The sequence below is a fragment of the Gymnogyps californianus genome, chromosome 1, assembly GCF_018139145.2.
Source record: "Gymnogyps californianus isolate 813 chromosome 1, ASM1813914v2, whole genome shotgun sequence".
NCBI classification, from domain to species: domain Eukaryota; kingdom Metazoa; phylum Chordata; class Aves; order Accipitriformes; family Cathartidae; genus Gymnogyps; species Gymnogyps californianus.
Window position 1 is genome coordinate 99481680 of NC_059471.1, and position 115324 is coordinate 99597003.

The 115324-nt window shown below is 42.7% G+C and overlaps 5 protein-coding genes across 6 annotated transcripts; 2 read left to right on the plus strand and 3 right to left on the minus strand.

The window, feature by feature from the left end:
- Positions 1-17164: 17164 nt before the first annotated feature.
- B3GALT5 (beta-1,3-galactosyltransferase 5) lies at positions 17165-18650 on the minus strand. The gene is made up of 2 exons (XM_050914873.1): positions 18558-18650; positions 17165-18121 (listed from the first exon to the last, which is right to left on the minus strand). The coding sequence occupies exons 1-2, from the start codon at positions 18648-18650 to the stop codon at positions 17165-17167; spliced, it is 1050 nt and encodes a 349-aa protein (XP_050770830.1).
- Positions 18651-50404: 31754 nt separating this feature from the next.
- On the minus strand, positions 50405-77596 carry SH3BGR (SH3 domain binding glutamate rich protein). Of its 2 annotated transcripts, XM_050910573.1 has the most exons (7): positions 77516-77596; positions 72790-72975; positions 66264-66344; positions 58936-59049; positions 53752-53781; positions 51796-51902; positions 50405-50520 (listed from the first exon to the last, which is right to left on the minus strand). In XM_050910573.1, exons 1-7 carry the CDS (start codon positions 77558-77560, stop codon positions 50484-50486), a joined length of 600 nt encoding a protein of 199 aa, XP_050766530.1. In that variant the 5' UTR covers positions 77561-77596; the 3' UTR covers positions 50405-50483. The 2 variants fall into 2 exon arrangements, with proteins under 2 accessions (XP_050766530.1, XP_050766539.1); XM_050910582.1 differs by lacking the exon at positions 66264-66344.
- Positions 77597-87205: 9609 nt separating this feature from the next.
- LCA5L (lebercilin LCA5 like) lies at positions 87206-97694 on the plus strand. The gene is given in 11 exon segments (XM_050891890.1): positions 87206-87667; positions 89077-89214; positions 91158-91251; positions 94834-94943; positions 95241-95373; positions 97058-97146; positions 97148-97252; positions 97255-97341; positions 97344-97427; positions 97429-97603; positions 97606-97694. Coding segments are annotated over 11 exon segments (1551 nt in total). The 5' UTR covers positions 87206-87220.
- Positions 97695-100939: 3245 nt separating this feature from the next.
- GET1 (guided entry of tail-anchored proteins factor 1) lies at positions 100940-106981 on the minus strand. Its single transcript, XM_050910594.1, has 5 exons — positions 106892-106981; positions 104558-104723; positions 103311-103378; positions 102320-102434; positions 100940-101066 (listed from the first exon to the last, which is right to left on the minus strand). Exons 1-5 carry the CDS (start codon positions 106979-106981, stop codon positions 100993-100995), a joined length of 513 nt encoding a protein of 170 aa, XP_050766551.1. The 3' UTR covers positions 100940-100992.
- A 478-nt stretch (positions 106982-107459) lies between these two features.
- On the plus strand, positions 107460-115059 carry HMGN1 (high mobility group nucleosome binding domain 1). Its single transcript, XM_050915051.1, has 6 exons — positions 107460-107607; positions 108068-108100; positions 108205-108234; positions 108328-108378; positions 111487-111618; positions 114170-115059. Exons 1-6 carry the CDS (start codon positions 107593-107595, stop codon positions 114215-114217), a joined length of 309 nt encoding a protein of 102 aa, XP_050771008.1. The 5' UTR covers positions 107460-107592; the 3' UTR covers positions 114218-115059.
- Positions 115060-115324: the final 265 nt, after the last annotated feature.

Below are 115324 nucleotides of genomic sequence, written 5' to 3' on the forward strand. Positions count from 1 at the left end.
TCCATCCCACCTGCCTTGGGACAAGGATGAGAAACACCAAATCTCCTCTCAGGTCCCCAGACTGAGCGCTCAGAAAGGCTGCTAGTGCAAAGAGGGTCCCCAGAATTATTTCTCTGAACCTGAGAGTGCCTCTTACACCCCAAAAATAAAACACCACCAGCTCTCCACCGTGGTCAGAGATAAGATACAGAGTTTGGGTGGGAGCCATCACCTTACTTCTGCATTTTCTGCTTTTCCAGTGTCTGTGACTCACTTGTGTGATATTATTCTCCTCCTCAAAATATGTGGGAGGGAGTTTGACTGCGCTGCTTGGTTTACAAACTTCTCAGCTTGGAAATTGAAGCTTGCCTTCATGGAAGGGACATGGGCCAGAGGATGTGGTTTTGTGGCCACCCCAAATTTCTTGTCAGGAAAGTGTTTTTGATTTCAGGCGTGTTCTTTGTGGCAGCTCTGCGCAAGGCATAGATATTAGTGTCACCACAGAGGCACCTTGAGTTTCCTGTAACAACCATACTTTTTTAACTGCCCTTTTGCTAAACCCAAAACCACACCAAGGTACAAAACACAAAAGCCCTGGCCCCGCTGTTTTGCTGCCTTTAAGCAAGCAGTTAATTTTGCAGTTTTGTGCGAAGACCCTGCATTAATTCCCAGCAGGGCTTTTGTGAAAGCAGCGGTCATGGGATGGCACGCGGGTGGGTGGCAGTGCCTCTCATGGAGTGCCCATGTAGGAGGAATGTCCCCCGCCCAGAACTTCCCTGCCCGCTGCACCACTGCAACCAACAAAAACCATTTTTGCTGTCTTTCCAAGCATGTTCAGCTGCAGCATCAAGCTATACCAGAGCTCTGTTCACTGCTCGGTGCTTTAAGCAGGGGGTCTCGCTGAGTTTAGTGCAGCAGTTGCGACCTGACCGGCTCGGCTGGCAGCTTGCTACGCATTTTCCCATTTTGCAAGCTTTCAGTTTACCTTGCGAACTTAAGGGACAGCCCTGTCAACTAATCAACATTTTAATCCAAACCTGTGGGCTGATTTCTTCACCTGCATGTTGGGAGGGGGGCTAGTTTGTAGGCTGGTTTGGGTTTGCCCAGTGCATTTTGAAAGGTTTTGGGTTTTTTTCACTTCCATGTTTCGTGTGCGGAGGAGTCCCCAGTGGGCTGCTGGGGCAGGAGGGTCACCATGCACGGCTTGGAGGGATTTCTCCTTGCTCTGTCACTGTGATACCTCTCAGCATGTACACAAACCAGTTGGTATTTTTTAAGAGTTAGTATTATCTGTCATATGAAGTGAAATGGCCCAAGTAAAGCACCAGGAAACAAATCCAAAAGTCAGTGCCGTGTCCTTTTCCAGGAAGCTGCGATCCCAGGGAGGATCTACAGGTCTGAAGAGGACCCCGCCAGCCCGGGCAGCAGCCTTCATACCTCCACTTACAAATGCGGCTGCACCAACGCAAGCTGAGCGGAGCAAAGTTTTGTGGAAAAGAATAAACTTACCGGAATCTTGTGCCCAAATTCAGGCCAAAATTAGTAAATAACTTGGGGTGAAGTAAAGCGAGAAGGGAAATGAAGGGATCTATAACGTTTTGTTTTGCTTTGTTTCAAAATGGACTTTCAAAGGGACAGGAAATATTACCCAATCCCCAGATGAAACAGGATATTTTGGCCGATGATGAATTAAATACCTGGGTTTTGGCCTGAGCTGCTTTTTACCTTCTCCGCAGGTGAGCAAGGCAACTCACATCGCCAGCACTGCCGTGCATGGCTCTGAGCCTACTCCCTCCTGCATCCGCACCAGAGGCAAGGGGATAATATTGGTAATATCACCCTAAAGGAGCGGCAGCTGGATCTGGCCCAGCACAGAGCAGGACCTGGATGCTTTGGGCACCCTGCGATGCAGGGGACACCCGCCCCGAAGACCAGGAAGCACAGCAGGAGATGGGGGTCGCAAAATGCCCCTGCTCACCCCACTGCCGCCAGCCCAGGGCTGGCTTCCCCGCTGTGGCAGGAGCAGGGGAGAGGGTTAAATTATCTTTCAGCCGCCAGCTCCTTCTGCAGGGAAGCGAATAATGGCTCCGGAGGTGTTACCTGGATTGCTTCCCCGGGCGCCGAGAGGGTGTCTCCGACCTCTTTCCCTTTGACGACGAGCCCCCGCTCGCACCCTCCACCCGTGGGACGCAGGAGGAGGCCGGCGGTGTTCAAAGCGAGGAGCCCCAGGCCAGCCCTCGCCTCCTCGCCCCTGGGAAACCTCCGTCAGGCGGCGGGGCGGCTGCCCGAGGTGCCGCGGCGAAGGAGCGCCGACCTCTGCCGCCTCTCAACCGCCGAGCCCTGGGGCAGGCGCCCGCCCTGACATTGTCCCCGCGATATGAGGTGAGGTAAGGATTGCCTCTCCCTTTCCCCCCGCCCAAATACGTGTATCGCTGTGTTAATATTTAACCGGTCCTGCAGGAGGAAGTAAGGCACAGCTGATGACACACACACGGGAGCAAACTTCATGCCGTCCCAACCCGAAAAGCTGGATGGGTGCCACCACCTCACGTCTCGGCAGAGGACGGCTGCGCTGCCTTGCTGGCACACGACGCGGGGCACGGCGGGAGGCGCAGGATTTATTTTCCCCGGTTTATACCTGCGCAGGTGAGTGCGTCGGTGCCCCGCGCCAAGGCTGGAGCTTGTCTCGCCATTACAGAGCTGCAGGCAACGTGGCAGAGAGCAGAAGCGCCCGCCTGTGGGCTCCGCACCGGCTGTGCCCTCGCCAACAGGCGCTGTCACCCACAGCCAGGGCTGTCGGGGTCCATCGGCAGTCCCTGACAGGGTGAGGGGGTGAGCCAGAGCCAGGGTACATCCAGGGGTTCCAGTCAGGAACTGAAGGAGGTGGGGCCGGGGACAGGGCTGGAGACAAGGCCACGACATGGCGCCAAGGGGCCCATCTAGGGAACAGGGCCAGACACAGGGATGGGGCAGGCTGCAGCGTCAATGGGGCAGGGGCTGACAGCCCCAGGGGGCTGACATGGTGCCCTGGGCTGTGGGCAGGGCAGGAGAGTCCTGGGGGGCTGCCAAGGGAGGGTCGGGCCCGCTGGTGCCCTCAAGGCCCCAGCAAAATGAGCCCTTACTGTGAAGTGCAACTTTATAAGCAGCTGGTGAGAAAACTGAATTGGTTTTCCATCTTTCAATGGAAAATACAGGCCCCAAGTGATTTTTTTTTCCTTTTTTATTTTCATATTCCTTTCCTCCTTTCAGTTTTTATTTTGGGGAATTTTTTGTGCTATGTCAAGAAAATGTTCGTTAAAACATTTCATTTAATTCTGAAATATTTTGTGTTTGTTTGCTCAGTTAAATGACACCTTTTCCTGCCACTTTGGCAGTCGTGTGTGTTCACCAAAGCTGCCATGCTACCTCATGAGAGATGCTCTTTCAATGGCTGTAGCCTTCGTCTTCCTTTTAGAGCTGAACTGCATCCTTCGCATTACGCCATCATTGGTCAGTGAGTTGAACCGATGTGACACATTAGGAGATTTTTATGATAAGTCCATCTGCTGGGAAGCTTAAATCATAAAGAAGCGACATATGACTTTCCTGAACTGCTAAGCACAGTAACAGTTGTACCAAGTAGAAATTAATGCCACACTGACTCAAAATGAAAAGGTTCACTTCAGCAAAGGGAAAAGAAACAGTCTGTTTGGGGAATTTTGATCAATTTCCAAAATTAATTTTCAAAAACTGTGCTTTATTAGAAAAAATATCACCCTGACTTGTTAAAAAAAAAAATTCAAAAAAGCTATGAAACCTGCAGGAAGTTTTCTGACCAGTTATAATTTTTTCTTTTTGCTTCCTTGCTTTTCCAAACATCTTTTTTTTTTAAGTCTAAAATCTCACACTCTTGTTCAACCAATAGCCCTACTTTCACAACAGTATTCTTGAAACACCTTCTATGTATAGTTTGATTTCCATCCAAATAAAGCTAGAGGAAGAAAAGGGAAAACATCTAATAAGCAGATTCCATCTCTGGTTGTCCAAGTAGGAAAAGTGCAGAAAGTTAAAATGGATTGACTAGATTTCCAGCTTGATTTAATAAGGACAAGTCTTGGTAAAAGTGCTTTGGAAAGGATAATAGCTGCTTTTAAGAATCTTACAAAACTATCATTTGGCACTACCAAGAAGAGATTGGCTCTGTCATCTTTGTAATTGCTCTTCAGGTAGATTTAAGCTGTTACTAGAGCACCCCTTAACCTCTTCTCTGCCTGACTAAAGCCTTACTCCCTCAGCATGTCCTCACCGGTTTTGTGCTCTAGACCTTTGTCCACTTGATGTCCTGCCACTGGACCCTCTCTAGCTTCTCTACATCCTACTTGAACTGAGGCGCACAAAACCGCACACAGATTTCCAGATGTGTCTAGTAGAGGAGAATAATAGTTTCTCTGAATTTGCTGGCAACAATTCTCTGAATGTGACCTAGTACATGGTTTGCCATATTTGCAGTGAGAGGGAATTGTTGGCTTGTATTTACCCTGGTGTTCATTTCACCCAGGTCTCTTAATCAAGATTTCTACCCACTGTCACTTAGGCGGTACCACTGCAGCCTATACCTCAAGGTTGTTGCACCTGATGTGCAGAACTTTGTGCTTCTTCACGCTGGATTTCATGATGTTTCTGTTGGCCCAGTCCTCAAGCTCATCAAGGTCCCTTTGGATGTCATGCTGCTGCACCTGTGCTACAGCTGTTGTTATAACACTAGCTCATCACAGGCTGATCAGCTATCTCTTTACCACACTGAGGTCTGTCATGGCCTGGAGATTAGCTGTGTCCTTAAACACGTACGGACATAAAGATGCATACACCACTCTGCTGGGCCCCATCGCAGGCATTTCATTCCCATCCCTTCAACGTAGAGAGGACTGGTTGAAGCTCGCAGCGGGAACTGGGTGCGTTGTGGCCTAGAGCATTCACTGTGTTTACGTCCTGCTCTGGATCTGACCCCAGTGGGAGTCATCAGGAGAGCACCTGTCACCTCCACCCACACACTCGCTGGCTTGGCTTCATCAGCTGAAATCCTCCTGGGTGAATCTGGTGCACAGTGACTGGATTCAAATGTCCTTTGTTTTCCCCGGGGCTGCTTAGGCAACCAACACATGTATTAATATTTTATTAATTATTTCTCACTGCCCTTGTTAGTTTCTTCTGTACTTCGACTTTCCTAATGAACCGTGATATCATGATGAATGCAACCGTTGGCACTGGTTAGGATGTGCGTGGGATAAGACATTACACAGCATGGTAAAGTGTCCGAATCGCCAACCGCTGAGAACATCATGCTCATACAAGACTATCCGTGCTCATGAGTGTTCGAAAGATCAGGCCCTAAGTTTGCCAGTCTGATGCAAATGGAAAATCGTTTTGTGAATCATCAGCCTGCATACCAGGCAGATTCCTACCTCCCACTCCAGTTTCTCTAGCCACTTCTTTCCAATTCTTCCTTTTTCTTCCACCTGTGAGTAGGAGGATTTTTGCCCGTTTTTTTTCCCCCAACCCTTCCAAACTCTTTTTTGCGCACCATATAATTTCTTCTGTATGGTGTGTAGACTGTGTAAACTGCTGGAGCAGCCCTCAGCATTTTTTGTTCTGGGGTGTGTTAGTCTGAAACATATGTCTATACAGCTTGGTGTGCAAACCCACGCAGGAAGCTTGAAGTGAAATGGACTTTCTGAGACCCGCTTATTGAAGCCTTCTGTCATTGTCATTGTGGCCCTAAGTGTAATTTTTTTTTTTCTCACAGGAGAGTTGGACAAATTGTCACGATGGAAAATATAGAGCATTTAGACACCTTCATTTGTAGATTACTTCTAATGAGCAAGAACGCAGCAGGGGAAATCACCAGTCCCTACACTTCCATGCTGTATGTTAGCTTACTTAGCTGAGTCAAAGAAAATATGATCAGAGGATGTGAGCATTAAAATAGCAGAGAAGAGGCACTTTTACAAATACAACATTAAAGCTGATTTGAGGTCAGTGCTAGAAACAGGAATAAAATTCTTCATTTTCCCATGGAAACTGGCTTGAAAAGGGGTTTGAACATTACAAAGACTTTGAGAAATGGCTCCCTATTAAAAAATAAATGTTCTTTTCTGTAGTGAAGAACAGGAGAATTGAAACATCTAGAAAACACTAAGGTAGGAGACAAGCTGACCTAGTGACTGAATTAGCTGTCTCTATCTTGATGCCTACAGGATGCTTCTCTCTAGTAGCCAATCAGGCCAAAGAGATACTAAGCCGTAACTTTTCCAACCCTGCCTCCTTTTTTTTTCTTCTTTCTATGCTCTTACACCTTTCCTCTACTGCTTGCCAAAATATTTAGTGCTCTGAAAGGCATGTTTCTCATTCAAAACAGATTTTATTAGTGTTAGCTATAGAAGTCTGGTGAGATACATAGATCCCTCTCCTTCTCTCACAAGCTTTAGTTTTTAAAATCTTTTTGTTAATCTATTAATATATTGAAGACTCATCACAGTTTTAAGCTTTGATTCACATTTCTCCTTAATCAGGACCCAAATGCACTAGAGGAAAAGCTCTAGAAATAACAGGGCTGTGCCATTTCCTCTTTCTATTACCTATGTGACTGTTGAGATGCATTTTTCCCCACCTTATTTCCACTTTGTAGGGTATGAGAACTCCAGAGACCCATTTCTGCTTTCAACATCAAGCACAGTGAAGCCTCAGTGCAAGCTCGGGTCCTTGCTGTCTACTACATATATACTTATATGAAAAAATTAGGATACCCTCAATGTCCCTCTGTTGCACAAACAATAGTGTAATGTTTGTCTCCATATTTTAAAAGAAACCTCAGTTTGTAAAAAATGGTTTGCTGAGTGAAAAAAAAAGACTTGCTGGACAGAGATATTAATTATCTGAAAGATACTGACGGTATCCTGTGACATCCCCAATGAATAGCTGACGTGAAACAAAGTGGGGCTGTGGGGGCACTTCCAGAGGAGCTGCAATCCTTATGAATACCAGTAACGATACACAGCATGCAGGACCCCCTCCTCAGATACTGCTAGCCAGCTAAGACACAGGCATCTATCCTAAACTATTTTTCAAGGATTTTTTCTGTAGTCGTTAAAGATATAAAACCACTACCAGATGATGCTTCACCTATCCTGATGCAAGGATCTAAGGCAGGCAAGATATGTCACCCTTTGGTTAGGTGTGCTGGTTTTGGCTGGGATAGAGTTCATTTTCTTCATAGTAGCTAGTATGGGGCTATGTTTTGGATTTGTGCTGGAAACAGTGTTGATAATACAGGGATTTTTTAGTTATTGCTGAGCAGCGCTTACACAGAGTCAAGGCCTTTTCTGCTTCTCACACCACCCCACCAGCGAGTAGGCTGGGGGTGCACAAGAAGTTGAGAGGGGACACAGCCAGGACAGCTGACCAAAAGGGATATTCCATACCATATGACAACATGCTCAGCATATAAAGCTGGGGGAAGAAGAAGGATGGTGGGGACATTCAGGGTTATGGTGTTTTGTCTTCCCAAGTACCCGTTACATGTGATGGAGCCCTGCTTTCCTGGAGATGGCTGAACACCTGCCTGCCGATGGGAAGTGGTGAATGAATTCCTTGTTTTGCTTTGCTTGCGTGCGTGGCTTTTGCTTTACCTATTAAACTGTCTTTATCTCAACCCACGAGTTTTCTCACTTTTACCCTTAGGATTTTCTCCCCCATCCCACCGGGGCTAGTGAGCAAGCAGCTGTGTGGTGCTTGGTTGCCAGCTGGGGTTAAACCACGACATTAGGCCTGCCTCATTATTTTGACTACAGAGTAGTCTGAAAGACTGGGTTAGACTGGACGTGCTGTTTTAGGCTGCAAAAGTTAGCTGAGACCAGTCCCACCAACAGAAGATGTTTCATGTTGATCTGAGGAATCCTGTTTTATCTCCTTCCTAGGAAGGCAGGTTACCTTTGTCTTGACCTAAAGATTCATGAAGTGATACTACCGTGAATCGAGGCCTGGGTAAATCCTCAAAAACCTCGTAACGCCAACATAGCTCATCTGACTTTTTTTTGTTCAGAGTTTTTTTTCAGTGTTCACTTGCTGGTTATTATAAAGCCATAACTCTGTAAAGGATTGCTGTGGGCCCTTAATGAGGAAAGCTTTGGATATGATCTTCTTCCAGACTTTCACACACAGGAGGCCACAGGATTTAACACTTTATTTGCATGAATATCCTTGCAGTTTTTATTTGGTGTTAATAAATCTGCACAACTGGAATGTAGTTCTCCAGTACTTTCCTGCCAGCACTCCTTCTGAGCCACATTCCATGTTTCCCCTTTGGCAGGTGCATTCCTCCTCTCCAGCACTGAAATCAGCGATGAGCTGTAGCTGGTAAAATGAAAATGTCATAATTCAGGGAATGTATATGAAAACATTCATCATGGAGTCCAGGCAACAATAAGTAAGTAAGAAAGTTTATCACAGAATGAAAGAAGATGCAGCTTTGGTGCTGTTACGAGGAGTGTACATCTAAGAAGGAAATTTTTAGTGCTCTCTAATACATCAGTTCCCTTGGCAACATTTTCTTTAGCTTTAGAAATATTTTGTCTCTGGTCCAAACAGTTAGTTTAATTGCTCTAGTTATCATTCAGTTTATTCTAAGGAACTTTACAATGTACGATAGTGTGCCAAGAAAATGTAAACATCATTCTCTACACTCATTATAACCACTATTACATTTTTCATTATTGCTTAGGGTCATGATTTTAGACTCCCTCCTGAGCTTTATATGTGCAGCCGGATTCTTCAAGGGGTTCAGGCGAAGTGCAAATCTATCCAGAGCTCCTTTAAAACTGATGCGATCAACACCTATCAGCCAGTGCACGCTATGTCCAGCTCTGGACATGCCAGATGAACAGTGCACAAGCCTTGTCAGTGAGATGCACAAACAAGCACTATGCCGAGGGTTCCAAATCCCACAGGACTTCCCTGATAATGCCAGGAAAACTACCATGGGAGTATGAAATTATACCCCTTTTCTTTCTTTCCTGATGATTTTGCAAGGTTGCCAGTTACGAGAAATGTTAATACTTACACCTCTGAAAATAGAATATTAATGAATATTCCCTAAGTGACCTGCAGGCGTGATCCAAACTGACACTGCAATGATGAGAGAGCAGATTATCACCATAAAAGCAGGCATTATATTGGAAGAGCTGTGTCTTTTTTGCATTTTCATGAAATATATCCTTGTGACTGACATCTTACTGCTCCCTTTGGGCATTCAGTTAAGATCACCAAGTAGAAATGGCAGGGTTTTTTTCTTCGAAATAAATGTCTCCTATGCACTGTATCTGTGATACCCAGTCTGTGACTGAAAGCTGCCCTTTTGCAGTAAGAGAATGTAAGTCCTTGGCAGAGATGGTTTCAGATATTCAATTTCTCTTTGTGTGGCAGCGTAATGGAAGTGCTTGTGATCACTGCTGTATTTTGGCTTTCTCTTATAGAGGAGCAGTAAACTTGATTTTGATATTCAGCCATTTCCTTTGTAACACTTGTATACAAAATAAGATTCCCTAAAAGCTTAGGGAACTGGTGCGTACTGCAAGATCTCAAGAATATAGCAAAGAGTGATAAGTTTATAGGGTAAAGTTTCCAGTCCCCTCTTCTCCCCTACCCCATGCAGCACTTTCTTCAGCAAAGTTGGAGAAGGCAGTACCGCCCAGTTACAGTGGCCTCCGGCAGCAAACCTCCTGCCCCTTGAATTACACCTGCGAGGCATGCAGGGTTTGGCCTCGGCATAAGGGGATGGGATCCCCAAAATGGGCTGGGGGGGTGGGTGTGCACAGAGGTGCATCGCACACTCACCCTCAGCACTGAGCTCTCCCTGCCAGCAACAAGCGCTGCTGTTCTGCCATCTCCTCACCCCCGGCAGCAGCAAGCTGCATTACTCATGCACACCACGGCTCACTCCCACTCCTGCCTCACGGCTCAGCTCACTCTTCTTTTTAATCCCCTCATTGAACCTTTACTAGCGGAAGCACATGTAAAAGCTGCAGTCCCTTTATGTACTGGAGTCAAACATTTACTTACAACTGCTGTTCCAGCAATAACAATTAAATTAAACATGAAGGGAATAGAGCTGCCTGGAAGATCTACAAGCTGGAGGTGTAAATCACACCACATAACTAATTTATGACATTCAGCGCCTACAGCTGTACGCTGACAGTTTGTAAGTGTAAGGGCGGCTGTGATTTCTAAGTGCTTTTGGTGACGGAAGAATAGGAAGCTGATTACACAGGCCTCTATCCCCGCACCCAAAGTCATAAATTAAACGAGGTCAGGTTAGGTCAGTAGCTGAACACAAGGGACGTTGTGTACATGGTTCAGTTGGAGAGGTTCTAGGAAGGGACTTGGATTATTTTTTTTCCCACAAAAATAATGCATTTTTGAATTTGTGAAATATGAGGCAACAACAAGGTTATTTCTCAACCATTGAAATTGTCCAATTACATTTTCCAGTGAAAATGTACTTAGTGAACTTTTTAGAAGGATAGCCTTAAAATCACAGTATTACTAGGCTTTGAAAAAACCTTTACTTGCTCAGCCAGAATATGGGCAAATTCAAGTCTGTTTTTTCAGGCTGGATCTCCTATGTACTGCATATATATAAGTCCTGTGACTCAGATGCTTTCCTCTATCCAGTGTGATAATATTTGTAGATACTTCTGGAAATACATTGGTGGAATGAACTAATGAATTTAAGTCCAGCTACAAACAAACAAGCAAAATACACCAGAAAGGTAAGCAAGGAAAAAAGATAAAACAAAAGACAAAGGTAGTAAGGGAGACCTTTTCTAGTTACGGTTTTCAGTTCAAAACTGCTTGTGTTTGGCAAACAATCTGACGGCCTTCAGTTACTTGACATTTCCCTTTTAAGCGCTAGGGGAACAGCTCTGTGCTTCCGTGTCCCAAGAAGCATGCCAGTCAGCCACAGTCAAACAGTGCTGGCTATGGTGACACAGGCAAAACCATTTCAGGTTGGACCTTGATCTTCCAAAATGTATCAACTGTGGTTAATATTGTCTTTTATCGATTCCTTTGCTACGGTTTTAACAATCTTGCACTTGACACTCTTGTAATTTGGAAAAAATGTTCTGAATTCAGATCACAGCCTGTTTATAAGGTTTTGTTTTAAGGTGCCTTTGACTTAAAGATGTACCATGTGTAGACTGTTAATGGCAAGAGTGGATAATGTGGCAGGATTGCATGCTTAATACTTGGGAAAGCATTCCCATTCTTAATCTCTTTCTCTTTTATAGGAATTATGTATTTGCCTTAGGAAGAGAAACCAACCAGTCATTTTAGGATGCACATACTAAGGCATTTTAGAGAAGGGGAGAAAATTCAACAGATTCAGATTCGGATTCAACAAGGCTCAGTGCCGGGTCCTGCATTTGAGTCACAACAACCCCACACAACGCTACAGGCTTGGGGAAGAGTGGCTGGAAAGCTGCCGGGCAGAAAAGGACCTGGGGGTGTTGGTCGACAGCCGGCTGAATATGAGCCAACAGTGTGCCCAGGTGGCCAAGAAGGCCAATAGCATCCTGGCTTGTATCAGAAATAGCGTGGCCAGCAGGACTGGGGAAGTGATTGTCCCCCTGTACTCGGCACTGATGAGGCTGCACCTCAAATACTGTGTTCAGTTTTGGGCCCCTCACTACAAGAAAGACAATGAGGTACTGGAACATGTCCAAAGAAGAGCAACAAAGCTGGTGAAGGGTCTAGAGCACAAGTCTTATGGGGAGCGGCTGAGGGAACTGGGGTTGTTTAGCCTGGAGAAAAGGAGGCTGAGGGGAGACCTTATCGCTCTCTACAGCTACCTGAAAGGAGGTTGTAGCGACGTGGGTGTCGGTCTCTTTTCCCAAGTGACAAGTGATAGGATGAAAGGAAAAGGCCTCAAGTCTTGCCAGGGAAGATTTAGATTGGACATTAGGAAAAATTTCTTCACTGAAAGGGTTCTCAAGCATTGGAACAGGCTGCCCAGGGAAGTGGTTGCGTCACCATCCCTGGAGGTATTTAAAAGACTTGTAGATGTGGCACTTAGGGACATGGTTTAGTGGTGGAATTGGCAGCATTAGGTTTATGGTTGGACTCAATGATCTTAAAGGTCTTTTCCAGCCTAAATGATTCAATGAATCTATGATTCTATTTATTTTAACTGGAAAAAGAGCAAGCCTCCTAACTTGACTACATCCCAAAATGTTAATACATTCACAACTGAAAAGATAAATGAACACACAAAACTATGGTAACAAAATACTTTACTAAAATATCATACATTGAACAGTTAGCTCAACGTTCTCATGTTCTATGCAAATAATGCAAACATTGTCACGCATTTTATATTAACATTATATAGTAACCCGCACAAATCCAAGAAGAGCAGCATTCCTGTCAGATCCATTACAGATGGTTAGCCCTTGTGTTCCATTCAGCTTTTACGTAAGGCAAATGTTTCATTACAAAAATCTACTCTGTATTCTCAAAAGTGCCTAGAAGGGTTATACCTCCTCAGTAACACTGAATCACATGAGATGTGTGTGACCAAATCCTTCACAGACATTTTTGAAGATCCTAACCTAAACTAAGAATATGTTAGTTGATGAGTTAGAGCTGTGAAAAATGTATTCGTTTTTCTGTATTCAAAAACCGATCTTGTGTTGGAAGAAATAGAGTATGCTGAAATGCACAACTCTAACCAACTCTAAGACACTGTCAGCTCTGTTGATTTTTACACTCCTTCCTACTAAACGAGAAGCAATGCAGAGTAACTTTTCAAAGCTATTCATAAAAAACTGATTTAATCATAATATGCCCTAGAAAGCATAAAAATGTTAGGATAGTGCACTACTTCTACAGATAAATGGCCCCAAAATTGCCTACATTCTTTTATTAGCCTATACAAAATTTTAAAAATAAGTATATGTACACTGCAGTATTGTGTTTACAGTTCTAGTTATATTTCAGATCTTTTTGTGTTGGTCTTTCATAGGAAAATACACATAATTTGGCAAAAGGCCACTAATGCTGTTTTGATTGTGTTAAAAGTCATGATGCAAAAGCTAATTTCCTTTAGCTGGTACCTATAAACTGACTAGCACAGTGGCTTTGTTTAAATAAATGAATTTGCCTTACATGTGATCATCTACTTTTCTTAAATCACCTTTTCCAGCAGGATAACCTTACATTTTAAGTAATTAATTATTAATTTACTATATTCTTATTCAAAGCAGCCTACTGAATAGAGAGAATTATGAAATCAATTTCTGATTTATGCGAGCACAAAGAAAATCATATGTTGAGGAAAATAATGTGCAGTAACTTAAAGCATTCACTTGGGAAGCTAATTTGCAAAAAGGAGAGGAACAGGCTATCTGAATCCATAACATTTCAACCTGTACTCATTTGCTCCCCATCAGAGATTTAGCAGTGATAAGCCAAATGCTTCAGAAAGGCAGGCCATTAAATGCTTAACAATATATATTCAGTGGGGAAAAAATATTTCGAATGCAGTAATAGAGAGAGGCATCTTGCATGGGTCACTTGAAATTACAAATAGACTCCCTGGAAACAGTATCCAGAATGGGATGGTTTCTTAAAACATGCCTGAGGAATTTAATTCCCAATGGCACGGTAGCTATGAATTTAGCCCCAAAAATATAGCGGTAACATCTGCAAACGTGATTAACAGAGAATAGCACCATCTTCTCAGTTAGTAGCTATATTCAAGTAATTAGGAATACTCCTGAACTAAAACAAAAGCCACAGTCAAGAAGTCTAGCAGAATTTGGCCCTCAAGGGTAACTTTTTTTATGATGATACAAAGCCACAAACTGCTCAGGTAAGACATATTTTAATGCCACTCACAAGCAGCCGTCGTTCAGGGAAGCAACCCAAAATACTGTCACCGAATGGGAAACTTTACCCTTTGGCCATGGACTCAGCCTGACAGAAGACCAGCAGCTGCACCATCCCAGGAGCCAGGTGCCACCACACTTCCTGGATCTCAACACCTAGTGGAGGTGAACAAGTCAACACATCCGTATGTAAGTGAATAAGCTGTTCCACTGAGATACAGGCTCCCTGGGACTGCGCGGTTGGACGGGTCCTGCCAGCTGGGATAAGGTTGGCACCAGGCACAGAGGTGGAAGTGAGACCCACGAGGGCCTGCAGGATTATTTCTCCGAGAACAAGAAGAGGCCAGGATGAACATTAGGCTGCGTTATGCTGTCCCAGCTCACAGACTCGCTACCCCACAAGAGAGGGAGCTAGGAGAGGCCAGGAAGCATTCCTTTATGCTCAACGTTTTTCCATCAATTAAAGCAACAGCCAGCTTGCACCTTCAGCACGATAGCAATGAATGGCAAAAAGACATTTCTGCAGGTTACATGGAAAGAATAGTGATTAAAATGCTGTTGCTGGGCTTTATCAGTCTGACCCATCACACCTGCTGAAGGCAGCAGCAAAAGTAGATGTGCTACAGCAGGGCTTTGAGTCCAAGGGCAGATACACCTGCAAAGTCGGAATGGGAGGCAGAGAGATGCTGTTCAACCAGAGCTGGGCTGCCACCCCCTGGCACAGGGTACGCGCCAGGGAAAGGCAAACACCTCCTTGGTCACCCACCCAACCACCTGAATAGCCACGTCCCTGCAAACAGCATTGCCCTGGTTTCGGCTGGGACAGAGTTAATTTTCTTCTTAGTAGCTGGTACAGTGCTGTGTTTTGGATTTAGTGTGAGAATCATGTTGATAACACGCTGATGTTTTAGTTGTTGCTAAGTAGCGCTTCTCTTAAGCCAAGGACTTTTCAGTTTCCCATGCTCTGCCAGCAAGCAGGTGTGCAAGAAGCTGGGAGGGAGCATGGCCGGGGCAGCTGACCCAAACTAGCCAAAGGGGTATTCCATACCATAGAACATCATGCCCAGTATATAAACAGGGGGGAGTTGGCCGGGAGGGGCGGATCGCTGCTTGGGCATCGGTCAGCAGGTGGTGAGCAATTGCATTGTGCATCACTGGGGTTTTTTCCTTCCCCCGCCTCCTTTTTTTGTTATATTCCTTTTCATTACTATTATTATTATTATTATAGTTCATTATTACTATTGTTAGTATTACATTTTACTTTAGTTATTAAACTGTTCTTATCTCAACCCACGAGTTTTACTTTTTTTTCCTTTCCTCCTCCTCACCCCACTGGGAGGGGGGAGGGGGAAGCGGCTGCGTGGTGCTTAGCTGCTGGCTGGGGTTAAACCACGACAACCATATACGCAGCTATTTTCTGAATGAGAAACTTAAAAATAAAGATTATTCTTCTACCAAACAAATAAACATTATTTCTTCCACCATCAGTTGCCAAAAATAAGTGCATGAGCTCAGGTTACTCTACATCAGAAGAAAACAAATAATATATCATTACCGTTATTAAACACTTTTCAGGACAGGGCATATTCCTGCTGAAAATACTTATCCTGCTTTTCAGACGCAGGCCAGTAAAAAGAGACACTTGGACAGTCCTCACAAACTTCAATAAAAAGAAAAGAAACAACAAAAATAAATAGCCCCGAAGTAATAAAATATCTTTCCCTGTCTTTCCTCCGTGCTTTTTACCACGTTCAGTATCTGTCCCCACCCCCAAGGCCCTGCCCGGCCATCCCGGGGCAGTGTCTGCCCTGGTTCCCCTCACTGGGCCTGATCCTGACCCCCACCTGTCATCACCAGGGCCCGGCCATCGCTGGCTTGACCTCAGACCTACCTCTTCACCATGGTACTGCCTTACGATCGGGACTCTTGGTTGGACCTGGCCACTATCTGTGGGTCTGTCCTGGTCCCTCACGTGGGTGTGTGGGGCTGAGCCCTGCCGGCTGTTGGATCCTCTCAGCTCCCGGCTCATCTTCCCCTAGGGAGCAGCCCCGCTTTTACGCTCTCTGAAAAAAACATTTCACGCATAGTATAGGCATTCGGTATTTCTTTGCTGGTAAAACTGACCTTTTCTTTGTGTGAAAGTAAATCAAATAGGAGTATTGCATAAGGCATGATTTTATGAACTCCTTTCTCCCTCTCCACAGCCCAAATGTATTTTTCACAGCATCTACTGTAAAGACTGTATTCCTTATCTCTGAAACCTACAAACATCATAGTGATTTCATGAGTCTTTGCTTGGTAATGAAATAAGAAATGAGGCTCCCAGCCTGAATGATTACTTGGGTACATTTTCCCACTAGGTCTTGTTTAAAAGAGAAAAATCCTCCTGCCTTCTCCCTTACACACCCAGTTCCTCATAGCGAAAAATGTCTAAATCGGATGTACTGCTTAGCTCACTGTAAGTGACTCTAGTTTAGCCTTGGCAAACCATTTACAGTAGCTTTCAAGCAATCAAAGTGAGACACAAATGTAAAAGATGTCTCCGGGGTCTATTTCAATAGAAAGACCAGGACACTCTCCACTGAGCATGGATCTCCCTCTACCACACGTCATTTTCAGCAGGAGGCACGTATAGGGAAACAGATGCAGTAGCCTTACACATTCACCAGGCGACCTGCAGTACCTAAGTTTGTCCCAAGAGTGCTGCATGGGCAAATTCTTCCATCTCTGCAAAAAATTCGTGTAGACTGAAGGAGGGATCTGTGCCAGGACGCAGTTCTGCCCACACAGAGCTGGCTGCAAGGGCAGGGCTGCAGTTCCCTATGCCAGGAGGGGAACATCCTGACAGCTACAAACACCTTTTCTTAAATGCCTGCACAGATGGGTGCAAATGCAGTAATCTATCAAGGGGGACCAGGAAGAGGGTGTAAATTTTCTTCTCTGAACAGAAGTACTTTGACTTTTAGCTTGGCACTGCAGAAATGTACCCGGTCCTGTAGCAGCAAGACTTGGAGGGCAGGTTTGTAGGCCTGCATCTTTCAGAAAAAAATAGTAATTGTAACTTGTATAGAGAAGGGATGCAAAGAGGTGGGAGTGAATGGGAGAGAAAGAGGTTTGCATGTTCTTGGGCAGAAATGGAGATTAAAATAACCATTTAAAAAGTCTTTAACATGATGGATCTAGAGTTAATTGGGAGTTTTGCTGGAGTCAAGAGCAGCCCTGTAAATGCAGAGCATTTCAGTTTGTTAATTCGAGCAGGGAAGGTGCTAGAGCACTCCTCCGTGATTTTCTGTCACTAAGTGATTCCAGTAGCTCAGCTGCTCAGATGGTTCTACTTCATGGCACATCACAATTTTCTTAAAGCGAGAAACAGAGAACCTAATCCTTTCTGGAAAAAACGTCTGCTCTGAATGAAGCTCCTCCAGCTGAATTTTTAATTTGGCAAGGCACAGTCCTATGAATACATCCTCCAGTTTAATGAACGAAACGCTCTCTGAAACATTATAGATCTGACTAGCAACGTCGGTGGATAAAACATAGCCAGTCCCGGAACAAAACGGTGGGTACGTCTTTCCCGGATACTCTTCTCTACTCACGTACCACTTACTCCCTCTTCTCCGTATGGGGTACTCGTGCAGTTTTAAAAAGCCTGTGAAGAATCTAGTGGTCCTCTTTTTCCTTAGAAGCAGCTCAGTGAGGTAAAAAACATTGACAAACACATCTGTGTCGGTTTTCATCACAAAGCTGGACTGGTAACAAAATCTGTGAATCCATTCAATTCCCATCATGGTCTTCAAAGTCAAATTGTAATACGTGTCAGTAAAATTCTTTTGAATAATGTCTTTGTACTTTTGGCTTTCAGCAGCGATATCAGCCTGCTGGCTGAGATTCACAGTGCTTCCCAGGAGGAAATATGTCACCAGGCGCTTGCCGGTGACCATTCTCTCCTTCCCCCAGGTTTGCCGGATGGCCATCCTGGCATCGACATGGTGGTACGAGGATGTCACAAGCAGGACGAGGAAAGGCGGATTCTTATGGCAGTCTATATCCGGGAGCTGTGAGAAGTTTCCTCCGATTCTTCTAAAAGTCTCTATGGGGAACATGTAATCTTGGCTGTTTTCACAGAATATACAGAATTCAGTCAAATTATTGTAAAAAACCCAGAAGCTAGCACAGCTGAGCCCTACGAGGCAAACAAACAGCCTGAATTTTCTGAAATCCATCTGAAAGAAACAAGAAGGAACAGCACATCATTAAAAAAAATAATATCTAGTTCCTTTCAGAGCTGTATACCAAACTCCCTGCTTAGGGATTTAAAGCCAGGTCGTCTCTAATTGAAAGCTACCTATTTCAGGGCACTCGCCCACACACATTTCTCTTAGTATCATTCCCACAAGATGTTCTGCTGGCAATCAAATTCACACTCGTGCTTACTTGAATCTGCCCCCCAAGCCAGCATATCCTCAGAAATCCACACAAGCATGTCCGCTGATACCAGGTTACCCCGGCTGATGCTTCAGACCTCCTCCCCGTTTTCAGCGTCTTACAAACCATGACTTAGACCCATCAGGGCTCTCACAAGCCAGAGTGGAGAAGCAGCAGATATGTGCCCATGCCAGATGAGAGAGAATAACAGCAATAGTTGTTTTTTTTAAATACCATGTTTCTCCATTTGTTTGAAAAGTGCCTGTGTCCCAGAGCCAGCAAGTGCATTCCAACTGGCAGACCCAGCCAGGTTCCTCCCATCTTCATCTTCTTTGTGTCCTGTGAGGCTCTTGCACCGACCCAGAAACTGCTCCCGATCTTTTTGCTGGAGGGGCCATGAGTCACGTGTTTGACGTTGGGTCAGCTGCTCAGAAAAAAAACAACAGTGGGTCAGATTATTTGGATGTTTCACCTTTTGCAGAGTTTAGGTGACTCACTAGGGCATGCTGAGATGAGAAGGGGGTTGTCCGTACCCCCCTCTCCTTTCCAGGTGAAAGAGATCCAAACGATAACAACAATATTCATTCATTCTTCCTTGTAACATTAATGGGCTGCATATCTGGTTACAAATCTAGTGTAAATTTTGAGAGAGAGAAAAATTATCAAAGCCAACCCAAAAAGGTCAAAGTGCCAAAAAAATTACACATCACCATAAATTAGCCTGGTGAGAAGAGTATAATGCTTCAGTTACTCATTCCATTAACTCACAGGCCAACCAACTACTATTTTAGAGCACTAGGATGGGGGAATTTTTACCAAGGGGAAGGGCATTCCCTTCCACTTCCCCTCTTCTTAATAAAGAATTGGATCTGGCTTCCCATCTAAAAATACAGCAAACCAAGTTTACAATCCCCAGAGCTGTAGATTTCATGGAAATTTGATCTCTGCCTTCCGACTAGGAATCTTCTGCCTAGACTCCCCAAAATCACATTAGTGCCCTCCTTTTGCTCAAATTCCCCGTTCCAAGCAATGAAAAGGTTTTGCGTTGCAGGCTTAAGTTCATTTTAAAGTCCAGCCAGGTGTTCCTGGGACCAAATCCAGCTCATTTTACCCATAAGAATAGTCCCATTAACTTCAGTTGGTATTCTTAAAAGCATGAAACAAGTAGAACTGGAGTCCTGGTTTACTGAAATTCCTCCCACAGTGAAATGCGTTTTTGCAATGATTCACTAATGAATTTTGAAAATATTTCAAAAGTTCACATTTCTTCTGCCACTTATATTTAAATAAACTTTATCTTTAAATAGAGTATTCCTCAGATGTGTTTTTTCTTGTATGTATAGCTCACAGTAGTCTTGCAATTAACTTAAAAATTGCTTTAAATAAATACGTATGTAAAATTGTGAGAATATACATATGCATACATATATATATATACACACTCGCACGTGCAAAAGATTATATGAAAATTTGCTCTGCATCTGTTCTCATGTTCCTCAGTGGCCTGGGAGGAAACACATCAATATCCTGAAAATTGCGTTTTCAGGAAAGGATGATGTCCTGAGGTTGACAACAGAGCTGCAGAAGAGGTTCGCTCCTGTCACCAGCTCTCACAACACTGTTCGAGGGTCTGACATTTCTCTGTCACAGGAATTCTAGAACACGTACAAACAAAAGTCCTTCAAATACTGAACTAAGACAGTAATTGAGAGCAATTTTCTATTAAAACCCATTAGAACCTTTTCAGAAATACTCATGAGCAAGAAACCATAACATAACATACTCATTTTACTAGATCTCAGTAGAATCAGACTAATGTGACTTGACCATATTTATTTCTTACTTGTTTCTGGGTTTGGGCACTGGTAACAGATCTAAAAAAAAATTAAAAAGGTCCCTGTTCTGGATGGCTGGGAGAGCAGCCTCCCAACGTATGTTCTGGCATATATGTACCATACTGCCTACCCAGAGCCAGACTGTCTTCCTTTTTCAGTCCATGTATGAAGCACTATACCTTATACAGATATATAAACACACACACACATGCCCAGGCAATGCAAACATTTGTAAATGTATGTAAATTGTAAAATATATTTTATAAATTTTGCAAATCACACATATGTACATGTATCATTTCACAGCAGGTCCCTGCCTACCGCCAACAGGTAGGCAGTGGCCTTGATAAGAAACGCACGCTGCCCAGAGCAAAGTCTCATTTGGTTCTGACTGTGTGAAAGCTGGAAAATACTAGCTTTTGTCATTGGTTTAATCACCAAAACCAAGTTCGGCCTCATCTGGAACTGATAGGAATGGTGTTCTTTTTTTCTCAAATGAAACGTTTGCAATTACCCACAGAGGTATTCGCGGAGGGGATTGGGGGGAGGGCTTGCAAGGGCCCAGATGACACCAATAGCACCTTGGGCATTCCCAGTTTGGTGTGTCAGCTCTCTCTGCCTCCCCAGCCGCGTGTAGGAGGGAGCCATCCAGATAACATGCTGCACCCCACTCCGGGGACTTGCCCCAGCTGCAGCTCCTCACCGTGACCCCCAGCCCTGCAGAGCCATGCACGCCCCTGGACCAGGTGCACTGGAGGAGTCTCAGCCTCCCTGTCGGTCCAGGACTGTGCCCCATCCTCTGTCACAATCCCATTTCTTCCCTATTTCACTCTCCCAATAGTCTGTCCCCAGTATAGCACCAGTTCCCCAAACGGCCCTCTCCAGGTAAACTCAGCAAACACATGGGCGCGCAGGCAGGTGTCTCACCTGATGGCCCTGCCTTTAATTTTTCCCCCTTGGAGCTCAAGAAGGGAAGAGCTGCCCCAGATGCCCCCGAGGCCAGCGGGAGCCTGTGGTGTGAAGGGGGGTGAGGGGGGGTGCTGTTGGAAAAAATGCATTTGCACAGGTACAGCCTTGGTGTCCCAAGGATCCAAGCTTGGCAATACGTTACCAGGTCGGCATTTACTGAGAGAACACCAAGGGAAAGGGTGACAGAGAGATGACCAGCTGCCTCTTGCTGAGGCCATTTTTCTTTTAAAATCATCAATTTCATTCTTGTTTTCAGGTGAATAGGGAAAATTTTGAAAGTTAAAACCATTTTATATTAACACAGGCAGGTCAGTTCCTTGGACTGCTTAAGTTGCCGTATCAGGGAATGGAATCACCCTGGTATTGGCTCCTTACCCCTGGGATGCTCACCCCCTGCCCCGTCGTCACCCCACCTGTGAACAGCAGGTTTAGATTCCTGGTGAAGCAAATGCTCTGTCTCCCCCACTGCTGGGAGAACTGCTATATATGAAGAATGTATGGAAAACAACGGCTTCTGTTATGTTTCAACAGGACAACATGGCTGTGACTGCATTTAGCAAAACTATCACCATCCAACCTAAAGTATCTTGCTCTACAGCAGAGATACGAGCATAGGTTAGGTGTGACAAGGCCTGTGGTTTCTAAATTGTCCGTCACTGTATCTTTCCTCCTTTGCCTGCATGTGACAAACAATACGGTCTGCGATTCAAGATTTCCAGCCTGCATGCACGTATCTCGATGGAACAGTCCTGGAGATGTTAATATGAAGGGAACAACAAGTCTACAGGAGGTGGTCTAGAAAGCAATGGAGACTAACTAGCAACCGATCTCTTTTCTCGAGGTCATTTTGAACAACATCCAATATTTTTGCATCAAAACAAATCTTTCCTGTTTTATAGAAAATCCTTTTGCATGACATTATACTTGATTTTTCTCTTGGATCTGAGTCAGAAATTACAGTTTGTAATTATCTCTAAGCTTTTTCCATCTCTTATTGTTCCAACTGCAAAATATTTTCTGTAGGGCATCGCCAAAAAATTACTTGCTTCGTGTCCTAGCGAGCGGTTTATTTAAACTGACTGGCACGGCGTTTCGTGGCTCTGCGCAGATCCAAACGAGGTTTGCACGAAAGCCTAGGACCCAAGCAACGTGGGCTACAGGAGCCTGCAGCCCGGCCCTCCTCTCGCACACACCTGAAATGAACACATGAAGAAAAGAAGAAGGTAGGCAAGGTCTGTGATCCAAATCAGTCAAACTGCGGCCCTCTACTTTGCGAGTACCTATTTCCACCAGTGGCACGAACTTCCTCCTGCATTCTGCCGTGGTAAGCAGGTTGGCTCTAGGGTCTCTCCGTTCACACCACTGTCCCTTGTGTAACTAACTCCTTCATGTTGCACAGTGATAGGGCCATGGTAACTGCTGTGACAAAGCCTAGTTATTCCATCTGTTAATGAGTATAATTATCTAAACGGCACCAAGAGATCAAGACTACATGCCATATAGATCAGGAAAAGCAATCTGGCCTGAGGCAGAGAGAGGTAAGTAGGTCTAGAGTCCCCCTGAGAAACAGATTCAAAATATCAATTTAAAGAAACGAAGTTTTCTTAATTTTTCTGGGGCAAAGCTACAGTCATGCCGCTGAGTTCAGTGGACGATTGGTGTTGGCTTTGCATTGAGGTCGCTCACATCAGCCAGGGAACGACCTGAACCACGAACAACCAAAGTGCTTTTGACGATGTGCAAGAGTCCCCGCTTTGTAAACAGAGAGACAAGCAGCTGCGACAAGGCAGACCCACAAGCAGAGGTGCGATTTAAGTGCGTAAACAGGAGTTATGACCTCAAATGCTGCACAGTTAAAGTCGGCAGCGATATTCCAATTTTCCTTTCCTAATAATTGGAAGTAACATGTGCCCTGGTATAAGTACTAATAATACCTGCTAACTTTGGATCTTCCTTGGAATAAAGCCTCTAAATTGCTTTCTCAGAAGCTCAGCAGGACACGAAGAGGGATTAAACACGCATAGATAGTAAGAAAATGTCAAGTACAGCAGGAAACATTTATTTTTTCCTAAATGCAAGCATTTCAGAGGAGCAGGGGCCATCTTGGAGCTCTCAAAGATGATGTCTCTGGCGAGGCAGCGGGTTCGGCAGTGGCCGGGCCACCATTTTTATGGGGAGACACATGGGTAGCCCGGTTTCCCCCTTAGCCCAAGCTCAGAAGTCAGGGAGGGACGATCAGGTGCCTCTGGCCCAGCAGCTTTCAGCTGTCCTCCCACTCCCAGAGCAGGACGCTGCCCGGCGCCTACCAGACCTTGTCAGGAACAGCAGTGGCCACTCAGGTCCCATGCAGGGCTACCAAAAACAGTGATGGTGAACCTCTACTCTCAATAAAGGGTCGGACAGGGACAGACTACCCTGCCTCATCCCCTGGGAGCACTGGCTGGCTCCTCCTGGCCCGTGCACTTGGTGGCAGCATCCCGTGGAGCCTCCCGAGCCGGTGCTGCCGTTTCCAGCCAAAAGAACTGCACGCGAACAGCCACCGAGGCGATGAGGCTAAATGCCTCCTTCCTGGCACTTTAAAATGCCACTTTTCAGAGGCAGGTTTTTATGGCAACATGTATTAACAATGTCCTCGCCCAAACCAAATGTCAAGACTGGCAGGCAAGAAGGATGGAAACCTGAAAAGGGTACAGGACAAGGGAAAAACTTGTTCTGCCGCCTTTACTGTCAGACCACGGAAAACCTTTTTCCCTCTGCTCCCTCTCACCAGCCTCTGCTATCAGGATTTTCTCTCCTTGTCAGTCCGTCAGCGAGTCAAAGCAAGACATTGTTCCTCTGTTTCATACATGCCAGTTTCTATCATTTAAGCACTGAGTTGCTAGGCACTTTATTTACTGCCAAATCCTCTCCCTTTTTTTTTCTTTCTTTTTTTTTTCCTTTGGGGGAGGGCATTTTTTGTCTCTTTGGGTATTTTTGTCATTTTTTTGCAATGCTGCTGGGGGGGTTTAGCTTTCCCAGCTCCTCCCCAGGCACCTCTGCACTACCCCCAGCCTGCCATGATGGGGTCTGCATGGGGAGAGGGGCTCCGAAGAGTGGGTGCTTTTGATGCTTAAAATAAGCCTCTGGCTCTCCAGAAAGGCCACGATGTTTTGAGGCCAGGGAGCTCACTCTGGGGAGCTGGTGAGCCATTCACCCATGGTCACAGACCCACAGCAGGAGTCCCCATCTCCAAACCCTAAGCGATCAATTAGACAACAGATAGAAAAGGAGCTTTATTGTTACTGATTTGCAAATCCTACTATGTTGCCTGGCTTATGCTCTGTCATTATATTACTAATACCCATTTAGCTGATTGACCCTGTAACTTTAACAGCAGATTGAATCTTCTTTGTAGAAGGTTGGGCTGGTTTTATTTACCATTTTGGATTTTAATAAAAAAAGGAAAGAAAAAAATTTAAAAAAAAGATGAAGAGTCAAAACAAGTCAAGTTGTGAATTTAATAGTTCTAGGGGAAAAAACCATATTAGAGTGATATGTTAAATTCTAGATCAGTATTAATCCCAATGAAATGCCATGCATATACACATAATACAGATATATACAGATATATGCATACAACTGCATTGTTTTTAGCAGTGTGACCAACACAGCCTAAATACTGGTATAGTTACAATAAGCAAAGAAACTTTTTTCTCAGCAATCAAAGAAAAACCATGACCAAAAAAAAGAGACTTTAAAATATAAATGGGCTAAAATTCAGTAACTGAGTAAGAGTCCCTGAAAGTTTCACCTCCATGCCCCAGAACTCTTCCCATCGTGCTATGACAGAGACAGTTTCAGAAGAGCCACCTGACCCACTGTGGCTCCTGAACCTTACCTCTTCGAAGAAAAATTTCCACCATTTCCTCCTCCGAATGATGTTTTCTGTACTACAGAGGGTAATGTACTGGTAGTTAACCACAGTGCCAGCATATGCGTATAAGCATAACCTTAACACGGCTGCTCTCTCAGAGGCAACGCACAGGCATAGGAGGAGTTTTGCATGCCACATTCACCCATTAAAAAGGTGCATCTTTATTATTACAAGGGAAAGAACAAACATTCGCAGGTCTCATCCACTCGAAAACACGGTCTTTCCAATTCAGATACGGAAGTGTCACCTCGGGTGTGGAGATTTCCATTACTGAAATGGTTGCAATGGCCCAGACCAGAGGTCCACATGGCCTCTGGGTTCTGCCTCTGAGACTACCCAGGCGGCTGATGCCTAAAGCAGAATAAAGAACATGGCGAGCGTATTCTTGCAGAGGGAAGGCATTTGTGGCACAGGGATCTTCTGAATCAGAGGCTGCATCTTCCTCTTTATTCAAAAAATCATCAAGAGCCATTAGCTCTTGATGCACCTTGATCTCATCCACCCAACCATGACCACTTGCTCATGACATTCGTTTGGAAAAGCCAAACAGCATTTTCAGACCAAAACACAGTTTTGCTCTCAAAACCAGCAAAAAGTTTGGCAGGAGGTAGAGCTGCTCCCGTAATGTCACAGGAAAGAAGTGGTGCATCTGAAGAGTCAAAAGAAATGTATTTCCAGGGACTTTAGCCAAGTCAAGCAAGCTTACTTCTATTTTAAAATATCATTTTGCTTTTCCAAGCTGCCTGCAAAATTCTCTTGATGAATCCTGGCCCTAAAAAGCCCACCAAAATGTCAGCTTGGATATTTAGTAAGGCCAGATCCCTCTTCCAGGAAGGAGAAAGATGTTGCAGTGGAGGTTGCAATATGGGCTGTTAGGCACCCTGTTGCAAAGTTCAGACTATCAATGCAGAGAAACTGTACAGGACAGCCATTGCAGTCCAGCCCCCGGTGCAGGTGTTTTTTGTCCTTTTTAGGAGCATATTCGAACAGTTTTGACTTCATCCACCTCCACAGGTGATCCAAACACAGCTGGCAGGCAACCAGCAAAGAGGCATCCTCTCTCGCAGGCAGAGAAAACAGCAGTGCCTCTGGGGTGCTCCCTCCTTGCTCTCCCAGAAGGACCTTTTCTCGTCTGGGTAGTCATTTTTTCCATTCAGCCCAAAAGTCTTCTCTTTCTGTCTCTGTCTTCCCTTCACCCCCTGTGTACCAAACTTCCCTTTCTGGGTTTCTCTTTAATGCTAATAGACTCGCTACTTCTAATGCTCCCTCTATTCCTACAATACCCCCGTCTTCGGTTTATCACTGATGCTAATGAGCATATTTAACTTTTTTAAGAATTGCCTCATGAATCAGCATTTTTACTACAATTACTATTTTACTTGCTATGTTCCAAACTCCAGATCTCACCAAAGATAAGCAATTGTCCACAATGGGATGAATCACGGCAACCTTATGCTGTATAAACCCACGTTGTTCACTGTGCTGAATAGGAACAAAATCCAACTCACAGCCACCCTCTTATCTTCAGAAACAAATAAAGCAATGAGAAAAATTGTTCTTTAAGCTCTCGCTGTCAATGCTAGGACTCCAAAAGCCTGGTTCTCTGAGCTATAGAAGCACCGTTCTTCAAAAATTTTATATATGTTTCTGTGGTCCCCCAAACAAATTATTTATTGCACCTTCATTTACAAGTAGTGCTACACATTGGATTTTTCTTCTTAATGAAAAAGAAAAATAAACCTGAAAATGGTATTTTGGACAGGATGAGGGTCTTGCTCTTCTCCCTTGGAAGCAATCTCAAGATACATGAAGTAAGAAGTAAAAGAGCGCTGCAGAGAAGAGATAGCTATGCAGATTGTACAAAAAATGTTCAAAATGGGAAAAATTACCAATAAAGACATCCCAGTGTCACTCTTAAATCTTTCATAAACGGAGTGCTGCTCAGCCCTGCCAATATCACTGTAGGATGAGGACTTGTCAGAATGCTACCTTTCAGATGGTTTTTTCCCCTATTTTAAGCTGGGGCAGCACTTGCATGGAGTAGGTGAGCCCAGTGCTCGTGCCATTCTGTGCCCTTTCGTTTCATGCTGCGTCTTGGCACAGTCGTTTTTTGGTGTTTGGAGCTTTATTCTTCCCCTGTCAATACAACAGTTGAACTAAGCCTTTGCATTTAGATGTCTATTAAAGAAGCAATCTGCTACTTTTGGAGGATAACGTTCCTGGGCATCATACAGTTTCCACCCAGGGCAGAGACAGCCCGGGGGCAGCCCCTCAGGCTCCCCTCACCAGCTCTGTGCCAAATGCTAACTGGGAGGGACGGTGTCCAGCTCCTCTTTTGATTAGCAGGGCTAAGGCAGAAAGCAGAGAAACAGAAATCCCACTGTGGGGCCCTCAAGCTGGCAAATCCTTTGTAAATAACTACTTGGCTTTAAAAGTGCTCATTATACACAGTGATGTTTGCAGGATCAGGCCGAATGGCTGCTTTTTTAATTGCTTACCTGTACCTCATGGATCTTCTTCTTTTTAAGCATTTTATCCAAGGTCTCAGCAAACAGACAGGACAGCGAGGAAAACATTGCCCTGTATTTGTCCCAGCTGAGCCTAGTCTTTATCTGGGGACAGGTTCACAGGCTGCCAAAATGTTTCCCCATGTTAAAACACACGCTAAATCCTCCGGCAAATGTGAGTGATTACTTATTACTACCTTCTTACCATCAGATCGGTCTACCCCTCATGCCAGTTAGCGCGATGCACCTCATCGCCCATTTTACCAGCGGATGGGCGTTGCAGTCCGGAGCCCTCAGCCGAACCCCACGCGCCACGGGGCCGCACGCTGCTCGGCTCGGCGAGTGACTCCCCTGGATAGGGAGGTCTGGACTTTGACCCCGGTCTTCGAAGCGGGGTCACACCCGCCGCCCACCTCTTATCATACTCTCCTAACCCAGCCGCGGCGGTCGGCGAGTTTCGGAAAGTCGGTGACGCGGGTCCAAGGGCGCGTCCGTAGGCGAACGGACCCCTCTGCCCACGGTCATACCGGCAGTTGGAGTTATGGAAAGAAACGGGCACCTCCTCACCTCCGACGCCTGCAATGCATCCTCCGGCGGCTCTGGCCACGTTGCGCGGGAGCTGCAGCGAGCGGGCGGGCTGCCCTTCCTACCGGGGGGCACCGGCTGCAGTTTGTGAAGTCTCCCCCGATCCCCCCGCAGCCCAGCCATCCCGAGCGAGGCGGTGCATGATCAATCGTCCCTGTCTCCCGAGCGAGAAGCGAGGGAAGGTAGCGATGCGGCAGCGGTAACCTGAGCTCCCTGCCTGTCTCTTCCCTCTCTCCCTCCTCCCTCCCTCTCTCCCTCCCTCTCCCTGCCTCCCTCCCTCTCTCCCCTAGGTAACAGACCAACTGTACCGCTGCAGCTCCATCGGCAGGGAAGGGAAAGTTAGGAACTGTCTGCAAATGTTTTTATTTTGGATATTTTGGGTGGGAGGGGGGAGGCAATGGCCTCCCAGGCGCGGGAGCGGTGCTCACGGAGCTGGAAATCGTGTCAGAGCGCAGTCAGCCCTTCCCAGCGCTGGGAAAGTTCGGCTCCGCGCTCCCAATTACAAGCGATACTGCCTTGATTTGCACAGTGGGAGAGAAATCTCCCTCCGCTAAAAAGGCTGCATTGAGGCACCCTCCGAGTCACGGGATTTTCCCTGATGAGGAATGACAACCTGGTGAAAAGGGCAAAGGGGAGCAAACACCACCCTGCGCACGCCCCCGGCAGCAGCATCGGCGGGGTGGCAGCACCCACCTCCCAGTCCTCAGTCTCCGCTCTCTGCCCAGTCACTTCATCGCCCCTCTCCTCGGATCCCCGTGTTTGCTTGACCCCTGACACTTTGCTGTTTGGGCGCCAGCTCGGGTTCAGGACAGCGCTCAGCCCCGGGCACAGTCAAGCCTTTGCTTTAGGGCTGGTCCGAGTCCAGGCGAGACATCCGATCCCTTTCCAGGTCCACTTTCAATACTTCTTGGTGCAAGTGGAGAAGTGCAGCATTTTTACCTTTGTATATATGCAAACTGTCCCCCGGTGACAGCAATCAATGACAGTTTCACATGACAACAATTATTGAAGCAAATGGCTGTGGGAAAATACATTTCTCTCCTAAGGGCTGCAAGCTTAAGCAGAAAAGAATACTTTGAAATAAATGTTATGGATAAAGCAGCCCATTTAATAGCAAAATACCCACTAACAATTCGGGGGAGTTGAATTTCTAGCAAGAAATATTTGCTTTGATTTGTCATTGTCATTTTTGAAACAGGTTGCTCTAGCACAGCATAAAAAACAAGAGACAAATCAATCACTACAGGCTGCTGGCAGCTCCCTTTCTCCTCCCTCTCCACTCCAAGGCTAGAGATGGATAGATGTAGTGAAGGAGACATACAAAACGTTGTTTTCTTGGTCTACTTTGCAGGAGACATACAAAAAGAGACGGTCAGATCCATTTCGAGATTTGCTGCAGAGAGGACTGCTCCAAAAAGCATGGGGGTTTGCCTTTTTTTTTTTTTTTAAGGCAAAAAACCAAGCCCAGGTAGCTTTAGTTTCCTCTAAAAAGGAAGCATTAGCTAAGGCACCTAGAATGCCTGTGCCTCCCTCTCCATGCATGACTATCTCTTTTGTGCTCTGAGTTCCTAAAAAAACCTTTCCTTCAGTTCTGGGAAACTGCTAACGCTTTCTTTGTCACAGTCTGACCTACAAAGTCCAAGAGATACTGGACACATAAAAGCTTCTGCAAGCAAATTTCCTGCCCTCCACCTGGACTTGGGACATGTTCCCACGGAAAATGGGAAACCAGCGGAGGGCTGGGGCTCACACCTCTGCCCGCACAGCTGCTGCGGGGCACATCGCTCACCGGCTGCCCTCGGGGCACTCCTAGCCAAGGAGCGTACTGAAATGGGAATACGTTGCGGTTTCATATAAAACCTGTTTCCACTCCCTTCAGCCATGCCAGTGAAAGGTTACCGCTCCCAGCTTGCTTACATGAGTTTTAGCAGTTTTTGCTTCTCCACAGGTCTTAGCCTGCTCAGGTGCCATGAAAGCCAGGGAGACTTGAGGGCTTTCGGTCTCTGGCAGGACTGCACTCTGAAAAGCACACATTGTGCTTGGAGATTACACAGGCTAATGTCTGGTAGGGGCACAAGAGGATGAAAAATAAACTCTAGCCTTTGTGCTGAAAAAAAACCCAAGCAAAATCTACTTCTCTATACCTCTGATTCAGGATTGCACTTGCTGTGTAAGTCCACCCCTACACCAGCAAAGCATTTAAGCAGAGTAATGTAAACATATGCCTATATTTCATTAGCAGTAAATTTAAGTCAACATATGGCTACATGAAGTCAGGCCTCAAAGAGTGAGTCAGGGCCTAAAGCAGTGTTGTAATTGAACTAAAATAATCTAAGCCTTCTCTAAATGCACATAGCTTTAACCTGTCACATCAAATTAAAATTATATACTTAAACTATAATCTTCCTGTTCCCTTAGTCATCAAGAGGCTAGATCGAATTAAAAAAAGAGGGTGCTGCTCAGCTGGCTGAGGAGGAGGTGGGGATCATGGAGCGGGATATTCAGCTTGAACCGAGGCGTATTTCTGCCTTCCAAACTGGAGTCACCCCCAAGCTCAGCTCCCCCAGCACCCCCATCCACGTCGCTCCTTTCTCCTTCAAGCAGGAAACTGGCAGCTTGAAACACCGATTGCATTGGTGGCTCTATATTGTCATCTCCCCTGACAAGTAGCGTTGGTTGGACGTGGCCTCACTAAGTGACAGTTAATATTTCCACACAGGAGCTTGTTCAAGCATAAGGCAGGCAGAGGTCAGGTCAGACTGCAAACACCCATCAAAAGATGCCATTGGGTTTGGGTTTAGGCTTGCTGCATCTTGTTTTGTAGCACTACGAAAAATGTGAATAGGAGCTCTGTCCTTGGGTTCTTCTGAATGTATGTGCTGATAAGACAGCTGTGGGGGAAGGCAGAGAAGCACTTGCAGCTGAAGAGGGTAAAAGTGACGTATGGGCTGCATACTTGGTGTAGGTATGGGATGTTTTAATGGCTTTATTACTTGACTGCATGGGAAGTTTCAAGGCTATTCACTTTAATGCAAAACTAAATCCAATTTTCATACAGAAGTTTTCAAGATTTTTCTACAGTGAGTCTAGACAGATTTATTTCAGTCAGGAGGAGCACTTTTGTTGAAATAACAGCATCATCCCTTCAATGGGCACAGTTTATGCTATAGAGGCATTAATAGCAGTGCAGATTAATCTAATATGAGGAAAATCGTTACCAATAAAACCTACTTGTATAGTAGCAAAATGGTTTCTACCATCAGATTTACAGTATTATAATTCTACTGATGCAAAAGTGTATCTTTGGCAGACAGTACAAGCTCTATTGGTAAACTAGGCACACCAGATACCTCACTACGTGTGAAGCTTTATCTATATAACAGCACACTTGCTAGGGGGAAGGTGGGAATAGTGCTCACTTAATTATATCAAAATATGTAAAGTTCTACAATAACTTGTGCAAACAAACAAGGCTTAAATACCTCTCAGCATCAGCAGCTAACAAAATAAGTGGGTAGCCAGTGTTGTGTACTATTCCCCACAGCTGACTCCTGCACCGCTCAATGCTCCTGGGGCTGTGTCTCACCCTACTTTAATCCCTTGGAGCACAGAAGGGTTTCTCCTGCTGACCTGCACCTACCCTGTGTCCTGTGTCTCCTCCTTACCTACCCTGTGTCCTGTGTTTCCTCCTTCCCTTCCCTTCCCTTCCCTTCCCTTCCCTTCCCTTCCCTTCCCTTCCCTTCCCTTCCCTTCCCTTCCCTTCCCTTCCCTTCCCTTCCCTTCCCTTCCCTTCCCCTACCCACTTCTCTGTTGTGCTTAAATCAATCAGGAGGTAGGGTTTTAAGCTGCGTGTAGGTAAACTTATTAACGTCTTTTAAATCTAGATATGCTTGTCTAACCACTGCCTAAAGAGCAGAGGAAGCTGAGTTTGCCTGTCTTCATATCCCATTTCCACTCACTTCCACAGCGCACTGATGGGTACAGCTGCTCCTGGGCGCAGTCGTGGGGGGGGCACGTGCAGAGGGTTGGGAGAGGGACAGGGATGGGGTCAGGGAGGGAGGAGACTGTTTTCTCCCTTGGCAGGGTTGGGTTCAGCGCTACGGCAGCAACGGCACTGCCGGTCTACTGCACACCACTGAAAACAAAAAGTATTGCGTGCATTTTAAAGGAAGTTTACGGAAAGCAATGCTCCCATTCAGAAAACGCATGCACACTGTTAATATGACTCTAAGTGTTACACTCATTCAGTTGCTTTGTATTCTTCTTCACAGCAGATTGCACCTGCTTGGTGAACCTCAGTTGTAGCACACTACATCCCAACAAGAAGCCACTTATGAAAATGCTGGAGACCAGAGTCACACAAAAAACTCTTTGACAAATACTTTCCCATAAGAATTTCATGTGGAGAGAAAAATCTTAAGCTGCCCATAGCTGTTCGCATCCTAACTTTGCATACATGAATAAAGCTAATCAGTAAAAGGACATAAAATGTCAGTTAATGGAACTGCTTAAATACACCGATTGGGCTTTAAAAGCTTCTTTAATTGATCTTCACAAAGGATATGGTGTTCTTAATATTAGTTTTGTTTATGCATGCCTAACACCAGCTTCTACCCTTTATTTGTAAGAAAGCATGCTACTAATACGTGAATAAAATTTTATTCAGAGATATGAAGTAAAGTGTTCTGATTTTCTTTAACGTACGTTGCTAATGATTTTTTGCTAGCTAAGCCACTCTTACAGTCTAATTATTTCTGTATGGAACTACAAGTTCACCTTGCAAACTGTGAAGAAGAACTTCAGTGAGCCCAGGAGTGTCTCCACCTCTTGCTGAAGCTGTGAATTTATTCCGTAACCAATTACACCAGCACTAACTCAGTGCAAGACCTGAGACGTATGGACTGTGACTTTTCATTTCATCCTGTATAAAACCTCCAATCTATCCTCAGCCTTTTGTCATTCCAGTCGTTATTATTTCCAGTGCTAATTACTAGTGGAGCCTGGAGCAATCCATCCGCTGAGAAGAGCCAACGCTGCACCTTATGGCGGGGTCTCCTAAGGATGGGAGCAGAAACGTGCTCATAGCAACAGGGTCCTGGTTTGCCTCTTCCTCGGATAGTTGACACTGCGGGCTGGGTGGGTGCTGGCTGTGCCCGGTGGAGGGCAGAGCTAGTATGAACCGACGGCCCCAGTCATGGCTGGCACCTGCGGGAAGCAGACTTACAGCCTGTGAGCAATGCAAAAATCTTTTGCTTCTACTGATAAGCTGCCCGAATAACTAACCATCCAAACTGTAGGGGTGTTTTGCCTATTTCTTGCTATGCTTTTGTTGGCTGGGGTTTGCATCCTGCCCAGGGGAGCTGCCTTGTCCCTCTGTTAGCAGACACAGACTGCCATCGATCTGCCTTTTGAGTTTCTTCTGAATAAGCTGCCCAGAAATTTCCCCGCAGTCATCTTAAATTGCGACCAGATGAAGACAAGGACCTCACGTCTTCTGTGTTGGTGCAGCGCACGAGGCTGCCTGATGCTAATCACGGTGCAGGGGCTTTGGGCACTGGAGGTTTCCTTGCTGCTGCCACGAGGACTCGTTAGCCATAACCTCCATTAACACAGCGCTGCATTTCTCTCCTGGGCTCTTTCCAACTCGCCCAGGTTTCTCCCTGAAGACGCTGAAGCCGTCTCACCACCGCAAGTGCAAGGTGAACCCTGGCTCCGCATGGATCTCAGCCCTCCCTGCCCTCCAAGGATGGACCCGGCGCTGTCGGCCACGGCACTGCAGGTTTTGGCCACCAGTCGTCCTCATCCCCACTGGCCTCATGGCTGGCCAGGGCTCAAAGGTTTGGCCTACAAAGGTGACCTACATAGAGCAGCCAGCTCGCGCCTCAGTCCCCCCCTTGCTAGGCTGAGCGATCTGAGCTGATGACATCCCCCCTTTGCCGGGCTCTTTTCCAGGGTCTGGGTCCCGTTAACTCTTCCCATCACTTCCACATCCCTCCTCAAGCATGAGACCAGCATCCGACAGGGTACCTTGGACAAAAGTGTGCTACTGGTGCTCTCAAGTGCCACTGGACATTCCCACATCCCTCCTGGTACAGCATCTGGAGGTTGGGCTTCAAGCCGTTTAGGCTTTAACTAAGACACATGGCTTATTTAAATAGATAGTGCAGGTTATGAAACGCCAGAGCCATCAGAAAGGTACAGCACAGCCTCCCCCTCACTGCCTGTGGCGTTTCGGATCTCTCCTGGAAGGAGCCTTCGGCACATCTCCGTGGGGAGGAGTCTGGAGGGGCAGGGGCTGGACACGACTGGGGGTCACCACATCTGCCCCAGGAACCAGTGACCCCCTGAGCCCCCCCAGAAATGTCCTCTCTTGCAGCAGGTGCCAAGCACTGCCTTACGACCATGATGATAATCAAATCACATGCTCCAGGGCTTCGGCCAGCAGGAATAAGGAAAGCAGGTTTTTTTGGCCCCTGCTGCCATGGTTTAACCCCAACCAGCAACTAAGCACCATGCAGCCGCTTGCTCACTCCTCCTCCATCCTGGTGGGATGGGGAGGAGAATTGGAAAAAAAAGTAAACTTGTGGGTTGAGATAAGAACAGTTTAATAATTTAAATAAAATAAAATATAATAATAATAATAATAGTTGTAATGACAAGGAAGATAACAAAAAGAGAGAGAAATAAAACCCAAGAAAAGACAAGTGATGCACAATGCAGTTGCTCACCACCTGCTGACTGATGCCCAAGCAGTGATCCGCCCCTCCCGGCCAACTCCCCCCTGTTCATATACTGGGCATGACGTTCCATGGTATGGAATACCCCTTTGGCTAGTTCAGATCAGCTGCCCCGGCTGTGCTCCCTCCCAGCTTCTTGCACACCTGCTTGCTGGCAGAGCATGGGAAACTGAAAAGTCCTTGGCTTAGGGTAAGCGCTACTTAGCAACAACTAAAACATCAGTGTGTTATCAACATGATTCTCACACTAAATCCAAAACACAGCGCTGAACCAGCTACTAAGAAGAAAATTAACTCTGTCCCAGCCGAAACCAGGACAGCTGCCCACTGCACAATTAACTGGAAGTATGCACAGACTTTTCATTTGTTTGTGTCTCTTTTCCTTTTCCCCCATTTTGAAGGAAAAAAAAAAAAAAAGAAAAAGAAAAAACACTCCCAATTGGGTGCAGGACCCTGGGTCACAACGGCTGCAAAGCCATAAAGCGTGTGTCCCGCTTGTACGCCCTCATTTCCCTTCAGGAAAGGGTTTCTGCCCCCCAACCCGACGGCCCGACCTGGGGCAGGGAATGGATGGGGCGGACACAAAGGGTTTGCTTTCATCCTGCACCAGGGGTTATGGCTCAGCCACCTGCCTTCTGGCCCTGTCCTCAGCGGTCCCATCCTGAGCCTCTCGTTATTCCCCTCTTGCACGAGAAACCAAACGACGGCTTGCAGGGCACATCCACTCTGCCGGAAAATGCGGAGCCTCGCAGAAAGGCACGCACACGGGCTGGATGCCTAACATCAATCTTTCTTCTCCCTTCCCGGCACCGTGTTGTTTTCTACCTGTCAGTAGTAAGGCAGCCATGAAAAGCCAGGGAGATGGGCAGGAGTCACCATGGAGCTGTGCAGGGCAGGGGGATGGAGCCCGGCTGTTGGGATGCTGGTTGTAGGCTCAGCGCAGGGCAGCCGGTGGCTGGGACCCCTCGTTGGATGGAGAGCATCTGCAGCCTCCCCGTGGGGACGTGCTACAGACGAGGCGAGCTGGGGCAGAGCTCACGTCTCCTTGCCTCCTGAAGGAACGGTGCCACTCAGACAAGGATACAATCCCCAGGAAATGATGATTGAAAACCAGGCTTAATGTAACTCCCACTCCTTCCCTTCCAGCCTTATCTGCCTGCAAATGTTTTCTCAGCACTGATTGATCTGAGTGCTGTTATCTGGTACATAGCTTGAGATGAAGGTTTTGATGGAGCTTGATTGGAGTGCCAGAAAACCATTCACTCAGTTATGGCTCTGACAAATAGATCCCTCTGAGCTGAGTTTAATGTGGATTTTTTATTTATTATCAGCATGTTCCTGTTCTGGGCTGGTGAGAGAGCAAAGCCAAGGGGAAGGTATCCAAATAGCATATTTTTGATCTGGCTCAAAACAAGGGCTGTCAACAGGGAAGTTTCAGGTCATTTGAGTTAAAACCAAGTACACCAAAGCTTCCAAATTTAAAAAACAAAGTACCATAGTCTCCTCTTTTTGTCTCTTCTCTGCATTTTAAAGAAACACTAGTATTTCTCAGAGGGAAAACAGTTCCCGAAACACTTCCAGCACATTTCTAGAAAGCTTGCAGGATACTTCCCCCCAAAGCATCAGCAAAGGAGCGATCCGGAGCCACCTACCCAAATTTGCCAGCGAGCGCTCAGCCCAGGGGCCACCTCCGCATGGCCAGTGAGGACCAGGGCCAGGGATGGTGACATGACACCCTGCGTGGCAGCACGTGCCTGCAGCGGGGCTGCACCCCACCTCGGCGGGACCCGGGCCGCAGATGCACTGTCGGGAGCAATGGGAGGGTCGTCTTGGCAGATGCACTGTCAGGAGCAATGGGAAGGTCGTCTTGCAAACACAGCCCTCGGCGGCAGCCTGGGAGGCGAGATGAGCCTATCTCATGGGCAATTGCCCACTCTGCCCTGCGCGTGTCCTGCGGAGTCCTATATAGAGCCAGCAAAGGCATATAACGTTGTTAGACAAGTTTAAAGTTCACTGATACATCAGGTGCGTTGTTAAACGCAGACGGCTTTGACTCAAGCCTGGGGTTGCTCATTGCCGTTAGGATGGACGGCCTGATTTCACCAGCCTACGTGAGACCGCACCTGCCGGCAGAACTGCACCAACGCAACAGAAATGAAAACCAAGCCCAATTTAAGTCTTCAGACTCTTCACCTGTTTTTCAGCTAGCGCTGGAGGCAACAGAGCGGCATCATTACAAGTGTATCGTGGTTGATACAGGCTGTGGCGGTAGCCCGTACCCATCATTTTTAAAGAAGCATTTGGGGCACTATGACACCAGCAGGAACGGCTCCTACGCCGTTTTTTCCTGGAGCAGAAGGCTCCGAATCCAGCTAAACACAAGTTAATCTGCTGTCGGGCATGGCGTTGGTATAAAATGGGATGCAAAGGAAATCTGATGCAATATTACCTTCAAAGAGATCGAAAATTCAAAAAAGTTCTCCTAAAAGCTCAACAGAAATGAAATAATTTTTGACATCATCCCTCTTTGAAAGGTTTCTGCTTGGTTTCAAGATGAATTCCAAGAAGCGAAACAAGTTTTTCACAAAAGGAAAAAAGGCCATTCAGTGAACATTCATTTCTTTAAAAACCTGGAACTGATCTATAATGCATTGCCGTATCAGCATCTGAAATAAAATTATAACTATTTTACCTTTTTTTTTTCAGGGAAACCTCGTTTGTCAGTACAGACCTCCATCCACCTGCCTACAACCCTGCTCTACTACGCTACTTTCTGTTACCTAAGAGTATTATTTGCAGTGATTTAGTAAATTGAGCAAAACCACTGGCTCCACAAATATTTATCAATGCCTTTTAAACATTTATACTTTAAAAAATGCACAGGTTTTTTTCCATGTTGGGTTTTTGGGTGGGTTTTTTTTCTGGTGAATGACAGTGAATATTGGTAGCCAGATGTCCATCTTCCCCATGATTTCCCAGGCATCTAATTCACACTTGACATCTCCTATATGGACAGCTTCCAATTTTTTTTCTTTGCTGCTTGAGGCTTGTCCGGCACATGAGGCAGGGAACTCATGGATGAGGACCCAGCCTGCGGAGCAAGGGGTGCAACTCCCTGCTCCCGGCCGGTGGGAGGCAGCTCCCCTGGGACTGCCGGGAGCTGCAGCACTGAAGCCCCCCATGCCAACGGGTGCCCTCCGTCCGTCCTTCATCTGCTGCTAAAACACTCCTTTCTCTGAAGGCATGCCTGGTTGGGGTGGGGACCTCCCTTATTTTTGTATGCTAGGCTGGTGCTCACAGCACTCGCCTTTGATAAGGGGCACCCAGAGTGCATTTAAGAGTCACTAAATAAAATAAGTAGCCGGTGGGACAGGGAGCAGACCCCGCTTAAATGCCAAGCTAAAAAGTTCCAACCTTTGTCCTCTGCCCCCTCGGCAGCCGCGGCTCGGCTCTGCCCGACAGCAGCCACGGAGCTCATGTCTCTCCGCAGCCAGGATTGTCACGACTTGTGTGTTTAGCTTTAGCCCTCTTCCACTCTGCCCCATGGAAGACGAGCTTGAAGATGTGGACATTGTGGGATTGTACACAGTGTCCCGCTGAGTATTTTATTATATTTATTTCTGATTGCTTGCTTGCCAGGTGACTTTTTATGAATGGCATTTTTTAATCGTGAAAAGGATATTTAAAAAAAAAATTTGCAGATATTTTCAACTTGCTCTGTTTATAAGCATTTTATCTCTAGTTTATATTCCCCCTCTCAACCCTCCTTTTTCCAAGAGAACAAAACCGTGATCTGCCTCGGATCAGGGTGTGTTGTGCGCACCCAGACATGGGGGTGTCAGCACCCCCACAAGCTCCTCCTTCGCATGAGTCAGGCCAGGAAAACTGGCTGCCTGCAAGCTCAAAGCTTATTAACCTTTCACACAGCACAGTAAAACATAGACGAGCAATAAATGTACCTGTCCTTGTTCCCTCCTGCCCATTAAATCAACTCCCTGCTTTTTGAGAAGCATTTCCATTGAGGGAATGGAATTGTAATTAAGAAAGGAAAAATTCTTTCTATCTGGAAGCAGTCCTCAGGCTAACCACTGCAAAACATATCCCATAGCATTTTACTGAGCAAATGAACGTTGACCGGTTGGTTCAGCCCGCAGCTCTGCAAAGCGCTGCTCTGCCCAACGAGGGCATTCGCCTGCACACAGCCACTAAGGACACAGACCCCTTCTGCCCGTATTATTTAAAAGTCTCAGTGTAATTAAGTATGTCAAACTCACGTTTTCCTCTTCGGGTCCCCAGGATCAAAAATGTGCCAGCTGTGGTCGGGCAGATGAACCCACACTTCTGCCGCGGGGTACCCGCAGCAGCCTCGCTGCCTCCACGCCCCGCGGTCTGTGCAGTCATCGCAGGGAAATTAAAAACTAATAAAATGCAACAAAAATGTATGGCGGAATAGCAGTGCGTGATGAATGCCTGGTAGAAATGTGTACATCTGATCGTCAGTATTAGGCTTCAAATATTAAACCGTCAAATCTTTAAGCAATTGGAGACTGCAGTATCTCTAGCTCAGTTAGTGTAAGGTTTCCACTTACAGCATCAAACTGGGATGCCTGTGTTTTCATCGTCCCCCAAATTTCTAAGTACATAGAGCTGCACTTCTTGTGCTCCTGGAAGTAATCATGAAGCCATGCTACTCGTTAATACAGAAAAAGACACCTGGGGTAAAAAAAAAAAAGAAAAAAGAAAAAGCTGATGCACTTTCTTAGATGTCTAAGAAGATTTTTAATGACCAAACATTTCAAAAATAGATAGCTCAGCAGCTTTAAATAGGTACATGCTGCACTTTTCTGCTATATTTTGAACACTAACCCATACCCTCTGCAATGTACTTAGTACACAGCACATTAATATGAAGTGACTTTTTAGGACCATCTATCACTTTCCACCCCACTCTGCAAGTCAGCTGTTGCATCGTCCATGCCTACCCTCTATGAAACAACAGCCATCCGTCTACTTTCTTATTTCCCTTGGCCCCCCCCAAAATTTCACACGTTAGGCAGCAAGCTTTCATAGCATTATGGTCAGCCACAAAATCAAGACAGACAGAACAAGGGCTCAGGGCAGCCCCAGCGAGTTATGGGATCAGGGTACACCAACAGGCACCAGACCAACAGCTTCAGAGGTAATTTACCTCTAAATAGTGGTACCATGACAAATACAGATCAGTAGCGCTATCATCCAGGCTGAAACGACAGCAAACCCAGTAATTCATCAACGCTGGGCTAAACTTTGCATCCAGGAGCACAAAGACTTATGCGGGGGTGGCGGGCAGGCGGCGGGCAGGCAGCAAGGCAGGGCAGGGCAGGGCAGGGCAGCTCCTCCAGACGGGTGGCTCTGAGCAGCCGACAGGCTCAGGGAACCCCAAATTCCCCATCAGATGGTCCTCTTCCACTGCTGAGCTGCAGAAGTGCCATGGGGCCGCATTTGGCAGTTCTCACACCCCAGCTCTGCTCCCCCCACTGTCCCGGCTGCACACAGGGCCTGAAATACCCCACGAGGCAAAACCCACCCCACACCTCTTTTGGGGTTAGAAGTTCCCTTTTTGGCAGCGTCCCACCACAGAGGGTGTCTCCAGGCCTCTGCACGCAAAGGAAAAAGAGGAAACAGTTCCTTTTAACAAAATTTCAGGCAAAATTTGAGGAGGTCATTGAGCTTTGTTTTTGTAAAACATTTTTTTTTTTAATCAAACTTCTTTAGAGGAAATGGATCGTACAAAAAAATTCATCCGACTCATAGAAAAGAATTGCTGGAGTCATTATTTTTGCCCAAAAGTCAGTTGTTTGGGGTTTTTTTCTGCAAGCAAACCATGTCACCGAGAGACAAAAGCCTCCCTTGGGTTCGCCCTTTGCAGACAATTTCTTCTGCCAGGCTCTTACCCTCCAGTGCCCTGCCATCTTCGATAGCAACCTAACTAACTGGCATGCCAGTGGGGTAGGGTTTTTTAATATGTCAACAAGTACAGTGTCTTATTGAACTTTTATCTTTACTAGTCTCGCTGAGGTTAGGGAGAGTTTACCAGGCGACACAGAGTTTATGAGTGATTTTCCATTAGCCCAATTTGAGGCATTAGCAACCAACCACCCTCAACGGCGGCGTCTGATGAGGGCTTGGTGAGCGAACCCTCCCCTACTGCCTTCGAGGTCAGGCAGTGTCGTGCGAAAGCAAGTGCTCACAAGCCCCCAGCTCCATCCTGCAAAAGCTGTTTGTTTGGCAAAGGCTTAACCAAACATAAGGGACAAGTCACTGTTTAAGAGTAAAGCCATCTGTCTGGTAAGTCAACTCTTAATGCCACATTGCACCAATATTTCCAAGGCTGCTTCCTTCCATGCACACATCTGCAACAGCACCTAATTTCAACAGGCAACGAACGGGCCGGCTTCCTTCCCATTACGCTCCATGACCCCTCAGTGGGTAAAATATAGAAAAATAAGCATAAAACCTTGGTTTATAGCAGGTACCATTGACTTCTTGCTAGTGAGCAGAAGATGGCTTTACACTCGCAGAGGCACTTGCTGTTTCGGCGCAGGAGGCTGAGAAAGGGACAGGGCAGCTATCGCCCCTGGAGCTGCTTCTCCCCCTTCTGGGGCAGGACCTGCTGCCCAGGTGCCACCCCACTGGGCGATGGCACCAAGCAAGGAAGAAGCACTTGCTGAGTTTCTGCTGTCGGCTTCGCATCTAATTGGGAAACGAAAAACACAGCCTGACAGGGCACGCTTTAGAAGTCTCTGACTTTCATCTAAGGCATGTCGGTAAGCCCTGCTGCCAGATCTTGGGACTTGGACACACCCCGTGGGTGACTATCGGGTGGGCCTGTCTGTAACCCAAAGAGGCTTCGTGACCTCCCAGGGGATTATCTCAGCGCACACTTCTAAGTCCCGTCCGCTGATGCCGACGGGGATCAAGTGTCCACCAGGCTCTCGTGATGTTTGAATAGTAGCGGACAAGACTTCAACATGCACCCTTAAGACACCATGCACCAAAATACCTGTGTTTTTAGCATGAGTCACTTGAGAGGAGACGTTGATGCTGACATTAGGAATAGTAACAGTCAGGCAAAGATCACTACAGGTTAAAAATGTACTGCTAAGAACAGGAGTGCAGAATACTTTGCTAAGCATATATAGCACTGGTTGAATTCACTCTCTTCAGCTACCTTTAATATACTACAGGCATCCCTAGGAAGCAGATTTCCACCAGTGAAACCCTGGTTGCTAACAGCAGCCAGTTTCTCAAGGGAAGCTCCCAGCTTCCTTGCAAAGTCCTGCAAAGTGTCGGCTGTGTCGCCACAGGGAAAAGCCATGCAGCAGTGTGAAGGGGACCTGTCATTCCCTGGCTTACCAGCTGCTTCCTCTCTTCAGGTGAGAAGTTTCCAGATCCTGGAAATATTCCTGCTGCGATCCTGTTTCTCAGTGTGCCGGGCAGCCTGTCCTCTATATTCAGTATATGCTGTTGTGCAGCCATACCCTCTCCTTGCTTTATTTTTCATGCAGTTCCTCATGACATGTAATGTATGATGTGCAGTGTGCATCTGCTGAAGAGGCACTATTTCCCCTTCCTCTGGAGAAAGTTCCTTCTCTAGCTTTATGTTTTCTCTATTCCCAAGTACAAAACAACTTTCAATATCCACCATTTTGGGGAATTCCAAATTTGGAAATTTGGAAATTTTGCTGGACTACACCAACCAAGGTCCTGTCGCCTCCTCTCATAAGTTGGACAGTGCAAGACCTCGATACCTGCAATAGCTTTTCCCTGATCTCTCAATGTGAATTTACCCTTTTTGACCAGGGGTTCAAACATTACACGGCACCTGCCCCAAAGGAGGTGCCACTGCAGTGCTTTGCAACGTTACTTGCTATTCCCTTCGCTTCTGAAAATAGCTCCTTAGCGCATCTACTCATCACATTTCTCTTTGCCACCACTGCATCACATTACAGCTCCATGTGGCTTGGAGAGGAACCTGTGCACACAAGCCTTTCTCCTCCTGTGCCAATCCTAGGAGGACAGGCTCCCAGCTTGTAGCAGAAATTCTTATTTGCCCCCAAAGCACATGATCCTGCTACTGCATACCGCCAAATCTTATCTCACTTCTGTGCTTTGGGGTCTTCGCTTCTTTCTGGGCCACTGTCCTGTTCTCCTCCATGCTGGCAACGCTCCCCAACTCCTCGCCAGTGCCAAACTTCATCAGCACACGCATCCTGTGCTGGGGCCGCTGGTTAAACACGGTCTCCAGGACCCATCCTTGGAGGTCTTCGCTACCTTGGGCTCATCCCTGCCAGCCCACGGACAGCTGCCCTGCCCCTCCTTTCCCACCGCCTTCTCCTCTCCCAGTGCTGGGTGTCAGGCGGAGGCACCCTCGCCACCTCCAGCAACAGCCGGGCGATACATTACCCATCCCGCCACAGTCGGCACGGCTGCGTGACTCCCCGTCCAGATTTTGGCCACCCAGGCCCCCGAGGTCCTGCCAGAGCCACTTCCCTCGGCTCCTGCATTTGTCTGCAATGGGCCACACTGGCGCCTGCCCTGAAACCAGCCCAAGGCTGGCCAGAAGCTGAATATAATTTTCTTTTACTGCCTCTAGCTTTCATCAAAATCTGATTAGGAGCACATGGAGGCCAACACTTAAGCTGGATGTAGCCAATATTAATGCAGCACACCACATCATTAAAATCCAGCAATGCTATAATCCTTATGGCAAAGTACTGGAGCACATAGAAAGCCGAAACTCCTCTAACACACCGTGCTCCATTGTTGACTGCTGGGAATTCCTCACGTGCAACGACCAAAAGATGCTGCCTAGCCCAAAGGGGAGTTTTGTCCCCATTTTCTTTCTCACTTTTCTTGCTTTTCCTTCCCTCCACCACAGAGCAGGTAAGAAAGTTCACTGAGTTAGTGCCAAGCTTTCACACCCGAGATGCTGCTGCTGAGTTAGCTGTAAGGGCTGGAACAGCACACCTTTTTTGGGAGCCCAGGAGAAGCACCCACCAGCAGCCTGGCCCTCTCCAGCTGCCACCCCACAGCCCCACGCACAGCCCTGCTACCTGCTATTTGCTGTGCCCAGCACATCAGCCGGGACTGCCACTGCAGGGATTATTGTCTCCCCAGCCAGAGATATGCTGGAAGAGGACGCATCTGCTTTATTTATTTCTTTGGAGCTTATTGTGGAGGCAATTCACTTTTGTTAAAATAAAATATTAAAAAAAAAAAAGAAAGAAAAATCCCCATGGTGGGGGAAAGGGAAATACAGGCTGGGCAGCAAGAAAGAAGGCAGCTCGTGTGCTTTGTGCTGCCTGGCAAGCCCTGGGACTGCTAACTTTGTCAGGGTAATGCGAGTTTGAAGGCTAAGGCCAGCAATAGCAGGCTTCACCATTGCTCAGCATGCTGCTCTGGCTCTGCGTTCGCCTGCAGCCTCTGCTCTGCCCCACCAGGAGCTGGTGGGTCCAGGGGGGCGGATTTTGTCACGCACTTGCACACAAATACTTCTCCGGCATGGTAAGCCACTATTAAGAAAAACTATATAAACTCACTTCTAGCCTTACTGCTCAAACATTGTAAAGCTTGAAGGTAAAAAAAAAAAACCAAAACGTTTCCCCAGAATGCTGGAAATTGGAACTGACAGAAAAATGGCATCCATCCAGGATCCTGTCCTTAAAGTCAGCAGAGCAGAAACTGCCGTGCTTTGCCACCAGCCCCACAGCCATCGCTCCGCGTGGGCAGTCAGCTGGGAGTTGGGTGCCCTGGCTTTGACAGCTACCCTCACCCCTACCTTGGTGCACTCCCAGCTCCACCGTGTCCCAGTATCTATCTTGAAGCCATCTCCTGTGCTCACTGGGACTCCCCTGTCGCAATGACCCCTCCAAGGCTGCTTTTGCAGGACAGGCAGCACGTGATTGCAGGGAGAGATGAAGTCCTCCCAGCCCAAAGAGGAGAACGGGCCTTGAGTGCCCAGCTTGGGCCACCACCAAGTCAGCTTAAACTATGAAGCGTTACTGTCCAGAGCTGTTTGCAGCAGCGACAGGATAGTTTTTAATCCAACTCTGAAAGCAGCATGCTTACCAGCTGCCAGTACATAGTGTCTGCGATGGGAGGAAGGCTTCCTCGGGCTCCCCTCCAGCCATGGGTACCTCCCAGCCGTCTGATGGGACCGAGGAGGTTGACCTTCCCCAGAAGTCCCCTTTTGTCCCCCGCCAAGGTGGGGACAGCAGAACTGGGGTGTGCATGGGGACTTGCTCCATCTCGTCAGCTGGGCGCTGAGCTAGTGACTCAGGAGAGGGGAAAGCACCCACAGCAGCACGCAGCTACGGGGCTTCTGCACAGCGTGTACGTCAGCATGAGGTGGGTCGACAACGGGCCCACCCTCGCAGGCAAGGTTTCTCTTTGGTCTTTGATATGCCGAGCCCCAGTCGGGTGCTATGCAGTCAAGAAAAAAAAAAAAAAGTTCTTCTAGGTTCTTGCATTGTTTTCTGCCTCCAGGCTTCCTTTTCTGGGGTTACGTTTTCCTGAAGGATTACACTGCTGAAAAAGTAGAGATGCTAACGGCTTTTTTCCACACCTATCACCAAATCACAGCTAGCTAACAGGAAGGCACTCTGTGTGACATCCTTTTCTACATACATAAAGAAGTAGCTTCTGCAATTTCAGAAATATGTTCCAAACCTTTTCAGTGAAGTAGGAAACCCAGGTAAGTTCTGTTCTGCTTCAAAATATATTGCTTAGTAAATGTGTAAGCCATATGCATCTGACTTTGATCAAACGACTATAAACATATACATATTTTGGAGGACAGCTTGTGACATAGGTGTGTGTAGATACATGCTTGTTAAATTATGAGAGAATGGAGACACAGACACATTTGATGTTTTCTAAGAGGAATCCCCAAAGAGCCTTTTTGCAAGTGCAATTCTGATCTAGGCCAGCGAGCAACAAAGAGGGAAAGGTGACCATTTTTTTCAGCCATTTCTTCTGTAGGCTGCTTAATAGTGGAGTTAGGTGAGAAAGCAGTGAACATATAATGTAAAGGAGAAGGTGGCTTTGATAGTTTTCAGATATCAATATGATGGGAAAAAAAAGTAGGAATTAACATTTTTAATGCAGAATGGACAACTCAGAAGCAAATAACCTTATCAAAGGAAGAAGAGGCAGTTATACTTTCATCTTTCAATCAGCACATTAATACTTTGATTTTATTCCCATAAATTTTCTACAAGTATTTTCTCACTTTCATAGGGAAAGTAAGGTGCAAGGAAGTTAACTGAATAGTCTGTGGTCAAAAATGGTTTTGGACGAGCTGGTATCAAAACTCAACTTCTCTTAAGCCTGGTGACAACTTTATTCCTCACAAATCAAACATCCTGAAAGAGTTCTCTCTGTTCCTCAAAGAAACTGTGGTCATTGTAAAGCAGTTCCAAGTGTTCTCAGAGATTCAACTTTCATCCCTCTGAGATAAGGACTCCATGGTTCCTTCCTACTTTTATCCCTGGAGGTATTTAAAAGACGTGTAGACACAGCGCTTAGGGACATGGTTTAGCGGTGGAGTTGGCAGTGTTAGGGTTACGGTTGGACTTGATGATCTTAAGGGTCTTTTCCAACCTAAATGATTCAAAATATTTAGTGACAGAAAGTCATCGCCACATGCAAAACCATGGTTGGTATGTTCTGAAGCAGGGGAATGCACAGCAGGTAGTCCACATCTAATTTGGACTCTCGTGCCCTTGATTTGTGGTATTAGGCATGTCATCCCACCTCTGCACCTTACTTCCCCATGAGCAAAATGGAGGCAGTACTCATTAAGAATGAGTCTCAGCTGAGAATTGTTGTTTCCTCTGTTTGCTTTGTGCATGGCAATGACTTTGCAACTGGAGGACCAGCAAGCATTCTTCAAGAGATTTGACATCAAACCACAAACTTCCAATCTGCCTTCTGAAGAAATTACTATCTTGAATTTTCAGCCTCCCAGATTGTTTGTCAAGCGTATTTCCAGCCTTCTGAAGTTGTCAAAGGATGCAGATAAATAGTCTTATCTCCCTTAACACTGATACTCTCGCAGTAAACAGAAATCTATTAGCAAGTCTTATTTTTTGGAAGGCAGGTGAACAGAAGTGGTGGCTGGAAAGTTGACCAGAAACACTGACTGGGAGCTAGTGCTGTACTGGAAAAACTACTAAACAGTTCAATTTCTCTCCAATGAATTTCCCTTAGGGTTTTCTTAGGAGAAAACCTCTTACACTATTTGTTGGCTCAGAAGTGCTCTCATGCAACAGACAGCACGGCCCAGGTTGCCTTCTGGGCCTTGTTATTCAAAACCCTTTATTACTAGCAACAAAATGAAGCTCCTAATATTTATTTTCCTAGAAAACAAACCATTGACTAGCCCTATCTACTTAGTTGTTTTGCGATGGTACTTGTGGTCACTGCTTTTACACTTCAGCAGTCTGTTAAACTTGACAATCAATCGTTTTAAAGTGCAAACAGCCGCCATCCTACAACATATATGGATCTGTAGGAAGCATAGCTTGAAGCCTTTCTAATTTTAGCTTGTTTCAGTATACTAGAAGTTTCTAGTATCAATCATCCAAGGAACATACTTTACCTACCAAAGCGTCACAAAAAGCAGCGTGCTGTTTCCTGTTTAACTGGGGTGCACCAGAATGATTCACAGTTTCCTGAAGCACATGAAACGCCGTGTACTGGGCACACCCTCTTAACCGAGGGTTGCAGTTGCTTCCTCCCAGTAAAATATAAATGATATAAAAATGCAGACAGTATGTTTTCAAATGTATTTAAGTCAATAGCTCACATATTTGTGCTACTGATTTTCATTCAGCTGTAGTTAGAAAAGACATAATTCTTCGCCCAGTCGCACGAAATTACTGCAGGAAGTATTACGCTTATGTAAGCAGAATTAGTGTTATGGCTAAAATCACCGAGCAGCAATCAGCTTTCAGTTTATCCTCTGCATACTCACAACCTCCTTTTCGTCTGGCAGAAAAGATGATCAGCACACGCTAAAGAGCACTATCCCGAGGAACGCACCAAAGAGCGAGCTGTGTTGTGAGTACGACCATCCGCTATCCCGTTTGCTTTTTCACTACACACTGAGCGTAACCTCAGTCACCAGCTGAAGACCCGGGGAGTGCGTCACTCCTGTACGGGAGGCTTAAGCATTCCTCACATTCCCTGACGGGCTTTCCAGATTATACCCTCTTGAGAAGATGGTTGCCATATTTCTGCCTTAACAAGGAATACCTGAATATGGAAGGTGTGGTGTTTGTGTTTCAGGCCCAAAGCCTGTGGCCCTGTCTGATGTACCGAGTACGCTCAGGCTCTTTGTTCTGCACATCAGCGGGGGGAAAAGAGGAGCCCGTGGTTCATCAGCCGTGCGAAGCTCAGGCAGCCCGGGGATACGTCAAGGCTACCACGGCTGTTGCACAACATGCGCTCGCTGCATTGGATTTACTGCATTTCCAGAGTGATTAACAGTTCTGTTTTCATTCTGTCTACCATACTTCTAAAAGTCCAGCCTTTTGCTCAAAACTACTGCAGCGATGACTGGCACCCCAATTCGGCTGCCGGCGAGATGGGGAACATTCTCCCCAGGAAGAGTAATCACCTGCAGGAAAATAAGAAATGGTCAGATCAGTGGCTCACCTAACCTGGTACTCAGTCTTTGAAAGTGGAAATGGGCAATGCTATTTAGGGACAGCAAGTCCGCTGTATTCAATTTCTTCTGCCCCCAGTCCCCAGCATCCGCGATTCATTGGATTAGGGATATTGGTGGACACATCCCAGGCTGTAGTATCCACTTACGAGCCTCCTGTTCCTGACATTGCTCAATACCTTCTTGGGTCTGTTGACATTGTCAGTCTCCATAACATCCTGTGATAACAAATTCCAGAAGTTCCCGACCCACCGTATAAAAAAGTACTCTCTTTTATCTCTTTTAAGCTGATGTACTAATTTCATAGTGTATACTAACTGTGTACAATTATTTTCATTATAGTATTGCAGGATTTTTTGACTAACATCTGCATTCATCTTATTCACTGCCTTTATGATTTTTGTAAATGCCTTGGCTTCCTCTCCAAATTGAAGAATCTTTTCAGTCTCCTCATGGAGCAGCTGTTTCATCCTCTCTAACAGTTGTTTTCTCTGTACCTCTTCTTACGCCACTACATCTTCCCTGAGGTGCAAAGACCAGACTGCACAAAGTGCTCAAGATGTCAACTCAGCAAGGCTTTATATGACAGCAAAGTCATGCCATCCTCCTGACGGTGCCAACATTTTCCTGGGTCTTGGCCGCTGCTGCATGTTGAGCTGATGCTTTTGGTGAGCTGTAGGTGAGGACTCCAAGGTCCTTCCTTCAGCTAGACCCGCCAGCTCTGAGCTCAGCATCACCTACGAGTGTAAGAACAGCGCAGAGAGCACTGCTTCCCCATCCATCCCCTCCCAACAATTGCAACTTTAGATGTATCCTGAACAAAAAAATGTACCCACTCAGGACATTCAGGAAACCTCCACAAATTTTTCATCCGCTTTATTTGTTCAGTCATTGTTCAAGCACTCACAGTACAGATCTCAGCTTGAAAAGCCAACCTCTTCTTGATCAGAGTTAAACATAAACTTGTGGCTCCTTTGGAGATCATTTTGCCTATGAAGCTATGGGCTACTTCGGCAATAAGCATTTCTCATCCCCTCCCTGCCTCTATAAGCAGTTTTTATAAATCCCATAAAAGGTAATTGGACAAGGGACTGAAACCCAAGCTCCTTCCTCCTCAGTGAACTTCTAAGCAACAGTTATAGCGTGAACGTGGATTAATTTTCTCTGCCCCCCTGGCCCAGTGAATACGGATGTATCCATGAAGACTGACAAGGCTTCAGTAGAAGGGACTGGGACACCTCCTTCCTTCAATGAAGACTGCATATCCTCGTGGTCGGGGTCTTGTACACAACACCAGAAACATCAGCAGGAACGTAAGGCAAGGTGAAGGACTTTGCATAGCCTACAACCGTAATGATAGAGAAAACTTAACTTTACAGATCTTAGCGCAGCTTGCTAGGGTTAAATTAATGCCTTTGCAGACAAAGAACAGATATAACAGAAAACACATTTATTTAAACTGCTGTACAATGGAAATCTCAATCATTTTCAAAAGCCAGCTGAGGGAGAAGTGACTCACATAGCTTGTATACAGGAAGCCTCTTTGCAGTTTTCAGTGCTGAATTTCTTTTTCTCTGAATACGTCACTTGTGTGAGTGCAGCTATCTGCTGAGTGGCAGCAATGTGTTTGGCAGTATATAAACATGGAGAAAGACATGGTTCCTGCCCTGAGGAGCTTACAATCTAAAATGTGACATGGACAATACTATTCCAACATATAACAATCAACTGAAATATCATCAGTCAGATATAAGAAGACCCATTTTAACAAGCAATTGGAATACCAAATATATATATAAAGGCCATAGGTAGGACAGAGTGGTGTCTTTGTTCTTTTATGTATTTATATGTTCGTAAGTCTACAGGCATGAAGGGTAGTGATGGTTTGCTTGAGAGAGTGAGTTTATTTTCTTTGGCGGGGCTGCTCCAGCTTGTGCTTCCTGAACAAAAATAAGGAAAATTAGATTACAACTTAGCACTCCTTCTATGATTTTACATGTCTGAACACTGGACAACATTGGGATGAATTAATTCACATGCAACAGAGGAACCCAGATTTGGGAGAGGTAGCATGAAAGAAGTGATGGATTTTCGGTCCTGTTGAGGCATTGGGTTTCCACATCAGCGTACGGTTGGTGAAACCTATGGCAACGACCTCAGAGGCAGAGTTAGATGGGAATCATCATGCTAGTTCTAGAAAGAGCGTATCACACTCTGTGTCTGCTATTGGGAGGGAGTCTGGTCACCCAAGGGAAAATCTGCTAAAAATTCCAACTTTCTTGTAGGTTAACAGTTTTTCCCTCCTAAGTGATTGTCTGATCTTTATTTCTGTCCAGAGGAGAAGAGACAGTAGTAGGAAGAAGAAAACCTGAAAATTAAATTTGAAACCACATGCTGACAAAACTTGAGCAATGCTGGATGCTCATACACCTATACAGGCACAAATTCTGCCTCCCAGATGCTTCCTGTTTTGAGGTTTTAAAATCACATTTGGCCTAGTTTCTAAGGCAATCAGAGTAATTTTATAGTGTGTCGTATTTCTGGTCAGGCTCCTCTCCCTTCCCCAGTAATTTTTTTATTAACATTTCAACTAAATTTGAGAGAGGGCTTCATTTGAGACATGAAGCTCCTAAAAGTTTCAGCGAAATCAGTAGCTGAGTAAGAGAGGAGAGGGACGAACTCTTATCCCAGATGAAAGAGAAGCTGCAATGAGTCTAACAGTTAAGTGTACTTTTGGCCCTTCAGTTGGGCACTTCGTGCATATATACTGACCACTCAAGCAGTACACACCTAGCATGCTGCTCTTTGCGTTGCTCATACTTAGGGGACCCAGCAGAGAGCTAGAGGGTACCGTAGGAAGATGCTAAGGAATATGCCCAAAGCAGATATCAGAAGCCTGGCAGGGAGGTGAAGGTTGTAAGAGCAATGGGGAATGGATCGAAGGGCCTGCACTATTTGGTAGATATTAGGGATCGCAGAGACAACTGTATAGGAAAGTCAGATTCATTGGTACCACAGAAATGGGGAAAACTAACAGGCTCACTGAGGGCAATAGTTCTGACTAACCATTATGTGTCAAATGCATAATACCTTTTTTGGTTTTGGTACGTTCTTTCCATTCTTGTCATTGTATATAACAACAATATGTACAAAATTTTCAAGTTTATGTTACTTTAAGAACATTTAGAAACTGTGCTGGATATCTTAATAGTTACCTCAAAACCTGTTCAAGAAAGAATGTGTCATAGGGAAGTGTACTAAGACTCTTCTTGCCCTCCACCTCTTCCTTTTCCTCTCCCTCTTCCTGCTTTTCTTCTTCTTCCTTTTTTATAGAAAATAGTTGTAGTTATCATGTAGGAATTGAAGGAAAAATAAACAGTCTTGAAATGCAGAGCTCTGCTTTTGCAACTGTTCTGTTTCTAGTAAATGCAATATTATGTGAGCTTAAAAAATAGAACAGAGAAGTAATGTATAGAGCTTTTATTCTTAACATGCCAGGGCTCTGGCTTTGTGGAGTTAATAGGGAAGTGCTGGAATATAAGAATCCTCTTCTTAGAGAAGTTAGAATACGGTACATGGTTAAGCTGTAAAGAGATGTTCAAGATCAAAATAAGAATATGAAATAAATGTAAATATGACAAAAGATTTAGTATTTTTAATTATATGCTTTCTTGGAGCAGTAAACTAGTCAAGATTCATGGCACAGGAACTAGACTCCTGAATAATCTAAAAAACATTCGGAGTCAGCTAATACAGCCTTGTTTCTGTTTCAAAAGTTCTTATTTCTCTCTTTTATACAGGAGAAATGGCACAATTTAAAGGCAATAGCCCTTTACTTCAGTCAACCAAATGAACAGTTCTGTGTGTATAAACAAGCTTTATCTCAAAATGTCATACCTTCATATACTACCTAGACTACAAAAATTATGGGAATTTCTTCCTGGCGTAATCAACCAATCAAAGAATACATAATTAGTTTTCAGTCAGGACTGCAGGTAGTATATGAGCAGCACAGACCTTAGGTTTTCCTCTCAGACACATACTGTCTGTATGAGAGTCACATCTGAGTTGCTGAAGTAAAATCCTGCTTAAACACGTGCTTGGGAATGGACCTGTTGTAATCAGATTCCTGGTTTGATCAGTTGTTTTTCAGGGAAAACCATTGCACTAACGGATCATCCCTGCAAAACCAGAAACATAACACGAATGTCTGCACAGCTCAGCTGGATTAGAAGTTCTCGTGCCAAAGGAATATTGCCTCTTTCGGCATCTTCTCCCAGGAAAGCTGCCTTTCATTAGCACTCTTTGAAACAGGGCCAGGCAAGCCCACAGACAAGCAACACCTTTCAGATATTAACAACTTCAGTTCAAAATTCAAATAAAGTACCTTTTACAGAAAAAATGGGTATTTTTCTTGCTTGAAGCGTTAGTTAGTGGTGCCAGGGTGCACTAACCAGCCTTAACGGCCCTCACCAGCCTCATCAGGAGCCCCCATGCTTTGCCATGGGCCCAGGAGCTCCATTTCAGCTGCCAGGTCCACAATGCATAACTCTGACAGCACGCATGTGTAAGTATACACATGTATATATGCGTGCATTGCAGTTTGGAAGTGGGAAGACATGAATGTGTCCTCTTATTAATTGCAGGTTTGTAGTGGAAAATATCCTAAAGTAATCATTAGTTTTACTGGGAGCACTGAAGAAATATTCAAGGCATAACCTTGCAATGCTGGGCAAAGCAGAAAAGTGTATAAGGATTTGCACCTGGGTCTTACAAATTCTGGCAAGGAAAGTATTTCCTTTATAGGCAGAACTGCCTAAATTGTCAGAATGACTCTTTCACACTCACAACACTGAAAATGTAATCAGCATGGTGTCAGTTAGTGATTATCAAAGATACAGTTGTCTTGGGAGTCCTTGGCAAATTTTATTAAAGAATCTGTGAAAGACAATTTCTCTTCCATTTACAGTTTTTAATGATTAAAGGCCTATCTTTGTTCCCAAACAATAAGACTATGATGTGACCAATAATTATCTCTAGCAGAATATAATACTAATATATTTAGTTTCATTAATAAAAATTTACTAACTTTTGAGTGAAGCAATGAGACTGAAACGGAATTAAATGCACAAAAACAAAAGACAAAAGCAAAATGTCCGAATATACTATACCTCTGTTGCTGCATGTTCTTCCTTGCTTTCCTACATAAGAGATACAAAAGAAAATGTTTAAGAGAGAGATGAAAGAAAGAATATCAGAGGTCATACAGGCAAAACACAGCAGAAATTAAACACCGAATTTAGGAAAATTATGTGGAATTCAGTGAATTTATTTTGAGATAATGTCCTCCAGATGATTAACTCACAAAGCACATTTAAGTTAAGCTTTTACTTTGAAAAAGGGCTGTAAAATCATTAAATACAGCTCCCTTTTTCTCAGTTACTTCCAATCAAATCTGCTTCATTGACAAGCAAAGCATTAGAGCTGGGGGTTTGTTTGCTTTTTCAGGTGGAGTTTTTTTGTGTTGGTTTTTTTTTTAATTAGATGGTCTGCAAAATGAAAGTTAAATCAGAATTATACAGAGTCTTATCTATGCTATATATCATCACTCAGAATCTGGCTTGCAATTCTGTTAACTGTTGTAGGCTGGAACAGATGCCTTGGCTCAACAGTACTGGGGAATAAGAAATAATACAAGCTGGTTTTAGACTGTAGATTGAGCAAAAGTGATGAAGAGAAGAGAGATAAAAGAGAAAAAAATATATGTACAGTGAATAGAACTTAATGTTAGATACCAGGCTGGTTATTGGAGAGAAGAGCTAATCTTACAAAAAAACCCAAAGAGAAAGGACAAATGGAACAGTACCATGCAGAAGGCATGAGTGGTTGATACGAGTTTGCACAGAATGAGTTGAGATAAGGAAGTGAGCTGCAGTGCCAGGGTTTATATATGGCCTGGGGAATTGCTGAGACAGGATACAGACTTGCATTATAATATGATTTTTGAACATGTTTCTAAAATAATTCTGCCCTGAAGTGAGCCTAATCTGTACTGCAAACTGATTTAACTGGGACACCACTTAAAAAATATTCTAAACCCCAAGCTAAAATTTAAAGTTAAAATCAGATAGTAAAAATAAAGAAAAATTATTACCATCACATCTAGTGACCAGCAGAGCCCTTGCTGTGCCATGTGCATAGGTCACAGTCTTTTCCTCAAAAACAAAGGGACGGACAAAGCAAGAAAAAGGGACACTATATCCAAACAAAATGGTTCCTCAACCTTCTCCATCAGAGGATGTGGATTAGAAATGAAAAAAAGGATTAGGAAGAAGTAAAGGATAAGCTTGATGAAGTGATTAGGGAAAGAAAGTATGCAACAGGTTTAAGGTGAAAAAAAATTTCATAATCTAAAGAAATCCTAGTGCAGCTGTCCCTTGGTGACCCAGGCTGAAAGCTGTTCTTGTTACTTACTACTGGATCTGTGTAAGGGACTGTTGTGGTTTAACCCCAGCCGGCAACTAAGCACCACGCAGCTGCTTGCTCACTCCCCCCACCCAGTGGGATGGGGGAGAGAATGGGAAAAAAGGTAAAACTCGTGAGCTGAGACAAAGACAGTTAATAGGACAGAAAAAGAAGGGAAAAGAATAATAATGATAAAAGAATATAGAAAACAAGTGATGCACAATGCAATTGCTCACCAGCTGCTGACCAATGACCAGCCAGTCTCTGAGCAGTGGGCCGCCACCCCCTGGGCCAACTCCCCCCAGTTTTATTGCTCAGCATGACATCATATGGTATGGAATACCCCTTTGGTCAGTTGGGGTCAGCTGTCCCGGCTGTGTCCCCTCCCAGCTTCTTGTGCACCCCCAGCCTCCTCGCTGGCAGGGCAGTATGAGAAGCTGAAAAGTCTTTGACTTAGTGTAAACACTGCTCAGCAACAACTAAAACGTCAGTGTGTTATCAACATTATTCTAATCCTAAATCCAAAACACAGCACTGTACCAGCTACTAGGAAGAAAAGTAACTCTGTCCCAGCTGAAACCAGGACAGGGACTTTCTATTTCAGCATCTGCTCCAGGCTTCCCTGGATGCTTGTGTGAATGAGGGGCTGGAGCTGCTGAAGCCTAGGCAGTCTAATGTGAGGTGTGCGAAGAACAACCTGTCGCACTGTGCAGTTATCCATGCTGCTCTCAGGAGGCAGCTGCTGACTTAAGAGGGGTTTTTTTCAGAGGGTTAGGGTCTCTTGCTGGTTTCCTCAGGGTCATACCAGCCTGAGACAAAAAGCTGGAGCTTCTGGACTCCTGCATCTCCTAGCAAGGGCAGCAGAAGCCGTAGAGGAGGGCTGCAGCCTCCACACATACCCACATTGACCATTGGCTGCCATTCCTGCTACTGAGGCATTGGAGGAGCCTTCTGAAATCTGGGACCCTCCGTGCAGCTCCACAATTGAGACAGTCACAGTTTATTTTATTATCTGTCTTATGTTCATTGGCAAAGACTGAGATATCTTTAGCACGCCGAGACTCTTCTAGAATTTTTCCATAGCACTGGCATTTCTCCTGCAAAGTCACTGGAGAAAAGCTGGCTGGGTTACACCCCGCATGAGAGAGTCATTTTTAAGCTGGTTTGAAACTGAGTGCTAAATAAGGCCAAAATGCCAATACTAGATTCCCACTGGTATATTAATTCAGAAGTAGAACATAAAACTGTGATGTTTAAATTATGGCATTTTGATTTGAGGGTTTGTCAAAAGAGTAAGTTGACACTCCAAAAGGGACCTGACTACTGTTCAAAAGATGCAAGTGTTTGGCTGCAAAACACAGTGGGCTGCTGATAAAAAGGTCACCCTTTCAGAACTCAGTATACAGAGACCAGCTTTTAATAAGCTAGAAGAAAAAAAGACATGGGTGGGGAGAGCACACGGAAAACATCTATTCAGTGTGGTCAAGCAGTCAAACAAGATATTCTGGGCTGCAGAATGAGAGGAAGAGAGGGAAACACTGAAAATACTGTGTTGATACTACGTGTATCCTTTAGGATCTAACATCCAGTGGAGATATTCCAATGGCAATCTGACAGTCTTTAAATGTATTTAACTTCATAAAGCCCTGGCCAGGTAAGGAAATGTTATTCTAGCTTTCTTTTATAAGGGTAAAATGAGATACAGAGACAAAAGGCGGAATTCATCTCACTGTAGCTGCCTCAAAGTTATTCTTCTCATCTAAACTCATCCTCTGTGTGCTGTCTGTAGTGAATGAGAATACCAGAATTTCTACAGAATGATTCATGCCATCCCAACAGAAGCGATAACTGGGATGAACTGTGGCAAGGCAGACAGATGCCACGTCACTGAAGTGATTTGTCCTAGGTGACATGGGAAGTGGGTGGTGGAACAGGGTGAAAAATGGTTTTTGTGCATCCCCGGCAGGAGCCCCTGGTACCTTGCTGCCTGTAGTGGTGAGTACCCTCTCTGAAAACGAGTGAGGCAGGAACAGAAACAGTGCTTTTTTTCTTCCCCTAGGAGCTAATATACACCTGGCATGATGAAGGTGGGTATCAGAGTTGGATGATTTCAGGAAGACTTTTCCTCCTCCTTATGTAAGACCATGTAAGAACATTTCAACACTGCCAAGACTGTGCAGGCAAAAGGGGAGGATTTGTGAGATTAATCATATTTTATGCCCTCATAACCACAGGAAGATCTGTTCAAACACACTATCTTGCCTGGTGCACTCTCCTCTTCCACTCCCCTCCCTGTAAAACTAAAGGAGAATATATTTTCCACTTACAGCTCCAATCCATTCTGTGAGAAATGGAGCAAGGTGATTGTTGTATAGTAGTGGTATTGCATTATGTCATTACAAAACCTCTCATACACAGCTGCTTGACACATTTGCAGACATGTTCCAGCATTCTGTTCTCATTTGAAAAACATTAGAGTAGACTGCCAGCCAGAATGGCAAGTAACCTAATCCAGCCAGGGGATGCACTGCAGTTTTATGCTGGACTTCTCTTAAGAGCTGAGGAAAAAGGTATTTGACAGCACTCACGTGCTGGCTGAAATTCATAGAGACATGAAAAGTGCTTGGATATAATTTAAGGAGAAATTTCAGTTCCCACTGAGGAGTGTCTCTCCTCATCACTGTTTTGAAATTTTAAATGGGACTTCTCAGTGCCTGAGACTTGCATGGGGCTGTGTAAAAGGGTGCTTTTCCAGCCTAACAATGACTGATTCATTCATTGTTAAAAAGGGTAATGGGGAAAGGTTTACAGAGAGGTGCTTCCTCTGGAAAAACATTGCAGCTAGATGGAAAAAAAAAACAAAACACATTTGTTTTGGTCTTTAATGAAAGAGATGATGCATTTGTGACATATTCCACTGGGATCGTCTGATCTCCAAACCACAGAAAAACCCAACAAGTGTAAGTGCTTGATGCAGCAGTAGGCCTGCCTCTTTGGGAAGAGAGTCACCTGACACTGCAACATCAAAATAAACCCATCCTTAAATGCCAAACTGTCAGAGCAGCAGGAGAAATAAAGCAGCTGGATCCCTATCTCCAGACACAGGATCCATTTCTGCTTAGTCACTACTGGGTCTAGAACCTGGCCAGTAACATAAACACTCCACTGAGGAAGACACCGGCACACAACAGAATGGTCCCTTTTTGCGGGATCCATCTACCTTTCAACCACAAGTACTTTACTGATGTTAGCTAACTGCAGGATATTATACTGGGGAATTGAAGGAACTCAGATGGCTTCTTCCAAGAACCTTTAGCACTGCCGTTTGACATCTGTCCATGTGACTGTAATATCAGACCATGATGCAGGCAGGAAGGATAACAACGGTCTCCATTTCTGCACTGCCCAGGGGTTTCTGCATGGCCTGAAGAAGACTCTGTCAGATCTGTCTTGCTGCAACAGCAGTCAATGCTGGTACATGACAACAAACATTAACAACTAGATTTACGAGCACTGCAGATGCTGGCCATTGATAGCAGCAAATTTTTCCACACAGATAGGACCCAGATGTCTAGTCCTAAATTATTCTCCATAACTAGACTCTAGTTCCAAACGAGCATTAAAAAAAAAGCTTACAGTAACAAGTGGCAAAAGGAAACTGTTAAATAAAGACAACTGCTGTTATTCAAGATTCAGAGCAAAGTTCCCTGGAGTTTTATGTAGGTTTCATATCACCATGATATCAAAGAAAATGCATCCAAAAGACAAGCAGGACCACCTGCAATCAGTCTTCCCACCCTGAGGCACACTAGGAGGGCCTGTGGGTTTGTGTTTCATGTGCTTAGCACAGGTAAAACCCTCATATCACAAAGCGAAAAAGGAAAAATTACCTGTTGATCTTCTGATGGTGACTGAGCAGACTGAGCCTCTTCATGAGCACCTTCATCAGCTTTGTCTTCTGTGTGTGCCTCAGTTTCGTCCGTGGCATCAGACTTTTCAGTCTCCTGGCAGCAAAGGAGAAGTCATTGTTAGCTTCAGGGCACAAAACCAACAATTCATTTCTATAAAACTCTTGACTTTACAGTTTTGGGAGGTGTTTTTCTAATTTTGCTTCAGCACTCAAATGAAAATATACCGGTTTAGACATTTTCCTGTGAAAGGAACACTTCTTGGCATGTTGATCTGTTGGTAAAGGCATGGGGTTTGTGTAGGGAAAACATGAATTCAAGCACTTCTTCCTCTTCAGAGCATAGTAGATTCTCTAACTTTTCTGTGGAAAGTTTAATAGAAACCAATGCTCATCCAGATGGCACATTCTAGCTTCAGAAAAAAAAGCCTTTTTCACCAGCATGCATGCCAATTAAAATTCATCAAGAAGCTACAGAAAAACAGAAGTAATAAAGGATTTCATATATAGTCTCTTAACTTTCTTGTTTAAAATCATCAGGAAACTGTTCCTCAATTCACACACCAATCTATCAAATCTATTTATTCCAGCACTGTGAACACGGACCTCCCAGAAGGCTCTTTAAGTCCTGTCGTACTTTCAGCTAGGTAGCTGTGAAAGGTCACACTGGATCACACACTGTGTCAGATAAAAGGAGACCCGCATGGCCTCGAGTGGAACAACAGAAATAGAATGAAATGTAATAGCATGAAGTGCAGTCACATTATTTGGGACAGGTAGTTCTGGGACAGAGATTAGAAACAGATGTTTCTACTGCACTTTGGGAGCTTGTTAGTTGGTGAGCATCAAAGAAGAAAAAGATGGATGTATTTAAATAATCACAGAATAACTGAGCCATGAATGTGATGCGATAGCGAAAGAGGTAATAAATGTGATCCTCAGATGTATGAGGTGAGGTATAGCTGGTGGAGCTGAAAGCGAATATTAATGTCATTGTATAAGGCCAAGGCGAAACCTCCTCTGGATCACTCTGTACCGTTCCAGTCACTCAGGCTCAAGAAAGAGAAATTCAGACTGGAACAGGTGCAGAGAGGGGCTACAGGAATATTTGAGGGAGTGGAAAGCCTGTCTTATGAAAGGGTGACAAAAAAAGCTTCATTACTTTAATCTATTGAAAGTAATGCTGTGAGGGGATATGATGGCGCTCTAAAAATAGATCAGAGTAAACATCAGGGAAGGATAGGATAAGGAAAAGCACTGAGGCAGATGCAAAATGAGCACAAACCAGCTGTAAATAAAAATTCTAATCATCAGCAGTGTGAAATTTTGGAAGAGCTTTCTAGTAGAGAAGCGGAGGCAAAGGACCTAAGTCATTAAAAGGGAATTTGACCACTTCTGAGAGGTGTTATCTGGTGTGATTGCCTCCAGCAACAGAGAACTGGGCTCAGGGGAGGTCCTGTCCTGTGTCATCCTAAGTCCTACATGCTTTGGGCAGAGCAGCATGTCTCTGATAGAAGACGAGCTCCTTTCTCATCCCTGTGACCAAGCCCTTACAACTCATCCATCTGGTCAGTTTGGGTTTTTCTGCTTTTCCATAATTTCATTTGTCTCTACAGTTAAACAAAAGCCCCCAGTCATGATCCTCTGTCCCTTAAGCTTCACAAGTCCTCCTCCAGTGTCCTCACCATATATGATTTCTTCAGCCAGTGTACTTAGCCTGCAGAAGCATGTCACTAGCATAGTTATCTGGCTTTTAGCCCCAGAGCAGACTTGGGTGAGTGCTGACTTAGGGATCTTTTGTCCCGTGATGTGACATGCAATATAAGACATGCCCTCCTGCTGAGATGCTCTGCTGGATGGGGACAAAAATGATAGAAAGGAGGTTAGGAATGTTTGGGAGCAGATATCATGACAGAGTGAATCTGGACAAAATACTTCTGCAGTTTTATCTTTTTCCTGAAACTTCACTGTCTGTAAGATTTGGTGCCCTTTTGGCAATTTTCTCCTGAATCATGGAAAATATGTTTTATATGTAAGGAGCTTGCAATGAAAAGAGGGTAGGCACATAGGCTCATAAGTTCCCCTTCCTCTCCACAGAGAAAAACAACAGCAAAAAAACCTATCAATCAGCAGCAAGCATGTCTCCCTGCCGTCCTTCCCAGCACTGCACTGCCCCTGCCCTGCTGGCAGCAAAAGCCTTTCCAGGGCTCCATGGTCAACTGGAGCAGGAGGCTGATCAAGATTAAAGCTTTAAAAAGAAAAAAATTTCTATCTATCTCACACAATTTGCACACTCCGTTACACAGCTGCATGAATGTTTTTGCCAGTACGTGGGGGATGCTTGGGGAGAGGAATGAGCAGCTGGGAGTAAGCAGAAGGAGCCAGAGGAAGGGGGAAGGAGAAAAGACTACTTCTTTTTCTGGCAATATTGTCTCATTTCAAGTACACATCAAACTGTGGGCTCACTGCACTCCAATCCTGGTGGCATTGTTATTAAAAACAGGTCTACGGAGACATTTGTTTGGCTTAATTTATCTTTTGCTTTTCCCCCACAAGCAACAAAATATTTGAAGATGAAAATATGTAGTAACACAGACATATAGTGAAATTCTCTTGTGCAACATTGTGTTAATACATGGCTTTCTTAAGCAAGTGATAACTTCCTTACAGATACTTTCTTTGTAGCAGTTTCTAAAATGAAAAGGATAGTGTTAATGAAAATTAAATTGGTTAGATATTTATTTTCAGCATGTATATTAACATTTCAGTTTAAAATCTACGTACTCAATATTTTTTGGTAGATACATAAAATACATAAAGACTGAAGATGGCATTCTAATTAAAATGAACCTATTGTGTAAAACTATCTCAGATGAATCATATACTTACTCAGAGCATAAGGTAAAAAAGCTGTAGCTGAAAGAACTGAACTCTAGAAGCAGCTTGTTATCAGCCAGAACACACGCGCATGCACACACACATACAGAGTTCTTGTTAATTATATGGAGAACTGTGATGTTTGGAATATCATCATTATACTCTCTCTCCACAGAAACACAAAATTTAATTTTTAACTGATTTAAAATGAAGTACCATTTACAAAGATTGGCTGACAGGTCATTTTCTCTTCAAATAAAATGCACATACTGTAAATTTGTAATTCAAAGCAGTCTTAGTAGAAGTCTTCTTCAACTAAAAGACTAAAGCTCAAGTATCTATGGATTTTGGGACATCAAGATTATGGATATTAAGACCAAGAATACTAAGATTAAGGATTTAGGTATATACAAGATCTGATAAGAGACCCTCAGCTGAAGTAAATCAGCTTCACTGAGTTCACAGAGCAATTGCAAACCTAAATGGTATTGCTACAAGCTACTGGCTCTAAGGAATTCTGGGAAATGGAAGCAGTATTCCACAGCAGTTAATAAAGTTCTCAAAAAACCTGATTGCCCCTGAAAATAAAAAGCAATTAATTACCTGCATTCAAACCTTGCTAAGATACTCAGAAGGTGTAGTAATACAGCATACTGTTTGTCATCTTAGTTTAAGTAATAGGCATCTCATTCACAAAACAATTCATCTGTGCCATTTTAGAAAACAAGTGGTGCAGCCAGAGCTTTTAATGGGCTGTTCACACATTACCAATATTCCAGAGCATTTTCAAGAATATTGAGAACAGTCTCAGACTAAGTATAGAAGTGATGGGGGCTTTAAAAAGAAATGTACCCAACTTTGGGGGCAGCTGAGACTGACACATCTGACCCTAGACTTATAAACTACATTGATTATAGCTCAAATGTACACACGTATACTATTGGCATATCACTGTTCACGCCACTAATCCAAGATTAAATGGGATCATTCAGAAATCTATCACTAACTTGAGTGATCTTTGGATCAGGCATAAAGCACAGCTGTCCTCTAAATCCAAGCCTGCCATGAAACGTGTTTAGAAGTTAGAAGTATTCTAGACTACGTACTCCTTCAAGTGAGAAAGTATTTCATATCAATAGACTAAAGAACTTATTAACACAAACACCATGCCTGCTTCTTCTCTTAGGCACATAAAACTGTGCTACTTATCCCTGTTAAATGATGCTTTAGAAAACATGATAACCAGTGTCATAGGGAGGCAACAGAAGAGAGAGGATGATGTGAGCTAATTGACCCTTTCTGAATTATCAAAAACATGTATTGATTTCCTGTCATGTCACTGAGTTTTACGGCCACATAGCACCCTTCAAGGATAAAAATGTACTTGGTATATAGGAAAAGAAAGTGTGAAGATCTTTGCCTGACTCCCACAGCGATCTAAGCAAATAGTTAGCATTTAGAGCTTTGGCCTTTCCACCAAGATCTGCAGAGGTTTCCATATGCCATCCAGGCATCTAAATACTTCATTGTATTGGATCCAGAAACACAGTGATGGACACAGCAACTGGCCATTTGTACAGTGGTACCTGATCAGAACCCTTAGCAGAGGTCTGAACACAGCTGGCTGCAGCAAGGGGCAGGTGCCTACTTAGGGAGCTGCCCCTCAGCCTGTTTTCCAGCCAGTCTTTGACATTGATTTGCTATTTCCTACTGAAACAATTACAGCTTTTTTGTAAGTAAGAGGATACTTAAATAAATAAGTGTGTAAAGACTACTTTGCATGTGTGCTGCAGGTCTGAGAAGGATCTCCTTTATACCTGTGTGTATTCAGAGCTTCTTTACATGTGTCTTAGAGTCAATCTGCACCTTGGTGACAACTTTGATGTGTCCTAGACATATCAGACTCACCCTGTAAGGGTAGATCAGCTTGCACATTAGGCTCTGGCACCATCAGAGCTCCAACACCTAATAGTAACAGTTCAATGTAAACGCTGGACAAGTAGGTCTGGTGACAAGTTGTAGCCACCTAAGCCAGAGAGAAGTCAGGGCTACAAAAATGAGAATCTGCAGAACTGAAACATGTATTTCGCACTCAGCAGCCTGACGTGGCAATTAATTTAACTACAAGTATTTTGTTGGGAAGTTATAATTTGTTGAGGGAGTACCAAAAAGTTCCTCTGCTTGCTCTAGAAAATAGGCTCAAAACAGTCCTGGGTCAGGATCCTAGTGGACTGTGCTGTGAAACAGCATCATGGTCATTAAAGAGCTTCTCTACTGCTGTTGCAATATGAGACAAAAGATGGATGGAAAAGGAAAGAGAATCTTCTGAGGCAAGAGTATAAAACATGTATCAGCTTCATATTAATCTTTGCAATGTCTCAGTGAGGTAAAAACCCCTAGAAAGCAAATGGTTACTAACTGTTCTGTGGTGTTTCCATGCTTTATAGTTTGCTTCTTCTATAAATTATCACCATATTCCAGAAAAAAAATACAATTATTTAAGAAGGGATTAGTAGGAAACCCTGTCATATGTGTTATCATCACCATCTCTTCCACACCTGACTTATTATTCCAGATTCATGCTGCTGGAAATCAATGTCACGAGCCATCCATTGTACTTCATGTTAAGGTTGAATTGACAGCCTAATGAAAGGAAAGCAGAAGCCGTGCAGCAAGGTTATTTGTATGACAAAGCACAGCCAGACTGTCATGCAGTGAAGATACTGAGAAACACCTCTGCAATAAATTCTAAAACACTTGTATATGTCTCTTTCAAATTCAGGAACAGATTCTAAAAGGGAGACAATGTAAATATACATCCACTCTTTACATGGATTTTTTAAAAACACTCTCACTTATTTCCACTTTCTGGACTGAAACAATCACCACCACCACCAATGCAGCAGTTAATCAGTGTAAACCGTACTTGCTTGCTACCAATAGCATTAACACTAATCTGCCCAGCAGAATGTACCAAACGTGTTATTTTCAACATTTACAAAGTTGTCACGAAGTAGAACTGTAATAGCCTCTGCCGACAGCTGAGAATGAATGAATTCTAAAAAATTGTTTCTTTGCTTCATAGACACACAGAGGCTTGCATGAAGGAGCAGATAATATATGAAGTGGGAAGGTGGAAAAATGCAATTTTCTTTATCATCTCATTGATTCTCCACATATCTTTTATAATGATTATAATATGTAATACCTGCAGTCCTTTAAGCCTTTCATGGCTTTGTGGATGTTAATTAAATGAATTCTCACAAGACCCTTGTGAGGTAGGCAAGTAATTTTTATTTCCCTTGGTGGGAGATGGCACAGCTAAAGCAGAAAGTTTAAATCACTTGCTCCTTATCAGACAGGGACTCAGTGTCAAAGACATTTATAGCAACTGTGGCTCTCCCCTGCGTATCTCTTCATCTGTAGCTCTCAAAGCACTTAGCAAAGGCTCCTTTTTCTCTCTCCTTTTACAGAAGAAGAAAAACAGAGACATTTACAACAGTGTTTCACTCAAAGTTGCTACACAGTTGGCAGCGGTTTTGGACCAGAAAGCAGATCTCATGCTCCAGGGCAGTTCTTCAGCCAGGTCACCACAATGCAGCAGAGTTCTCCTATCACTCTGGCTCATCACTCTCTTGATTCATTTCTTTTGTTGAATCATCACCCACATTAAAGATGGCAACATTTGATTATCGTCTAACATGATCTCAGGATAAGAGAGCTGTAACGCTCTCGGTTATAAAACTTCTAATTAGAAGAAGACTTTGTGAAAGATAAAACACATTGCTTTCTGTAAAAAGAAGAAAAAGAAAAAAGAAAAAAAAAAACCAAAGAAACTTTTTTTTCTTTTGCCAGAAATACATTAGAACATTGTCAAAATACAGCGGATGGAGAACAATGGGTAGACTTGCCAAAGGGACTTTGTGAAGTCCTGGGTGAGACTTTAAGTGACCTCCTCAAGGCAGAGGGAGCAAACCCCATAGTGCCAATCTGCATGTACACACAGAGGATGGAACAGGTCCACACCCCAGCCCCTCTGTTTGTGCCCAGTACAAACCCTGTTTGCTCAAGGTTTGACGCAGTCAGGGGGAAGGGAAAGTTTATTGTAATTAACACAACCTATAAATTGTATTAGGAAATTCTGCATCATTTAAAAGCTGAACATGATAAAATACTGCTTTGTGTCAACAACAACAAAAAAAATCATCAGCTGGAGGCATGGTAACAAGCCTGCAGTGAAAGAAGGGAAGAGAGAAGTATTTTCTAGTATTTACTGAACCAGCCACTCTTTTTTCCCCTTAAGAACACTTTGCTGCACCAGCATCTAATGTAAGGCTTGTCACTGCCCCTTATTTGACATGCTGAGTCACTGCCTATCTTCATCTTTTATTAAAATCAAATAAATGGCCCCCATGGAAGGACAGCAGTGCATACCTTTGTGCCTGGAGGAGGAGCAAGACCCAGGAATGAATAAATAATATTCTCTTCTTTAGCAGAGAAAAAGGATTCAAAATCCTAAAAAAGGAACAAATGAACAACAGAGAATTGGTAACAAAAACCAGACAAAAGGCACAGGAGGAAGAGACTAGCCCAGCCAAAGCTTTCTTATATTGATGAGAATGACTATGCATTTGTACAAGCGCCTGCATTATCTAAGCCCCAGGAAGAAAATTCAGATAAAGGGAGTTTCACACTGGCTGGCAAAATGAACAAATGGGCAAATCTCTCCAGAGACTTACACTTTAATTATATCACATCTATGTCAGAATCAGATAAAATTAAGCGTCTCATTTTAATGTGCCTCAGCTGTACCAAAGCAAAGCTATTCCCATTTAAATGTTAAAATAAAACTTCCTGTGAGTAAGAACACAAAATAGGCCCTCAAAACCCTGGACAGCTTTATGGCAAATAAAAGGCAACAGTCAACATAATAGCACAAGTGAAATGATAATGAGGAAACTGTTTATTTTAAAGAAAGGCACTCTGGTTAGAAAATGCAGTTACTTTTCAGACAAACTTAGCAAAGGCCTGTGTTGTTCCCTCTGACATATATATACCAGCCAAAATGTCTTGTCCACATATGAACTGAAGTTATAAATCATTACGTTAAATGCCCATTTTCTCTTCAGTGCTAATATAACTGAAAAGACGTGAGGGATGGCTCCTATCCTACCACCTAGAACTTGCATGGTCTTTACTGTATTCACCTGTACAACTTCCCTATCAATTAAGGAAGGTCTGCTATCACTAGTTTGTTACTGGGAAGTTCATGACTCACATGTTACACAGGTAAAAATCAACATGTATTTAAGATCTCAGCAGAAACTCTGGTCATAAGTGACTGGCCCACAATCACGCAGCAGCTCTGTGTAGGACAGAGGACTGAACACGACTGCTGAGTCCTAGACTACTGCCTTGACCACGTTATCATCCTCCCTCTCATCCCAACTAACTCCAGAAATAGAAGCCTGTAAATAATAAGGTGCTGACTCATCCTTGAGACTTGTTTGTAAAGCTGGGTTAGGACCTGAGTAGTTTTATTGGACTGTTTTAGTATTTCCAGAGAATAAATTATTGGCCAGGGGTAATCCTAGGGAAAGGCTGGAGTGAATAGTTTAGAAGACACCTTAATATCAACAAGACTGGAATCAATGACATTTCAGTCCAGTTTGGAGAGGTAACATAGCTTAACAGACAGGATAAATGACAGCCTGCTTCACTGATTTATCTAAGGGACAGATTGGCTTTCACACAGACCTAGCTACAGGCAGTGGGAACTGCCCAGTCTGGGAGACGCCCCAGAGCGCATTTTGCCCTGACCAGGCAGAATACCTGCTGCTGCTCCAGGCCACCCATTTCTCAAACCATCTCTTTGCTGTTTTCATGTTGCTGTGGGGTTCTCCTTCTTATCTAACCCAGGTCTGCCCTAATTATTTAAGAAAGCCAGTGTCTGAAGTCTAACCCATAAACTTAGGAGCAATACAGCAAACAAGAACATGAGGATTTTCTGCAATACAAAGGGCTGGAATCTGACAGGGACCTTTGACAGGCCATACAAACACAGGAAACTTGTGTCCTCCTGCATACCACATACTTACGAAACAGCCTAAGCAAACTATGGCACAACATGTCAATAGCTGGGAAACAAAGAGAAGACTATAACAAGGAAGGGCCATGAAGTGGCCTTGATATTTTATACATCCTGTTAGCTCCTCCTCAGAGGAAAAGCAGTAGACGGTAAGTGTACTAAAAATCTCCAGAGACACACTGCCTTGTAGATAACCAGACCTGAGGGCACAAGCAAGATGTGTGAACGACCAAATGAACTCCTTATCAGAATAGGATACAACCTTCTATCATATCAGGTACTCCTTGGCAACTGGTAGTATACAATGACATCCCACAGTAAATGTGGTATCTTGTAGGAAATGGAAGGTCACTTACCTTGCTTACACTGAGGAGCAAGCTATTATGTATTTAGCATGGGGTAAAAGCATGACTACAGTGATCATGGAATAGTTTTTGTATTGTATATTTGCACTCTTACTTTCCTAATGGTGACTTGTTCACATCTCCATTCACTGAATGACCAAAGATAACTGCTCCCAAGGCAGGCAGTAACAAAAAATGAGCAGTAACAACTTATTTCAGCTAAGCAATAATATTATATCTGTATGAGAAGACATAAATGGTCCAGGCGGAGGGTAGTGGTGTCATTTGTCTTTGGAACTAGTCTTTGAAAAATACAGTGAAATGTATTTAAAAAAAAAAAAAAAACTCCATGAGTTTTTCTTTATGATATGAGTGGATATGCACATATACACTCTATGCTATCATCCTTGTATGAGCACTGTGGAAATGCCAGACAGCAAAATAGCAAACTCCAGTTGGACATCAGTGGAAAGTTCTTCCCCACATGAGTAGTATGGCATCAGGTCAGAGTGCACATATAGGGCATGGAAATGCCATCCTTGGCGACTTTTGAAACTCAGATGGCCAAAGCCCCAAGCAACATAAGCTAACTTTAAAGCTATCCCTGCTTTGAGTATCAGGCTGGACTACAGACCTCCAAAGGTCCCTATGATTTCCGTGTATTTGATTTTAGCAGTTATATGAAGCATCAAATAAAAGTCTTACCTAATAATTCAGAGATTCTTTAAAAAAATATGTACCTGGGTATTTTATTCTATGGATTTCAGTTTACAGAGAAAACCAGAAGTTTACATTCCATTTCTTTCCTAGTTTTCTAGGGCTTTTTGTTAAGCAAAAGCAAAGACAAAAGCACCAGAGTGCTCAATATATTTAGAAAGTGACACAGATGCAGATGTCTGTCTAGACATGAGCAAAGAAACAGCTTAAGAAAAAGATCAAATAAGAACATCATAATTGCCAACACTGATGGATTAGAATGGATACTTGAAATTGGTGCTATAGCCAGGCATACAAAATGAATCCATTTCTAATCTGTTTCTTCAAGTGGCAATACCAAAGATCTGAAAGAAAAATAAGATTCAAGCTATTTATAAGACAATCTTAAGCTTCTCTGACCTCACAGAAAAGCTACTTACAGTTGGTGTATTTTCATAAATGCATCCATAAGAAACCTCCATTTTACAGTACAAGTTAGGAAGTGAAGCAGCTCTTCAGGGTCAGCCAGAAGATGCAGATACTTTTACGTATCAGCAGAAAAGGAGATTAGCAACAGGACTGCATTTACTTGCTCATTATGTCAGTCTATTCCAGCATGAAAAGGAAGCCTCCTCACCTGTCCCCAGTATCCCCTCTTTCCTTACCCCCACCCCCAAAATGTCACTGAACTGCAGAAGAGGGGACTGGAGAAGATCTCAAAGGACCATTTCTCTAAGGCAGGAACCACTACACGACTCCTGATAGGCGTTTCTCCAATCCATTGGTAATGACCTTTAATGAGATAGAGACAACCTCCTGAAAACTACATATTTTTTTCTGACATCTGACTTAAACTTTCTTTGCTGCATTTTTTGCTCGTTACACCTTGTCCCACCTCCAGTGGGTGTGGAGCAGAACGTATTTTACAAAATCCTAGAACCACATGATAATTCAGATGGGAAGAGACCTCAGGAGACCATCTAGTCCAATCTCCTGCTCAAAGCAGGGTCAATACTGAATTCAGACCAATAATTAATTCCTTTTTGCTGCAGCCCTTAAAATATTTGAAGGTTGTCATGTCTCTCTCCAAATCCCTCTTTCTCAGGGTGAGGAAGGAAATCTTTTATCTTGAATTTTCATCTCCGAAGGCCAGTGCTTCCAGGCCAGCATGCTGCTAATGTGTATACACATGCACATGTGTGAATGGGAACCAAACATACAGGACAATCGATAGGAAGGGAAGTGAGGGAAAAGAGTGATCCTAGAAAGGAGAATGAGCAGAAATGAAATGTAACAAGTTTGATCTAAAAACAAAGGACTACCTGGGAATGAGGAAAGAAAAAAATTAGTAGGAAGGAGAAAAAGAAAATGTCTTACCAAAAAAAAGGTGTAAAGAGCTTGACTTGTTTAGCACAGCAAAATGAAGATTAATAGAGGATACAATTCCCATTTGCAAATACATTGGGCTAGAGCTGTTTAAGCTAAAGGGTGATTTTGGCATACCAGGAAATGGGTATAAACTGGCTGCATATAACCAGGCTACAAAATCAAAGGTTTTTAGATGCCGTAAGACTGAGGTCCTTGAAGACTGTACTAATAAGAGCAACATATTTTAAAAGCACTTTCATGAATTCAGGATACTGGATTGGAGTCCATGACTCAGACAGACCTTTGCAATTCTCAGCCCTATTTTTAATAGAGTAGCTGAGGACAAAGGAAGTGGGACACAGGGGAAGAGTTCAGATATATCATGTAAACCTTAAACAGTGTAAAACAGTTCTGGATTTCAGAACGATGGGTCTGTTGGACCTGCAAAAGTTATGCAGGGGAGTAGAATGCAAACCCCCAGCTTTATATTGCAGACATGTTGCGGAAGACATCACGTCACTTGGAGGAATTTTGCACCAGTGTGCCAGCCCCTGGCCATGTTCTCAACCAGCCCACATAATCCCACTTCACACTCACTGTGCAGCTCCCTTAAGGCACCTTCCCCTGAGAAGAAGGGTAAGGCTCATGTGCTGATATGGATCTCCTTACCTTATTTATTTGGAAATAATGATACTATAAATTAATCTTTGTTATGCACCCACTGGGATCATTAGCTATGAGCTTTGAGAGCTGGGTACATTAGAATTCCAGAGACTTTTAGACTAATTGTAAATTTGATTTAGTTTTTAAATCAGTCGCTGCAACTGCTTTCCCCCTTTCCACATGGAGGTGTCTTTGCAAAGGACTCTTTCTTAACTTAAATTTATTTCAAGATGTAGATTATTTGGCCTTCTGAAATAGCTTCAGACATGGAGTAAAAACTGTGTATTTATAATTTACTGGCAAGGCTGACCAGCTGCAACGCTTTGTAAGGCAATTACTCTTTAATTCACTATATAACCTCTCCAGGGAATATCAGAAATACTTATTGCAACATTGGCTGCCCCAAAATCCAGAATAAAATATATCAAATTATACTTTTTATTTGTGCAGACTGGATGTTGAAATGCACCCCTAACCTATCAAGTTCTCTTTTAAGATTCCTATGAGAAAATGAGGAAACAGTTGCATTCCGTTATTCATACTAGCAACTTCTGCTCCGAGAGCACTGATGTTAATTCTGAAAACTCAGTGGCATGTAAACCTCTTCTCTCTCAAGACAACTTTTGCAGTAGTTCACACTGGATTTGTGGAGTTACTTAAAACTGGGCTATGTGATCTGTGTTTCAGAGTACTTTGCAAGTTCATTTCAGCGATCATATCAGAGTACTTTCCAGACTATGTATTTCCATCCAGACTATGAGAAAAAAACTGTCTCAGATATCTCTTTTGAGTCATGATCCTAATATTCATGCTGATACAGTATTATCTATCACTGATTTGAAAAAACTTTCTCAAGAGAAATAACCTGTTACAAGCATATATGAAAATATAAAAGCATCTGCTGAGCTTTTGAGATTACAATTACTGTTACGAAGAGTTGGATATTTATTGAATAAGCAATATAATTTCAACAATTCAAACCACATACTAGAACTATTCGAGTCAACTATAATTCTTATTTATTTGTATAATATAATGGAAAAGAAAGATTCCTGTTCACAGCCCCTGGTGCCTCAGACATTTACTTGACTTCCTAGCAGCCCAGGTGAGTCTGTGTCAAACAGACAAAATACCAACACTCGCCATGCAAAACTAACTGAAAGTTCAAGACGCAAAGTGCAATACAGCTAGAGATAGCAGATCAGCCTTGCTATGAACCCCACTAGTCTTGAGTAGCTCGGTATTGTCAAACCACATAACTGAGCATTTACTACTCCAAGTGCAGCTGAGCTGTCCTCATAATCTACATTTGGTTATCCTGAGATATTGTGTGAAGAGGCCATAGTATCACCTAGACAGTACTGCCTTCAGTCTTCAGGAGCTGAAGCGAGTGTGCAGGCAGAGAGCCAACAGCAGGACAACTTGTGAGTGAGCTACACAGCAGGAGGTAGGAGAATGTGAGAGGAAAACACAGAGCTCCTCACAGGCGGCAAACTCCATGCCTTGCAGTGAGCTCTGGGTCCTGCATAGGCTCTGGGTCTGCAGGGGATAATCCATACAGTCTGTTAAGCAGAGTTTCTCTAGTCAGTTTTCTCTCCATGTGTATTTTCTCTTAAAAAGGAATAATCTTTTGTTTCATTGCTTTTCTGTGCCTAAAAAATGCTTTCTAAGAATTGTTCTTCCAAAGTGAATCTCAAATTGTCTTAAGGAGTTTGTTTGACACTTCCTGCTAATGTAAAAGAGTTACTTTCTGTGAAAGAAAACTCTCTGAAGGTATTTAAATTTCCAAATAGCTTCTTACCCCACAGTACCGCTCCTCGTTGAAGATCTGTGGAGGGAGGGGAATTCCATTTTGAGGCTTTTTTTCACCCGGTACATTGTCTCTCATCCATTTCCTGTTGTCTTCATCACCTGCTATGTCCATTTGCTGAAAGTCAATCTTATTGGCCTCTAAAAACCCAACTACTTCTTGCTGTTTCTTTTTGATCTGGTTAGGAAAGAGGAAAAACAAAATTTCTTCTTTAAAAAGAAAATTGTTTTCTAAAAGCAATTGCTATTACAAGCAGAACTAATGCAAGTATGTCAAGTTGGATCCACTGCTCCAGTAGCCCCCAAACTTTTTGAAGCTGAGATTCAACACTGCTTCTCAGCACCCAGAGCACTGCCGTTACTTCCCCCCCGCCTCTCCCCCAGCTTCCTTCTTTCCTCCCTGGAAGCAGTGATACCTCCATCTAAGAAACGAGGCTCAGCAGGAAGCCTCCTACTCTGTTCCCAGATCTGTGTGGTGTACAGATACCTAAGCTAATCCTGCCTAAAGTCAGCACAAGCCTGAGAATGTACATATCCTCCTCAACATGTAAAAGGCTCCTTTTTCCTACTCATTACATATGACATTTAGCTTTCTGTGAGCCACATGTTCCTCTCCGTCCCTGTTCTTTAATGCTAGGCATAATCAAATATGAGTGAAAGCTCAATGAAAATCCAGTACAGCTTACCTCCTGTGCTTGAATATTTCCCACATTACAGAATGATATTCCAGTTGGACCATGAAGAACATATTACATACAAATAAAGCATGTTATATACAGCTTCTGTGCCACCCAAAATTCAATCATGGCCCTTATTGCCTTTAATGCTAGTTCTGTATAGACCTAGGATGAAGGCACCAAGCTTATAATCTATCCCTTTACTTTGAAGATGTAATACTCACTATACTTCTCTACTAAAGGAATGCTACTCCTAAGCAACATTTAAAGAACTTCCCCATTTTGTATATGTCTAACTTGTCTAAGAGCTGCAAGGCCAAACTTTAGCCCTACAAGTACTGCAGCATTTGAAGCAAGCACTGTTTGGACTGATCTGTACAAATTCTCTCAAGCTGCTCTTCAGACACAGACAACTACATTACTATCTAGCACAATCATGTTCCAGACGTGACTCTCTTCTCCTCCCAGTTGTGCTACTCCATGCAGCAAGTTAGTGTCCTATATAGACGGTAGCTAGAATGATGTATCAATCAAGGTAATTTTTGCACAGGAGCCATCATATGATTTGAAACCATGTCTTCCACAAGTCAGACATCTGAACAACTGAATTTAAAGTGACACCAGGCTAGTGTAAATCAGTCTGAGACAGACAATGAGATGAGAAATAATTCATGGATTATGTATTTCTGTAATCCAATAAATCTGAAAAGCTGAAGCAGAGTGATAGCCTATTATATTGGAAGAATGAGTTTTCATGATTAAAGGTAAAATTTCTTTTTCTTGTTTAAATAAGGAAGTATCTATCTATACAGCTATGCTTGCTTATAAAAAATAACAAACATAAAATGCTGTACATTTTTATGACAACAGAGGTTTATGGTGAGCTAAAAAAAGTACATCACTTTGAATGGAAACACTAATCCAAAGTGTTCAAAAGCCGTGAAGTTGACAGATCTTGAAGGTGCTTATTTATATTATTTTCACTTTTTAAACAAAGGTCATTTTCTTAATGGCTATTTAGCTGCACAGTTATTTGCAGAACACATTCAGGTGGCAGAAAGGATTGCTTGAGGGACACTTCATTGGAGAAAGTGGCAGGATAGTGTTTGTATAAATGGTTAATAAAATCTGCGTGAGCCAGTACTAAGAGTTTCATCACATGCTCTGAAAGCCAGTGTACTCAAGTGCTGTCAGCTGCAATTTCAGCGTCAGCTTGTCTCTTTGGACACAGGCACTGAAGCAGATAAGGCTCCTGGAATAGCTAGTGCCCCAGACGAATAGTGCCTCTGAGGAGATAATGGAAACTGAGCTATAGATTCTGTGCTCCCTTGATTATGGCTGGAGCTATAATTTTTAGAATTAAACCTGGATAAACAATTTTTCTTCAGCTTGAGGTTCATAATACACAGGAGGCTCAGACAGCACCACGACTGAAAGCAAAAACTAGGAGAGGGTTGTGTCAAAAATGAATGTTGAGGAAAAATAAAGTTACATGCAATTATGCCTGCATAAGGAAAAGGCAAGATGTTTCTCATTATGATAATAACAATGTTAAGCAGAAGATGTACTATGTCTTAAGGCTTACAATTACTAGGGCTTAGGCAGAGCAAAATACTTGGGACACACACTAAGTATGAAACCATAAAGCAAGCCTCTGCTGTGGCTGGCACTAGGTAGCTGGGCAACCAAAAGAATCTCTCCAGCAAACAGCACTCAGAAAGGGAAATCTTCCAGGACATAAAAACAGAGGACATGCAAAGGTTTTCCCAGAATGGATGAGCTTGCAGGAGCTTGTTTGTGCCCTCACTTGTGTCTGATGGCATGGGAAGAATTCAGATTACTTGGGCATAGATTCCCTGGAAAGTGGTGGTGAGCAGGATATTATTTCATCAATGTCATTTTCCCTTTCAACAAAGCTTAAGTTCCACCATCCCTAGCTGCTAGTCCCTTAAAATAAGAAAAAACTGTTTTAAATAAATATTATCTAGCTAGAGTGTAAGAGCTACAGATAATACTAGTTTCACCTGATGCATAATTAAATATTACCATCTATATCCTCACAATCCAGAGCATTCGTGTTGACCAGCTGCCTATGGCAGAAGCAAACCGTACATAGTCAACAACTTACAGCAAGAGGAACATTAATGTTGGTAGGCAGAGTTGCTGCAGCTTCTGGTTCTAACGCCGCATGGACAACCCATCCCTGATAATTATTCTTATTTATCACACTGTAACCTCTGATTTGACTTGAAATTGATTTGAAATTTGAACTCAGGTTTATATACGGCTAGATTCACAGTCACGGATGACAAACCCCTACCCTGTATTTTAGAGGACATAATTCAAATAGTCTACATTTGCCTCAGTCTTTCTGAGACCTACAGATTTGAAGGTGGGCAAGTTCATAAAATGCCACCAAAACCACTGGGAATAAAAGGATTTTAGAGGTGCCCTAACAGTGAGCAGCAGTAAGCAAGCCTTTGGAAGACTTCCTCTGTGTAAGACATGATTCATGGTACCTTAGAACCTTGCAGGATATTACCCATTTCTAAACACCTCTGTGGCTAGTAACAAAATTATTTTATTCTTTTACTGCTTGCTTCAAGCCAAGCATTTAGTACTTTTTAGCGCTATAAACAAGTGTCTCCCCTTCTACTTGCCTTAATGAATAGTTCAATATCAGCTAAGTTTGGAGCAGAAAGACAATAAAGCTGAAGTTATTTAAAATAAATTTCTGAATCATTGAGGGGAAAAATACAGACTGCAGATTTGCTTTAGAGCCACAGAGTGGCAAAGGAGGTAGGGACAACTCTTCTTTGGTCAACCAAAGGAGACCAAAACAGGAGACCAAACAGGAGCGGAAAGACTGCCAATGCACAGCGTATGGCAATTTATAAAGCTTCTTGAGCAGTAACTGCTAGATTACAAATTACGAAACCTGCAGTTTCCAACCCACTCTTCTTTTTTTCCCTTGCATCTGAGGTTTCTTATTAAAAAACGAATGCTAAAATGTCAACAGTAAATTTAGTGTCAGGCTTAGCAATAGGCTGGCGAGACAAGCTGATGAGAGAACTGCAAACTTCCTCAGCCGTATTCCAATTTGAATTTTAGTGAATGACCCCCAGTTCATTTTCTAGAGATGATGGCCCCATGAACAGGGAGTGGGGTTTGGAGCTTTTCAACTCTGGAAGCTTCTTAAAGACATGGAGCTGGTAGAGAGACAGAGATGTAGTTACAGCTATGTGCAAGCACCAGCCAGTTTGTTTAGCCATGTCACTGGGAGTGAGTGACTGCCAAAGGAAAACTGCAATCTGAGCTCATCTGGGAACTGGATATAAAAGGAAACAGTCCTTTCCCGGTTCCCACCTCCCACGGACTTCCAACCTCCCTACTATTCGCATGCCCTTCCCTTCAGCTGATACACTATGCTGACAGCTACAGCAGTAGTAGATCTCAATACCAAAAATCATCAGTATAGCATTTCAAGACACACACACACCAAAAAAAAAACAACCCTCAAGGAAAAACAAAAAAAACCCCCAAAACCTAGGGAAAGGGAGGGGGGTGGGGAAGAATTTTTTTCTGCATAACTTTATCTAGCTTACTTTAGGTCCAGGCTCTTTCTTAGACAAAGTTCCCCTTTTGCAGGAGCAGTGTCCTAAAGTCTCTTTTAAAAACAAATACATTAATTTCTACTGTAAAAAATCTACCTTAGCTTTTGTGCAAATACAATATCCACTTTTTGCTTCTTCAGTGAATATATATTGCATATACTTTTTCAAACATAAGTAAATCTATTAAATGACAGATAATTTACATGTAAATGTTATAACTGTAGTAAAACCTCACATGCAAGCAAGACTGCATTAACAGGAATTCTCTACATCTTGAGTAGCTTTCAAGAATAAGGTGGTCAGTGCAGACTAGAAGAAATCCAGTGTTTTTTTCTCACATGCAAACTCAGGCTGTCCTGGGATCTTCTAGGCTAATTTGCCAACCTGATCCCAGCAGAAAGAGGAGTATGTTAAATGAGACACCTACCGCTGTAGACCCCGAAGATGTGGCTACAAAGACTTTGATCACCATGTTGACAGTGATGAAAATGAATCAGCAGAGCACGCCTGCTATCCACAAGTCACCACAGTCCCAAGAGGAATCCAAGCGTTCAGCAGCTTCTGGGCTAACTGGGGTCCTAAATGGAGGCCCCCCCTCCCCAGCAATCCAGCAGCTTTGGCCTCTCCCTCTCCCCGGGGTCCCGGGTTTTCCCACTCCATTGGCTCTTAGGTATTTTGGGACGAGGGGCCAGTAGAGGATTGGTTAGTAAGAGGAGCCATAGCAAGGGGTTTGCACCTGCCCCTGGCCTTATTGTATTAGATTGACAGGGTGGCAGTCCAAAAAAGGCAAAGGAGAGTAGTGCACCAATGAGACAGGGCTGGAGAAATATTTGGGAGAGGGGGAAGGGACAAGTGAGAAGGGAGAAGGGACAGGGAGCAGGCAACTTAGTCCTGGGGTCGATGACAAAGCTGTCGGATAATGTTTAATGTTGCATGGGCACTGTCAGAGCTACCTCCTGCATAAAAGGGCTTGCACCCTCTCCCTGACCACAACAAGGAGGCTTCGGAGTTGTAGCTGCAAATTTTACATTATAAAAGGGGAAGGAGGAAAGGGAGGGCAAGGGGAGCATAGATGCAGAAGTAATTATAGCAGAGATCATATTGAAATAAGCCTCAGTTACAAACGCTCTCAGCTTTAAAGAATTCAGATCAGCATCCACGCTGCAGGGCTCAGGGACTTCTCTGAAATCAGTATGTGTCTGTACACTTCCTAATACTGAGGAGGGTGATTTGGCTGATTCTACGTATCCAGAACCTATTGTTGTATTTTCTCCTTCTTTTTGCATCACCAGTGAAAATTGCCAGGGCACAAGGTGTAAGAGGAGGTCCAGAATACTTGGTAAAAAATACCCATTCTACTGTATTATCCAGGATGCTTTTTTTCCATCTGGTTGTTGCTTTCTACCCCAGAGATGGTCACAATTCAGTGGCTGCCTGCACGTATTTGCTTAAGGAGGTCTCTGAGCATGAAAGGTATTTTAAGAATGTTAAATGGTAACAGATTACTTTCAAATTTTAAGGGCCAACTTTGTTTCTGCTGTAAGTGAGCAACATGCCACTGAGCTCAGTAAAGCTGACCCTATGTCAGAGGTGAAACTGGCCTAGGTTTCAGAAAGTGCTTACACACATTTCAAATTTTAAGATTGAATATAGCAGTGTCCAATCCTGAAAATACTTAAAATGGAATATAATACTTTCTTTCCAGGATTGATTAGGTAGAACTGAATGAACAATAGTAAAGATGCTCTTGAAAGTAAGTTTTTTGTCTGTGCAAACCATTATGTGAAGCTGGAAATGAAGTATTCCATGTATGGAACAGGGATCCTGAAAAACCTCACTGAAAACTAAAAATAACAGTATGTATAGTTTGCACTGTTTACTGTGGCTCACCATCTGTCATTTTTTTCTTCTTTTGAGAGGCAACAGGAGGTCCAGCAAAAAGAAAAGCCTGTTAGAATCAGGTATATTCAGAGTATTTTCCTGTAAAACAAAACAAAAAAAACCACCCACCTTAGTGCAAAAACATAAATTATTGCCAGAAGTTATTACACATGCTTGTTTCTCAGGAGATTTTGTATTTAAGTATAGCCTAGTAAATTCAACAGAAATGACTGGCCATTTGGAACATACCGTTTCCAAATTAATTTATTTGGTTACTAGTGCTCTGAAGAAGTACAAACAAAGGATTCAGTGGCCATTGGCTTCAAAGCATACTGATAAGCCTTGCAAGTATAGCGATACTAATAATTAATACTCAAAGCAGTAAATATTTGCACCATCAAACATCCACAGTCAGGACTGGGACAAAATTGCCAATTAACGCTCTCTCCTGTTCTATTTCACACCTGAAACTCCCACTGAACTACACAGGGGAAAAACAGGATGCGGCCCAAAGCCTCTGCACACCTAGGGCTTGGCAGGTGAGGACTTTAGGGCACGATTCCCATTACGTCCAGCCTTCAAGAAAAATATTGCTCCAGCTGCTTTCATTCCTATGGGGTTTTTCCCCTTTTTCAGCACAAAAATGTTTTGTGTAAACCCAAACCGTGAGTTTGGAGCCTGCAGGGTTTGGCCTGTGCGCTCTCAGGGCGCGCACCATGCCATGCCACACCACACCACTCGACATGACACCACACGAGCTGACACCACACGACCTGAGGTACCTCCATGGCCACCATGAGGCTCCGCGGCCTATAGCTCATGGCGCAGAGGGACCTGCTGCCTGCATACCGCATTGTCAAACTCCCGTTAAGATCCCGGTGGGGTACAGAAATAAGAAGGTGGAAATATATACGCAGACATCTCTGCAGGGTGCGGGGCGAGGGAGGCGGCACGGGCGGGCGAGGCCGCCGCGCCGGCTGCGACTACAGCTCCCAGGGTGCCCCGCGGCCGCCGCCTGTCCCCATGGCAACGGCGACGCGCCTGTCGGCCGAGGAAGCCGGTAATGGCGGCGGCGGCGGGGGAGACGTTCGGGGGCCGGGAGGGGACGGGGTACGCCGGGGTGGGCAGTGGGGCGGAGGCGGGGCGGAAGTGGGGAGGGATGGAGGAGATTTCTTGAGAGGGCAGAGGGGAAGGTGGGCTCCCCTACCTGGGGGTGCCCAGTGGCGAGGGGCTGCTCACCCGCTCTGGGCAAGAAGAGCAGAGCAAGGCGGTGTCAGGCTGGGTGGCAGGGCGTGGGGCTGAGTGCCAGGGCCTCGGGGTGGCTGTCAGGGCCTGGGGCTGGGTGTTGAGGTGCGGAGTTGGCTGTCGAGGCGGGGCGCTGACTGTCAGGGCGGGGGGGGGTGCTCCCAGGGCATCGGGGGGGCTGCAGGGGTTCGAGGCCTCTGAGGCGGTTGGGGAGAGCGGGGTGGCGGTTGGACCGTGCCAGCACCCTGGGGAACCCTGCACTCGTGAAGGTGGTGGGGGAGCTCTGGCTTGTGTGGACCACACTAGGGGCTGTTTGGGGCCCTCGGAGGAGCCCGGAGGCAGGTCTGAGGGCCCTGGATATGCCTTAGCTCCTTCCTGCGTGAGCAGGTGGGCCCTGGCACCCGGCTTGGTTCCCCTGGGGCTCAGGGCTCAGCTGTGAGGCCGAGGGACTGTTGCACCATGCTGGTCTGGGAAGTCAGTGAGTGTTCTCCCATCAGGGCTCCCCCTTCATTTACTTACTCTGTTTTTGCACACAGACTACAATTAATTCTTCCCCGTGACAGTTTTGCAGTTTCTGGATGCTTGAAATGGCATTTTCATCTTTGACAGATAGATTTGGCCCTAATTATTTTTGTTCCTGCATCTCTTCTTTCAACTTACATTCTCCTAGTGTTTGTCCATTTCAGTCCCCCTTCAGCTACTGCTTTTTTTTCTTCATTTCTATAGTAATCTCTTTCATTTCATTTCTCTGTTTCTTGTGCTTCACCTTTTGTTTTTCTGTCTTTTCTTCTCCTTTTCCATTTTATTTACTTCTCAACGTCTGCTCTTGAAGCTGGATGGTGAGTTTCAGCCCACACTTCTCATCAAAACAAATTAAAGCAGTAGTTTTAAGTTTAATTTAAGCTAATTTGATTTAAAGACAATTTGGCCAGAAAGTGTTGACAGTGCCAAATCAAATTTAAACAGAAATACAAATCTATGTACCAAGCTGGCCTTTGCCTAATCCTCATCTTAAAATACAAGTTCTCATCTCTTAGGGGTTATTGCACTGGCTCAAATTTAGTAGGACCCTGGGCACTCCTCAGTCTTCCACAAGGAAGAGTTGTTCATGTAAGGGAATGAAGAGTAATGAAACTGTTTTGATTCAACCTAGAACATTTTGTGCAATCCTAAATTACACTTTTTAATTTTCTTTGGGAGTTAAGTGATTCCCCTCTCCCCTTTAAGAAATTTAATTTAATTTAAAATAAAATGCCACCACAAAGCAAAAATGCCAACAAAGGAGTTAGAATGTTCTAAAAATATCTTCTCATTTCTTTAGTGAAGGCTACTTGTTAAAATCCATCTGAACTGAAATCATTTTAACCCCCCTCAAATTTCTTTTACATAATTGCTATGCCCCTTTTAGACCCCCCCAAATATACAACCTATTCTACTACTGGGTAGAATTCTGCATCTGTAAAACTATGGTCTGAGTAGTCTTCATGTGATATTAAGAAAATGAAACAGATTGTACCATATCCCAAGAAATCATTTTTACCAGAACCACAGTGTTTAAATAATGCTGCCAAGAGTATGAAGTAATCTGTTCTTCTACTCTCCAGTAGCCTCAGTAGGGAAAAAAATTGAGGTATAACAGATATTCACAAAGACATAGAAAATTAGTAAGCATTCTATATTTTATACTAAATATATGTTTTTTAAAAAGCCAAACAATTAGGAGAGTTCGTTTTGTTTGAAAATTGGACTATTGAGAAAAGACAATTCCACAGGAAGCAGCAATGTTACTTAGAACCTGATCAAACAAAATGAGATCATCATCTCATCAGAGAACCACATCTCTGACAGCAACAGTGCATTACAGGTGATATTTTCCAAGCTATATGGGTGCGTAGACATGGAGATAAGTGTCTTGCAGCATTTTCAAAAGCAAACAAATGTGTTGTTAAGTACACTTAGGCTGTGAAGAAATTGTTTTCATTAAAAAAACACTGAAATTTTCCCTAATGTTTCTTCTGAAATTGTGCAGAGACAGTTTTATTACATTATGAGGTTTTATTTAGCAAGCTTTTTTGTTTTTACAAACAAACCTGATTTGAAAATAAATAAAATAAACAACATCCCAAAAGTTTAAGAAAACCTTTATTTCAGCCTCTAAGTCAGATACTCTGTTGTGCAGCTTTAGGTGCTGCTATATCCTCTACCTATGATGTTAATATGGCCGTTAAGGGGTTTTTTTGTCTATTTTAATGCATAAGGTAATTTTGTGGTCTGATTTGTGATCCAATTATTGAAAAATATGACTAAATGATATTTTTATGACATGAATGGAAAGCTAAAAATACTATAAAAACACAGTTAGAAATATCCAGTTTCTAGAGACTTGAACAACAATTTTTTTAATATTGTAAAGCACTTTGTAGGTATTGAGCATAAATACAATTACACTTCTTTTAGATTACATTAATCATGGAGAAAATGTATACATTACAGGAAACAAACTATAGTATCTGTTTACATTTAAATGGTAGTACCTTGTAAATCTTTAGACAATACATGCCAGTATCATAGTAAATTCTGAGATAAAAACTAGTCTATTTCATATTGCAGTTCATTCTGGAAACAAACTTACCTACTTACTGCAGACCACACAATTATTTTAATGTGTTAAAGAGTAATGACTGGATTTTTTAAAGGTAACTTAGTATTTCTTAGCATCCTTTAGCATAGTTGAACACTGTTCGGTATTGTTTATGTTAACTGTGAACAACTCAGTAACATTCTGATTCCTGATAGGTTGTGGAGGTCAACTTTTAAGTCTTCTACCATAACACAGTGGTGAACTCAGATGACTGTTTCCTCCATATTTTAGTGACAGAAGATAATGTCAGAACATGGCACAAAAAGCAGGGATACTAAAGATTCCCCAAAGCACAGAAGTATCAGAAGCAGCAGCTGTAGCAGAGGTAATGATTGTAGGCGATGCAGTAGAGAATACAGAAGTGAAAATTCTCACGCTAACTATTCTGAGGGCTTTGTCAGTGACTTGCTTTGAAACAGCTAGAAGCAGCAAACGTTTAGAAATATCAGGAACTGAAGAGAAGAAAACACAGGAAAAGGAAAAAAAGAAAAAGAAAAAGAAGAAAAAAGGACAGCATATCTTCCCCCAAGATGATAAAAAAGGTACTTTGTTTTCTGGTAGTAGTAAAATGAGACTCTCTTGAGAAATATAGCTGTTCCCTTTCTTTGGGATTTTTTCAGTAATTAGGAAGACAGGGGAAGCAGTTTTTCAGTGAAGAAAAATAATAAATCATGTTTCAAACACTAGGAAGGGGAGGGAAGAGAGGTAGAGATTCCCTATTGTGTTATCCCACAATACTCAGTGATCCAAGAGGCAGGATAATCACCTGAGATGTGGGAGCACCTTTTGAATCCTTATTCCCCAGTTTCAATCTGAGGACTTGAAAATGGCTCTCCCACATATACTGCAATTTCTGGTTTTGACCATGCATCACATCATGAGTCTGAAAAAGCCTTTCCTGAGGAAAATTACTCAAAAATTATATGTCTGCACAAAAGTGTCAGTTTTGACAAAAAAGCCATGTTTTGGCCAGCTTAGTCATGGTGTATCATGTAAAATTAAGTTTGTGCTTCAATAGAATGACCATATAGCACAAATATATTCCCTTTACATCAATGTTAACAGTGAAGAATCTTTTCATGTCTGCATGTTTTCATATCTAGACCCATACTTTCTTAAATCCTACCGTGCCACGTCAAAAAATGAGTGTAAAACCAATGACCCTTTTCCTGCTGAGCTTCAAAATTTAATCTAGATCTACCAAATCTACAAGATGCAAATCAACCAAAAAAAGAGAGAGGAACCACTGATTATCTTCTATTATATGTCTCATGCTGCTGTCAAGAAGTCATACTAGCATGAAACTAGCAGACCAGAAAGAATAACCACATTTTTAAAATCTATTTAGCAGAAGAATCATTACTGGCTACTAGCTGTGTTGGATATTTTAAGTGGTTGTTTTTGCTTGTTCATGGCTACTTGAAATGATTAATTTCCCAGGAACACAACTATAACCTACATTTTCACCCTGTATAGACATGTTTAGATTTTTCAATATTTTTGTCAGCTTTTGCAGGAAGGTATTTTCCCATTTCTTTTACATACTCTCATTCCATTCTGGCAAAATAAAATAGTAATGTAATGGTTGTTCTTATTTTGCAAATATTTGTGTGACAACATTTGTGGTCATATTGTAGTCTTCCTGCAGTGGAATCGTATTACAGAGAACATGCAGGTGTGATGCCTGCATACCTTCCATTTGCTTTGGTTTTTACCTCTGGTGAGTTTTTTTCACAGCACCTGTTAATTTAGCTCACTGCAGAAGGTCTTGAACGTGTCTGACCTCAACTTACTGCTATAATTTCCTCTGTTTACTTGAACCTCCATGATAGTCCTTCTTAATGCATTTAAAACATATGTAAAAAAAAAAAACAAACACCTGCCCTGCCCAAATCACAGTCTTTCCTCCTTTTGATTCCTAATCTCAGATTCTTTCTATCCTCTCCTTTTGCTATCACATTGAATTTGATAGTCTGTTCTCGCCATGTGGCTCTGTATAAGCGAGGTCCTACCAGCTTGCCCCCACTTTCTTTCCTCTATCAGCAGGGCCATCAGAACAAAGACCATCCAGTTTGTATCCTGAAACAGTGGAGTGGATCAGGTATTTCAGGAATAAGACCAAAGGACAGACAGAACTGTACAACTGACCCCCTTCATACTTTCCTCTAACTTGATGCCTCGCACACCAGGCACATGGGTGTCAGGCCCAGGCCTGACTCCAGGCCCTGTCGTGGGAAGGGGAGGAGCAGAGCTGGGCTGAAGCTGTGGAGAACAGGAAGGCTGGTGCGGCTGCTGCCAGCGGGGAAGGAGAGAGCGAGCAATAGGTGCTGCTGCTGCAGGGAAGAGCCTTTTCCCTGCTGAAACCACTGCCCCACGCATCTCTGTCTTCCTAGATAACACTCTTTCCATAGCTTTCCACTGTTGTGGCTTAGGTCAGGGAAGCAGCGAGGCCATGGCGTGGTGGTGCCCTAGGCAGTGTCCTGCTTTACTTTTCCTACCACTGATTTGATGTTGCTTCCCATCTGCAATGGGGTGTTCTGGTTGGGGCCTGCTCCTGTAAAGAGTTTGTGTGCAGAACACCCACTGGATTCAACAGAAGTGCTTGAAAAGATCTGTCCTTTTCCTCTGGTGTTTTTTAGGTTAGGACCTTGCCTATTTTATCCATAAAATGTTACGTGATCTATAAATTATTATAATAAACTTCTAGCAAAATACTGCCTGAAATGTATTGAGAGCTATAGTGAAATTGAATACATGCCTGATAAATGGGAACACTCTCAGATTTACAGTCTTGACTATTGTCCTGGTTTTAGCTGGGATAGAGTTAATTTTCTTCTTAGTAGCTGGTACAGTGTAGTTTGGACTTAGTATGAGAATAATGTTGATAACATGCTGATGTTTTAGTTGTTGCTAACTAGTGCTTAGCCTAAGTTAAGGACTTTTCAGTTTCCCATGCTCTGCCAGCAAGCAGGTGTGCAAGAAGCTGGGAGGGAGCATAGCCGGGGCAGCTGACCTGAACTAGCCAAAGGGATATTCCATACCATAGAATGTCATGCCCAGTATATAAATGGGGGGGAGTTGGCCGGGAGGGGCGGATCGCTGCTCAGGCATCGGTCAGCGGGTGGTGAGCAATTGCATTATGCATCACTTGTCTTCTTGGGTTTTATTTATCTCTTTTTTGTTGTTGTTGTATTTAATTAAAATTATTATTATATTTTTATTATTATTGGCTAGTATTATATTTTATTTTACTTTAGTTATTAAACTGCTCTTATCTCAACCCATGAGTTTTACTTTTTTTTCCCTGATTCTCCTCCCCATCCCACTGGGAGGGGGAAGGGGGGAGGGGGAGCGGCTGCTTGGTGCTTAGTTGCTGGCTGAGGTTAAACCATGACAACTATTTTCAAATACTAATTATGTTTCAGGAAAGGAAAATGAGAATAATTCACTCAGAATGCTGGCCATAAAGAAAGACAAATGGCAGTAATACACTTAGAATGCTAGCCCATAAAGATTTTTTTCAATTGCTGTATAGAAACAGTGTACACAACTGCATAACTGTTCTATACTAATAAGCATGTAAGATTTAAAAATGTAGTTCAGTTCAAAGCTGACTTGAAAATTGTAGAAAGCTGGTTAGAAATCCTAGCTGCAGAGAAATTTAACCATGTGCTGTTGTGATCACGTTGGTCTTTGAGTTCTTGCAGACCTGTAGATTACTATGTTGGTTTTTTTCTATCACGCCCCTATTCACGGTGTAGGTCTTCCCTCTTGGGAATCTTTCCAGATGGATTGAATTTGGTTCGTCAGTCCCCAGATCATGCCTACATTTGTGAACTGCATGATTTACAGAGAGAAACTATTTCCATTGATGCTGGAGTAATGTGGTAACATAAACATACTTTACTAAGTTATTCCCAGAGTATTATTGCTGTTTGCCTCAGAAGACACCACCTGTGTAGTTACCCTTATTAATGAAAAGTGAGCATGATGGCTGTTTCGTATGAAAATGGCTTCAGAGAATGAAAGGAGGGAAACTTGACCTCCTATAGACCTACTTAGCTATGGCCCAGTGCAGCCACATAAATGCATACACACAGATATAAAATCTTTAACGGATTTATCTGTGAAATACTTGAACATTGGAGTCTTAGTATAGATCTTGGGCATTTTGTCAAATATAAGTAGCTTGGATGAGCAGTATATGAGTTTATGTGAGCAGTAAAGACATACAGTGATTTTGCTGTCTCAAATGATTGCTATATATCAATGCCAGTTTACTTTGGTCTGAATGCAGGAGGAAAAAAATTGCCAGCTGAGAAGATACCACATCAGAATTCTTCATTTTTAAGCCTGCAGAGTAGTATGATTTCCCAGAAAAAAAATGCAGTGGCTCAGCAACTATCATCAGCAAGACTTCACAAAATTAAAGAGCTGAAGAATGAAATATTTGATTTACAATGCAAATTAGAAGCATCAAGCTTAGAAAACCACGTTTTGAAACAGCTTCAGTGTCGACACTCAAAAGCAATAGGTAGATACAAAAGTTCAGAAAGTAACTTGCCAGATCTTTTAGCAAGTCATTATAATGAGGTGAGAGCTTTAAGAAGACTCCTGAGCATGTCTCAGGAGGACGAGAGAAGTACATCCAGGAAGCTCAGAAAAGTTGAAGTGGAGCTGCTAAAAGCTAAAGATGCTTTGCAGACCTTGCATATACTTTCGGAAGACAAAGCTCTTGCAGAGAGAGAGGAACTTGATCACAGATTATCAGTTGTTACAGCAAAAATGGAAGCGAATGATAAGAGAATACAGGTAATATGTGCATATCATTGTATTTGTGGAACAATAATAGGAGAGGTTTCTGTGCAAGAATAGTGGAAAGTTCTTAGCTGCTTCTTGTCACATTAATGATTCTGATACAATCCTGTAACATTGAACATTCCTTTTAATCCAGTGCTGTCCTGAGCATAAGGTGCTAAAAATGCTGCCATGCTAAGCGTAGCATATAGCTGGAGAGCAATCTTCAGCAGAGTGTCTACTCTGCTCCCTGCCAGCAGCATGGGGTACCCAGGCTTGCTTGGGTCGTCCAGCCACAATAGCACGCACCTTAATTTACCTTGGCAAAGCACAGGATTAGTCATACATGGAGACCACCAGGCTGCTGCCGATCCACTTCCTTGAGCAACCAAAGCTAGCTTATCTGGAACTAGCACTATTATTTTTATGTGGGGCTGGTGGGCAGTATGGACATACCTACATCTCCTATTCACTAATTACTGTCACTCACTGTAGTTGGCTGTAGGGCAGCTGCTGAATTAAGCAGTAGTCAAGTGTCCTAGATTTTAGGGTTGGTTCTACTGTTGGTTGCAACTGTAGTAAAAGCCTGGTGGGAGTTTAAGAGGCGATAACTCAGCTCCTTTTAATATCTCATGCGTCTTTACTCTTACTAAACCTTTCCCAAAAAGACAGGAATACAGTTTTTAATACAAAACTGAAAGAGTGAAATTTCCTTTGTCCTCCAGGAATTAATTTCTATTTTCTGTGGGGTATATTATGCATAGAATTAAATAAAGAGCCAGGTAATCTTAGAGGCATTTCACCATCTGAATAGCTAGGTCTGAACTACATTTATTACATGAAAGAAAATGAAAACATAAACAGCTGAATTCAGACTCTCTTTTGAAAACTTTCTATTTACAGAAGTCCTAGTGAGAAGCTATAAAAAGCATGCAGGGTTGGGTGTCCACCTTACAGTTTTAGTAACTATAATTTCAGTGCATGGCACTGGGTTCTGACGATAAAAGTACTCGATAAAGTACTCAATAAATTACCTAGTTTTCATTTACACTAAGCCTCCTTATGCTGCCACAGTTAATAGATCTCAGTGTGAACAGAAATGTTGTCTTAACATTTCTCAAAGATGATTGTATTCATTAATCCATCAGAAAGGTAATGTACAGCCTTATTTTTTATGTTTGAATGCCAAATTACTTTTTTTTTTGTTTAGTAAAATTAGGTTTTAAACCAGTTTTTGCTCATTTTTAAGGTAATTTTTCAGATACTTCATCGTAATTTCATGCATTGTTTACGATAGAATATAATTATTAGAAGCTTACTTTTCATTATATTAGCATGCTTATTTTTTAAATCTGGTAAGAACTGAAATTTTTCAACAGTCATACTGAATACATCCATATAGTAAAAGATGTAATTTTTTTAAGAGCCTAGAAAAGCAGCTGAAGTTGAACAATAGCACCTTTAGTCGTCAGCTGGCAAAGGAGAACAAAAAAGCTGTGGAAGCTGGGATAATTACAAAGAACTTGCAAATGGAAATTAACTCTCTTCACCAAAAAATTAAGGTATTCAAGATTTTAAACAGGTTTCTGTTCCTACAAGAAAATTCAAGTATTTAATGTTACCTATTCCTTTTGTCTCTCTTATATTATTTAGTAATGGAATTTTTGTTTCCTAGTTGAGTCTATAGTCTACCAAAAAAAGTCAAAATATCAAATGATGAAATTATTGTAGGGTTGATTTGTCAAAAGTTCAAAGTAGTTCAATAGCTAATCGAAACAGAGATTAATGCATCACAATTTGAACAAATAATCCACACCAACTTGTTACCATTTTGATAGATCTAGGTCAATATATTAATCTACTAACTTTAAATGAGCTCCCTTACAGAAACACTTTCAAATCAAAATGAGCCAGATGTTACAATCTGCAAAACTGGAGTTTAACAAAAAGACTTACGTAAATGTTTCAGTAGTTTGTTTAAATTCCAGCTTGGTTTTTAGACAAATATTTTTGGGACAAATATGTCCAGTTCAACACTTACTGTAATGCTTGTAAACCAAACATACAGGAAAACCTAGAAGTGACACTAAATAGAAACAAAACTGCTATGCATGGTATGTCATATGAGTTGTAAACAAGAAAAACAGTACATATTCCAGAAAACATGAAAACCCTTGTGGCTTTTTAATAATTTAACCTGTGTTTGTAGCACAGTTAAAATATACTTTTTTTATTTCTATGTAAAGTGACCGATCCACCTGTTGATCCCACTAGGGAGCTTTCTCTTTCTAAATGGAATCAATGTCTGTGAAAGATGTTGTTATGGGGAGTTTTGCCAGACATTGTGAAGGGCAGAACAGGCAGCTCCTGAGGATTCATGGAGATTTGCATTTCTGTACAGGGGCGTTGTTTGTCCCCCTTACCTATATATCAGGTGCAGAAACTTTCCTCCTCATACTTGGCAGCAGCCAGGCTCCCCAGCTGCAAAAGCCCAGTGAGCTGTAGGGAAAGGAAAAAAGTACAGTGCTTTTCGTGGGCCCCGTATCAAAGTGCCCCGCACAGGACTTGCAGTGCAATTTTCCTGCCAGAGTCTGATCACCTCCTATATGAGCCGATCTGGGAGAGGGCAATAATTATAGTCCCAGGAACACTAATGTAAAACTGTTCCAAAATGCAAATTATTCTAAGCTACAGTTCTCACCTTAACATTTCTCTAAAATATTTCTATAATTTCATGTTTTCCACACAGTTTTCTATGTGTGTCCAGCTCTCTTAACGTTACAGTTAGATTCACAAAACCTCCTATTGTTTTACCACAAAGACCAGACATGCTTATTAACCTTATTTCTGTGCCAGAACAGAGTTTATTCTTACACATTCATAGTTTTGGGCACCTGGCTTATTCAGACCGTTCAAGGTATTCACACACACTTTCAGGACAACCTGTACCTTGAAAGTAAACGCAGCTCTTATTTTTCACAGTAAAAACTGATATGGTGAGAGTGTTACTGAAATCTCTCTTCTGTGTTTAAGATAGATTTCAGTAAGGAAAGAGGACTCTTGCTAAATAAATTTTAAAAGTGTGTCTCTCAATTTTATGTCATCTCCCAAGCAATAGGTTGTAAAACAGAACTGAGCACATTGTAACCAAGGGCAGTGGGTAAATAAATTTCAAAAAAAGGAAGTAAAGCCAAAAATTACTTAGTCTGAAAAAAACAGAACAACAAATGAAAAAATCGTTAGAGAAGACTTCATCTTCTGAACATTGTGTTATGAAAAAGATCATGTAGGTGTACAGATGTGTTCTTAGCCTTAAAAAGGGAGAATTTTGATTTGGCTCATAAAAGAAAATGACAGATTCCTATTTATGTAAATGAAAAAGTCACCACATCGCCTGGTACAAAGCAAAATCACTGACTGTTTTCTCCCAACATGGGAAAATTAAGTTGGTAAAAAGTAATTCTTAATGCATATTAGAAGTTTAATAGTATTTATTTCTTCTTAGGAAAAGGATCGGCAACTTTATGTAAAAAATATCTATGCAAATCAGATGCCTAAAATCCCAAAAGACAAAAGTGATTCAGTATCTCATGAAAAAAGTACGTGTATATTCATTTTCCTTTTTTGTTTAGTTATGTGGAACTTACATTGTTTTATAACTGGGACGTATATTCCAAAATAAAAGCAAATATAGTACTTTTATATGGGCTAAAAATATTCTGTCACGCGTAATTTAAAGAGAAGTGCTTCAGTTTTTTCTCATTTATTTTATGAATACAAATACATGAGCCGTTTTTAATATTTAACCCAATTTTCATCATGAATAGCATTTAGCATACATAGTTTTAGTATACTAACAGTGACACTGAAGTAGTGCTGCTATTTTAAGTGTCTATTTGCATGAAGAGCTGTTTGCCTATTTGTTTTTGAAGAAGGTGAAGCTATCAGTCCACAAAGCTTTTGCAGACTAATTTTTGTTCAGGCTGTTCCCTTTGACTTGGCCTGGAGAAGTGGCCCCCCTAGACCTAGAATTCCCACAACATGACTAACTCAAAGCACCTCACAAGTAACCCTCCTGAGCAAGTTCCTGATTTTAGTATAGACCTTCAAAGTGCTTTTATATGAGCAAAAATAATGAATTTAATTGGGTCTTTAAAAACTGTTTTTTCATTTTTAAAATCCCTAGACCCTGTAACTTACAAATAGCAGAGATGCTTCAATGTCCATTATTGAAGCTCCTGCAACTTGCATTTTGTTGGGGTGAAAGGAGAGGAGGAGTTTTCAGATACAAGGTTTAGGAAGTTTAAAGGCCAGTCTGATGATCATAATGTCAGCTTATCTGAGAGAAGAGAATGTTTATCCTTAGTAGTCCTTTGTTTTTTAGCATAAGTAAATTTAAATGGGCAACCAGAGATCATAAACACCCAGTTATTGTATATACTCTCAATTAATTCTATCCACAGAATTTATGTTATTTAGAATAATAGTAGAATGACAGAAAAGAACAATAGAAAGTTAATTCTATCAAGGAAGAAAGAGCTCTTTAGTAAAGAGTACTTCTTTCATGGGGATGCTCAGACAGGTATTGGAGAGAAATATCTATTATATGCAATCTTGTCTATCAAACATTCCAAGAGCAGCTACCTTGTGTGGGATTTAACTGCCTAATTATAGGCATCCAGTGCCATTTGAGATGTCCTAGCACATTCTGCCTGGCCCTGTAGTTGTTGTTCCAGAAGGACACGGGTGTCCCATCGGTCCTGTGTAATATCAGCCAGCCTTATGTGGATACATTGAATACTTGAGGGCATCTCAAATAGCATGAGGCGCCTGTGTTCAGACAAGTGGATCCCACCCCTTGAACTGAGGAAGCAACAGCTAAAAACAATTACAAATCATACAAGCCAAGAACTGTTATGTTGCCCATGTGCTCGCTATATTATCAGGGACAAAAATGTTGAAGATGATAGTTTTCTTGAAGCACTTATAGATTTGTAATTGTCATATGCTTTAGATGTAGTGTCTAGAATTTACTAATAAATGTGTTTTATAAAGAAACTAATAAACAGATTTCAAGTACTTTCCCCACATTGAAAGTAGTATTTTGCCTCCTACTCAGGATCATAAACATTCTGTCAATATCCTAAAGGAGAGCTTTCTGCACAACAACCTTACACCCTTAATTTTGGATAATGGTCTGAACATTGACTTTCCTGGGTTAAGCACCTCTTTAAAATACTGGTCAGATATTCCTGCTCCTAAACTGAAGGAGGAATTGGAACTTTCTTCATATGGGTACAGAAGAGCACTTAAAATTTACATGGTAGCAAACATATCTGCTGGAAATATTGCACATGCCCACAGAATTCTTCAAATTATAGTATCAGTACAAAGTCTTATCCTGGTCAGTTGCTTATTTCTTTCCTCTTTGTTGCCTTTGCAAATCCATTACTCTGCCTTAACTGCAAGTGAACTACAGGGAAAAGGTTGGTAATTCAAATTGTAAAATTAAGAAACGCAAATTCCTACTTCTCATTCCAAGTTAGACACATTTTTTTATGAAGCTCTGAATTCCAGTTTTAGTTATGTCACATAACCAGCTGTGTTTTTTTAATTTTACTCACATATGGCCTTGTACAATGTTGTTATTTAAATTACAGTACGTAAATCACTGTTTACTATTTAAGTTCTTCTTTTCTTTAAGCAAGATAAGGGAGCTTAGTTGGAGAGAGACCTGCTATTTTGTAATGAAAACGTTCCAAGCAAAGTTGTCTGATCTTTTGGTATTTTTGGCCAATAAAGTTTTAATTCTCTGCCAGTTAATGGAAACAGATGATTTAGAAATCTAGAACTGGAATTACTGATGATTGTTTTTCCTTTTCACTACTGACTTGAATTTTCCTATAACAGACTTAGAAAGATCTACTTCTTCAAGTAGTTATTTTCTATTCTGAGTTTGCAAAAATTTTTACCCAACAGGAAAGAAAAAAAGAACTGTGGGGCTGCATTTTTTAACACTTCTGATAAATAGTTGAAGGTAGGCTTGCTTAGGTTATCAGAAAGCTCTATACATAAATAAAATTGATTTATTGAATGAAGCCATTAATTTCATAAGCTCTTCATGAGAGCAAAGTTTGCTCAGTTGTGGGAAGGTCACACCAGCTCATCTAGAGGTACAGCTCCCCCTAGTTCTGAATCTGAGGAACGCTCCGCTAGTTTCTGTGGAAAAAGCTGCTGAAGTAACTACTTGCTGGTTGCCTTTCAAAAGGGAAAACTAATTCCCTCAACATCATCAGAGCCATTCCTTCAAGAGTAATCCTCAAATTGATTATCAACATCCTTTTTACCACCAAACTGCAAAGGTTTGAAAATCACCATTTTTATGGAGAGTCTTCCTCTGATTTCAGAGATCAAAACTGGGAATAAGGTCGAATGTTAATGTAAGTAAGATCACATTTTTGCTCCTGTGCTAGAAACTTTCTCAGCTACTGTACTCATGTTAAATTTATTCTAAAAATAGAATAAAAGAACAACATACTCACCTTCCCCATCCCATCCCATCTCCATTCAGCTATTTCTTTAAATGTCTCATTCAATCACTCCCTTGGAATCTCTTTTCAAAGACCATAGATACTTCAAACAGTGTTAAGCATTTCCTCTGAAGAGTTTGGTTCCATAGAGCCTTACATAAGTGCTTAACATTGAGAAAGGTGAGTAACCAAGTCAGAAGGCATAAAAGCAAGCATGTGTATTATACTCTCTAAGACCTGAATTTAGTAACCTGAAAGCTGAGGCCTCATACCAGGCCTCTTAAATTTATATTAGAATGTTACCACACAAATTAAGCCCATATGGGCTCTAGGATATAGACACATTGATCTGACTTCGCATGTTCTATCCAAACAGGACTTTGTAGATCTAAAACTTAAGTATATTTATGATGTACTGACGTACGGATGAAAATGCTCAAAAGTCCAGGTAGCTTGTGTTCCAGTTTCAGCATTTACAGATCAGGCAGAACAAAGAATTTCTTTATTAAAGGGCATTAAGACATGCAGCAAAAAAAGTTTCAATCCTAGGCCACATACCAGTATTATCAGTCATCAAAGATATCTTTTGTTTATACCAACAATATAATTCCAGAAACTACTGTATTACTAATGATTGTCCTTTTTCAATAGGTCTTAGTATAAACAGATCAGTACAAGTAGATGAACAGAGTTTTAGATCACTGCTGCTGTCACAGTACCAAACTCAGGAAACAGAAAAAAGTCCAATTCAGCTAACAAAGGTATGAAAGATCTGGATCCAATCCCTTGTTTAAACTCTCAGCTAAGCTGTATGCTATTCCCTAAGTTTCAGTAATATGCCCGAATAGCCTGATCTGTCATCTTAACTTGCTAGGATGTGGATTTTGTGTGAATGTAATTGTATTACAGAAAATATGTAGGACAACGTTGTGATACAAAATAAGAATAGAATAGTAATAGAAATTACTAATCTTCTTCTAAGTATTGCACTGCCCGTGTACTTTTAAAAGTCACTAAAGTATTCTCTCATTATTTTTACCTTTAATTGCCAATTACAGGAGAAAAAGTATTTAGAAGATAAGAATCAAAAAGCTAAAGCAAAGGAAGCATACACAGATGCCCAGTGTAGAACAGAAAAGCAATCAACCAAGAAAATATCAAAGCCAGAAACTTTTAATAGAACACGTAGAGGTATATTTTAACATTTTCCTCAGAAACTCAGTTGATCTTTTCAAAAGCTGAATGAACCAATGGTACTGATAATTTACATGGGTCTGACAGCCATTAGCTGGCACCTGACTGACAGGAACTAGATCAACAAAATAATGTATTAAGAGTCACTGAAATCCAGCTGCTGGCAGTGCTGCACTGACAGCAGAGCAGCTTCACAGTGTAAGGCATCATATTGCTGTACTTCTAAGAGCAGTTCCTGGTCATGTTGGTAAAAAGTCAGTGCTTTATCTGTAAAAGTATACTTTAGTTAATAGTTTGTTAATTCCACACTAATCAAATACTGATCTCAAATTGTTGGTTGTGAATATTCATCATAGCTGATGTCAACATGTATTTCTGGCTCAGGATCTATTGCTGAGAAAGGAAAAGGACTTCTTCAAGGGCTGGGAGTATCTCCTCATTACAACGATCACTGTAAATAGATTGTGTGTAAATCTTAGCCATTAACTGTGTTCTCATATAAAAGTTATATGCAAGAGACTCATCTATAAAAACCCTTTATTTCGAAGAAATTCTATAGAACAGAGAAAGAAGGCGCCAGTGCATCTATTCCTTTATCTGAGTTTTTCTTTCTAAAAATATTCATGTTATTTTCATTATAGTAAGGCTTGTAGAAAGAACCAAGATCTGCATGCCATCACGCCAAATACTTCACAAATGGTAGGAGACATTATGTGACCTAAAGTCATGCATTTACAGAGGTGAAACAGGTTGTTGAGGTCACTTACGAGATCAGTAACAGAGCCAGTAATCTGGAATGCGTTAACTCCTGTGTTTTGTACTCCGCCTTTTCAGCCTGCAGCCTTTCCAGACCCCACCAGATAACCGAAGTCACCATTTGTCTTTGAAATCCCCTTTTAAAATTGACAGAAAACACAGGTCTTCTGATTCTGCCTGTGAATCTCTCGCCTCACTGTTTGCCAGACTCTCTTCTGGCTTTCTCGCACTGCCAATATTAGACTTAGTTATTGAAGTCTTACTTAGCTATTTTAGTTATTACAACTTCATACTTCTCCTTTAAGCTTGGACTCTATCTCATTTTGGAGGTACTCTTTGAGTCTCTCCAAAGCACAGAACATATTACAGTTTGTCCCCACAAATGTATTTATTGTAGGCATTCAGTATACACAGAGCTTTTTCTATTAAAAAGTGGAGCCAACTCATTTATAGGTTAGAGAGTTGCAGTATATTCTGCTCCACGCAACAAGCAACTGTGTTGCCAATTAAGGGAAAGAAAATCCTACATATATTTAAGTTCCATTTAAAAGTAAGAAACTTACAATTAGAGTTCAGATCGCATGTGGTTTCTCTGTTGCATTGTACATGGCTTCTCTGGCCTTATATTTAGCCATTACTGATTATATTTGCATGCTAATTCATTTAATAAAATTAAACATAATGAAAAAGGTAAAAATAAATATATTTACCTGGATTCAATGGCACAATGATCTTGTTCAAATCTTGCCCCATTCTGTTATTAGTAAATAGTATTGTCATAACCCTCAAGACTGAAATACCATCAATAATAACAACTTAAGCAATGAAATAAGGAAGTTAAACTTGCTCTCATTAATGCTTTAAGACTCTTTATGTTCCTAGGCAATTTAAGAACATTCCTAAACCCCACAATATTTCATTTTAGAGTATTTAAGGGAGCGCAGACTACTGACAGAAGAATACACTTCTTTGGAATTTATGAAAGAAGAAGAAAGAGAGACACATTTGCTTAAACGGGAGCTGAAAAAAACTGATGAAAACTGAACAAACTCCTCTAAGTGACAGTGTAAAAGAGAACAATCAAGAGGAGGATGCAGTGGAAGAATATGAAAAGAAGAAAAACAGCCAGATGAACAGCTAAATAACAGCGAGAAGGCAGGGAGTAAATGTGTAACTCCAGGTCCAAGAAACAAAACACCCATTAGGCTGAAAAAAAAAAAAAAAAAATATTCTCAGAAGCCACTGAGAATTTGCATCACGGCCTTCTTACACCAGGTACAAAATCAAAAAAAAGTCAGTCTTTGCAACCATAGACATGCAGGTCAGGACTGCAGTGAAACAGCTGAAACAAAAGTGAAAAGTTCCTTTGGGCTCTATGAACCGTCTTTTGGTAAAGTTACCAAAACAAGGCAGAAGGACAGTTCCATTGAAGCGGAAGGCTGCGCTCACATGACATTTGCTGAAAGGAAAAAAGTCTTATGAAAGAACTCTTTGGACCAGGCTGTGTTTGAAGAGACAACCATTCAAGTTCTAACATGAGAGGAATGAAGAAAGAGAAGTGAAAGGATGCAGGATTACACAAGCCAAATTTCAAACCACCACTACTAGTTCATAATGTAAAGCACCTAACACTAATGAAATCGTTATGAATAACCTCATGAGAATACACAAACTAATTATTTTATTTGATATTTAGTTAAGTACATCAACTCATCTTTGCTCCAGAAATATGGATCATTTAAAACATTTTTTTAAAAAAACAATGTTTCACCTTCATTAAATGCATATTAAATCTTACAAGGACTGACAATTTCTTTCAGTTTTTCCAAAATGATAGCCAGATCAGTTGTCACAAAAGAACATTCTTCTGTTCTTGGTCTGTGTGTGTGCATGTGGATGCATATGCGTCTTACTAAGAGTGCCTTAACAATTACGACATTTTTACCTGTTATCAGGTGTCCAAGTTAGTCCTTGTTTTGCAACTTCCAGTTTTTTGCATTCTCTCTGCAGTTTAAATTTTGAAGCTGATTATTTGTTAGCTAGCTGAAGTGAGCCATCTGCTTTCATAAGGTTCATTATTGGGTTAGTACCAACAATGCAATAAAAGAAAATAATTTTTCATTTTCTTCACTCCTGAAATAGCTTCCAGAATTCACACATAATAAAAGTAATTTGCTATTACATTGTTTTCACTAGCATTATAAAGCTCTAAAGCTTCATTCTTTTCCACCGTTAGAACTTACCAAAGCAGTTTGCCTGGTAACTTCCACAGCTGACATCCAAAGATGAATGTGCAAGAGTAAACTATTGTTTTGGAGAAGTCAGGCATATCCAGTTCTCAAAAAGCCTTTAAAAATCCTGTGTTTAAGGTTATGTAAGCGAGGGTAGGAGGATTATGTTTTGTTCCTCATAGTAATTCATGAAATGCTTGCTAAAATGATGTGAAGGGAATTTGAGGGAAAATTATGTGTATTCTATTAATTTTAAAAGGCAGTAGCACTTAAAAAAAAACTTCAAAGAATTATACTGCAAAAGCTTTTAAAGGTGATTAAGACATTTAGATCTGAACCTACTTGCGGCATATTTCTTTTCAAAATTTCAAAGGTTTTTCTTGAAGTAGTGCTTAAGCTGTACAGTGGACAGGTTTTAGAGCATGACTTTGTGCAGTCAGAAAAGCAGGTGTTTCTCCTCTGTGAACTATTAATACTTCTGCAATGCCTTTACTGCTGTCCCAAAGCTACGAGCAAACAAGCATACATAATCCAACACTCCTGTTCGTACTGACTAGGTGACCAAAAGCCTTCTTGCCCGTACTCACCCAAACGTTTGACTGGAGCAGCCAAACTGCGTATTTGATGACCCCATGCTCAGTGTGCATAAACAGCAAATGCCACTGTAAGATTTTAAATGCTGCTGCTTTTCTTGACTTCACTGTGTTAAACTCTGTAACAAGCTGAGTAGAAATATCATTAGCCACATCTTTAGATTCAGAAATACGTCAATGTCATAGTTAAATAATGTCCCGAATACTTTAAAAAAATAATAAAAAAATAAATGAGTCCTGTTGATTCCAACAGTATCTCCTTATGCAAGAACATGGGGGTGGTGGTGAGGGGGGTGTTGTTGGTTTGGGTTTTGGTTGGGTTTTTTTTGTTTGGTTTTTTTTAGGAAAACTGTAATTAACACTGAAAAATGGATTAGAAAGCCTGAGATGGGTTGAACAGCTTTATTTCATTAATAAAAACACAATTATACATAGCATTCAATCACAACATTTTTTTTCTTGATGATATTTAATGCCATCTATTTTCATGTTGGCTAAATGCAATCCCTAACACAAAACCAATTTTTTTTTTTAAATTAACATTTAAAAAACCCAACACATTTCATGCATATATACACACAACATATCATGACCTTTTGAACTGATTTCTAAATACAGTGCTAATTATGGAGGAGCCCTAGCCCCTTCCTTCCTGTAGGAAGGCAAAGGACCTGAAACAACATAACAGATGCATTCCACCGTACAGAGTGGGAAGCTGAACCAGAATCGCCAGAGCCCAGCAGAAGAGGGCGAGGTGTTCCCTAGAGCTTTGTTCAGGCTCACGTCAAAAAAAAAAAAACGGAGGTGTGGAACAGGATCTTTATAAACTCACCCATTTGTCTTATGGGACAGCAACGACAGGGTTGCAGGTCACTGTAGCATGGACGATAACTCAACTTTGTCACTGTTCTACAGGCACAGTACTAGGAAGAATTCTGTCCTCCTTTAAATTCAAAATATTGTGGCTGTTTCCTGTATTTAAATACAGCAAGAAGGATTTACTCGAAAACAGAAAATTGTTTTCCCTCCTCCTCCTGCTCCTACTTGCTACCATTCTGTTACTACTTTAGACATTTAAATCACTAATTTGCCTTTTTACATTTACACAGCTGTTTTGGGCTATCCTGGACTGTCATTAATGTATGCTGAAGCCCTTAGAAATGTAGTCCTCTGAAGGAACACCACTGTCTTCTACTTTCTCTTTGTTAACATGGAGCTTGAGAAGGTTGGCCAGAGCTTTCCTCCCAAAACGCGGAAGGAAATAGTTTCCGTGATCCTCACTCAGTTTGGGAATCAGAAAAAATGTCAAGGAAGGAAAGGTCAGTTATCAATAAAAGTAGGAAAAAATTCAAGCGTTCAATGAATTTTAAAAGTCAGGGAGGAAAAAGTATCCTGCCGCCCTGTATTTGGCAAGTGAGTGAGTCTCTTAAGAGATAAAAAGTTGATTCTGCGTATACATCAATAACGCATTTTCTAAGACAGCCCAAGAATATACCAATTCTAGTGTAAAAAAATAACAAGGAGGAAACTAATTCTGTTTTACCCTAAGCCAGCCAAACCACCTACCTCTATCCTCTAGTACCACTTGTCACCAAATATAATCCCACCTTTGGGTGAAACTACCATATTATACAGCAAAGAAACAGCAAGGCTCCCAAATTAATTCCTAATGCCAGTGCATTTCCAACTTAGAAATACAAATCCAACACTTTTAGATTTTGGTGAATATATGCCATGACAAAGCCTTACAGTTCTGCTATGAATCAGTGTTCATACTTGTCGAAATAGACACAAAATAAGGTTCTATAAACAGCAATGCTATTCTTTGAAAACTGACCACCAAACTGAAAAACAAACTAAGGAAAGAGAAAATAAATCAAAAGGAATACTGACTGATATCCAAATGAAGTAACAAAGATTATCTCAGACCTAGTCTCAGGAAAGACAACTGTTCCTTCTTTTTTTTTTTTTTTTTTTCATTTAAAACAGCAATAATGAAAATGTAGTTGAGGACTGTATGGATTACTGGGATTCCTTCAGCTGAAAGGGTGTAGCATGATAGCTACAACTTTATTACAAACCACAAGCCAACATGTAATTCCAACACCACCTGAAAGAGATATAAAACACGATTTAAGTCATTGCATCAATAACCCCGAAGCACATATGCATCTGAAAACAACTTTGGAAGTGTAAAAACTGAAACTTGAGAGTTATGAGGTGAACAGGAACAAAACATCATTTTATTTATACAAATGTCTCTCTTCAAGGGATGGCAGCTAACTCCATGCTGGTCCTGAGAAAACCTAAAGATTGTCTGGGGAAAAGAGTACCAAGGAACATGAATATGAGCCAAAGTGTGGTATATACAACGCACAGCTAAAAACGTTTACTATGTACCTAACAGAAAATGTCTAAGGTGCTGAAGTTAAAGGTTTGGCAAGTAACAGAATACTTTGCTAGAACCTAAATTCAAGATTTGAGAGAGGTAAAAAGCAAATTTCCTCCAAAATTTAAATCAGTCTTTTTAAAAGTATTAAATCCATACTTCTCTCCTTTCCCCTTGCTCCCCATACAGCTATATAGAAAAATGCTACTGAGACCTTCGCTGCTGACCCAGATGCCTTGCGCTGTTGTTTTAAAGGGTCCTGCCATTCCTAATGAGCCTAATATGCAAGATTCACCAGCAGTATTTTAGCTTGAAGGTAAATTTCTACACTACATTGTCCTGTCATTCTGCCTCTCTACTTATCCCCTTAGCATAGAGCCAGCACACTTTTCACTCAAACAGGTGTATACAACCTGTGATACCGTTCTGATCATTAATTCATTAAACTGCCCAAAAGAAAAGGATTTAAATAGGTAAAAATGCAACAGAAGTGTGATGGGAAAAAGGGTGGGAACAGACAAGACAAAATGCCAAAAGAGAGCATACCTAAATCACTCTGGAGTTACACTGCTATGAAACCCCAGCAATTTATAAGAAACTCATGTAAGCGATACAGACCTATGAAGTATTTGCCCATTTTTAAACCCAATTCTACTGTTTCAGTGGACTCCTTAATATAAAAATATTTCCGATTTGAAATCTTCTCCAGGTTCTATTCCATATAGATAAAGATAAAGCTGCTTTGTTTGAGAAGAAATAAAAAAGACAAACAGCCCATTTCACTGTCAGTTAAATAAACAAGAATTGAATACATAGGAAACAGCTAATCAAATGTTTGAAACTCCTCCCTGTGTTAAGGGAGTAGAAGAAACGTACAGAAGCAATGCTTTTAATCTATGTATGCTCTTCGTCACTACATTGTTAGCATCTGCATGGGCTTGGGAAATGTATTTTTTCCGATGTGCAGTCCTTACCTGCCACCCCTGTAGGAAAAGCTACCAGGCGCTCCAGCGGAGCAAGCCATTTGCTTGGAAGCACTGTAACCGGCTCAGAATAGTACTTCCAAATCAGAGAGATCATCAAGGCAGCCTAGAATTGAAATTGTTATTAGCTTAGATAATAATACACATCAAAGTACATTTCCACTGCTATTCTGAAAAAGTAAATAACAAATTCTAATTAAAGTAAGTAACAAATTCTAATAAAAGTTTCTTTGTTACTTTACATTGTTCTTAAGCAAGTTCAAAATATTTTTAAACTCAGTATGATCTTAAATTTATACACAATATTAAGAGGTAGCAGCAAGACATTAGAAAATACTGCTTTCTTTTGAGGCCCTGGTTCCAATCTAGCATAGACAAACATAGTAATAGTAATTGTTAAATTCTGATGACTGTTTTTAGCCATAATCCTTGCCTGCTAGGAATCCAACTCGCTTTAACATTACCCTAAGGACATCTTCAGGATGACCACTGTCATCCTTATTAGCAGACAATTCTTTGGCATCAAGTCTGAACTACAGAGACAATCTGATGAGGCACCCTGGGGAAACGTGTGGCAGCTGTAAGTGGAGATTTACATCCTCAGCAAAAGCATATTTTGTTTTCAAAAACATAAGTAAAATATATTTGCATGTATCGGAACTTTCCTGGGTCCAGTGCCATTCATAAACGGCAAAAAAGCCCAGTGATTAAAGAGCTAAGACAAACTCCTATCTTGTCACCTTAAAACCAGAAACACAGAGCTAAAATGAAACTCAAAACTCGTTCCATCCAGAACTATGAGACCTTATCAGCAACATCTCTCCCTTCTATTTCAAGAAACTTTCAGTTCGGCATGCACTGTGTCATTGGAATGTCAAACACCTGTGTGACTGATCAACCAGCCAATAAATGCAGGAGAGAATTGTAACACTACTGAGGATTTGGTTTAGCAATTTGTCTTTGTAATAAAATATTTACTTACTTGTAAGATGTAGAATACAATATTTATAACCCACTTTATTTTGGCTAATTGGGCAGTTCGTGCTTTCACTGTTAAAAGAAAAAAAATTACTCCGCGTTATTTATAATAGTAAATTATACTTACATAAAACTAGTAATTTATTAATATTTCACTCTTCAAATCAGGAGATTACACTGTTTAAAAAAATCTCATTTCAAATGACTGATAGCTATATTGAAAGTACCCTTCTGCAGGAAAGTGCTAGGTCCATATCAGACCGTCGTTTCTTATTAACGCTACTATGAAAAGTTGCAAAACACTGATATCCTAGACAGAGAAATGTCACACGTAATCAAGAACACTATTCCCAAATGAGAACTCTCACTGTGGTTACTAATTTAAGAACCTGCTTTAGATGAAGCATAGAGTGAATTTTTCCCTTTCCTAAAAGGGGAGAATGATGGCTTTAGCAGATGCACTTCTTGCCTTATTTCATTCAGGAACACAATTAAGACTATTCCTTCACTGAATGAATCTTGGTCAGGTTCAGTATTAGAACTTCTCATGCCTATTTTTCTTCTGTTACAGTACCTCAGACCAGTATAAAGAAGCCCAGTGAAGACAGCACATCTTCAAACATAACGGTGGCCTACAGTTTCCTAAAACAACCTTGTTGGTTGCTAAGTTAACTACTCATATCTAGTTTAATTGAAATTATTGGGTTAGGAATTATACTGCTGAAAGCAATCCCAAACTGCCAGTTGTAAAAAGCTGATGCACAAGATCAAACAGGATTGCAAAATGACATGAAAGATCTCATCTGGTTACCTTATAGAGCAACGCTTTCTCTCTAGCATTTTGTAGTACACCAACCAAATAGCCCCAACCAAGCAATGCATCCTTTTGCAGTGAAGATATGCAGCAGAGGACTTCCTCAACTTAGTCAAAACATGATTCAGTGATGGGCATCACTGAGAAAGAGCAAATAGTTACACAGTGAAGCCCAGGAAATTCCTTGTAAGAAAAATTTTATATCTAAATCACTCCCTTATCAGTGTATGCAGAACTATGCATAATTGAAAGACAAACGCAAGCTCGCCAAAAAGTTTAAAGAAAAAAACAAAGAAAGAAAGAAAAAAAGAGGGGAACACTGGAAGTGGATAAGAGGAAGAAGAAAAAAGTTGAAGGAGAAATATACTTAAAATTGGAAACACTCTTGACAAAATGTTTTTCAGGAACTAGAAAAGGGAGTAAACATTGCACTCTACCATGAGTTTTAAGCTTGTCAGTCATTTTGTTAATCTTTCTTTCCAGACGGGCATATCTAGCAAACTCATCCATCATACTAATGGTTGAGAGTTCTTGCTTCATGTTCTGAATTTCAGCTCTCATTTGGGATTCCTGCTCTGCATCCTTTTGTAACAGTCTGGATATCTAAGAAGTAAAGAAATAGTATTGGTTATTTATCCAGAATTCCATTGATTTTCCTTCATATGTATAAAGTATGATCTCTTGTTTACATACTCAAAAGCCTCCCATTAAAAAATGCCCTTTCATCAAGACACAGGAAAACCTTGGCTTAACATCTGCAACATGTTCTAAAAGACACAGAATTTTTACTCTCTTGTGCTGACTGAAGCAAACCAAAATGGGTTTTACCGTCCCTGTAGGGCAGTGATTTTCAACTTTTCCAACTATAGTTAACTGCCTTTTCCTTCTCTATTTCTGCTTTCGTCTCCTCGTCTCCCCACTCTCAATGCTGCTGCCTTCTGAGACCTTTCAAACCTCCCAGGCCCCGCCTGCCACTGCATCCTGAGCTGAACTGCTGTCCTCCCTCCTCACAGTTCTCATCATGCACTGCTTGGATGGCAAGCACTCGATACACGCAGGAGAGGAAGGACCGGGGAAGCATTCCTTTTCATCACTCCTCTTTCCAGCTCCAGCAATGCCCCTTACTCATTCATCATTCCCTTTTCCAGCTCCAGCAGCCTCAGCAAGGGTCTAAACTAATTAATGTGGAAACTTTATTCACTGAGGCCCAATTTTAGACCTCACCAATAACACATGGCTCACTAATCGGGAATCACTCCTCTAGATTACAGATTGCCTAGTCTGGGCTGTTAGAAACACACGAATTGCCACACTGGCTGAGAGCTGTGATCCATCTAGTGCAGTATCTTACCACTGCCTCAAAACACAAATTTGCATTAGTTATTTTTCTTACATCTTACCCATGCGTTTAAATGCAGTTTTCTTATAACATCTTATTGGTTTCTTGGCTAAAATTACTTCCTACAGACAGAAATGTAAAAAGCTAATCACATGTTGTGTTAGCAAACATTTTCTCCCCTTCTTTTACTTTCGTACGTACTTTTCATGAGGCATCACCTGCTTGTTGGTTCATGAACTCCTTTTACCATAGAAATTAAGATACAAAGAACATAAAAATCTTTTTCTTGCTGTTCCTTAGCAAATCTTTCTAGCTTTCTCAAGACACATGTAATTTTCTCCCCACAAATTATGTTCTCAGTACTGCAGTCAATGAGAACATTACACTACTTTCTGTCACGAACCACAGCAGAAAGTTGAGCAGAAATTTTCATTAGTCATCTACAGTAACACTGAGTTCAGCTTCCCAAACTGCTAAGTAATGTTTTAAAGGATTTTTATCCATTATCGAACAGTGTGCACTGATCTGTGTGACACTGAAGTTATTTACGTGAAAGAGCAGAACGATAGGTATTTTAGCATGCTTGCTCACACGTAGGTTTACTTGGCAGTCATAGAGGTTATTGGTCCAGAATTCCGTTATCCACGCTCCCACAGAAACACTTCAGATCAGACCAGGGGCATCCTGATTAGTGACTGCGACTTAAGGTTTTCTCCTATGATGCCTAACTCCTTAATCTCTGTATCCACTGATCTCCCCTCCCAACAAGGAGATAGATAGATAGATATCCATCTGTTGAAAACACGGAAGACTGAGCAAAGCTGTCCTTTATATTCCCTGCAATGTCCTAAGGGCTGGAGCCTCAGGAGCATCATTTAGGCCACTGATAACACACCACCCAGAACTTCGCTTCAGAGACCTGCTTAATCGAGGCTGCTGGAGTCACCCACTGTCACAGTGTTAGATTTCACGATCTCCAGTTCTTCCCAGTATCAGCCTCTCAAGCTTCTCCTCTTCTAAGGCGAGGAGCAGGACCAGGCCCTACTAGTCACAGCTGGGGATGCGTTACGGGTACCGCCGGGCACCGGGAGCCCTCCCGAAACGGCACCACTCCCCCCCACCTCACCTCACCTCCTAGCTGTCAGGAGGAGGTAACGCCACCTCCGCAAAACACCGGGCGCTCCCCGCACGGGCCTCCGTAACGCCCTGCCCCGCCGTCTCACCCCCTCCTCAGCCACCCGAGGGCCCAGCCCACCGCAGCCCCCCCCCCGCCTTGTCTCAGCGGACGGCGAGGCCCGCAGCCCCGCGACCAGAGGAGAGGGGAGGAAGGCGGCGGGCACTCGGCCGCGGCCCCGATTTACTAACGGCCGCCGCCGCCGCCCCCCTCCCCTGGCCGGCACGGGGGCGGGGCGGGCGCGGTGACGTCACTTACGATGGAGGAGCAGGAGGGCAGAAGGATCTTGAGAGCGTTGCAGAGGAAGACGGAGCTCAGCACCAGCAGCCAGGCGCCGCTCTCCGCCATGCCGCGCGCCTCCGCGGCCGGGCACGCCCCCTCCCTCCCCCCCCCCCCGGCACTAAGGAGCCTCCCGGGCGGGCGGCATACGCGCCGGGGGCGGCTCGCCCGCGCACGTGGGGCGGCGGGCGGGCGCCTGGGTGAGGGGAAACGGGGACAGGTGCGGCCACGTGACGGGGGCTGGCCAATCAAGAGGCCGCCCCCCTCCCTTCCCCCGGCACGGGGAGGCGGTGGTTAGGTGAGAGACCCCGCCTCGTGCGAGACGGGGAGGGGGGAGGGGGTGCGGCAGCCGGCCCCGCCCCCGCCCCCGCCCCGCAGAGGCGCCCCTCGGGGGGGCGGTGCCGGCGGCCGCCGGAGAGCGGGGAGCGTCCCCCCGCCGTCGCCCCCTCCCATCCCCCCGCCTCCCCCCCCCCCCTCCAATCCGGCTGGATCCTGTTGCGGTGCCGCTGGCGCTGCTGGGATGGGGGGGGGAGGGGGGGGCGGTTTCCCTGCGCAGCGAGGCTGGCTTGCCCGTCAGCCGCAGCGGCTCGCCGTGAGGCACCCAGCGCGCGCAGCAGCCGGGCGGGAGCCGCCGCAGCTCCGGGGGTCGCGGCCGGGAGCCGCCGCCGCGCAGCCTCGCCATGCCGAAGAGAAAGGTGAAGTGGGCGGGAGCGAGCGGGGCCGCCGACAGGGAGCCGCGCTGCCCGGGGCGGCCCCGCGCCACCGCCGCAGGGACGGGCGGGTGCGGGGGAGGGACGGGCGGTCCGACTGCGCGGGGACGGGGCTCGGAGGGAAGCGGCCGCTCCGCGGGCACCGGTGCGGCGGCCGCCAGCGCTCACTGACTGCGGCCGGCACCTCCCCTCGCCAGCCAGCTCCCTGACCCCTGACGGGGGCCCCGCTGGGGGCGGGGGGCGGCAGCGGCGGTGTCTGGAAGGTTCGGCGGGGGCTCGCCGGGCGCCTGGCCTCTCCGGGACTCGAAATCCGAAAGCAGCGGCGTCGGGAAGGGGCGGGCGGGGGGGCGGGTGAGCGGCGGCGTCACGTGCCCGCCCCGCCATCCCGCCCCGCCGCCGGCCTGAGGCGCCTGCGCCGCCTGACGCGCGCTGTTTGTGTTGGCAGGTGACGGTGGCGGACGGGGAGGCTCCCGAGGAGGTAGGTGCCCGGGGCAGGGCGGCGGGGGGCCAGGCGGGGCCCGCTCCCGGGCCGCTCTCGGCCCGCCCCCTCACGCCGTTTCTCTCTCTTTTCCCTGTCTGTAGCCGAAGAGGCGATCGGCGCGGCTGTCCGCTGTAAGTACAGGAGCGAGAGGGGGGGTGTCTTCCTCTACCGAAAAGGGGATTGCCGAGGGCTGAATCTCTCCCTTACTTGTTCTTTCTCCTCAGAAACCCGCTCCTGCCAAAGCAGAGCCGAAACCAAAAAAGTTAGCGGCAAAGGTGAGAGTCACTGGGAAGAGGGGAGGGAGAGGAGGTGGTCGAGTTCGTTGTGCAGGTGCCCGGTGGCGTCCCATTTTGTGTCGTCAGTGCACGGTGTCTGAACGTTTTTACCCATCTTCGCATGTTCCTTGTGGGAACACTCATTTAGCTGAAGTATCGTTTTCAGATGTTTCTGCCAGTATCTACAGGTACATTCCGGCACTGTTTGAGTAGATCCTTGTTAAGCACTCAAAGTGTTGCGTAGAAATGTGGGCACCGATTCATGGGTGTGAGATGGCAGTTTGGTACTGAGCAGAACTACTTGAACGTTGAAGTAACTGTACATAGCATTGTATTTCATCACTGTAAAAAAGGGGATAAAATATACTCACAACTTAAGTGGTGTGTTAGGACAGGGAAAAAATACTTGAATACTTAGGCAGCCATTGAAAAAGATCTGAGTTTCCATTCATGTAGTCTAGCTTTCAGGTCTTTGTGTGTATGTAGGTAAGCCTGGTTTAGTATGATCTTTCAGTTTTTCAGTATAGCCTTCACAGTGCCAATAACAGAGGTGTAAAATTCTTTGTTTCTTGGGAGAAATAAAAGAGGCTGTGTATCTGTTGGCTTGTTGGTAGATGTGTTTTTAAGGGTTCCTTTGTGATTATAAGCTTTTCTTCTTAATGTATGGATTAAGAGCATTTGAAATACACTAATATAGAACTCTGCTTTGCACACTTTTTGATGCTTTCATTTTATTAATCCTACTGAACAATTACTTATCAGTAATGCACCTTCATTCCAATGGTTTGAATATCAGTGCATTCCCATTCTCGAAGTGGTAAGCCTAAAGAATTTGGGGGAGGTTTCCAATTTTACTTCAGTTTTGATTCTCCTTTTTTTTTTTCCAGTGTGTGGTTTATCTGATTCTTAATGCTGCTAGTTGATGCTGACTGATAGGCATGATACTGACATGCTGCCTGTAACTTCTAGAAAGAAACATTTCCACAGTTCATAGCTGGGAACATATTCATGTAAACCAAGTACATCACAAACAATTGTCATCTTAGAATATTAAGTAGAACACCTTGCACGAGGCCCCCATGGAATGCTGCTGTAATGTGAATATGTGAACAATTTTTTTTAATCGCTATTACTATTGGTAATTCAAATAAATGTATAACTTGGTTTACATTTGATCCTCTTTGTTCTAAAACTCATGCTGTCACTAAAATCTTTTGTCATTTGGAAACTTTCTCACTGTTAATGTAAAAATCTCTTTTTTTCTGATTGCGTTTTACTTCTCCAGCTTTAGTACTTTCTCTCATTTTAGCTATCTCTGGACTTTCTTTAAATCGGTTGTAGCAATATTTCACTGTTACGTACCAGTCAAATGATAGCTTTTTAATTTTGTTTTTAAATTATCTTTTTTCTGTATTTGATCCGTCAAAAGATGCTTCTTTGCATCAACTTTGTAACTTTAAAAAACTTTCCTGACAGTATTTTTTCTGGTGGGCAGAAGTTTACTCATTATGGAGTTACTTGGTGGGTTTTTTTAAAATAAATATTAATGAAGAAAAATACATTTTGACAATCAAAACACAGAAGTCTACATGTTGTGAAATTGTCTGTTACATGAATTTGTAATACTGAGTATTTTAAATACAAATACCTGTATTTGTAATTACATCTGTAATAATGCCTTTATAACTTTTTTAAAGGATTTTTTTTCACATTAGCATGTTTCAGCTGTTTTTTCTGTGCTCTTGAGCATTTAAAAAACTGTCTTTTCTAAAAATAGGAGCAAAGAATTTTTAGAGTTTTGTGGACATTGACAATTTAGTTACCTGACATAAGATGCTTCAGCATTGATTTTTTTTTTTACCTTGCATCTCTTGTATATGTAATGTAACTTATTGCATGTTTGTATCCAGTCGTGCAAAACACTTAGAACTTTTGCTCAATAGTTGCAATTGGTTGACAAAACCGTATTTTCACGAAGACAGTATTTTACATGAGCATTCATGTAAAATAGGAAGTGTATTCAGATCGCTATTAAAAAGTTGCATGTGTGAAGTAAGAAGGTTGCATGTTTTTTGTAAGGAAGAAGGCTTGGAGTGGAGATAGTATGGAATACTTCTGACCAAATGGTTTCCAATAGTAATCTGAGATACGCATTTCTACAGTACTTAAAATACGCAAAAATGAGAACTTTATTTCTTGGAGTGAATTTTAGGCCAGAAACAACAAATTAGGACATAATTTGAAGAACATACTTATGAAATGCACGCAGTATTTTTAATGAGATTAGACACATCTTAAGGTAGATCAGTGTAGTGGTCTCTTGCTTAGAGGTATAAATGCATTACATTCTCTTGCCACTTATTCACATTGTACCTGCCCAGAAAAAGTGTTATAGCTTGTCATTTATTGAAGATTTTTGTTAGTATCCTAAAGTAATGTTTGACAGATGGTGTCAAAACCAGTGCATTTATGTAATTCTGAATTGATAGGAATATTTTGTAAGTAGGGGGATCAGCTGGAGGACAGGCAAACTTTGTAGCATTTGGTTGCTGTAAGGAATGTCTGGGAGGATGTATTGCGTATTTATATGAAAGTAGCTCTCGAGCAAATACTTCTTCCCTACCCATTTAACAACAGTCATGTAGGTACAGAGGATGTGACTGAGATAGTAAGAGTAGCACTGAAAATGATACTTCCAGATGATGCATTTATTTAGGTTAGGTTACTGAAATTCCCATCTATGAACATAAGAGGAGAAAGAGTGTTTGAAGCGCTTTGTATTTACAAAGTGGAAGGACTGCATTACTGCTTTTTATGCACCACAAGGTTAAATCATATATTACAAATTGCTCTGTCTAGCCATTAGAATCTAGTTATCTTCTCATCCCAGTTTGATTCTCTCATTTTACTATCTGAAACTGTGATTGTTTGTCTATGTATAGTTTGGAAAACTTTTTTGGTAGTTGAACTATGTATTAGCTCCTTGGTTGTTGGTAGTAGCTCTTGCTGTTTAGCAAGTCCATCTTGGTTTTGTGTGTTTTTTATTGTTTTCAAAGTTTACCTAGTAGATCATAGGAATTTACTTACTGGAAATTCATTTCATTGTAGGATAAATCTGAGGACAAGAAAGCTCAATCAAAGGGGAAAAAGGGGCCTAAAGGAAAACAGACAGAAGAGGCAAACCAAGAACAGACAAAGGACAACTTGCCTGCAGAAAATGGGGACGCTAAAAGTGAGGAGGTAAAGTTGTCTGTATTCTTTGGTGCAAAGCAGCTGGATAACTTACTGTACTGGTTTGTCCAAACATCTGTCAGAAACATACGCAGTTCTTATAACAGAATCTGTTTCTGCCAAAAGAAAGATGTAGGCTATTGAAACATAAGTCGATATACCTGGAAAATTCTAGTTGCCCCAAGAAGAGTTGCAGTGATGTGATAACGGTCCCTGAAATGAAGGAAAAAGGTGAGAATCTTACCAAAGTTCCAATACAGGATAACATCCTTCAGAGAGGGGCTGTTTTCCCTGCGGGTAGGTCTTGGCAAAATAATACACACAGGGTGTACAGAGGGGATATTGCTCTGTGTGTGTGGGAGGGGTGTCTGTCTTTGGAGGGTTTGGTTTGCGTTTTGGTCTGTCTTTGCTGTTACTGGAAGAGAGGTTCCTTCTTGCTACAGAAGTTTTTTGACAGCTGCAATATTTGTGTTCTTGGGACTGGAAACAGTTTTCACTGAAAACCCAAAGTTGAAATGATTTAACCGAAGTTGAGATAACATTTGTAGGAGTCATAGATATAGACACTGCTGGTAGAAGGGACAGGTTGGTGCAGGGATGGAAGAGAAGGTGCGAAAACTACTAATAGTTGTTGTTGCTGAAGAAATGAACGTGCCAAATCAGTCTTGGCTGTAATACTGTGGTAAAATGGCCGTGTTGCTGAAGTTTCTGGAGTCACTGATCATGTAACTTAAAACATCCTCCACGCTCTATTCTTTTTCTGGAATGTGGACATAATTTAGCTTTAAATTTAGGACAAGATCTGTAGGGAGAAGCAGTGCCTCTTACTAGGGCAGCTGTTAACAACTGGATGAAACACAAGTTTTCATGTGGTAACAGGCCTGGAATTAGTCTTAGGTTTCTGCAATATTGAATGCCTCACTCATTTTAATTAGTTCAGTGGAGTTTGCTGATCAGATAGTCAGATGATTTTGTAATTTAAATGTGTGATTCATGCTTTCTGTCTGGTTGTTGCATTGAAAAGTAATTTTTTTAAGATAGAAAAAAAGGCTATCTGAGTTCTATCACACTGATCTATCAGTGTGCAGATAGATCTTCAAGTAGAGGAAAAGAGTATTTGGTTTTTAGGTAGATGATGCGTTTTGGTGGGTGAGGAAGGTACAGGATGGTACTTGAGTGTACAAGACAACTTTGGGGTAGCAGTTTTTCATTTGCAAGCTTACAGTGTGATCTTTGTGAAAAAGTTGTGCTATCACTAGGAATTCTTTAGTGGCTTAACTTTCTGCGTAGCTCTTGGCTCTGTATTACTGTCGCATAATTTAGTCTTTTAATTTGTGCATGTAGCATTTCAGCAATACCAGCAAAAGTTAAATTTGGCAATATTTCTCAACTGGGGTCTATTTTGTACACTAGTGCAGAGACGATGTACATTTACAAGGAATGGATGATGACTTCTGGGGCGCATCTTCATGCTGGTCTCATGTTGGTCACACCAGCCAAAATTGCACGTTTAATATAATACCTAAGTCTAGAAGAGGCAGACGTATAGTCTGTCCTGTTGAGCTGTTTTAATCGGGACAGTAGTGTCAGCGATGCTGTTGTTAATCCACGATCTGGTGAAAGGCCAGTGACGACTTCAGAGACGAATGCCTGCAAATGGAAATGGCTTCCGTACTTCATCCTTCAGAAGTTTCCCCCAGGTGGCAGTAGAGACTGAACGGGTGGGTGTTAGGGTTCCTGTTTGGGTACTACTGTGATTAAACAACCTCTTCTGCTGGTGGTGCTGCAAAGCTTTGGAATAATTAAGTATAATTTTTATGTTAATACATATGTTACGTTCCTTTTTTTGACCTACGTTGCAAATGCAGCGAGTTTTCTGATCTAAATGCAGTTGTAATTTTAATCAATTAGGTTTGTATGAACTTGTTCTGAAGTTGAGGTACAGCATATAGAGACTTGACTTGAAAACAGTATAGCTCTGCTGCTACAGTTCAGTTTCACTGAAGGTATTTCTACAAAATTATGTTTAATTTAATGCAGTACCGTGTTTCTAAGTCTTAGTTACTTTAAAACATGGTAAGATTTGAGAATATGTTAACAGTGCTGCACTGAAATTTAAATGCATGAAGTGTATCTATAGTGTCTTTTCTAAACACCCTATATGCAGGGATTTTAGCTTAGTAGGTTAAAAAGCCCCCTTTTCCTGTCACAAAGGCAGTAATCATTGAAGTGGGCTTTGTTCTTTAAAAAAAAAAAAAAATCCTTTGCAGTGTGTATTGAGTAGTAACAATAGCAGCATTCTGAAATTCATCCTGATGCATCTGAGGCGATAGAAGCCTTTTCAAGACAGTTTGGTTTTAGTCGGTCATTGTCCAAGAGAAATAAGCAGATCATGACACCAGTTTATTAAGACTGTAAAGCACGGTATGTAGAAACAAGTCCTAGTTGTTCTGTATGTCAAGTTAGCTAACTTGTGCATTAAAAATACTACGAGCTAAGAGGCTGAGTCACTTAGAAACTTTCTGCATTGAAGTGTTCTGTTTTTTTGTCTTCTTTTCAGACCCCAGCATCTGATGCAGCAGTAGAGAAAGAAGCTAAGTCTGAGTAACATCTGGTACCAAGTCTTTAATTGGTGGTCCTTATACCTTTCTTCTTGTACAATTCAGAGGAATATTTTTATCAACTATTTTGTAAATGCAAGTTTTTTAGTAGTTCTAGAAAACACATTTTTAAAAAGGAGAGAATCCCCACTCAACCCATTTTTTTACATATTTAGATAAGTGTAAATGCTTTTCTAAGTGGTAAAATCATGTACTGGTTGTCTGTTTTCTATGAAACCAGAAATTAATGGCATGTTACATTAAGGAGAGGGCTTTGAAGCCTTGATTAGGCTTCACGTTCCATAGACTGTGAGGGACAGTTTTTCTATCCTATTAAATGAAGCATAACACAGATCAGACTTTGGAATTCATAACGGTATGTTGAGAATGTCTTAACATTTTAGTTATTTATCTTTATCTATGGTTGTACCATCAGTAGAATTGCTTATCTAATAAAACTGCTCCCTAGTGTTGGATTTCTTGCTGAATGATGTATATCTGTGACAAAGTTATTTTTGGTAGTTGCAGCTTTATTTTTTTTTTCCAACAACTTTGTAGCTGTGATGAGAAAGATTGGAAACTTTTATTATATCTTTAAATACTAAGTAAAAGTTTCTGCTTGGCAGACGTAACTTGTTATGTCAGTATTCGAGATACTGGAACTTCACATCCAGTTTTAAAGGACAGCTTGTCTACAAAGATCAGACAAAAAATATTTGAAATAGTCTTAGGAAGAAACCAGAATGACAGTTTTTAGATTTAAAAAACTGTGTGAATAAAAACAATTGTAAAATTGTTCATAGTGTCTGTGATCACCAAACAAAAGCCAAATAAATCTTGATTATGAAAGGATGTTTCTGTAGCTCCTGCATTGACTATGACAGCTCACAATCTAAGTGGTGTAGTTTTTGATTCTTAACCATGTTCTTAATGTTGTTAAAAATGCACTTTTCACAAGATAGGTGGTAATGCAGGGAGTGAGTAGCAAGTAGAAAACAGTAGCTGCAGTCTTAATCTGGACTTCCAGTTTGAAAGCTGATGGTCTAGTGCTGCTTCTGTTACCTTAAAAAAAAAAAAAAAAAGTCAATAATTAGTAACCATCAGATGTTTTCATC

Coding starts and splice junctions, on each gene's coding strand:
- B3GALT5 (XM_050914873.1), bottom strand. CDS start 18,650: ATGAAGATGGGAGGAACCTGGCTGGGTCTGCCAGTTGGAATGCACTTG. Junction 18,122..18,557: donor CAAACAAATGGAGAAACATG/GTATTTAAAAAA, acceptor TGTTTCTTTCAG/ATGGATTTCAGAAAATTCAG.
- SH3BGR (XM_050910573.1), bottom strand. CDS start 77,560: ATGGTGATCAAAGTCTTTGTAGCCACATCTTCGGGGTCTACAGCG. Junction 72,976..77,515: donor CATCTTCGGGGTCTACAGCG/GTAGGTGTCTCA, acceptor TTTCCTAACCAG/ATCAAAAAGAAACAGCAAGA. Junction 50,521..51,795: donor TTTCTTGAACAGGTTTTGAG/GTAACTATTAAG, acceptor ATTTTTGTTCAG/GAAGCACAAGCTGGAGCAGC.
- GET1 (XM_050910594.1), bottom strand. CDS start 106,981: ATGGCGGAGAGCGGCGCCTGGCTGCTGGTGCTGAGCTCCGTCTTCCTC. Junction 104,724..106,891: donor TGCCCTCCTGCTCCTCCATC/GTAAGTGACGTC, acceptor TTTACTTCTTAG/ATATCCAGACTGTTACAAAA. Junction 102,435..103,310: donor TTGTATTCTACATCTTACAA/GTAAGTAAATAT, acceptor TTTCAATTCTAG/GCTGCCTTGATGATCTCTCT.
- HMGN1 (XM_050915051.1), top strand. Junction 108,379..111,486: donor CAAAAAAGTTAGCGGCAAAG/GTGAGAGTCACT, acceptor ATTTCATTGTAG/GATAAATCTGAGGACAAGAA. Junction 111,619..114,169: donor GGGACGCTAAAAGTGAGGAG/GTAAAGTTGTCT, acceptor TCTTCTTTTCAG/ACCCCAGCATCTGATGCAGC.